This window comes from Oculina patagonica, chromosome 9, assembly GCF_052425735.1.
Source record: "Oculina patagonica isolate OP01 chromosome 9, crgOcupat, whole genome shotgun sequence".
NCBI lineage: Eukaryota > Metazoa > Cnidaria > Anthozoa > Scleractinia > Oculinidae > Oculina > Oculina patagonica.
In genome coordinates, this window is record NC_135766.1 from 9,626,495 (window position 1) to 9,751,066 (window position 124,572).

At 39.1% G+C, this 124,572-nt stretch overlaps 12 protein-coding genes, 3 long non-coding RNA genes and 3 pseudogenes across 20 annotated transcripts; 10 read left to right on the top strand and 8 right to left on the bottom strand.

The window, feature by feature from the left end:
* Positions 1–2,027: 2,027 nt before the first annotated feature.
* LOC144665804 (failed axon connections homolog) lies at positions 2,028–4,108 on the top strand. The gene has a single exon (XM_078527105.1). The coding sequence runs from the start codon at positions 2,566–2,568 to the stop codon at positions 2,989–2,991; it is 426 nt and encodes a 141-aa protein (XP_078383231.1). The 5' UTR covers positions 2,028–2,565; the 3' UTR covers positions 2,992–4,108.
* LOC144664926 (failed axon connections homolog) lies at positions 4,039–6,211 on the top strand (the record flags this gene model as incomplete). The annotated part of the gene is made up of 2 exons (XM_078526125.1): positions 4,039–4,427; positions 5,071–6,211. Coding segments are annotated over 2 exons (831 nt in total), but the record flags the coding sequence as incomplete, so codon positions are not given.
* Positions 6,212–8,799: 2,588 nt separating this feature from the next.
* Positions 8,800–16,425, bottom strand: LOC144665634 (uncharacterized). Its single transcript, XR_013572993.1, has 3 exons — positions 16,182–16,425; positions 9,038–10,585; positions 8,800–8,988 (listed from the first exon to the last, which is right to left on the bottom strand). It is a non-coding gene; the product is annotated as an uncharacterized LOC144665634 (long non-coding RNA).
* Positions 16,426–19,003: 2,578 nt separating this feature from the next.
* On the top strand, positions 19,004–26,793 carry LOC144665752 (failed axon connections homolog). The gene is made up of 2 exons (XM_078527049.1): positions 19,004–19,627; positions 22,539–26,793. Exons 1-2 carry the CDS (start codon positions 19,182–19,184, stop codon positions 22,966–22,968), a joined length of 876 nt encoding a protein of 291 aa, XP_078383175.1. The 5' UTR covers positions 19,004–19,181; the 3' UTR covers positions 22,969–26,793.
* Positions 25,773–26,787, top strand: LOC144664928 (failed axon connections-like). The gene is made up of 2 exons (XM_078526126.1): positions 25,773–25,829; positions 26,443–26,787. Exons 1-2 carry the CDS (start codon positions 25,773–25,775, stop codon positions 26,785–26,787), a joined length of 402 nt encoding a protein of 133 aa, XP_078382252.1.
* Positions 26,794–28,975: 2,182 nt separating the features above from the next.
* Positions 28,976–39,878, top strand: LOC144665760 (failed axon connections homolog; annotated as a pseudogene). Its single transcript, XR_013573012.1, has 2 exons — positions 28,976–29,960; positions 37,960–39,878. The product of XR_013573012.1 is annotated as a failed axon connections homolog (transcript).
* Positions 39,879–41,206: 1,328 nt separating this feature from the next.
* On the top strand, positions 41,207–43,271 carry LOC144665989 (failed axon connections homolog). The gene is made up of 2 exons (XM_078527322.1): positions 41,207–42,159; positions 42,637–43,271. The coding sequence occupies exons 1-2, from the start codon at positions 41,738–41,740 to the stop codon at positions 43,064–43,066; spliced, it is 852 nt and encodes a 283-aa protein (XP_078383448.1). The 5' UTR covers positions 41,207–41,737; the 3' UTR covers positions 43,067–43,271.
* Positions 43,272–44,463: 1,192 nt separating this feature from the next.
* On the top strand, positions 44,464–45,918 carry LOC144664929 (failed axon connections homolog). Its single transcript, XM_078526127.1, has 2 exons — positions 44,464–44,891; positions 45,489–45,918. Exons 1-2 carry the CDS (start codon positions 44,464–44,466, stop codon positions 45,916–45,918), a joined length of 858 nt encoding a protein of 285 aa, XP_078382253.1.
* A 3,239-nt stretch (positions 45,919–49,157) lies between these two features.
* Positions 49,158–50,455, top strand: LOC144665599 (uncharacterized). The gene has a single exon (XM_078526854.1). The coding sequence runs from the start codon at positions 49,266–49,268 to the stop codon at positions 50,088–50,090; it is 825 nt and encodes a 274-aa protein (XP_078382980.1). The 5' UTR covers positions 49,158–49,265; the 3' UTR covers positions 50,091–50,455.
* A 1,644-nt stretch (positions 50,456–52,099) lies between these two features.
* LOC144666855 (tRNA (guanine(10)-N(2))-methyltransferase TRMT11-like) lies at positions 52,100–76,000 on the bottom strand. 2 transcript variants are annotated; one of them, XM_078528263.1, is made up of 15 exons: positions 75,914–76,000; positions 72,598–72,666; positions 71,886–71,959; positions 70,152–70,233; positions 69,622–69,714; positions 63,967–64,101; positions 63,115–63,228; positions 62,831–62,873; positions 62,358–62,438; positions 61,481–61,519; positions 60,176–60,307; positions 55,812–55,884; positions 55,143–55,277; positions 54,315–54,411; positions 52,100–53,642 (listed from the first exon to the last, which is right to left on the bottom strand). In XM_078528263.1, the coding sequence occupies exons 1-15, from the start codon at positions 75,992–75,994 to the stop codon at positions 53,550–53,552; spliced, it is 1,341 nt and encodes a 446-aa protein (XP_078384389.1). In that variant the 5' UTR covers positions 75,995–76,000; the 3' UTR covers positions 52,100–53,549. The 2 variants fall into 2 exon arrangements, with proteins under 2 accessions (XP_078384389.1, XP_078384388.1); XM_078528262.1 differs by having other exon boundaries at positions 54,315–54,435.
* LOC144666857 (uncharacterized) lies at positions 56,037–57,314 on the top strand (annotated as a pseudogene).
* LOC144666858 (uncharacterized) lies at positions 58,444–59,618 on the bottom strand. Its single transcript, XM_078528264.1, has 2 exons — positions 59,488–59,618; positions 58,444–59,251 (listed from the first exon to the last, which is right to left on the bottom strand). The coding sequence occupies exons 1-2, from the start codon at positions 59,535–59,537 to the stop codon at positions 58,444–58,446; spliced, it is 858 nt and encodes a 285-aa protein (XP_078384390.1). The 5' UTR covers positions 59,538–59,618.
* LOC144666854 (uncharacterized) lies at positions 67,401–68,949 on the bottom strand (annotated as a pseudogene).
* A 1,050-nt stretch (positions 76,001–77,050) lies between the features above and the next one.
* Positions 77,051–88,108, bottom strand: LOC144665627 (uncharacterized). The gene is made up of 5 exons (XM_078526891.1): positions 87,862–88,108; positions 84,533–85,139; positions 79,435–79,674; positions 78,199–78,366; positions 77,051–77,751 (listed from the first exon to the last, which is right to left on the bottom strand). Exons 2-5 carry the CDS (start codon positions 84,977–84,979, stop codon positions 77,554–77,556), a joined length of 1,053 nt encoding a protein of 350 aa, XP_078383017.1. The 5' UTR covers positions 84,980–85,139; positions 87,862–88,108; the 3' UTR covers positions 77,051–77,553.
* A 3,700-nt stretch (positions 88,109–91,808) lies between these two features.
* On the bottom strand, positions 91,809–94,519 carry LOC144666073 (uncharacterized). Of its 2 annotated transcripts, XR_013573113.1 has the most exons (3): positions 94,410–94,519; positions 93,748–93,846; positions 91,809–92,848 (listed from the first exon to the last, which is right to left on the bottom strand). It is a non-coding gene; the product is annotated as an uncharacterized LOC144666073 (long non-coding RNA). The 2 variants fall into 2 exon arrangements; XR_013573114.1 differs by lacking the exon at positions 94,410–94,519 and having other exon boundaries at positions 93,748–94,359.
* Positions 94,520–97,253: 2,734 nt separating this feature from the next.
* Positions 97,254–112,376, bottom strand: LOC144665573 (glutamate--cysteine ligase catalytic subunit-like). Of its 3 annotated transcripts, none has more exons than XM_078526830.1 (19): positions 112,208–112,376; positions 110,191–110,354; positions 108,480–108,589; positions 107,117–107,166; positions 106,865–106,934; positions 106,428–106,496; positions 105,716–105,829; positions 105,075–105,133; positions 104,173–104,309; positions 102,836–102,910; positions 102,635–102,751; positions 101,967–102,105; positions 101,080–101,192; positions 100,438–100,530; positions 99,751–99,855; positions 99,422–99,503; positions 98,796–98,887; positions 98,172–98,292; positions 97,254–97,565 (listed from the first exon to the last, which is right to left on the bottom strand). In XM_078526830.1, exons 2-19 carry the CDS (start codon positions 110,338–110,340, stop codon positions 97,321–97,323), a joined length of 1,941 nt encoding a protein of 646 aa, XP_078382956.1. In that variant the 5' UTR covers positions 110,341–110,354; positions 112,208–112,376; the 3' UTR covers positions 97,254–97,320. The 3 variants fall into 3 exon arrangements, with proteins under 3 accessions (XP_078382956.1, XP_078382954.1, XP_078382955.1); XM_078526828.1 differs by lacking the exon at positions 112,208–112,376 and adding an exon at positions 110,768–111,101; XM_078526829.1 differs by lacking the exon at positions 112,208–112,376 and adding an exon at positions 110,457–110,681.
* LOC144665575 (uncharacterized) lies at positions 104,233–106,418 on the top strand. The gene is made up of 3 exons (XR_013572983.1): positions 104,233–104,982; positions 105,678–105,837; positions 106,235–106,418. It is a non-coding gene; the product is annotated as an uncharacterized LOC144665575 (long non-coding RNA).
* Positions 112,377–116,314: 3,938 nt separating the features above from the next.
* LOC144666925 (N-acetyltransferase 8F1-like) lies at positions 116,315–119,303 on the bottom strand. Its single transcript, XM_078528364.1, has 3 exons — positions 119,067–119,303; positions 118,916–118,981; positions 116,315–117,659 (listed from the first exon to the last, which is right to left on the bottom strand). Exons 1-3 carry the CDS (start codon positions 119,286–119,288, stop codon positions 116,934–116,936), a joined length of 1,014 nt encoding a protein of 337 aa, XP_078384490.1. The 5' UTR covers positions 119,289–119,303; the 3' UTR covers positions 116,315–116,933.
* Between the last annotated feature and the right edge of the window lie 5,269 nt (positions 119,304–124,572).

Consider the following 124,572-nt stretch of genomic DNA (forward strand, 5'->3'; position numbering starts at 1 on the left):
TGCAGTATTGCATACGGTACGTGCATGTTGCAATCAAGATTTGTGACAAACAGAACATAAACAACCAATAAGTCCATAAACGGCAATGTCGCCAATGTCCTTCGCGGTAATAAACATCCTCCTCCACTGTTCGCGTCAGTCATGACGACATGAACGCGAACATTGCTGTTTCGTTTTGTTTACAGCATCCATCCTAGTTATTTTACGCCGGACTTTTCCTTGAACATTATAAAAAATTACCAAAGTAGCAGACCGTACCAGTTCGTCGTAGCAGTGCTACTGAAAAGAATATATTTACTTGTTTGCTTGACCACAAATAATCGCCGGGACCTCGATCAAACGCCCCCAGGGTTTATTTAAAAGTTAGCAGTTTTGACCCGGCGTTTATACGAAGCCGGCGTTTAATCGGGGACCCGCGTTTAATCGAGAAAATACGACGAAGTCAACAACAACAACAGAGAGTTTCTCTGGTTGATTAAAAATCCTCCCTGAAATAAAGTAAAAAAGTGAAATAGCATAATCGTAACATTGGTTGGTATTGCGTCTGCCCTTTTCTTTTTTTGTGGGTATTTTCACTCAGGAGACTGTATCTGTGATCTTCTTCGAAGCAGTCTTCCGCATAGTTTTCGAAACACACAAATATTTATGTCCGCTTTGCCAGGATTTCTCATTTCTGCCCATTCTTATAATCCATTCGTGAGCATTTTTTCTTTTAGATATTGAAAGACGGTGAAAGGTTTTTTGTATCTCTTGGAGCTCTGTTTGAGAAACAAGGAGCTGCACAAACATGCATTTCTACAAACAAAACAAAACAAGGAGTTTTGAGTATTCAAACTTCAGGCTGAGCTCTTTGACGTCACGCATACATTACTAGCTCCAAGATGGCGGCGTTCAGTTGTCGAATTTTGGGCTATTTTAGAGAAAGATTTCGTAGGGTTTCAGCGATCGTTGGAAGCTGAAATTTTGGTGAATAACATATTTTTGTATAAACTTTTTATTGGCGTAAAGAAAATAAATGGCCATTCTGGAGTGAACTTCTCCTTTAACGCAAAAGATTCCGGTATATGCCTAAAGCCTATAGAACCTTTCATCGTTGTAATTAAAAAGAAATCTGTTAAAAACGACGGTCTTCAGGGGTGTGGCTAGCTACCAAAAGGATCTCCCTCCCCCTGTATCCGCCCCAGCCGTTCTGAAGAATCCCCATTACATGCATATCCCTGCTCCTCTCGAGAAAAAAAACTCACTCAAATGAAGCAAAGGAATACTTGTTTACGGCTTAGTGGTTTTTTTTACCTTTTATCTTAATTTGCTAATGTTGTAAATGTTATTGTGAACTTATGCCAGCACTCACTTTTTGCATACAATGTATCTCATTTGCATTGTATAGAGTGTAAAACAGTAAGGTACATCGAATAAGATAAACTGATATCATAATTATATGAAGCGCCTACCGTTAAACGAGCCGTTACATGAGACGAAGAAGTGCTTTCTCAGAAGGGTGACCCTATTCGGCGGAATGACGGAACGGCAATAGTATAATGCCCTAACCAACAAATAAAGCAAACCCGAGTGAAAGCTAACCGCAAACAATCCGAAGTTAAATCTAACCGCAATACAAACCGGAGTGAAAGATAACCGCAATCAAACCAGAGTGAAAGTTAACCGTACATATTAAATATATACACTTTTTACTCGTGAATGCATAATGAACGAGTATAGTGGGGAAGTTGAGCCATCCGTCCATCCTTCCATCGTTGTTAACATTATGCAATTTAGGTATGCTCACGGGCGCTTTCTAAATTTCGTTTCCCTCGGTTGTGAATAAAAATAAGCTTTACAAAGGTATCATTTCAAAGAAATAAGTGTAGAAAATACTTCACCCCTTGAAACAATCGTTTCCCAAACGATGAAATATTGCCTTTTCTTATATAATACAGTGGAACCTCGATATAGCGAAGTCCTCGATATAACGAACAATATTCTTCGCCCCAGTAATAGTAAAATGTATGAGAAAGTACCTCGATATAACGAAACCTCGGTATTGCGAACAAATTTTGTCAGTCCCTTGGCCCTTCGTTATATCGAGGTTCCACTGTAATCGCGAACATTCGGAAACGATGACCAGTGACTTTATGTACGTGATATTAAAAGACTGGGAAGGTTAGAGCACGGCGCGATTTATTCAAGGATAATCGGTAAAAGAGTAACGAAACTTTATACAAGACAGATATGCATACAATATCCGTGGAAAAAAAAATAAGAAGAAAAAAAGAATTTTAGCCACAGGGTATGAGAGTCGGGTCACACGCTTTAGAACGCAGAGCTGTACCACTGAGCCATCGGTTTGCTAACGATTAAATTGATGAAAAAGTAATTCTTATACCTAAGCGTCCTGTTATATGTTCGCCCTCTTTAAATAAAGTTGATTATTATTATTATTAATCCCTATAATGAATATTTTCCATCGATACTATACTGTTCAAAGGAACGATTCAAATATATCTAACGCATTCACGAGTAGGTCATAGACCTCTTTGATTTATTTCCCTCTCCACCCACAGGACCATGATATACTACCGCTGGTGTTCTGACTATGCACCGGTTCTTAGAAAGAAGTGGTTTGATCATTTTTTCTTTCCAGTCAAATATCTGATATTTTACTGGTTGCAGAGGAAATACAGAAATGATCTGTGGTCGCACGGCATTGGTCGACACTCCGAACAAAAGCTGTATGGAATAGGTGAAAAAGATTTGCTTGCGGTGTCAGAAATTTTGGGCCACAAGAAATTCCTGTTTGGAGAGAAGCCTTGTCTGGCTGACGCAGCACTGTTTGCCTTCATCGCTTCGTTTACTTGGGATTGTCCAGAAAGTCCGCATGCTTTACTCACCAAGTCTAAAGCGAAGAATCTTGACGAGCACGCTAAGAGAATGAAGGAACTGTACTATCCAGACTGGGATGAAGTCATTTCAAAGAAACATAAATCAGGTTAAAACTGGTTAGACTCTTCGAGGCAACTTTTTGCATTCTGAGCTAGACCGAAGATTTTCGTAAATTGTCCGGATGTTGTTCGAAGGCCATACGAACAAATTCGAGCATGGTTCGAACTTGTGCAAAGATTAGAAGGAGTTTCTTTTGAAAGGTCCCGAAAAAAATGAAGATGTTTCAACTTTCGGCTCATTAAGCATTAACCCTTTGACGCCCGATTTTTCTGAGAAATGTTCAAGAAAATCACCTATGTTTACAAAACAGCGAATACAGGCTACTGTTTACCAATATTGTATAGAGAACCATATACTAAATTTTTGAAAAGTAGAATGACGGGGGACTTATTAATTCCATTTACAATAGAGCTGATGATTAACTTCTTCATCATCATCATCATCATCATCATCATCATCATCATCATCATCATCATCATCGTCGTCGTCGTCGTCGTCGTCGTCATCATCATCATCATTTATTAACCACTTTAAATTGAAATAAAACTGTAACAATTACATGTGAAGGCGAGGAGACATCCAAGAAACCACCAGCAATAAGCATTAGCAATTAATCTATTAGCTATTAAAAATGGTGGCAAAAAGAGAAAAAAGGAATTTCACTCTTTCTATCGACATTATTTGTTTGCATTTGTTGTGTTAATGGACTATAATCAGTGGACACAATGTAAAGAACTAATGCTCGGCAAAGCTACACTGTAAATAGAATGCTTGATAAAAAAAAAAGCCTAATACACAATACAAAATTGAAAAAAAAAATACTATCAAAGTATAAACAGAAACAAATATGCAAACTGTTCATTAGTTGGTCTTAAAAATTTTGGGTAGACATCATCAACAACTTCATCAGGTTTCCCCCAGTTTATTTCTGGAACTGTTTGGTGTTGTTTTGTTTTTCGATTACAAATTTGTGTTTGCACACAAGTTTTGACACGAAAGCCACATTTACATAAACACTAAGTTGAAGCAGCAAGCCTGATCATGTTGTTGCGTGACAGATTCTGACTACGTGCGCTCGTGCACAAAACGTGACACAAACGTGCTGTTGCATTTATTGTTATCTGTCTCCTCGTGAAGAGATTTACGAAGGGCAGAAAGAACAACAAGAAGCCCGCTAAGCCTGGTACAGTTGTCTTGCATCAGTTCGCTCCGTACGATGTGGTTATTAGTAGCAGTCCGCCATGTTTAAAGTTGGAAACTTTCCTTCGTATGACAAAGATCCCGTACGAAAATGAGTATGGTTTGAAGTTTTCCAAGAAGGGGAAGTTGCCGTGGATCGAGTTTAACGGGCAAGAAATCGCTGATTGTAACTTCTGTATTGGGTTTTTGAAGAAAGAATTCCAAGTGGATATCGATTCTCATTTGAGCGCCACAGAAAAAGCCATTGCTCACAGCATTCGTATAATGTTGGAGGAAAACACTTATTGGTAAGTGTAAAGACCTTAATTAAATGTTTTATGGCTTGACATGTTGTTTTAAATGCCGTGCATGGTTGTGGTACCTAGTCCTCGTTATTACGGTAATCTCTCAGTAGTGGTTATAGGTTTAACTTGTTTAATCGTTTAATAGCATCGTTTAGGCCGTTTGGGTGGTTTCATGACGAGAAATGTTGCCCCTTATTTCTCGTTAATTTCCTTTACTGGGAAGTAATTTTTTCCTTCAATTTCCGCGTCGCGTTAATTTCAAATACCTTAATTAGTACAAACGTTAATTTTCTATAATAAGGTATATTTAACGACTTCTAAAAAAAACTCTTGTCGCCACGAACAACATTTAGCTAAATTGTACATTTATCTCAGTCTGTTTTCCATGTAAGGTAACACTTCCATTATTCGCTTTAAGTCAGAGTTTGTGGCCAAAAAGAAAGCTAGAAATGAAGTAACCGAGCATGAGTATCAACTGTTTATATTCACTAAAAGTTAATGTTAGTTTGGTATCATCGAGAATAAGCAGCAGGTTTTAGAACAGTCTTCTTTGCAGGTCAAGTAGTTTTCAGCCTAACATTTAAACATGCATAATAAACACAGTTCTGACAGTTTGTACTATTTTTCTTGCTTTGTCGATTCGCAGGACCATTGTGTACTACCGTTGGTGTTCTGACTACGCACCCGTTATCAGAGAGAAGTGGTTCGGCCATCTCGCCTTTCCAGTCAGATATCTGCTATTTTACTGGTTGCAGAGGAAAGCAAGAAAATATTTGTGGTCGCACGGCATTGGTCGACACTCCGAACAAGAACTGTATGGAATAGGTGAGAAAGATTTACTCGCGGTGTCGGAAATTTTGGGCCAGAAGAAGTTTCTGTTTGGAGAGAAGCCTTGTCTAGCTGACTTAGCACTGTTTGCCTTCATCGCTGCGTTCACCTGGGATTGTCCAGAAAGTCCTCTTGCTTTACTAACCAAGCCTGGGTCTAAAGCGAAGAATCTTGACGAGCACGCCAAGAGCTCGAGAATGAAGGAACTGTACTATCCAGACTGGGATGAAATTATTTCGAAGAAACATAAATCTGGTTAAAGGCGAGAGTTTCTTAGTTTAGTTAAGAGGCTTTGACGAATTTTACGGACACAGCCTCTTAATTGCCATATACCATGGGGTGAATCATCTCATCGATATAAACTTGCAGTTCCATTTGGGAGTGGTTTTGTAATGGCAATACCCTTTGTGAGACACGCCTTCAGGGGATCATGGTAAGTCTCGCACGTGTTTCGATGAATACAACTACCATGATTCCCTGCAGGCGCGTCTCATTGAGAAATTGACTTTTTCGTAGCTGCTCTGGTCTAGTTTTGGACCGGAAAGGTTCCCAAAATGGACTTGGAACTTTTTCGCGGACCAAAAACTGGAACGAATACACGGTATGGATAGAAAGTCCCTATAACCGAAAAGTCTTTCCGGCGATTTTTAGGATATATAGTTGTCCATACGAGAACTTTGGGCTCAGATAATTTTATAAATGTTAAACGTTTCTGTTTGCATTGCTGTTTTCAACCACTCAGGATGGTAAAATTTTACGTGTAGCTTAGGAGCAGCTCACCTGGAGCTATAAAACCTACATCGAACAATGAGTTAACTTGGACATATGTCTGTTGTGTAAATAGTTTGTTAATGATTGACCTATTATCATATAGTGAATATCAACATTTCATTACTTGATTTCAAGTTAGAGGCTCGCATTCCCTAAATTTATATAGTTTGCATTCAAACTAAATATTAAGCTGAGAGAAAAGACGCGAGGAAATTTAACCGCTTCTTAATGTTACAGCAAAGAAATGTATCCTTTGCTTGAGTAAAGTTTTCATCTGTAAGAGTTTGATTTTTTATTACTTGCGCCTTTGTTCCCTGGCTGTAGCATCGTGCTTGTCAAAGACACAAATTTGCATAAAAAGGTGCAAACATGCATTTCTTTTCTGTTAAGCGATGACGTAGTGACGACGTCATCGCATCATGTTATGAGGCGGTGGACAGGATCTGTTGTCTGTTGCTCTCAATCAACCGCAAGGAAAAGAAATCAAGTTTAACTCAACAAGAAATCGCCTCGTAGAACACAACAGCAAAATACTTCCGTGCAGTTAGAAAAGAACAATACAAAATATAAACGAAAGAGACTAATTATATTCAATTGAGTTATATTCTTTAAATACACATGCACTGGGCCGCTGTGAGCAATATACCGTTTGACCTTAAGCTTGCTCGCGTGTATCATATCTCGTTGATCAGATTTCACGCTACAATATAGCGCAAATATAAAATAAAATAAAATGTTAATTTACTGATGTTAATTCAAGTGAGCAAATATATGAAGAAATGTAATATTTGCATCTTTGTGACTCAAAAACTACCGTATCACATCAACTTGAATTGCAACAGATCCTCACAAAGCCAGTGTATGCAATCAGGTTTCTTATGACAAAAAATGTAAGCTGCAGATGGATAACAGTCATTTCACGCACGAGTTACAAGTCAGCTACTTTTTTTGACAAATTTCCGAAAATTATTTAACCCTCGAACGTACAAGGGGGGGGGGGGGGTGGATGCCACCCCCCCCCCCCGTAAGGTTTTTTTCCAAATTTTGAAAAAAGCATTTACCCTACAATGCTGAAACTTTCGGTAGCTGTTCATTCATCCTTTGCGAAAATTTTGACATGTCAACCATGTGTCCATGGTATATGACGTTGCCATGGCAACGTCACAAATACAAGCAGGTCTTGCCAAAAATCGTCATTTTTAACATTTTTCTTGATTTTTTCCAGTTTTTTAAAACAGAAGTGCAAGATTTGTTTATTTTTACATTTCATAAGCATTCTAGCTTGATTTTGCATCAATTTCCGTTATTTTGTGACTTTCTAAGAAAATGTTGAAATCCAAGATGGCGGATCCAAGATGGTGGCTCTCATGACGTCACGTGACGTCATATGACGTCACAGCCAATTAAAATTATGTCATCTTGTAGAGTAAGCTAAGGGCTTTCTTCTCAGACCAAAAGAATTTCGCTACGCCTTAATATAACGAAAACTCCGGGGAGGGGTTCCATCCACCCCCCCCCCCCCTTGTACCATGATGGGGGTATGAGTTTGCTTGTACGTCCGAGGGTTAAAGTGTATATGACAGAATTTTTTTTATTTGCCTGATCAAATCTACGTGGTATGCTGATGCAAACATCGAAAAAAGAAATTCGAAATCTTGGTTTTTTTGCCGCGTTTTCGACCTAAAACACGCAATATTTTCACTTTCGGTTGGGTCCAAAACCGCGCACAGTGGGGAGCTGGGTCTGTTCTGCTTTTGACGTCATTCGCTTTTTTCACGATCCCATAATACATCTTGTTTTATTTAAATAACCCCCCAAAATTTTTGCATAAGCATTGTTTTCAATTTCTCTGGGGACGATTGCACGTCACTGGAAATCCCAAGAGAAATTGAAAACAATGCTTATGCAAAAATTTTGGGGGGTAAACAAGATGTATTATGGGAACGGTGAAAACAGCGAATGGCCGGTCTAGACCCAGCTCCCCACTGGGCGCCGTGACGTCAAATAAGTGATACACTCAAGAACCAAACAAACTGAACAGGGAATTTTAAAGGAAGATTGCGGCTGGCTTGCCGGAAAACCAAAAAAAAGCTAAAGGCTTGGAAGTTTAAAAAAGATCTGAAGTCTGGAGGGATACTAGTATAATAATAGTTTTTTTAGAAAAGCCTATGGAAACAGTGTGTGAAAATAAAGCTATCATATATCATACCAGCAAATATACAGGTAAGTAAAATGAAAAGGCGGTTTTTAATCTTGACGTATTAGGCTCAAAACGAATTTAGAAGTAGCGCACGTGTTGTTGTGATTTTAGCGATTTTAAATCTATGCCGTCGCAGCTTTAAAATTCCATGTTCGGTTTGTTTGGTTATTGAGTGTATCACTGAGAGCATTCTTGTTTGACGTCACGGCGCACAGTGGGGAGCTGGGTCTAGATCGGCCATGACGTCAAAAGCAGAATAAACCCAGCTCCCCAATGTGCGCGATTTTGGACCCAACTGAAAGTGAAATTTCACGATTTTAGAACGCAAAAACGCGGTGAAAAAAAGAGATTTCAAATTTCTTTTTTCGTTGTTCCCATCAGCATTCCACGTACATTCGATCAAGCAAATAAAAAAAACTGTGTCATATACACTTTAAGCTGAAATCTTAAATTTACGATCCCGTAAAGATGCCGTATAGAAAGCGTTAAGATCGTCTTTACGAATCTATACGAACTTCTTTACACTTTCGTAAAGAACGTCTATACGCATTGAAAACCATAGTGCGTAAAGAGTGCGTAGTGAGACTCGAAACGTATCTTTACGTTTGTTGTAAAAAATCGTAAAGAGATTGTTTACGAAATTTTACGGCTACTGTAAGGCGATTAGAAAGTCGATCTTTACGCATTGTTAAACTTTCGTAAATGGGCAGTATTTAAAAGCCCATTGACGGCTTTGTACCTTTCTGTATTATTCGGCAATATTTCCTTTTTGGTAACACGACTTTTATAAATGCAGGTTTCTGTCAACATCTACATATGTATATAATGAGCTACAGTATCTTAACGCGCAACGTAAAAAGCCTATTCAGGACGTTACGATATTTTACGCTTCCGTAAACTGGGATATAATTTACGTATATGACTCCCAAGTACTGACCCAGCCCCAACAAGAACAGGAATACATGTTTAATACCTTGCAATTTATTTTATTGTCAAAACTCAAACAAAACATACATGTCTGTTATTTCAAGAAAAAACGTTTAGCCGGTCATGTAGGAATGATCTTTTACTTTGCAATGCACGTGGTTTGATTGATTTTTTTTAACTTATCACTGATTATAAATAACAGTGAATTTATACTAAAAAATACTTGGAAACAATAACAGGTTTTTTAAACTCGACTGTTCAGCTAAGTTTGTATTCTTTGTTTCCACTGTTCAAGGTTGTTTGCCTTAAGTGCCTACATGTATGTGGCAGAAAAAAAATTATTGTTACAGTACTGTAAATTATATCTTATTAGCAATTATACATTTCCTTTGGTAATAATACATTTCCTTAGAGATGTGTCCACTTACATGTATTTAAAGCTTTGTACAGGTAATTAATTTCACTGAATTTCCAGCATTGCATGCTTAAGAGACACTAAGTTAAAAGCACAAACAATATTTTTTGGTGAAATTCCTAATCATGTCCACATAAGTGTCTACTCAGTTATGATGTTGATTTCAGGCCCAAAGTGGGCCAGCAGTTGCAGGCCTCTGACTCACCATCAACATCTGATGGTTTTGTCATTGCATATGGCATTAGAATGTTCCCATGGGTGTGCTAAAGTTAAGCTTTTGCTTTTGTAAGACTGGCCCTCTCCCATGGTACAGTAGCTGCATGGTAACATGTCACATAATTTTTTAGTCTGTCTTACCCATAATGAAGATCACTCATGGAGAGTAAAGTTTCTGTGAGTCAAATGAGTCAACAATTACATGTATGAGTCGAATGTTAAATTTGAAAATAGTGTTGCCCTTACTAGTAAATGAAAGCTAACTGCAAGCAAACTAGAGTGGAACTAGCCGCAAGCAGACCCGAGTAAAACTAATGGCAAGTAAACCAGAGCGGAACTATCTACATGTACAAGCAACTAAAGTGCAACTAACCGCAACCAAACTGGGGTCATAGAACTAACCATTAGCAAAGTACAGTGCTTCTAAGCTAACTTGTATAAAGGGAAACTATGGTTTAAAAGATAATAACCCATTTTGTGTAAAATTCACCTTGACTCATGACTCAGAAACTTTACTCTCCATGAGTGGACTTCATTATGGTAGAGACACCTACCATGGGAGAGGGCCAGTCTTACAAAAAGCAAAAGTTTAACTTCAGCACACCCAAAGAAACATTCTAATGCCATGCAAGGCCAATGACAAAACCATGAGATGTTGATAGTGAGACATCCCACTCATGTTGTCCATAAAGATACAGAAGTCTCACAATAGCAACTATAGCTGCAGTGTCTTTCTTTTGGTGTCATCATGTCTTTCAATTATGTACATGTTGTATTGTATGCAGAGTAATGCCTTTCCAATTTCTATTAAATGGAATAAAAATAACAATTCAGTCAGTGTCAGATTACATGTATTTGAAACAATTATTACCATCAACTCTATTGCTATATTATAAGAACTTTCCCCATTCATTTAAGGGACTATGTCATGGGGGTTTTGCAGATTTTTGGTCTAAACTGTTCTGAAAAAGTGGTAGGCAACTTTACCCATGAAAACTTTGTCTTTGAACATTTAATGGAAGATGTAACCTTACTTTGGGGATAGAAATCAAACTTCAGCTAAAAATAGCAATTTTTTGAAGGCATGTGGAAACAACTTCGAAATGTTGGTTAATGCTTGCATTGTAACCAGAGTGGCATGTTTTTTTATTAAAGGACCCTAGCCAGCCTCTGCCACTTTCAGTGCCATCGAAATTATGAAAACTGTATCGTGAAGCGAAATCTTATTACACTGCTGTACATACAGTGTATACTGTAAGTTGTATTACTGGAAGTTTGCTTAATTACCTTTAATTAGCAGTTTCACCGTTATGTTTCGTTTAGACACGCTCCACATAAAATATAACACCGAAATTCTAGTAAGGGTGGCTGACAAGGGTCCTTTAAGATTTTAGTGAGTAACAAAAAGTTGTAATCAGGAACTGGACTCGCATGATACATGTGTAATAAGTGTGAAATAAGAAAACTGCAATTTTCATATTGCAAAAACAATGCACTCTGAGAGAGTAAGAGTCAGAATTGAAGTGAATTTCTTATTATTCACAAATCAGTCAATTTATGACTCTCGATCTCACTGAACTTTTTGATTTCTCACTCAACCTTTTCTTGTTTCAGTACTTAAATCAATCTTTTTTGTGTGTGTACATGTAAATTTGTCTAACCTCGAAAAGGGCAAAAAATGTTTCTGATGATAGTCAATAGTAACCGAAATCAATCAGTGACTCAGGCTTTACAGGGATATAAATTGTAGCTAAGATTTGACTTACTATTGGTGAGTATTAGCAAAGGAAAGGTCATGGCAAGATTTCCGTACAGCCCCATACATTAATTATGCATACAGTTTTCTGACTGACTCATTCTTTTCAGGGTAAAGGTCTCCACAAGGACAAGACACAGGGGCATGTTGCAACAACATGTAGCAGTGACACACTCATGTGTTGTTCACACTCAGAGGACATGTAGTGAGGACATGAAGCAGAAACAATTAAATCAAAATGTGTACACACACAAATAACTGTAGTGGGGACATACTCAGGGACATGTGGAACACAGGAAAATTTTACAAAAAGCCATTAATGTTATTTTTAAAACCCATAATGGTAATTAGCTAATTCACTTCCTTGCCAAATTCCCATTAATGGGAATTTTATGAAGAAGCAATGGAGTAAACAGTTCCCATTTATGTTAATTTAGCCTTTTGTATGTAAGTTCACAAAATCCCATTGATGGAAATTAACTTTGATAACACCAGTAATGTTTATTTGAAATCCCATGACAGTATTTTATAGAGAAAACATTAATGGGAAAATATTCAAACACATTCATGTGAATTTGGCAGTACATTCCATCATGTGAAATGATGAAATCCCATTAATGGGAATCAACACGAAAACAAATGAAATGTGTATTTGAAATCCCATGACAGTATTTTATACAGAACCCATTGATGGGAAATTATTTAAATACATTCATGTGAATTTAGTAGCACATTCCACCTTGAGAAATGATGAAATCCCATTAATGGAAATTAACTTGCAAACACCAGTAATGTGTATTTAAAATTCCATGACAGTATATAATAGAGAAGCCATTGATGGGAAAATATTAAAATACATTAATGTGAATTTGGCAGTACATTCCATTATGTAAAATGGTAAAAATCCCATTAATAGAAATCGACTTGCAAACACCAGTAATGTGAATTTAAAATTCCATGACAGTATATTATAGAGAATCCATTAATGGGAAAATATTCAAATACATTCATGTGAATTTAACAGCACATTCCATCATGTAAAATGACAAAAATCCCATTAATGGAAATCGACTTGCAAACACCAGTAATGTGTATTTAAAATTCCATGACAGTATTTTATAGAGAACCCATTGATGGGAAAATGTTCAAATACATTCATGTGAATTTGGCAGCACATTCAATCATGGGAAATGATGAAATCCCATTAATGGGAAATCGAGTTGCTGTAAAACCGACAAGAGGCTGGGAACAAGTATGTCTATATTTGGCATGTTGGTTGTACGTGAAACGGATTTCGCGCCATTTTCCTTGCTGCTAGCAGTTTTTTGCCTTGCTCTTTTGTGTTTCTGCTCTGTAGTCTGTAACTGTGTGAAAAACGGAGTTATTAGGTCATTGTGGATTCTTCTAAGTCCAGTGATTCTTCAATGGATTCTTCTAAGTGGCCCATCCACGAAGTTGCTGAGAAGATACGCAAAAAATACGATGAAGAAGTAGCTGAGAAATTCAGGTGTGTGTTGATTTTGCCCAGCCTTTGTCAAGTAAAACCTAAAGGGCATAAGTATAAACTGACCAGGAGAGAAAGTTGTTCTACCCTATTACTTTTTTTCTTTATTGGAAAAAGTGTTTCACCGCTTAGCAGATCATTGAATATTGAGAGTTTTCACAGCAAGAACGTAAGCTTTTATCAGTCACACAAACGAAGCAAGGCTAATCAGTTTCTCTCTGTGCTTAAATTTGCTGATAAGTTAAGTGACCAAATAAACTTATAAATTAAAAACCTTCCAAATGTTTGTATACTCTATAAAACAAATCTTTAGAAAAAATGTTCAAAGGAATCTTCTATTGTTTCATTTCTTATATTTGGCATTTTGTGTTTCTTTGTTAGCTTGGTAAAAGTTTTGGCTCCAAAATTCTTCTCAAAACCTTTGCCATTATTTAACAAATTATGCTCATTAATGAGCTCTGAGATGCCATCGTTTCGTCATCTTTTGTATTGATTTTTTTGGTCTTCTTTCTAATCGTGTAGAACAATAAAATTGATGGCAAGAGGATTTAACGCCTTGAATTCTCTGTTATATTTGTCATCACTGGTATGCCATTGATTTCAAACTCAACAGTTGACAAGATTTCCATATACAATATATGGAGTCTTACCTTTCAATTATCACATTCTTAGCGGGAGAATATTCAAAATAGACTGGCTGCATGAAAGCTTACAGACATTCAACAAGAAATATTGCATGCTAAAATTATGTCCTCATTAGACACTAATGAATAAGAGGACATCTGAAACATTAAATGCCATAAAGCTTGTGCTTTGGTTAAAAACGCTTTTTTCATAATCCACAGAGACAAGTACCCATGGCCACGGCTAAAGCCATTGTCCAAGTTGCCTTTAATGCCATAGGATTTACAAAAATGTGGCAAACATAACAGCTTCTCGCACACAAATGGGAGCAATGCCAAGCCGAACCACGCAACAAGAAAACAGCTCATCTCTTGCATTAAGAAGTATGTGTTGAAACCTGCAACGGAGTCTCAAAACCTGGAGAAAGAAAAGGCAGCCCAGATTGTTGCAGTGTATCTGCTTGAAAATGAAATTGTTCTCATTAATGCTGCAAAGGATTTAAAGCATATTGAATGGGCAGACATAGTCGAAGAAAGGCTTTTTAGGTTTCACTTGCCAAAAAGTATAACCCATGTTGTGTTGTTGATGACTGCAAGTTATGTAACAATTTGTTAAGGAAATTATGTACAATGAAGATTTTTTCTTTTTTATTTCATTAAAATAGAACAGTTGATTGTTCTTGTTAGCTTCTGTGATATTCAATAAGTCAGTGAAACTCCTATCTTCTGAAAAAAGAAAACAATATGAAATAGTTGAGTAATTCAAAAAATAGTGACACCACTGACATTCATGTCTTACAATGGCAAAATATTAGCAGCAGTAAACCACGATGAAATGTTGGCAAATATGATTTTCTCCTGTCCAGAAACCCATGCTGTGTTATCTTGACATTCAATAATGGTAATGTTAATAAACCACGATGGAAAGTTACAAAACGTGCATGTGTATATTGATAAACCCATCCTGTGTTACCTTGATTTTCTACAATGGTAAATGTTAATAAACCATGATGGAAAGTTACAAAACATGAATGTGTATATTGATAAACCCATCTTGTGTTACCTCGATATTCCAAAATGGTAAATGTTAATAAACCATGACGGAAAATTAGATAACATTCAAATGTATTTCTTCATTAACCCATCTTGTGTTACCTTGAGGTTCCAAAATGGTAAATGTTAATAAACCATGATGGTAAATTAAATAACATGAATGTATTTCTTCATAAACCCATCTTGTATTAACCTGACTTTCATAATGGTAAATCTTGTTTAACCATGATGGAAAAATTAATTTACATTGATGTGATTTTGATAATTCACATCATAGTAAATCCCTAAAATCCATTACTGTTTATTTATTAAAATACATTCATGGGAAGAATTCGGCATTTCCATTAATGGTTTTGATAATGGGATTTAGCAAAATACCATTCAAAAAACCAGTAATGTTTTTTTGTAAAATTTTCCTGTGGAAGTGACACATCCCCTTGTGTGTGCTGATAATTTTTGGCATGTGCAACAGGAATTCCTGCAACAGTTTGTCCCTGCGACATGTTGCACGAAGTTCAATGAGTTGAATTCTGTTCAACATGTTGCAGGGACAAAACAGCTTCAAAGATCGTGTTGCACATGCCAAATATGTAATCAGCGATTACATATTTATGGTTGCAAACATGTCCCCACTCCACTTCCCCTCAGTGTAAACGACACATGATTTTGTCGCTTCTACAAGTTGCTGCGATGTGTCCCTGAGACATGTCCCCACGTGTGGAGACCTTAAGATTCATACAACAAACAAACAATGTACAGTATTCCTATCTACCCAGCTCCCAGCTTTAATCTGTATCTCTACCTTATGATTTTCTTTTAGCAATCAAAAGCAAATGAACTCACAATAATTTTGTTGCTTTGAACATTGATTTTCATTGACTGTTGTCAATAATTTTGTTGCTTCGAACATTGATTTTCATTGATTGTTGTCAACTATCTGTTTATCAATTGACTATGCCGGGTGTTTGATGATCAAGCAAGATTTCAAAAGAATTCTGTTTGATTAAAATATTGTTTGATTTAAATTTACCAGACTTTTTAAAACCTGGGAGAAAGTGGGCTATGTACTTGTAAAATGCCATAATTTTGAAGTGAAACCACAGTTCTCACTCATGGCTTTAGTTGCTAGTAGTTTTATCCAAGGGTGGTCAAAATTATATTGAAAGTGTGATTGATTTACAAAATGTATTTAGTAACGCATGCATGTAACTCTGGACGTATAATACTATTTATAACGTTTGCAGTTTTGATACAAAGAGTCTAACACACTTCAAATGTTATGTGTAAATGGGTGAATTATGAGTGAATGTTTGCAATAATTTGTTTGTCATGAACTCCTGGGTATTCGAACATGATAAGTAAAAATTATTGCTCAGCTCTAACGTGTAAAGAAATATCTAAAAGGGATTTACAGAATAGAAAAGGTAAAAATTATACAACACATGTAAGAGAATGCCTACTCACCTAATCATACTTAGTGTTGAATTGTTCCTCACTGTTTCGCGCGCGCAATTCTTGTCGACTCGAAGTCATGGAATTACCTGAAGGGATAGAACGATGTGCGCATCCATCACACATTCCATCTCAACCTTTTTCTTGTCCGAAGGCTTGTATTGTATGTTAGGACAAGTTTTCGATAATTTAAGCTCAACAACAACAGGAGAGAATACTTCGAAGTGGACCGTTGTTCAAGTTGTTGACACTTTCAAAATGGACGCCAATTTCAAGCACACACGTAAACCCGCTGACCGTCAATAGCGACGTATAACAGAGCCCAGTCCACCTCTGAGGGACAGACTGAAAATCGCTCGGCGGCTCGCAAGCGGCTAGCCGAAAATTTGTTCGAGCTTCACGGTAACAATTAGATGGATTTTTGTAATTGTATCTATAAATTGAACGAAGCACTATTTTATTTAAAAGATAAGATGTGTTTTCACTTGCAAACAAGCGAAAAATTTAGATTCTGGGAGGTGGATCGGTTTTTAGGATAAACCGCGGCCGGAGGCTAGGCCAATGCATTTAGCGTTTCTCTTACTAGAAAGTGGTGAATTATATCCAAGGCGCGTAAGGACTGTTTTCAGTGCGTAAAGAAAGTTAAAGGTCCGTAAAGAACGGTACGTAAAGAATCGTAAAGAATGTTAAAGACGCGTAAAGTGTCAACAGTAAAGCTGATCAAAATAACTCTAATTCTACTTATTTTTTATGATGTTTCACCTATTTCAGTATTTCTTTCCATAAAAAGTAGTGAATTAGCTTGAATTACATCCATCTAGATCTTTATCCTTTACGAACATGTAAAATCCTTTACGCAGTCTTTACGCATTCTCTGCCGTATACGCATCTTTACGGAACGCGAACTTGTCCGTAAAGAAAAGGCCATATATTTACGAATCTTTACGCAAGCGGTAAAAAATCGTAAATTCTTGTTTTCATGCTGTGAAGACCATTGTAAGACCCCCTGTGAAACATCATCACTTCTGCATGCATTGCATTAATGTCTTTTTACTCTGATAACAAATTTCCATGTTTCCAATGTAAATGTGGCTTTTTGTTGTTCTAGACCAGCCTTAAGCTGGTTTGGAAAGACTTGGTCATAATATATAGTGCAATGGCAGGGTAGGTCTGAGGTGGGTGTAGGGTGAGGGCGCAGATCCTCCCCGCTGCAGGCCATAGCCTGGTGTCAAACGCCCAAAGGAAAGCTTTCACTTACAACATATACCGTAAACACCCGCATATAAAAACCTTGATTTCGGGGTTCAGGCTGGTTATAAAGTTCTTATTCACCAGGGCCCAGTTGTTCAAACAAAAATGTAAGTTGCGCCTTGAATAAGCCCGAAATGAGAAATGAAATCTCGTTATTATCAGCCTGAATAAGTGTATCTCTTGATTTTATAGCTCAAGCTCTTACGAACTTACAGTAGAGAAATCAACCTTTATTCACGCAACAGATAGAGATCTAGAATATAATTCTGTTCACAATCGCCCGGTTTTAGGTCATTAGCCTGAGCTAAATATCAAGAAAATAAACAACGAATACAATGGTCCTAGTACTGAAAACAATACTCTGCTACTGACGCCGCATTGAAGGCGACATAATAAGGTTAATAAGGTAGCTGCTATTCTCTAGCTCGATAGTCTCTGACCCTTAACCCTATTCAGACCGGGGGGGGGGGGGCTTTTGAGGCCCGCGTTGACTTTGAATTTTTATAACTTTTTTAAGATTTAACCAAACGCTGCCAAACTTTCTGAGTTTTCTGGCAACAATTTGGTAGGGTTGGATGATGTGTCAGGAACTTGACATCACCATGCATATGGCAATGGCATTTTGACAGGCATGTTTTCCCAAATTTGTAATTTTGCGTGTTTCTGTTAATAAAAATCAACTTAAATGGAATTATTTTTACATTTTTACGGGTTAAAAGCACATTTTTATTTATTTTGAGTGCTTTGCAGTGATTTTGGGTGGTTTTCTGACATTTTGGAAAAATTTTGAAATCCAAGATGGCGGATCCAAGATGGAGGCTGTTTTGACATCATGATGTAATTGTCACGTGATATGACGTCACCATCCAACGTGACGTATACCAAAAAAAAGAGTTTCGGACATACAATACATCCTATAAGTTTCATGGTGATTGCGTTAATATTCTGGAAGTTACATAGGGGGGGCTTCCGAAGCCCCCCCCCCCCCGGTCTGAGAAGGTCCAAAAAAAACCCGGTCTGAATAGGGTTAACGGTGCACCACGTTAATAAGGAGTCTATAAGCTGAACTAGTTTTTAGAATTGAACACTGTCAACCTAATGCAAAATATTTTTAAGCGATGACTATCACTTAATGCCGGGGAGCGAAATTCCTTTGGACGTGGTTACCCTATGGCCACTACTCGAAGATCACTGGGAACTAGAGACATGGCTGGGAACTAAGTACAGAAATAAATGAGACGTAAACAGAGATCAAGTTTAGCACAACAAGAAATCGCCACGAAGAACACAAAGCAAAATACTCCTGGGAAGTTAGAAAGGACTAATTCAAAAATATAAACGATAAAGACAAATTATATTTGACGAGTTCTGTGATATTCAGTAAAAAGGCATTTCTGCAATTGGCCTGTGTAAACAATTACGACACCGCGTTTGACCTGGCTGTGCCTACTACATTCCAACTGTATCGGTTCTCGTCGTGTTGGTGTCTCGCAAAGTCTACTTTTCACGAAGTACGATTAGCCTGTAGAAGTTCTCATCTACTTTCACATGCATTAATTTTTGGACAAATTTCCTGTTAATTATTTAAGAGCCCCCTTGAGAAACGTTATCGCTTCTGCATGCATTGCGTGCCGTTTATTTAGTCCCGTCGTCAGGGTCACAGTTGATCATGAGTAATTGTCAGATAAACAACACTATTAAAGCAGATGCAAATTGCTGCAATTGTTCTGTTGTTGCGTGACAAATATTCCTCGCGACTCTATGCGTCCCCAAAACCTAACAGCTATGAAGTTTTCAGCGTTTGTTCTGTATGCTGGCATTGCTGCTGTTTTATTTCTTGTTGTCTATCTCCTCGTGAAGAGATTTACAAAGGAAAAAAAGAACAAGAGGCCCGCCAAGCCTGGTACAGTTGTTTTACATCAGCCCGGTCCATTCGAAGTGGTCCCGAGCGCTAGTCCGCCATGTTTAAAGCTAGAAACTTTCCTTCGAATGGCAAAGATCCCGTACGAAAATGATTATGGTATGAAGTTTTCCAAGAAGGGAAAAATACCGTGGATCGAGTTTAACGAGCAAGAGATCGCTGATTCTAATTTCTGCATTGAGTTTCTAAAGAAAGTATTCCAAGTGGATATCGATTCCCATTTGAGCGCCACGGAAAAAGCAATTGCTCACAGCGTCCGTACAATGTTGGAGGAAAACACTTATTGGTAAGTGTTGAGTTCTTATGTTAGACGTGTAATCGCTTGTTATGTTGTATTGGGCTTCGTGTGTGATCGTGTTAAGGCCCCGCCTGACTGCCGCACGACACAGATAGGATGACAAAGCAAGCCACGAGACCATGTTGCAATCGTGTAGCTCTTGTAGACAGAAAAGGTTGAAAACAACTTCAAGAGCACGACAAAACATTGAACATATTAAGAGTTCATGGAAATGTAACCAAATTGAAAAAGTAGTTCCACAAAGGAACAAGCATAGTTTCGTCGGAATTTTGTTATCTTCTTGAACAGGTAAAACAAGACGACCCATCAGGAAACACGAGCTTAATTTCCTTCAAATCACGAATTACGCAATTAAAAAAAAATCACGAATCATGTAAAAATAAACACACATAATGAAGGAAAACGTAAATTTATGAATTTATGAGTACGTAATTTATTTTCAGTGGTTTGCATTCACCTTTTTGCTAGGAATCACGAATCACAATCCTCAAAATAACCAGATAACGCGAAATACCGAGCCGATAATTCACGAATCACGGATATTTTTTGCTCGAATCATGCGTGACGAATAACCTTTCACCACTCTTCTGTTTAAACCTCAGTTAAAGGGCAGTATTATGCATAACGCAGCTAAAATTATGTCTTAATAGCTTCGCTCATTCACAAGATGCGCCTTGAACACCAAGGTGAAAATATTAAGTGAATCATTCAAAGGAGAGCAAAGTGCAATTAGTTTTTAACGATTTATCCAAGACACATGGGCAGAGTTTGAAAACGTTTGCCAGACGTTTTTAAGTTTGTGATTGAAATCTCATGCCTGTAATATATAGATTTAGGCAAGCCTAAAAGCGGAGCCCACAGGATTATTTTGCACTCATGAACTTAAATTCTGGCATTCTGCATTCGTATTTATAAATATTGATTATTCCATCTTTACCGGTACAGCAACACAAAACGAGAACAAACAAACAACAAAAAGATCCACCGACAGAAGGAGAAAAATGTAACCAAAGGAGGGGATAGGGCACAGGAGAAAGCACACAAGAAAGAAAAACACAAATCTAACAAAAATAAGAAAAGAAACACAACCCGAACCAACAACAAGAAAGCACATGCGTCCCCCGCCCCAAGAAAAAAGAAAAATGGAAACCACTCAGTTAACACAAAAAAGATACAATATTGCGTGCGACTATGTCACAGAAGAAAAATAACTCATACTTGACTACCTAATTTCCACATGAATCCCACAGAAATGCAAATCACTAAAAGCAAAAACCCACAATGATGCCCCCCCGGACAAGCCACCAACCCCACCCCCGCACCGAAAGCGACAGACAAGAGAAGGCCCCACCAGAGTGAAGCGAGACACAAACGCGCCCCGGAGACCACCCACCCCGCACGCCCCCCAGTAATAGGAAGCAAAAAAAAAAAAAAAGTCTTGAAAAGAAAAAAAGAAGCGGAAGAGCAAAGTGCCAGGGAAGGGGGAGAAAGGGGAGGGGGGGGGGAGAGAAGAGGAAGAATCGATCCGATAATAATGGGGAGGGGAAAGCGGGAAGAGAGGCGGGGGGGAGAGGGGAGAGAGGAGCGGGGGGGGGAAAGGGAGGGGGGAAGGAGGGAGGTGAGGAGGAGCGAGGAGGGGAGGAGAGAGGGAAAGAAGCGGAGGAGAGGGAGAATGGGAGAGAAAGTGCAGAGGAAGACCAGGCGGGAGGGCGGGGGGGGAGAAAGTACTTTGGAAAGGAGGAAAATGTGTAGTAAAGGAGGGAGGCTTGCCGCAGGGCGGGGGGCGGTGAGTATGGAGAACAAAGATAGAAAAAGAGGGGGAGGCTCCTCCGGGGTGCGCCCTCCCCCCCCGAGAGTGAGGGGGGCTCCAAATCTGGCTCAGGTGACAACACCCGCTACCCGGGCTCCGCTGGGCGCTCGCGCGCTGCGAGCTCCGCTATAACTTATGATAATACATCTTTTGTTACTTTAGTGGACTGTCATTTTAATGTAAATATTTCTTTTGACTTTTTGAATTAGTGATGTTCATGATACTGTCCCTTTAAAGGTGATTTCCAGTCCGTACTGCGCAGACTCGGGGTTTGTTTTCGTTTTTGTTTTGAATTCGTTGAAACGTTACACTTCGGTGACAGCATACATGAAGTCTTTTAGTCCGCCATTACAGTTCGTTTCGTTCAAGAATTTCAGATGAGCTGAAACGTCGGTTTGAAATAGCGTCAAGGTTCTTCTACTCGTTATTATTTGTTCTGCAAGGATATCTGGCGTTAATAATGAAGAAAAAGGTAAGTTTGTCGCGGAATTTTTAGTTTTGCTTCCTTCGTGTGAGGCTCACATAAACATTGTAGCCGAGATTGCGCAGTACGGACTGGAATTCATCTTTAAGCATAATAATCCGTGTTTTTTTACATGTATGTCAGTGCAGTGTGTCCCTTTTATCTTTTTATTTTGGAAACGAATTGCGCATTACGGATATTATATTTTGATGATATTGTTTTTCGAAATTTAGATGTTTCCTTGCAAACAAATAAGTCACTTGGCAAACAGCAACAACAGTTGTAACAAAAAAAAGCAAATCAGTAAACAACAGCGGCAAATCGCGGAGATTGATCGAAAACGGTGATTTTGTTAAATCTAAGGAAATCATCGTAAACAGACATCTTCAGAAAACACCGTTCAAACCCAAAGATATTCTACTTGTCTGTATTTTGCATTTTGGAGCACAACTCTCCCTCTGCTTGTGAGATGTACAGATCTCATTTCATAGAAAATCATCCGATAAAAAAAGTAAATATTTGTTCAATTTCCAAGTGGGGGAAAAGAGACAGCTCCTAACTAATAAAGGGAATTTGAGCACGATAAACACACAGTCTATTCTCTTTGTTTTTCTGTCTGTCTACAGGACTATGCTATACTACCGTTGGTGTTCTGACTATGCGCCGGCTATGAGAGAGAGATGGCATGGCCATGACTTCTTGCCAATTAAATATCTGGTATTTTACTGGAAGCAGAGGCGCTACGGAAAGTATTTGTGGTCGCACGGCATTGGTCGACACTCCCAACAAGAGCTGTATGGAATAGGTGAGAAAGATTTGCTTGCGGTGTCGGAAATTTTGGGCCGGAAGAAATTCCTGTTTGGAGAGAAGCCATGTCTAGCTGACGCAGCATTGTTTGCTTTCATCGCAGCATTCACCTGGTATAACGCAGAAAGTCCGCTGGCTTTATTCACCAAGTCTAAAGCAAAGAACCTTGACGAGCACGCCAAGAGAATGAAGGAACTGTACTATCCAGATTGGGATGAAATCATTTTGAAGAAACATAAATCTGATTAATTAAAGAATGACAAGAACGATCTGCTTTCTCGAGCTCCAAATATAAGAGATCAGTGGGCGGATAATATAGCAAAGGCCGTGTTACACGAGGTAATCTAACTTGCAACTTACAATGCAACGTTTTTTTTGCATCAGTCAGAGGAAGCAAAGGAAATACATTACTCGAGGCAACTTGCACCTCCCTTGCAACTTGCAGCGCAACAAACGCTTTATAACCAGCCGCCAAAACGTTCAAGCGTAAACATCCCACTTTTGCAAACTGTGATGTTTCGTTGCAAATTGCAAGACTAGTTCTACTTTTGAAAAGTAGAACTAACCTCTTCTTTCCGCTACGGTGCGAGACAAGATGCTGCATGTGACATTGTCAATCTGCACGTGACATGTCAATTGCAAATAGCAACGCATTTTTTTTTTAAATGAGCCAATCAGAGCGCTTCCTTCGCTCGAGTTGTGAAAGTTTTCAAGTTTATAATTTCTAGCGGGTACGTTGCAGGTTTATGGGAGGCGCGGTGGCCTAATGGTTAGTGCGCCGGACTCCGGATCGAGCGGTCCGAGTTCGAGCCCCAGCCGGGGTCACTTGTGTTGTGTTCTTGGGCAAGACACTTTACTCTCATAGTGCCTCTCTCCACCCAGGTGTATAAATGGGTACCGGCGACATAATGCTGGGGGGGGGGGGGGGGGGAGGGGGGGCCCTGCAATATTCCTAGCTGCTTAATGCTACGGAAACCGGGATAAGCTCCGGCAGTGTGGGCTGCTTGGCTCGTGGCTTCTCCTTACGTTGCAAGTTGTGAACAATTATTGGGAACGTATGATAGCCGCTCTGAAACTTGCAAGTTGCAACTGAAAAAATACCTGGTCTAACACGGCTTTAAATATCGCGCTCAAATTTCACTATTCCTCGGTTCGTGTAAATCCCGTCTTGCAATTTCTCTATTTCGTCTTCTGAATGACTTTGGACGAGTCGTCTACACGAGCACTTTGTGTGTGTATGTATTTGTCACATTAATACTAAAACGCCAGCTTCTCAGCAAATATATTTTAAACATAAAATTGGCCATTTTTTCTAGTCTACAAGAGCAAGTTGGACGCACGGTGGCCTAATGGTTACTGCGCCGGACTCCGGATCGAGCGATCCGGGTTTGAGCCCTGGCCGGGATCACTGTGCTCTGGTTCTTGGGCAAGACACTTTACTCTTATAGTGCCTCTCTCCACCTAGGTGTATAAATGGGTACCGGCGACATAATGCTGGTGGGGTACCCTGCGATGGACTAACATCCCATTCAGGGAGGAGTAGAAATATTCCTAAGTACTTTCATTCCGCGGTGCTTCTGTCGCAGTGATTCACGACAGAAGCACCGCGGAATGAAAGTACTTAACAGTTTTGACCATGTTGAAACATGGAAATCAATCCTGAACTCCTTCTTCGATCGTGAGGGAGACTGTAATAGTCAGTGAAGTATCACAAATGTAAAATTACTTGACAGGCCTCGTTAAATTTTCCCGCCCTTTTTTCACATACGTCGTATAATAGTCACGATTTATTGGTGCGGTTACCAAGCTGAACATGAGAAACAATCCGCCATATTGTCATTTTTAACAACAGCCTGAAGAAGATCAGTGAAACTGATCGAAACGTCGATTTTTAATATTCTTAACCTCGGAAAAGATCCCGGAAAACAGTGAACAATTTTAATTTCTTAAGATGAGAGGTGAAAGTTTCAGAAATAGGACAAATAAAAATTGTCACATAAAAATTCCCTATGTAAACTGACAGCAAAACAAACAACGAATACAATGGTCCTAGTATTGAAAACAATACGGCCGCTACTGACGCCACATTGAGGGCGACACAAGAAGGTTAGAGCATCTGCCATTTTTTTTTTTACCCTTAAGGGTGTACTTTAATAATAAAGCGTCTATAAACTATAAAACTAGTTCTTACAACGGAACACCTTCAACCTAATGTAAAATAAAACGCGTTCCCGTCGTCAGTGTTATGGTTGATTTATTGTCACGAAAGCCACATTTACATCACCAAGCATATACAAATTGCTGCAATTATTTAAGCTTAAGCTTGTTTTGTTGTGTGCCTCCAAAACACAACAACCATGAAAATTACAGCGTCTGTTCTGTATGCTGGCATTGCTGCTGTTGTATTTCTCGTTATTTATCTAATCGTGAAAAGATTTACAAAGGGAAAAAAGAACAAGAGGCCCGCCAAGCCTGGCACAGTTGTCTTACATCAGTTCCCTCCATTCGACCCGGTTGTAAATATACTAGTCCGCCGTGTTTAAAGTTGGAAACTTTCCTTCGAATGATCCCGTACGAAAATGAGTATGGTTTTAAGTTTTCCAAGAAGGGGAAAATGCCGTGGGCGGATCGAGTTTAACGGGCAAGAAATCGCCGACTCAAATTTCTGCATTGAGTTTCTAAAGAAAGAATTCCAAGTGGATATCGATTCTCATCTGAACGCAACAGAAAATAGCAATTGCTCACAGCATTCGTAAAATGTTGGTGGAAAACACTTATTGGTAAGTGTTGAGTTACTTATGTTAGACGTTTTATCGCTTGTTATGATGTTTTAGGCTTCGTGTTTGATCGTGGTAAGGCCCCTACTGACCGCCGCACGACACAGATAAGATGAGAAAACAAGCCACGATACCATGATGTAATTGTGTATAGCTGTTGTAAACAAAAGAGGTTAAATATATCTTCAAGAGAACGTACTATTTTGTTTTAAAAACTGGAGAAAATAAACAAATTGTGTCAAAAATGACAATTTTTGGCCAAACTTGCGTGTAATTATGTCGTTGGCATGGCAACATCAAATATCTTGGGCACATAGTTGTAATGGTGCACAGGTACTGAAAGTTCCAACATTATAGAAAAATTTTTTTTTTTAAATTACGAGAAAACCTCGAGGGGTGGTGGGGGAGGTTGCATTCGCTTTCCACCCTGTACGTCCGAGAGTTAAGAATTCATGGCAATCTAAATAAATCCAAAAAATAAAGGAACAAATATAGTTTCGTCGAAATTTTGTTATCGTTTTGAACAGGGTAAAGCAAGGCCCGCCAATCAGGAAACGCGAGCTTAATTCCCTTCAATCTTTAGAAATGATCATGTCATTTTGGAAACTTCGTTCAAACCAAAGATATCCGTTCTACTTGTTTGTATTTGCATTTTGGAATACAACTCGTCTTTTTTTGTGAGACGTTTGTTCTCATTTATAGAAAACCTACTGATAAAAAAAAAACACATTTAATATTTGTTCAAGGTTCAGGTCATGTAAAAAAACAGCTTTCCAACAAATTAAAAGAATTTGAGCACGATGAACAGTCCATTCTCTTTTTGTCTTGTTGTCCGTCCACAGGACCATCTTGACTACCGTTGGTGTTCTGACTATGCACCGGTTTTCAGAGAAGTGGCTTTTGGCCGTCTTTTCTTGCCATTCACTAATATCTGCTATTTTACCAGTTCCAGAGGCGCTGCAGAAAACGTCTGTGGTCGCACGGCATTTGTCGACACTCCGAACAAGAGCTGTGTGGAATCGGTGAGAAAGATTTCGAGAGATTTGCTAGCGCGTATAGCGGTGTCAGAAATTTGGGCCGGAAGAAATTTCTGTTTGGAGAGAAGCCTTGTCTAGCTGACGCAGCATTGTTTGCTTTCATCGCTGCATTCACCTGGTATAATCCAGAAAGTCCCTTAGATTTATTCACCAAGTCTAAAGCAAAGGATCTTGACGAGCACGCCAAGAGAATGAAGGAACTGTACTATCCAGACTGGGATGAAATCATTTCCAAGAAACATAAATCTGGTTGAAGACGATAACCTTATGTTTTCTCAGTTCCATTCCAATTATCATAGACCACGGGGTATATAATTTAATCGGTAGAAAGTTACGAATTCATTTGGGAGTGGTTTAGTTATTTCGATTAGTTATTCAAACGGACTGGTCGGGGTCTTCATATGGGATCGGACCAGTTTTGGCCTGGGAAGGTTTCCAAATTGGAGTTGGAGCATTTTATGAAGGTACAAAAACTTGACCGGGTTGGCGATACCGATACTTGTTTTTGGACCTGAACAGTTTGGCACTGGCCCTTGGGAAAAATATCAGCGTTTATATCTCTTCTTTTTTGCGTGGTTTGCTGTACAATTTCCCCCCTAAGTTTCTTTTGCCCCTGAGTTGTCTACTAAGGATATAGGCGTCCATGTGAGGTCATTGGGCTAAGGTAATTTTGGATAGTGTTAAGTGTGTTTGTTGGCATTGTTGTTTGTACCGGGCCTGGTTGTTTTTCTTCTTTTTTTTTGGGCCCCCCCCCCCCCTCGCAGGATGGTTAAGTTATACTTGTAGCTAAGGAGCAATTCACCTGGAAATGTAAAGCCAAACCTGTTGTTATAAAGTTATTATTAACTTGTATTAATACCCGATTTTACGTTAGAGGCTTACTGTCCCTGCTTTACATTGTTTGCATTTAAGAAAAGACCGTGACGGAATTAAACCGCTCCGGTTTCAATACCGGAATAATGGTGATGAATTAAGGTAGCGGTAAGCGGTTAGTGGTTGGTTGTGGTTGGTATGTGAAGTTGAGTTAAAGGATGTTCCCTGCTGTCTAGGTTGTCCCTCGTATACTACTTTTGTACTTTTCCAATATACCAAAAAGACCAAATTGCGGAATTATGTGAGTCAAATTGGATTTTTAGGGCCGACTCCTTGCTGTTTCTATGCCCAGTAATGCGATCACGCAACTTTTGGGTTGTGTTACCTACATATTGCTTTTACAAAATACACATTCTGGTACAGAAGGTCACAAATACATTAAGCTCAGCAGAGATTTCTTTAATCGTTAAGCAGAGATTCTGAAATAAAAGTAATGTCACATTGTTCTACCGATCGATTCCACGCTAAGCTTTAACAAATAAAATAACAAAAGGAAAAATACTAGAAAACTACATCTACAAACAAAACCATAAAATAAGAATCATTGTACCTGAAGAGTGATCTCTGTGGCTTTGGAAGAACTATATACGACGATACAAGATTTACTTAATGGTCACGAGACGAGCGCTATTACAAACCTGAAATGAAACTCTAAAAAATCTACTGATAAAACGTGTTCGTGAACTGTCAAAGCAGATACTAAAATAAAGCAGATACTAAAGTAAACAAATAGGTTATAGTCTCGCATTGTTGTATATATATAAATTCACGCAAGTCACGCAATAACTGTTTTCAGTGAAGTCACGCAATTACTGTTCTCAACACATTCTGCCATGAAAACTAAACATCTAGAAATACAAGAAGATTTGCAAAAAAAGCGAAAAGAGTTACCTGTAGTGGTACTCTTGACGGTGTTGATACGATTAATCAATTTACAGGATAAACATTGTTTTGCCCCACATGGAAATGTCCCTTTCTTCTCACCTGGAAGTCAAAGAAAATGCCTTACGTTTGTACAAAAGGTCTCTCTGATTTGATGCCCTGCGTGTACAAACCGTAACACGAGCTCCTAAATCCATCCAAAGGAGTGATTTGTTCAAGGTCTTGGAGCCCTGTAGAACAAGTTTGCCTGCGTTTGGTTGAATCTTGAAAAAGTTATAAGCGTTCAAAGTCAGCGGTCTGGATAGGGTTAAAGATCACCACCAAAACCAAACTTAAGATTTTCAAAAGCAATGTCCGTGGAGTCCTCCTGTATGGTGCAGAAAACCTGCGAGGTCTCACAATCCATATGTCACAAGATTGATGTATTCCAAACAAGATGTCTCAGGAGAATACTCAGGATCTTCTGGCCAAGAACCATTAGCAATGAAATCGACTGGTCGGCCGCGTGTGTGCCGTTTCAATAAGAGAAATCCTTCTCGTGGATGTAGGTTGTCACATGATTAAGTGGTTTCTTTAATATGCATCACGGTCGGACTTTCAACCAGAAAGAAAACATAAGAAGTAAACATAAAACAGCGTCATGTTTAGTGAAAAGTGAAGTTATTTGACTTATCGTTCCCAAGCGAAGTTGTTATTATAATGTCAATTGATTGGCGATATTGCATTCTGAGCTACTCTTTGAGTCTCTGAGTTATGTTTCATGTGCTATATCATTCTCGTTCCCAGAGCCCGCGTCCCCCTGGAACAGCGGTCGGGAAACGCGAATTTGGGTTAAATCATGCGTCACGAACAATCGTTCACCACTCTTCTGTTTAAACTCCGCATTGGCATAATAATCCGTGCTCCTTTTATATGTCAGTGAGTAGCTATTCAAAACAAACACGGCCGTAGCAAAAAAAAAAACAAATCGAAAAACAAGTAATCCGTCATCATGATTGATTAATTGACAGTACTATGTTGTTCCGTGACAACGACTTATAAATGTTGGTGCGAAGCTCTCCGGGACCTGTAATTTCATTTGCTCCTGTTTGCACGAAGCTCTATTGTTTTCAGAGCTAGGGTCATTGTTTTGTTGTTTATCTATTGTTTTCTTAGCCAATCCTGTTAAGCCTTCTGAGGAGTTTCGTGGCGCCTGACTTACAGCCTCTACGTGCACCCCTGCACGAAACGCTGAAGAAACAACATGGAGATTTCAGCGTCTTTTCTGTATGCTGGCGTTGCTGCTGTTGTATTTCTCGTTCTCTATCTCCTCCTGAAGAGAATTACAAAGGCAAAAAAGAACAAGAGGCCCGCCAAGCCTGGTACAGTTGTCTTACATCAGTTCCCTCCGTTCGATGGATCCCCAGTGGTGAGTGCAAGTCCGCCATGTTTAAAGTTGGAAACTTTCCTTCGTATGGCAAAGATCCCGTACGAAAATGAGTATGGTTTTAAGTTTTCCAAGAAGGGGAAAATGCCGTGGATCGAATTTAACGAGCAAGAAATCGCCGATTGCAATTTCTGTATTCAGTTTCTGAAGAAAGAATTCCAAGTGGATATTGACTGCTTATTTGAGGGCCACAGAAAAAGCCATTGCTCACAGCATTCGCACAATGTTGGAGGAAAACACTTTCTGGTAAGCGTTGAGTTCTTATGTTAGGTTTTTAATGACCTGTCATTTTGTTTAACGTTTCGTGATGCGTGATTAGCTGATTTAGTTTTACTTAAGTGCAAGTTTCTGTATTTAGTACGGATCGGTGTGAAAAAAGTCAAAATCGAATTTCCCCAAACTTTGTTACAATAAAGCCCTTCGGAAACTATTTAAAAAGATATAAGAATCAGATCGTTTGGATTTGTATTTTTCAAATAAATCAATTTTCTAATTTTCACCCTTGAATAAGGCTTCAAACTACCGTAAAATGTGCTTCGTATCTTCGGCCTGTGTTTAAAAAATAACACAAATGATTTAGTGACCCTTCCCGTACATTTTGCCGTTATTAGATTTTCGCGAGATTCCAATTTGAATTTTTTTAAATTTTTCGAAATTAACCTCCAAATTAGCATTTTCTTGACTACTTATTTTGGCAAACTTCAACGGCAAAATTCCCTACCTGGTACATGGCGTTCCCTTTGAAAATAGTACTCCAAAGAAAGAGCAATCCTTCCTCTATCGTTCTGTGAAATATAATTTTGGGGCAATTCTAACTACGATTTTTGACAACCGAAAACATTAACGGTACTTGCTTGGAATTTACGACCTTTGAACTTACAGTTGTACTGATCAATTCAAGAGATAAGTCGGACCTCAGCTGACATTTTGACCAAAATGCGACCATTCCTTCTATGTGCCGGTATCATATTACACTGACTCGTGTGACCTTACAATTTTAATTTCGGGTTTTCGCTTTAAAAACAAACACGAGCGATTTTACATTGTGACCTCTGGAAGGATTTTTTTTTATAACGATATTTTGATATCTACATGTGGTTACTTTTGAGAAATGGCAAACCTGAAGTTATTCGTAAATTGTGGATGGTACATGCAATCCCGCAGATGTTTATTGTGTTTTGATTGAAGAATGTAATAAAGATATTCAAGGACATCTGAAGGCAATCAATGTGAGGGATTCTTCTTTAAAAAGGAAAGGTTGCTGTTGGCTAGAGCAGGTAATTATAAGTGTATAAACTTGCTGTAACCCTTTGAATCGAAAAAAAAAAACGAAAAAAAAACAACACAGAAATTACTGTGATGGTTCTGTAACAGCTAAAGTGCTCCATACCGGCCCGACAGTCCCATCTAAACAGCTTTAGATAGCACTGTCGTGTTGAAAATTTCTTGATAAGCAAAATCATAATCTAGCGTTTTTTTTCCCACCAAAAAAGGTCCCCAGTTATTTTTTTAGGCCCTTTTAGGGGGAGGGGGGGGGGTCATTTTTCTACTGAAGATGAATTTTTGCTCAGGTTGTCGAAACGTCAGTCACGAACAACAGTTCTTCTCAGAACTACTCTCAACCGGACGATCACACAATACAACCTTAATTTCTGATACTCCTGAGTTTAAATCATTACTGTAAATGTATTTTGTCGATTTCTGTTATCCCCCTTCGCTAGCGTTCTGTTCATTCTTTTGTTTCCTATAATTATCTCTGAGAGGCACTGATTTCTCCAGTTTCCAGGAAAAAGAAAATTGCTTCGAAAAATTGGGAGGTCCAAGAAATTGGGTAAAAAATACAAATGAAGCACTGAAACGAAAAATTGGTTTGCGAAATTGAGAATTTCGAAAAAAATGAGGGTTCGAGAAACCGGGATTGTAATGTGGACTGCTTGCAGTCTTGGTCAGATGAGTTATGACAAGGAGACGTCGAAGAGGGAGGGGTTGCAGATAGGTCAAGCAAAACTGTTACGATGACAAGATCAAAAAGAAGTTGGAAAAAGCAGAAATCAAGGAAAGAAAAAAGAGAGTATTACATATTAGTACACACTCAGCATGCTGTATTTGAAAACGGGGAATTTGATTTCCCTTTCCCTACGCACGTCATCTTTAATATAACCGTATTTACTCGAATAAGCGCCGCCCCCAAAATAACCGCTGCCCTCGAATAAGCGCCGCATTTGGGACAAAAAAGTTAATAAGTGCCGGCCCCGCAGTCCCGATGCAGCGCTTATTTAAGGAATCTCGTTTAACTAAAAACGGCACTACAAAGCAACTCTTGAACAAGCTTGAACATTTCTTTGCATCAATAGCGATGTTTTGCGGTTATGAGTGATTGTTTTATCACTCTCCCATTAGTTTTTCTATTCATCACTCTTACAATACGTAGTTTTGTAATATTGTGAAGGCCGCAAATTTTTCCAGGATAGCTAGCGCCAAGATCTGTTTCAGCAAGAGTCAAATACTGACAATCAATAGACGCTCTTTTCAATAACAGTAAAAGATAAGATTCTTTGTGGCGTCCAAATTTTAAATAAGCGCCGCACTTGAGGCGCGAAAAATTTAATAAGTACCTCGGCCAGGGACCTTGGCGCTTATTCGAGTAAATACGGTATGTCAATATTTTTAACAACTAATCACCGAAGTGGAGGTGAATAGTTGACAATTTTCCTGCGAAATCGCGCGGAATATCGCCTGATACTTAGCCGACGAGGCAGTAGGCTGAGTTGGCTAAATTCAACCGATATTCCACAAGATTGAGCAGGATAATTGTTTTATTATTCAACAAATTGTCAACGTAACACATTTTGCACATAGAAAAACTGTAATTATCCAGCGCTTTACAGGATTTCGGACGAATCTTCGTAACATACTAATATCGCAGGATATCTGTTATATACGGATGACAGATATCGTTAACATTTTGACCATATATGGGCAGCGCGCGCATCTGTTGAATAATAATTAACAATTATTCCATGAGCCCGCGTTGGATACGAGGTGGTAAATAGCCAACGAGGCGCGAAGCGCCGAGTTGGCTATAACGACTCGTATCCAACAAGGGCGAATGGAATAATTGTTTTATTAAATTCTTCTCAAGTTTAAATCGACTGGACATTTCATTTTGATGTAAACGAAGTGATAGTATGAGGAGGCGCGAAAATTTCTGGCGCGGTGTTCACTTCTTGAGTTGAATGAAACATACGAGGAAAGCGAGCCAGAGAGTTTTCTTTCCAAGATTTTCCTCGAACAATCCCCTCTAAAGTCGTCTAAATATCCTGGAAATTATATTGTGACAACAGTTAAGATTTACGAGAAGATCCGAAGCAAAAGCTTTTCTGGAAACTACAAGTCTTGTGCAAGTCGAACGAAGCAAGTGTTTACATTGTACTTCTTTACGGCTCCACGGCTGTCATCAAGACTGCTATATTATTTGAAGCGAAATTCAGCTTAAAGTGGAACAGGTTTGTTGAAGTATAAAAGGACAAAACCAAGATTGAAAGGTAACAAACTTTACGGAAGTGCTGAGCCTAGTTTTATGACGTACACTGAATAAAACTGTGTCAGTTTGCCGTTCTTTCGTAAATTATTTGCTGCTTTTCTATTGACTCGCTCTTGTTGTGTGTTTACAAGTATTATTAATTAAACTTTTCGCATCAATCCTTTTGTTTTGCGTAGTTAATTTTACTATGGCATTTCTGTGGTTGTGGTAGGCACCGCTGATTATTTCTTGTTCGTAAAGTTCGCCAAATTTGCTGTTTTTCAGCTTTTTCCGATGGAACTGTCGCTTCCCGTAGAAAAATTTTAGCTTGGCAAAAGTAACGCAATCATTTTCCAAATAAGGTCAAACTAAGGTATACGAGCTGACAACCGGGATTGAGTGAACCAATCAGAATGCTAGAAATGCAATATCCGTGGCTGAAAATTTAATAATGGTGGATATTTACTGTCGTTCAACACGCTTTTCTGTGATCCGTCTCAACAATAACATAAAGAGAACGTAATTCTCTTCTATAGTAGTTCCTGGTGTCATGGTTAATGAGTCAAAACAAATTTGCTAAGCACTTCCTTACTGTCTGCGGTGAAATGTGCAGTGAGAGCTAGTGAGTTCACGGCTAAGCAAACGGGCACGCGAGGTGGTTAGCTCAGACAGTGAGGAAAGTGCTGATCAAATTTGTTTCGACCTCTTAGTAAAAATGACACCAGGAACTATTATAGAAGAGAATAACGTTCTCTTTAAGTTATTTTTGAGGCGGATCACAGAAAAGTGTGTCGAACGACAGCTATTTACACAGCTCATGGCCCAGGGCTCATGGAGCATGATGGCAAACGCATGTCTCGAGTAGCCTGTTCCAGGCTCTCGGTTAACTGCCGAGAGCCTGGAACAGGCTATGTCTCGAGAAGAGGACAAGTACGGCGCTTTCCGTGTTTCTTTGAGGTTCTTCATATCAATGTTGAAATAATCGAACATCGTACGCAGCATGGATATGCTCAGATTTCGTAGTTAACCTGATCTGTACATATCAAAAAGATTAACATTTGAATTTTAATTCTTATTTTAATCTTTTTTTTTTTCTTTTTGACATCTTTTTTTTTTTAAAGTGTTTAAAAAGGTGCGGTAACAAAAGAGCAATTGGAAAAGAAAAATGAAGACATGGGCACAAAAGCTGTGTTTTTGATTATCTAGCGAACAGGGATAACAGAAATCAACGAAATTCTTTTAGGAAACTGGGAAACACAATAAACATCTGCGGGATTGGAAACACTAGGACCGAATGTGCCATCCACAATTTACGAATAACTGCAGGTTCGCCATTTCTCAACAGTAACCACATGTAGATATCAAAATATCGTTTTAAAAGCAAAATCCTTCCAGAGGTCACAATGTAAAATTCTCGTGTTTGTTTTTAAAGCGAAAACCCGAAATTAAAATTGTAAGGTCACACGTGTCAGTGTAATATGATACCGGCACAAGCGGCGACCGGCCGGTATCTGTGAAAGTGACCTGTAACGCAACATGCCATCACTAATTCTGTGCTGCTAACCAAGGCATGCATGTAGGAAGGTAAGCTATATATTCTAAAATCTAGGAAGAAAATATTCTGTTCTGTAAAGTCATCCCCATTCAGTGAGAACGTTTAAAACTTTGCAGAATACAAAATAGAACCACATATGCAAACTGAGGCAGAATTTTCAATTGTTGCAATTAGAATAAACAAACACGCACGAACGCTTCAAGAAGTTTTGGAAGCTCAATTTTGGTGTGAAAGTAATATTACTTCAATGGATTGCTACTAAACGGTCCAAAATACCCTACATTTATTTAATATGGAAGGAAAATGGTCGCATTTAGGTCAAAATGTCAGCTGAGGTCCGACTTATCTCTTGAATTGATCAGTACAACTGTAAGTTCAAAGGTCGTAAATTCCAAGCAAGTACCGTTAATGTTTTCGGTTGTCAAAAATCGTAGTTTGAATTGCCCCAAAATTAAATTTCACAGAACGATAGAGGAAGGATTGCTCTTTCTTTGGAGTACTATTTTCAAAGGGAAAGCCATGTACCAGGTAGGGAATTTTGCCGTTGAAGTTTGCCAAAATTAGTAGTCACGTAAATGCTTATTTGGAGGTTAATTTCGAAAAATTTAAAAAAGTTCAAATTGGAATCTCGCGAAAATCTAATAACGGCAAAATGTACAGGAAGGGTCACTAAATTAAAATTAATAGAAGAAGTTGTGGCATTTGTGTTATTTTTTATACACAGGCCGAAGATTCGAAGCACATTTTACGGTAGTTTGAAGCCTTATCCAAGGGTGAAAATTAGAAAATCGATTTATTTGAAAAATACAAATCCAAACGATCTGATTCTTATATTTTTTAAAATAGTTTCCAAAGGGCTTTATTGTGACAAAGTTTGGGGAAATTCGATTTTGACTTTTTTGACACCGATCCGTACTAAATACAGAAACTTGCACTTAATTCATAACCGATATTCGTGATTTAACCACTTTATTCCACGTGATTTTAAGTCGCGAGACCTCTGGAAAATTTATGAAGACAGAAAACACCAAATGTGACCTCCGTACAATTATTATCGCAGCCTTGTAAGCCCCCCCCCCCCCCCCCCCCCACCTGGAGGGGAACTCCCATATATGAGCTATATAGGTATGTGCCGATGTGGAGGGTATGGTTTTCAAGCAGTTTAGTCTGGGATAGGGTATATAAATCAGAGAGTTTTAGTCTAGAAAAGGGTATCATTTGTATAGGTAATCACATGATTTCGAGTGCAATTTAGGATAAATCAGCACGAGTAAATTTTTGAAAGGCTAACAAGGGCGAGTGCAATTTGTAGTCTTTGAAAAATTTACGAGTGCTGATTTATCCCAAATTGTACGAGAAAAATCATGTGATTACTTGTTAATAATACACATACAAAAATTTCACTTGAAGTGGATGACAAACAAAACGTGTTCAGTGGCTTACCTTTCCGATTCGTTCTTAAACACAACGGAGTTGCCGGGCTTTGTAAAATCCAGATACCGCTAGGGAATTTTAAATCTCTCTGTTATGCATTATCAGGTGCTTTTATCCTTATTCAGTTGTCTTGGTTTGGGCTGAAATGTCCAACTTCAATTCACGCTTGTAATCTTTCTTCTTTACGAGCCGTCGCGTAAGAAAATCCACGATTAGGTAGCTTTCAGTAGTTTCGTAAAGCCTCTCTTGTGCTGTACAAACGTCCAATTCCTATTACTTTGGTTTATATACTTATAGCTTTCGTAAATCGGTCAAACTTTTCATGAATCGTCATGTTTTTGCTCGATTTTTGCTCTCTCAAAGACTCCGACATTGGCCGCCATTTTGTTTTGGCGCGCTTTCCGACTTTCCTGTCAATCAATTTAATTTCAACTTTCTGCACTCAATTTCAACTTTTTGCACTCAATTTCAACTTTCTGCACTGTTTGGGATTAATTGAAGTGCTCTCAGCCAATGAGCATGCAGAAATTTTTGTATGTATATTATTAGCCAGGAAACTGATCATTGGTATGAAGTGTTAATTTCAAAATAGGAATAGAAGCTCGGAAGAGTAGGAGGCTTTCCTAAACGTAAATAAAATCATTGTGACAACGTTGTTGACAGATGGTTTTAAATTTGAAACACTAATAGTGATACAGTTCTAAAAAAGCAAGTCTGGGATGGGGTAGGGATTTTTGGTGTCTAGTCTAGTATAGGGATGCCAAATCAGCTGAACATGGTCTGGTATAGAGTAAGGGTTTCAGAGTCCCAGCGGCACACCCTCACCCAAAAATATACAGGTTCACCCCCCCCCCCCCCCCTGCCAGGTGTAGGACATTAGCAACTAGCAACAATCAAGAATGATAACTGTACGCAATATATATGCAGCCTTTCTTTTGCCTTTCAGGGTTTTTTCCCCCAATTTCTTAAATTGTCAATTGACCTGCACGTGCACCACTTTAAAAACCCTATTTTCATTCGTTCTTGTTATCCTGCACCTATATTGCTATTATGTCTAGAAGCATTTTTTTTGTTCTTTGCGGTCTTTGGCCAATGCTCAAGTACGTTGCAAGTGGTGCAGGTTACCCCAAAGTTAGTGGACTCACAGTTTGGGATCGTGTCATTACTTACTTAACTATTATTTCAGTGAAAATCATCCAAGAAAAAATACAGTAAATGTTGGTTCAAGGTCCAACACTAGTCGGGTCCAAGTTAAAAAAGACAGTTTTACCCACAACACATGTTGTCTCCATCAATCTCCAGTTTAGAATTTGAGCGCAATGAACACAATTTTTTACAATTTTTTACAATTTTTGACATGCCCTGCACCTGGTTCCTCTTCCGTAACTGCCCTTGCCACCGCTCTTAATTTTTGTAATTAATATTATCTGCATCTTGTTTTATAACTTTAGCTATAAGTTATTAACTAGATTTTATAACTATAATTTTTTAACTATAGTAATTAATTAGATTTATTAATGCATATATCATGATATATATATTTTTTAATTTAAGGTTTTATCGCCATTCTTTTTAGTTTTTAGGGTTGCGCCCTGCATGGGTTACTATTTTCCCGTTCGCGCAATTCCTTTTTGGTCCTTTTCTTTTTTTTTTTTATTTGTAAAAATTTTGAGACCAATAAAGTTGATAGATTAGATTAGATTAGATTACTATTTTCTTATGTCCTTTCACAGGATCATAGTGTACTACCGCTGGTCTTCTGACTATGCACCGATTCTCAGAGAGAAGTGGTTCGGCCATTTCTTCTTTCCGGTCAAATATCTATTATTTTACCTGAGGCAGAGGCGCTGCAGAAATTATTTGTGGTCGCACGGCATTGGTCGACACTCCGAACTAGACCTGTATGGAATAGGCGAGAAAGATTTGCTTGCGGTGACGGAAATTTTGGGCCATAAAAAATTCTTGTTTGGAGAGAAGCCTTGTCTAGCTGACGTATCACTGTTTGCTTTCATCGCTGCGTTCACCTGGTATAATCCAGAAAGTCCGACTGCTTTATTCACTAAGTCTAAAGCAAAGAATCTTGACGAGCACGCCAAAAGAATGAAAGAACTGTACTATCCAGACTGGGATGAAATCATTTCGAAGAAACATAAATCTGGTTAAAGACGATAACCGTCTGCTTTCTCAGGCATCCTACCGTAGAGTATATAATGTAATGAGTACTAAGTTACGGATCCATTTGGGAGTGGTTTTGTAAAATTGCGCAACCGCCCCAAACGGACTCGTGTAGGTCTCCAGTTTGGGACCGGATAGCTTTTAAAACTACACCTGGAATTGTCTCGCATGTCCAAAAACCGGACAGGATAGGCGTTACGGATAGTAGGTCCAGTACAAACGAAGTCTACCCGGTCCGTTTTTTGAGACCTGAATGATTTGGAATCGGTTCGTGTGAACAGAGCCGTGAACGGACGAAATTGAAGTCACGAAACTTTATTTGGGTGAAAGATCAGCGTTCTCATTTCTTATTTTGTAAACTTTCGTCGTTATATTTTTAGCCCAGCTTAAAATAATTAATAAGAGCTAGGCGTTTTTATTGTATAATTATTTTGTGTTACTTACTACTTATTAACAGACATTGGATATGATATGTAGCGTGTTACGTGAGGGAGTAGCTCAGTTGATATTGTAGAGCCGTTCACTGCACATGGTCATTGTAGGGGTTTTTAATTATCCACACCTATATCTTGGACACAGTTTTCCTAGGGGGTCGGCCACATTTGCGTTTCATTATGGGTTTCCAGGTGAACTTATCCAGATTTTTGGCGACCGGGGGTCTGATGCATACAAGCTAAAGATCTTTTTAGAAATTTCGTTGTCAGCTAAGGGTAAAGTAGCCGAGCAGATGAAGCTTCATCTTTTGCAAAATGCCTAGGTCTCGTAAATTTTATTTCACAAGAAAACCATCCTTTTTTCTTTGCGGTTCCTCGTTGGTTGGCTGAAGTTTCATTTCTGGTTTAGTTTTGCTTTCAAGTTTCTTGTACCGGAAATAAACTTCCTTTCCCAAAGAAATGTTTTGGTGGTGATCTTGTGTTATAGCTAGTTTCTCTAGCGAGAATTATGCTATTTCCCCTTCATAAACTTTCTCTTTCCCCAATTGTCTGCCCCAAGGTTTCTAAGGATATAGCCGTCCATGCGAGGACTTTGGACTCAGATATTTTATAAGTTTTAAACGTTTCAGTTGACATTTTTGTTTTGTACCTCCCAGGATAGTTAAGTCATACGTGTAGCATAGGAGCTTTGAAACCACAACACTCAAACTACGAGTTAACTTGGACATACCTGTTGAGACTCAAAAGGAGCTTGATAAATATTTCGTGAATGTGTGTATTTATCATCCTCTCTTGAATTAACCTATTAATAAAGTGATTTCAGACTCAACTCTCTTTATAGCGGACACGCTCGGGGCGTCAATTAGTGTCCGTTATAGCGAGAGTCCGTAATAGCGGGAGTCATTTTCAGTCAAACCTCTTTCGCCGGGGATTTAGATTTTGTCCGTAATAGCGAGTGTCCGCAATAGCGGGGTGTCCGCAAGGCGAGAGTTGACTGTATCAACATTTCGTTATTTGATTTCAAGTTAGAGGCTCGCATTCCCTAACTTTACATAGTTTGCATTTAAAATATTTGGCAGACTCTTGAAGAGAAAAAAAACAAAAGAATTCAATCGTTTCTGATTGTTACAGAAAAGAAAAGTATCCTTTGTTTGAGTAAAGATTTCATCTGAAAGAGTTTATATTATCATTTTTGCTTTAACATCGTGCATGTCAAAAATACAGATTTACGTAAAAAGTTGCAAAATTAATACAGGCTTTTTTATCGTAACATTTTGCAATTAATCTATTTATTTTCTATTTTTTTTTAACTTTGCTCTGTTATCAAATTTTACTGTTTCCAGTGTAAATTTGGCTTTATATTGTTCTAGACTAGCTATAGGTTGATTTGGAAAGACTTGGTCGAAATATAAAGGGCAATGACAGGGCAGGTTGGGAGGGGGGCAGGGGGGGGGGGGGTCGGTAGTTGACGGGCTGCTGGGCACAGATCCGCCCTGCTGTCAAACGTCCAAACCTTTCACTTACAACAGATTACAATAGGCCATTTCCTCTGTTTCAAAACGAGTCTAAGTGCGAAACCATTCATAAGAAAATGAGTTTCACCTACAGGTCCATTTTCATGCAAATCAAACTCATTTCATTTGAATGGTTTTGCAGGTAGACTCGTTTTGAAACAGAGGTAAAGGGTAACTCGGAAATGGCCTATTGTGTAATATTCCTATCCACAGAGCTTATTCCCGGGGGGGGGGGGGTACTTGACCTAAGTTTAGGTATAGGGGTGCCGCTGGAGGTTTGAAACCCTGACCCTGTTTAGGACAATAAAAACTTAAAATGCCTACCCTGTGTAGGACAACACCCCCTATTCTAAGACCCTATTTAGGACAAAGGACAACATCAACAATCATTTACGCTTTATTGTGATTGCGTCCCATACGCGATGTTTGAAGCATTGAAATGCAAAAACACCTATCCCACCGAATAAAATAATGCTTTTTATTGAAGCGAAAGCGAAAACAATGTAAATACATGGACGACAGTCTTGCAGCCATACCCTGTCTAGGACAGCTTCAGGCCCTGTTTAGGACAGAGGAGCTTGAAATTATATACCCTGTTCAGGACCGGAGGAGTCAAAAACCATACCCTATCCAGCGGCACGTCCCCGTATAGGCCATATATGGGAGTGCCCCCCCCCCGGGGGCTTATTCATCATTCATGACATTTATCCTCCAAAGTCGCTATCGAGTGTGATACAATTCGCATTAGATACGTGCATTACATTTATTAGATGCCAATTCAAACCGAAACAAGTTATGACTAAAATATAAATACCTGAATCTACGTTCACCATGAGAAAAAGTCAGCAAATAAAAATGTAGTTTGCTCCTTAAATTAGCCCAAAATGAATGAAATTTCTTTTTGTTATCAGCCTGGATAAATGTATCTCTTGATTAATAGCTCAAGCTTTTAAATATGGTACTTACAGTAGGGATTTTATCAAAAAAATATTAATCTTTATTCACGAAACAGATAGAGATCTAGAGAACAATTCTGTTCACAACTGCCCGATTTTACATCATTAGCCTGAGCTAAAGAACAAGAAAACAAACAACGAATGCAATGGTCTTGTACTGAAATTTGTGCTGCTGACGCTGCATTGAAGGCGACATAAAATATTCTCCTGACCCTCACCGGTGCACTACGTTAATAAGGAGTCTATAAACTGAAACTACATTCAACAAAATGCAAAAACATTTTTGACATTTTTAGTCCCGTCGTCAGGGTCACGGTTGAGTAATTGTCAGAAAAGCATCTTTACTAAGCAGATGCAAATTGCTGCAAATTATTCTGTTGTTGCGTGACAAATATTCCTCGCGACTCTATACGCCCCCAAAACGTAACAGCCATGAAGATTTCAGCATCTGTTCAGTATGCGGGCGTTGCTGCTGTTTTATTTCTTGTTATTTATCTCCTTGTGAAGAGATTTACAAAGGGAAAAAAGAACAAGAGGCCCGCCAAGCCTGGTACAGTTGTCTTACATCAGTTCCCTCCGTTCGATCCGGTTGTGAGTGCTAGTCCGCCATGTTTAAAATTGGAAACGTTTCTTCGGATGACAAAGATCCCGTACGAAAACGAACACGGTTTTGAGTTTTCCAAGAAGGGAAAATTGCCGTGGATCGAGTTTAACGGGCAAGAAATCGCCGACTCTAATTTCTGCATTGAGTTTCTGAAGAAAAAATTCCAAGTGGATATCGATTCCCATTTGAGTACCATAGAAAAAGCCATTGCTCACAGCATTCGTACGATGTTGGAGGAAAACACTTATTGGTAAGCGTTAAGTTCTTATGTTAGGCGTTTAATTGCTTGATATGTTGGTATAGGCTTCGTGTGTGATAGTCGGAAATTTGTTAACCCTTTTAAACAGGGTTAAGCAAGGCTACCAATCCGGGTACACGAGCTTACCTTTTACAACGCATATGTATTAGCATAATAATATGTGCTCCTTTTAATATGCCAGTGAATAGTATTCCGTAAGCATTTCTGTCTTCATTCTTCAAGGTTTTTTTTTCGGTGATAGATGTTGCGTTCCAAACAAGTCAGTCCAGTCAGTCTTGTTTTCTAAACAAGTCCAGTCACTGGGCATACAGCAACAACAACAAACTCAGAGACTCAAAGGACAGTGCAGAATGCACTGGAGCCGATCAATTGAAAGCATGATGTAAGTTAAGTCAAGTAGCCTTCAGCCTAAAATTTAAACATGGTTAACACAGTTTGTACTATTTTTCTTGCTTTGTCGATTGGCAGGACCATTGTGTACTACCGTTGGTGTTCTGACTACGCACCGGTTATCAGAGAGAAGTGGTTCGGCGATGTCCCCTTTCCAGTCAGACATCTGCTATTTTACCTGATGCAGAGGCACATCAGAAAGGATTTGTGGTCACACGGCATTGGTCGACACTCCGAACAAGAGCTGTATAGAATAGGTGAGAAAGATTTGCTAGCGGTGTCGGAAATTTTGGGCCACAAGAAATTCCTGTTTGGAGAGAAGCCTTGCCTAGCTGATGCAGCACTGTTTGCTTTCATTGCTGCATTCACCTGGTATAATCCAGAAAGTCCCTTAGGTTTATTCACCAAGTCTAAAGCAAAGAATCTTGACGAGCACGCCAAGAGAATGAAGGAACTGTACTATCCCGACTGGGATGAAATCATTTCCAAGAAACCTAAATCTGGTTAAAGACGATAACCATTTGCTTTCTCAGGCTTCCCTTTCTCGGAGACGAGAAGGCGAACAATCTAGTAATGGCACGACGCATTTTCCTTACAACTTGCAACGCAACATTTTGTTCCCTTGCAGCTCGCAAAAGTGGTATGTTGCACAAGTATCGTAAAAAATGCCGTTTTGTATTAGTATTGTAAGTAGTGTGCTGGTAATTGTTAGTAAGGTGTGTTTCAATAAATAAATAAATTAAATAAATAAATAAAATGGTATTCTTGGTTTGGTACTAATAAAAATTTAAGTTTTATTTGCGGTTGCTTTGCGTTTTGTGCTTTGCATAAACACCGATGGTGAAGCCAAGTGGGTGAAATTATGAACTTTCAGTCGGTCTTGCTTGTGTTTCTTCCAAAATTTCACTTGGAATTTGTACCTTGTGAATAAAAGTAGTGCTTTGTTGTCCCGGATTATGGGCTAGAAGCGGCAAATGTTTTTTTTTTAAAGAAGCCATCAGTTAACGAAGCCGTCCTCCGTTCACGCACGCCAACTCTTAATGTTGAAAGTTTCCGCCAAGAACGTGGACATCGAAAAAGTCCCCCTCGCGAACTTCTACTGTCCTCTAACCGTCCTCGAGGTTAGCCGTCCAGGTATCATAAAGTCCCTTTTGTGATAAGTATCTGTCAAGACGACACTTGAAGTAGACCTGTCATGAAATTTGACCCTACCCTGTTAATACGGCCACCCCGTTAATACGGCCAAATATCCATTGCCGGTTCTCAATTAATCGCATCGATCGTTTCTATCGCCTCTGTCACTTCAAAAAGTTTTCTTGCGATCGGCCAACGGAACACTTCAACCTAAGGCCATCCTAATAAAATGTTTCGTTCCCCATCGCCCCGTCTCTTGTGATGGTGGGTGGGTCGGTCGGGCAAAAAAAAAAGAAAGGGGTCTGGGTTCATTTAAGAAGCCAGGAGATGCAGAAGCGAAAGATTTTGTTTCAGTCGATTTCGCTGAGAATGTTGGAACAATCGTTAATGCCCTTGGCACGAAACAGCCTTAGAAAAACTTAGTATTGATGTTAATTAAAGACAAGGACATCACATACCAATTGCTGTTAATAAAACAAGATCGTGTGCTTGTAAATTAAAGTACTTACCTCTGACTAGTAAATCTGGATTTTTTTTTTTACATTTCGAAAAAAATGGGTCGGTCGGGCGATGGGAAACGAAACATTTTATTGGGATAGCCTAATGCAAAATAAATGGCATTCCCGTCGTCAGGGTCATGGTTGATTAAAGTCACGAAAGCCACATTCACATACATATATACACCAAGAATATGCAAATTGCTGCAATTACTCAAGCTTAGCTTATTCTATTGTGCATTAAAAATACGTGCGCCTCCAAAACGTAACAACAATGAAGATTTCAGCGTCTAATCTGTATGCTGGCATTGCTTCTGTTATATTTCTTGTTATCTATCTCCTCGTGAAGAGATTTACAAAGGGAAAAAAGAACAAGAGGCCCGCCAAGCCTGGTACAGTTGTCTTACATCAGTTCCCTGAGTTCGATGGTCCACCGGTTGTGAGCAGTAGTCCGCCATGTTTAAAGTTGGAAACTTTCCTTCGTATGACAAAGATCCCGTACGAAAATGAGCGTGGTTTTGAGTTTTCAAAGAAGGGGAAAATGCCGTGGATCGAGTTTAACGGGCAAGAAATCGCTGATTCAAACTTGTGCATTGAGTTCCTGAAGAACGAATTCCAAGTGGATATCGATTCTCATTTGAGCGCCACAGAAAGAGCCATTTCTCACAGCATTCGTACGATGTTGGAGGAAAACACTTATTGGTAAGTGTTGAGTTCTTATGTTAGGCGTGTAATCGCTTGTTATGTTGTTTAGGTTTGTGTGTGATCATGCACAGAGAAAAATAGGGATTACGTAAAATAAACTGTTGTTAAAGTCTAGATAAAGTTATTATTATATGTTCTAAGGTAGTTAAACCGTTCTTACGGTACCGGTGTAAATGTGACTGAAGTAGAGTAAAGGCGTACTAAACTTGGGTGTAAAGCTGGCATAAATGTCAGCTTAAAACGTAAAGCTGATAAAATTCCAAATTTACACATTTTTATTTTAGCTTTACACCACTGTAAAGTTATGTTTTCATGATGTGGCGGTTCAGGTGGTTCTGACCACCATGTACCTGCAGTTGTTCTCGGCAGACCCTAGTTTAACTTCTCGGTCGTTCTTGTAAATGGCCAACTGGTCCGCCTTCCGGCAGCTGAGATTTTAAAGATTGTTATGTTTATTTTAAATATATTTGTCTTGTTTCAGTTTGAGTGGCGTGCCTGAGATCGACTGAGAACTAGCTTAGTGCACTGACCACTATAAACAACCGTGACAATGAACTCAGTCTATACTCTTTTTGTTTTCCTGCCCGTCAACAGGACCATGTTGTACTACCGCTGGTGTTCCGACCATGCACCGGTTTTCAGAGAGACGGTTTTTGGCCGTCTCTTCTTGCCAGTCAAATATCTGGTATTTTACCAGTTCCAGAGGCGCTTCAGAAAAGATTTGTGGTCGCATGGCATTGGTCGACACTCCGAACAAGAGCTGTACGGAATAGGTGAGAAAGATTTGCTTGCGGTGTCGGAAATTTTGGGCCACAAGAAATTCCTGTTTGGAGAGAAGCCTTGTCTAGCTGACGCAGCACTGTTTGCCTTCATCGCTGCGTTTACATGGTATAATCCAGAAAGTCCGCATGCTTTACTCGCCAAGTCTAAAGCAAAGAATCTTGACGAGAACGCAAAGAGAATGAAGGAACTATACTATCCAGACTGGGATGAAATCACTTCGAAAAAACATAAATCTGGTTAAAGACGAGAACTGTCTGCTTTCTCAGTTTTTTCCTTCTCGGAGACCATAAAGGACATGTTTCACTAGGCAATTTTCCTTGCAACTTGCAACGCAACATTTTGTTGCCTTGCAGCTCGCAAAAGTGGTATGTTACACGAGACAATTTTCTAACTTGGCATTTTTAATTGCCAAAAATATCCATGTGCAACATACCATGCACTTTTGCAATCTATGATGCAACAAAATGTTGCTTTTTGAGTTCCAGGAAAGTGGAATTATCCATTACAATGTTGCGAGATAGTTGCACGTCTGACGTCATTCGCAACTTGCAACGCATGCAATTTTGTTAAAATCAGCCAATCAAAACGCATCATATATCCGCAGGAGTTAAGATGATTAATGCGACTTGCAATGGTTTCGTCGTCATCGTTGCGTTGCAAGTTGCAAGTTGCAAGTTGCATTGCCTTAAAGATCGCGCTCAGATTTTACCCGTTGTTCTGTTCTTGTAATTAAATTTCGTCTTGCAATTTTTATAATTTTCTCTTGCCCCAATACATGTACATCTATGATACCTTGTTCGTCTTTCGTACGAACGACTCACAATATTTCAATGAGTACATAATTAGAAACTTACGTACTTGAAACGTTCGTTTTTCCAATATTTCTCATTCGGCAGTTAGTTTTTTTTGTCTAATAAGGTGTGCTATAACCTAAAAACTTTGTTATTTCTTTTTTATGCACTTGAGTAAAAACCTCGATCATTTACCGTCCATAACTGCGACGGCGCGCGGTTTTCAGTGGGAGCGATTTTTATCGTCTCGACGGGCGTTTAAATCATTTGCATTTTCAAAAGTGCTGAAGACCGTCAGTCATGCATAACTGGACGAACTGAATGTTCAATTTGGATCCGCCAATGCATTTTGCGGGTTTCTTTGTAAAAATCGTAGTACAAGTAAAATCTTGTGAAGTTTACAATGGTTGACTGATTCTCGAAGTATATTTATCATAAACAAATTACAGCATAGAAAGTTCTTTTTACGGATTCTTATTCACTTGTCGCAAAATTTGAAAAAATAACTCGTTTGCTGCGCTCACTCGTTCGTAAAGTTTTGCAACTCGTGAGTAAAAGTCCGTACGTCGCACTTTCTATTAAGTAATCCATATTTATGGAAAAGAACCTCAATATATACGAAACTAGGTCAGATAAGAACAGGAAAAATCGCGTGGTTTCGTCTGAATATTAAGTTAAGGGTTTCAGGAAGAACGCCGCCTTTCCACCCAATTGCCCAGGGGTGGGGTGGTGGGAGAGGGGTTATACAGATTGCAGTGCGGTAGAAGCAGCTTGAAGTGCGGTATATCTTCTTGTTGACATTGTGAGTAAGGGATCGGTCTATACGATGAAACGAGCGCAAGTTAAGTGCTAAAAAGAACTCTTGTCACATACTTTATTGAACGTGGGAGGTGAGACTTATAATAGCTATCACCAACAATTCCATTCTTTTAACATCTCATTCCATTTGTATAACAAATTGTAATAGGCATATCATATCAAAGACGGGATCAAAGACTTGTTCAGCTAATGGAAACTACATTCTGATAGTTTAAAAATATAATTTTTTGGCACGAGGATTTATACAAAGGTTCTAGAAAAAGAGGTTTTCGAGCGCCGAAAGAACGAGAAATTCAGCTAATAAACAATGACAGATGTTTGATGAAAAGTCAATGATTGCCAAAAATAAAGCATTTACATACTTAAATGTTTAGCACTGCCCAAAAACGTGATGACCTCAGCACGCCTTAGACACTCGTGTGGCTCACGGCTATTAGTGTAGAAAACGCGAAAACCATGCCTGGATTGTTTTCAATCAGACAAAAAATGGACGAAAAAACAACAATTTTTCGGCATATTTTTGAGACTTTGACGGACCACCGTTGATAAATCGTTGTTCGCAGGTTCTTTAGTGCTGAAAAACGGTGAAATGTTACATGTACCATGTGTACGACACTGTTCTGCTTTTACATGACAGGCGGCCGTAATATATTTGCACGACATAATTAGGAACAGTTGAATTGAGTTCACGATATAGCGTTAGCAAACCTGTTGATGAGACAACAGATAGCGTTTTCACCCTGGGAAATCGCGGTGCAGCTCTGCGCCCTAGACTTGCACCAAGTCGCCTTCTTGGGGGCGAGGGGCACGCCCGGAGGGAAGACGCGGAGGAGAAAAACGGCGGAAACTCTGCGCCCCCGTGCCGACTACAGAAAACTGATATTTGTCGTATAAAATGCCCGGGAAAATGGCAACACTATAACGGGGACAATCCGAAGATCCTTGTAAATGAGGAGGAAGATTCTACGAACAATTAAGCTGCAGTGGAACAGCCACTTTTTTGCCCGAGTTATTACACTTATTACATGTACAGAACCTCTTTAATACAGGCCACATTCTGGTAGCCCCCTTGCTGACCGAATTAACGGGCTTCCACTGTATACATAACTCCTGAAACCGACCCACAGTTTTCATTGCATTATTAAGGGTGTTTAATTTGAACCCACTATTTGTTTCATTTGTTCAGCTAAAGTTTTAACAGCTTTTACGAACACTAAAATAAAAACATTTTCTCAGGATGTGAGTATCGCAACATTTGATTATGCCGGCTCAGCAACAGGCTTGCTGTTCGCGCGATCCCGCGGGAAAGCCCATCATCGAAAACGACCCACAATGGCCAAAGCCTTGGCGCGGCGGTGGCGCCGACAAGCGGTAGATAACTCAGTCCTCATGTTGACATTTTGATCATTCTTAGGCGTTATCAACCGAGATAACACCAAGAGACCTTTATGAGTGAATTTCCTCTCAAAATACACTCATATTGATGTTGAAATGTTATATGTACACAAACAAGACCCTACAATGACCGTGTCTGACAACTTCGTCTTGCACGCAGTTTCGTGTTCATACCCGAACATTCCCTTTATTCAATAAAAGAGAGCTTAAATAAAGTTAAAACCCTTCACAGGATATTTTTCTCGTAAAGTAAACAGGTATTAAATGTTCCCCAGTGAAATGTAGCAGGGCTTTTAATCTCACACGAAGATTACCGTATTTCAAGGTCACGTGATACGTGCAAAGATGACACATGCAATCTAGGGGTCACTTTAAACAAGCTCAACTCATGCAATTAAATCGCATAATCCTTCTATAGAGTTCAGCTTAAATACGTTTAGCTTTCGAAATCGATGATTCAGAGCACAACAAGTAAAGAGTAAAGTCAACCCTGAGAGCAAAACCGTTTGATATTGGTAATCATTCCAAAGTCATAAAACAAATTCTGGGACAAAAACAAGTCACGTACCGGCAAGTGAACAGTATGGCTTTGGACATTCACGGGACAACCGTCGTGCGAAAGAAAATAGCTTCTTTTAAAAGCAAGATACAGGCAGCGGAAAAAAGAACTGAAAGGGCTAAAGACAGCCTGAATCGTGTGGAGGAGAGCTTCAATAGAACTATGGGCATGAAAGCAAAAATCGAAGATCAAATTTGCAAGCGGGACTCGCAACTAGACAGAGTCGAGACTCTTATTGTTAGCTTGCAAGGCAAATGGAAAGCACTGATTCGATTTCGCGAAGAAACAAATAACGGAGAACGTAAAGAGACAAATAGTAGCCAGCACATTCGCGAAATCAATACCACGATTGCGACATTCGCCGAGCGAACGATAATCGCCGAAAGGAAATATAAAGCGAGCGCTGACAGAGAACACGCTTTGCTCAGGCAAACGGAAAGGACTCGAGAACGCTGCACCCGGTTTGAGACAAGCGCACGAGCTCTACAGGAACAATTATCAGCTGTACAGGAGCGTGTGTGTACCTTAGAACAGCAACGACAATCACGGAACACGCGTAAACTTCAAATGGAACTTTTGGAGGACAAGGTGAAGCGAACGCTCGCACGAGCTCAAGTACATGAAAACTTAGAAGCTGAACTCGAGAATCGAATCATCGAGTTGGAAGATCAAATCGAAATGTTCACACAGAAAAAGAAGCGAGCTTCAAGCATCCTCGCCGAGAAAAACAACCACAAATCGATGGAATCTTGGACCATTACCGTGTGGCTTCGAAGATCTAGTCTTGTAAGTAGGTCGCCAATTCCCAATTTCGCTAATCCGAAAGGCAGAACCGCAAAGGATGCATAAATCCCTTAATCGTAAAAAATCCGTATGCTTATCTACGTAAAGAGGATTAACGCCCAAAGACATATAAAAATGTCTACTCGCAGATGTGTTTTATTTTCATTTTGATATCGTACGGGAATTGGTGTCGCCTATATACCTGAACATTAGTGTCGCTTCAAAAATGTTTTACAAGATTTTACCGAAGAGCTAGTGCCGAAAATATTTTGTCGATTTCATGTAAATAGATGTTTTTTCGCACTCATTTAGTGTAAAACTAAACTCGGTATCATAGCGTAGACATTGAAATAAAAGCTAATGAATACGAAAACTTGACGTCGTCCAAGTGTGATATTTTTGGCGTGTATTCCTATTGATATCTCGAACTCTATGACCCTGCAAGCCTTTGAGATTCTTGCACCTCCAAAGGAGAAATTTAATACATGGGCGACGACCGCAGAGAAACCTAGAACAAATGCACAACGGGATAAGAAAAACAAAGAAATGAATAGCAGAAAGGTTTAGCTTACATAAAAAAACACGTTTTTTTTTATGAGTGAGGATTGTGAAAGAAGTGTTGATTTATAAGTATTGCATTACAACTGAAAATTTTACACAAGTACGTTCACATATCTTTTGAAATTGCTTTTAATTATTTCCTGATTGTAAAAAAACGATTGTGATCTTAAAGCCATAGAAAATAACATTTAATTGTCAAAAGAACAAAAGATTTTAACAATTTCAATATCAAAAGAAAAAGCCCGAATGACGCCAAATTACTAACACTAATGACTCTTTTGTTTTACGTTGCACTTTTAAAATGGATTAAAAGAGAAAACGACTTGAAACAATTAGAAACAATGCATCTCTTGAGCTTGTTAAAACCACAAAGCCAGTTCCACTTGAGATAGCCCAAATAACAGAACTTTTTTCTTAGTCTTGTGTGGTCTATAAGTTCTAGTTTTTCAGTCACCACTGTTTCGCGGCAACTGTTTGGCTTGACTCGCGGCGTGCTTCAGAAAAAAAGAAAAAAAAGAAAGAAAGAAAAAGATATACGAACTGGAACAGGAAACATATAGAGAATGAATTTGAGACAGTGAATTTGTAATATCGTGCAAAGTTTTCATTTTTTTTTTTTTTTCAATATTTAGCAACACGTTTAACCAAATAAATGCAACTCAACATTACTCAACAACTTCATCTTCCTCTTGCCTTCCCTGTGTCAGTTCTTTTCGTAGTTCCTTTACGGTTGGGAAGCCTGTGTAACTCTAAGGTCACTAATTTATTTTCCACGTGTCGATTCAATAAAAAAAAGCACTTAACGATAGCCCTCTGGAATTGTCCCATGCAACGATAATGTACGGCGCTATTACTTAAGGTTTCTTTAGCCTGGCTGATAGTTAAAAGTCGATAGAAACCGCGAGAAACGGAACGAGAGGGAGGTGTGATATAACTGATTAAACATAGCCCGTTACCAACTTAACAAAAGTGGATATCGATAAAAACTGATTTATTGACTGATTTCTTGAATGTTTGGCAATGATACAAGAAAATTGCACGCACGCCCCCAGGGCTGACCATCGGAGCACGACGGCGCCTGCTAAGCCAATCAGATTGCGAGTTTGCTCGTAATGACAACACATTAGAGTCTGCCCTATTGAGCCACAACTCGTCGCTTACACTCTTTTTTTTTATAATCTAGTTTATAAGAATATCGAGGCTGAATTTAGATTTTAAGAATATTTTAAGAATAAACCCGAGGCTGAATTGAAAAGAATATAGTGTTAACAAAATCAGGTTCATTTCCGTCACTATCTCGTAAGGATGTTGTTTAGCCAACGGCCAGGCGCAACGAAAAGAGGACATGAGTCCGAACAGATCTGGACACCAACACTGTATTGTACCCAAACTGCAATGGAAATCAAACGTTATTTCTAAGAATGTATAAGAACAGCCTAAAACGGCAGAATAATAAGAAATCAGCCTGGGTTGGAAAAACTGTATTCTTATAAAAAAAAAAAAGAGTGTACCGTGCGTCTACGGGTGTAAAGCTTTTCGCAGCCATAGTGTCAGTGAGTGATGTCAGATCGCCAGGAAATTTCATTAATTGGTCAATTTCACAGTGTGACCGAAATTTGTTTCAGGCAGTCGAGTCTGGCTCAGGTTATCAGTTTCCTTTATTAACAGACAGCGCAGGGGCCAATCAAACAACTTTGTGTATTACTTTTCAAACGTGGAAATTGTTGGGAATTCAAAGAGTACATGTTTGCACTCTAACGAGGGGCTGGCGCACGAAACAGTTTTTTTCCTTTTTTTCAGAAATGACAACTAATAACAAAGCTAATAAGAAAGAATTACGTGCATTCAGGAGTAATACTATATCTGCACAAGCCAAGAATCCCATGTTATCTTCGCGAAACATATTCAAGCGCTTCTACGCCATTACGCGCATCAAAAAAATACGAACATTTAATTTTATCAACGGCTTATTTGCGACTGATGAAGGGGTTATTCCCGAGTCGTCTCTTTTTGACATAAGAACAGCAGCATTTTCAAAAACTTCGTTTATAGTGACTGCAATCCAACAACAATTTATTTATTTTTAAATATCTCATGGTGTACATCAGATTGGCATGGCGTACGTTAAAGGTAGACAGACAGACAGACAGACAGACAGACAGACAGACAGACAGACAGACAGACAGACAGACAGACAGACAGACAGACAGACAGACACAGGCAACAGAGACAACATCAAAAATTGACACCACTGCATGGATTTTTCTTTCGGCGGCCTCATGAAAGCTCACTACTATTAATGTCCTACGTATCGGAGTTTCACTTTTTCTTTTTTTTTTAAACTTCCTAAAACGTTCAGAACTCCCACGGGAGTCCTATTAAAAGTTATTTGACGAGCGCTGGCTGCCAAGGCAAGGAGCGTTTCTTGAAGGGCTAAGAACCTGAACGCCGCAGTTTTAGTACATCGCTTGCTGAATTTCAGACCTTTGATCCAAATGATAAATATTCCTTCAACATACTTGGTATAACGACGTCGACAACGCCTGATTTCCTTGCGCCATCTTCAGCATACCAAAATGTACTTCCAACTTTTAGCGTACTGCAAACGATAGCCGTGCATTCCACAAAGAGTGTGTGGGTGGAAAATGCATGTCGAAAACCATAACAAAGACATGTTTACATTATGGTTAAGATACTGCATGTGCCTTTTGTAAACGGATTCAGTGTAAAAGGGAACACACCCCGTGGACTTTATCAAGTTTATCGGATGCTGTTTTCTCCATTTTGTCAATTGTCGCAGTCCACAAAACCAGCTGCAACTGTAAACCCGCAATTGGTAAGACTAACGTCTCGATGATCGTTGGAAGCCCGGAAGTTCGGAGAGAGATGCACAACGAGTAGGCAACACGTCACGTGAGAAACACGTCGCATGCCATGTTCTCTTCTGTTACCGCCACTCACAGATCACGTGTTCTGCTGGCTAAAGTAATTATTCCTGAAGTTGTCACAAGAGTCGAGGAACTTTTGGTGTACCACGGAGAGGTTTGGGCTTCCTACCTGCAATGGGGTTATCTTTTAATTTACATCTATTATTATTTTTATTTTCTCGTTAGCATGATAAACTTTCGGACACTAAATTAAACCTAGCAAAGTCTATAGAGGCCGCAAATTGACAATTTAGTATTAGTGGGAAGTGCGAGCAAGAAGCATCCTACAAACGGTAACTTCGGTTTAAATGTTTCTTTCACATAGAAATTGTTGTTGTGTTTCGGTGAGAAAGTACCTCGATTTGCCTGCAGTAAGCATCTTCTACTGCTACTACTATCCATGTAATCCTTCTGATTTGAATACAAATTGAAGACACAGTTTTTTGTCCAAATGCAACAATCCAAAATGCAATTACTGGTTTAACAAAAAAGCCAATCTTTAGAGTGGGAGAAATGTCTGTATTAAGAAGAAAAGAATTGGTAAGGGATACATGGGACATATTTGCTGTTTTTTTTTTCTTTTTTTGTCAGAAAACGCTCTTTTCAATGTCCGTGAATGAGACTGACGACGAAGCGCCATGTACCCAAATGTGGAGATTGCCTCTAAGACCATTCATTTATTACTGTTAGCCTGTAGGAATCACGACATTTCTTCCACAAAAGTCGTGTTTAATCAACCGTAGACTGCACTGCTTTCTTTTCAAAATATAACCACAATAAGCTTGACTGTCTGTTCCCATACCTTGTGCTCTTTGACCTTTTCCATGGTGATCAGCCGTCGCGACACGTTTCTTGACAAACACTGCTCACTGTTCGCCACAAGTTTGAGACATGGATGACTAGGAATGAATGCTTCTGAGTAACTAAAATAATAATGATAAAAAAAGTTGGTGATTACATAAAAATAAAATAAATGAAAATACTATGAATTGGAATTTGCAGTGGTATTTCCATAGAGTGGCTTTTAATTCACTGTTTCCGATCGAATTATAATTTGGAAGTGTATAATTTGGAAGTGTCTGAGAGTTCTTGAGAAGTTGTTTATGTTTTAAGAGACATCTAGTCTTTCAAGCTAGGCTGAATATACAAGAACCCACATAGGGTATTATTTAAAGGCTTGTAGCATGCTCCGCCGTTATCTATAGCTTATTCCCTTTATTACATAATTTGTGAAGTGAATTGAGTGATTTTCGAAGTCGAAGGAAACAACTAGACTTATTATTCATTATACAGTCACAAAGGTGAATAACCCAATGAGAATTGACACGAAATTATTAAACCGATAGTAAAACGAGAAACTCGTGCATGTAACCAGAGCAAACACAGAAATTGTGTAACCTGTAGAAAGCGAAAAGGTTTACCGACCTATGGAGGGGAAAAGTTGAATCTACAACCAGTTGCGAGCCTAATCTCGTTCCAAGGTCTCGCGGGTAGACGCGAGATGTAAGAACGAGATTATTGCGAGCCAAATCAAGATAGATGCTCTCTTGCACCTGACTAACTGACGAGACGGCACCCTTATATAATTGTTTTAAAAAAAAGCATTCCAATCAACGTAAGAGTAAGTCACCTCGGTCGATAGATAGGAAGCCAGTACACCAGCCTTCCGTGAAGAACAAGGTATCGAGCAGCCAGATCTAACAATGTCGTGAGTATCTCAGACAAGCGGCAGCCCCGTACAGCTGAACACGGTGATGTCTGATCCCTGGAACACAAACAACAACAATACGTTTATTTACCTTCAGTTTACAAGAAACCTAACACGAACTCGAGAATTACACGACCGTGGCTGATAAAACTCTACCCAGAATAACTACAGAAGCTAATCTTGTTGTGTGGCTGATCTGACAAATTGAAGAACCTGTGCTCAATTGCCTAATTTCAAAATAGAAGTCAAATCGACTCATCTCCTGTAGCTAATAAATGCTCTCGAGCCAACAGGAAAGGTCACTGGGCGTGAAAAGTAGTTGAGACAGATGGTTAAAATGAGCGATAAATTTAAAATTGAAAATTATCAACCGTCCCCCTTCCTCTTTTCAATGTTGTACAAGTCTTGCAGATAACATATCCAACCTTGCTTCGAGGAGGAGGAGGAGGAGGAGGAGGGGGGGGGGGGGGGGGGGGGTGATATCGAAGAGGTGAGGGGTGAAATTTGTCCAAGGTACTCAAAAAATAGCCGACTGCATGTCCCACCATTTTTGGCCCTCATTGATAGTGGTATATATTATAGGTTTCTTACCCACTGCCAGGTTCCTCTTGAACGTCATCATTGGTATCTAACTTCCGGGCACCTTCCCGAATTCCATATGGGGCTAAACAGTAAATGAAATATTATAGAGAACAAGGAAAATAAGAATGCTTCAGCCCTGTTATCAGGTATGCTTTTCACTGAGCGCATAAAATACCGGTAGGACTTAAATATGAATAAGTGTACATAGAATTTTCTCCGACTGCTAAATTAGAGACCTTACGCAATGATGACGTCGCCAAGGTCGACGTCGTCGGGAGTCTAATGGAGCCGTCGACGTTCTGATCGCCGGCGTCGCATTTCGCGATACTTACGCAAGCAGTCATGCGTACGCCGCAGAGGCGGGAGTTTCAAGTTGGCGGGAGTTTGTAGTCACCATATTCGCAGCTCTTGTAACTGATTCGCATCGAAGATGGCAAAGCTACGAGATACCAGAGACTGTCTTTTGTTAAGTTTTGATCAAAACATCATAGACGATGAAGAATTCATTCTCCTTTATGAAATGAATTCTTCGAAAAACCCGGATTTCCCGTACTGGAAGTATGAGCCGTTTGACTTGGATTTTTATCCGACGAAGAATGCAAAGCTGAATTTCGTTTTTGGAAAAACGATATTTATCTGCTGAAAGAAGTCATGCAATTACCTGATGAGATAATCTGCTATAACAGATTGGTTGTTAGTGGGGTCGAGGCACTTTGTATTTTGTTAAAACGATTTGCCTACCCTATTAGATACAGTGATATGTGCCCAAGATTTGCTAGACCTGTTCCACAGCTTAGTATGATTACATCAGAAGTGATGAATTTGGTGTACAACCATCACAGCTACCGCCTGACAAGCATGCAGCAGGACTGGCTTTCTCCTGCGAGTCTTCAGAACTATGCTGATGCGATTCATAATGCTGGGGCTCCCTACACCAACTGCTGGGGTTTTGTTGATGGAACAGTCAGGCCAGTTTGTAGACCTGGGACTTTACAAAGGATTTTATATAATGGGCACAAAAGAGTGCATGCAATAAAGTTTCAGTCAGTGGTTGCTCCAAATGGCCTGATAGCAAACTTGTTTGGTCCTGTTGAAGGGCGTCGCCATGATAGTGGTATGCTTCGTGATTCAAATCTCCTAACACAGTTACAGCTTTATTCTCATTCACCTCATGGAGACCCATTGTGTATTTATGGAGATCTGGGATATCCCTTGCGGCCACAACTACAAGCACCCTTTAGGGGATTGCACCTAACTCCACTTCAGCAGAATTTTAATACATCAATGAGTCAAGTTAGAACCAGCGTGGAATGGGTCTTCGGGGACATTATCAATTACTTTAGTTTTCTTGATTTTAAGAAAAACTTAAAAATTGGATTAAGTGCAGTGGGTAAAATGTACATTGTTTGTGCCCTTTTAACTAATGCTCGCACATGTTTATATTCTTCGACCACTGGCAGTTATTTCAACTTAGACCCTCCCTCATTACAAGATTATTTTTTATAATGAAATGTAAGTCACATAGCCAGGCTAGCCTAATTGATCCTTTCAAGCTGCAATACAGGTTTCAATACTTTAGGGCAAATTGAGACAATTACAAATCATTTAAGTTTGTACTTATATTTACTTGTCCAGTTAAACCTGTAGCAATTACCTATAATTGACTGTTACCTATATATAACACACAAAAAATCTTGTAAACAACCGTAAGTAACAACTGTAAGTCAGATGGCCTGACATTAGTTTTGTGAGCTTAGTACTTAAGCCAGTCAGTGCTAAATGAAAGGCAACGAGTCAAACCCTGTATAGAGTTTCAGCTTGTATATTTCGAACTAGCTCTGGATTTTGGTTATATTTTAAATTATTCAAGAAATCATAAGTTAATGTTACATTTTAAACATCCTTCACTCTTGATATCATTTTATTTAGCAGATAAAAAAATATTTTGCAGTATTTTACTAGATTGCAGTTCCAAAACAGACAAACTACAAGTCACAGTGGCTGTGTGGTTTTTGGTGAAAGTATGTCATTATACAGAAAAAGTTAAAATAATGGTACAAATTTTGACATTTTGTTCTGAGACAAAAACAAACTATTGTATAACCTTTGCAAACTTCATGTATTACAGAAATAAAAGTTGCAGAAGTCCTCTCATGTATGGTAGCTGTGCACATGTTTTGTCAAGGGTTGCACTATCTTGACTAAATTGCAGTCATGGGATTACAAAATTGCCTGTTGGGGGGTGAGTGATTTCTACAGATCACAAAAACCATAGCCTTGAAAATTGTAAAATAAATTAAAAATTTCTGAAATCTTCAACCCCCCTCAAACACAAACTTGAATTGACATGGCTTATTGTCACTGCTAAAAATATAATTTTATTGATGAATCCTTCCTTACAAAGTTCTTGTAAACAATTACTTAAAGTAGCAACACACATCAAAGAATCAAATTCTGATAAATGCTTATAACAACAACACTGCTTACAAAAGAGTGATAAGCATTGACTCTGGTTAACAACAACTACATTAGTTTAAGTTATAAAGTACATCAAAGTTCCATAACTCAAGCCTTGCCCTAAAAGGTAGGCTTCAAAATGAACAGGTTACATGAAACATTTCAAAATACCTAAGCCAGGAACTTAGTTCTTAGACATCTTCTCCAGCAGAGTAAATAAAAGTTGTGACTGTTGCTGCTGCATTTGTTGTTGCTGTTGTGCTTGTTTCATCTGCATCTGCTGGTATTGCTGTTGTTGTTGCATCAGCTGCTGCTGTAAGCTAAGCTGCTGTGCTTGAAAATGCTCAAACATTTTCTCCATATTCTGAGAGGTTGAATTTTGCTTCCGAATGGCTTCAAGCTGCATTTCTTTTTGATATTCCATGTCTTGCCGTTTAAGCTGCATCTCTTCCTTCCTCAATTCGAATTCTTTTTCTGCTTTGGTTTGCAGGTACATCATGGTTTCAGTTCCACTTTTTCGTGGCTTTTTCTTTGAGGTCAAGCAATCATCTTTTTCTTCCCCATGCCGTTTTTGCGTTTGTCCCAGGGATTCCAATGCTTTCTGGCGAACTTCCTCTGCCTTTTTTCGATCAAGTAATTCCTTGCCCTGCTTTTCTTTTGTTTCTTTATCATGGCTGCTTAAAGCCTCCTCTGTTTCCTCGAGTATGTTTTCAAGGAGTTTATCTAGTTCGGTCTCATCTGTAGTCGAGCCGCTCTCACTCTCTTGTGCTCTCATCTTTTTCTTGTGCTTATCTAACAGCAATCTGTATCTATCTCTCACCGATTTCTGATTCACTGTGAAAGATATTTCTTCAACAGCACATAAATCATTGGCAATACTAGTCCAAGCATTTCCACTGTGAGTACTCCCCGATTTAAACTGGTAAGGTTTGATGAATAAAATTTCGCGACAAAGATACACGTCGTGCATCTCGGACCACTTCATCGCACCACTACAAAAAAGAACACAAAAAGATGTTGATAGCATGTACTCTTGTTTTACTGGTGCCCAAGAGAACCGATACAAAAGACAAAATAATATAGTCAGCTTCCTTTACAAGGCGGTCTTCCAACTCAACATTCACTGTGAATACATACATGTTTATGGTCAAATGACGGGAATTTTTGCGAAGTTCCACTTGAGAAATCCTTAATTACTCAAAAAGCATTATGCCATCAGAAAGCTCACCTTTTCTTAGCAGTTTGAGCGTCTTTTCCTTGCTTGCCTTCCGCTGCCATGTTTTCCTCTGCGACGACTTCAAACCCGCCAGTTTCGCGACGGCGTGTGTTGGCGACGTCTTAGAATAATTAGGTAAAATATGCACGCATGCGCGTTACGCCTAAATTAAGTCACGCACGACGTCGACATTGGCGACGTCGTCATTGCGTAAGGTCCCTATTGTTTGAGATCGGTAGGTTGGTAAGCCGAGCCAATTTGGCAGTCAGAGCATTTTTTGTAATGTTTAAGACATACAGACTTCATAGACTACGATTTAAGTAAATAAATTTGAAGTAAATTCCAGAAGCAGAGTTTCTGGAACTAACGTTTATTCCGATTTCAAATCTTTTGAGAAGAACTCAGAAACCTTGTACATGTAAATCACTCGCCTAACGGCTCGTAAATGCTGTTTGTTGCTCAGTTAGTAGTGTTTTCGTGCTATCCGGCCATTTCTTTTCTGGTTGCTAAATTGCTGCGGGTTATTTTTCTAATGAAATTTTCTTAAACGCGTTAAATATACAGTATTTTGCATGGTGTTGCCAAGTATTTGCTTGAGTGACATTCGATGCATAGCTCGGCTCTGAATCCAGCTAAGACAAAAGTTTAAAGAAAAAAAAGAAAGAAAAGAAAACACGATACAGTAGAACATTTTACTTACGGTCTGTTATAATGGCGTCGAATAACGGTACTTCTCTTAGACCCAATCTTCCAGCGTCTGCAACTAGCACGTCCACGAAATAACTAGCGAGTCCATACTGGGAGAAGTTTGCACGGAAATTCTCGTCTTGAGCTTGAAAGAGAAACATCGATTGGTTAAGAAATGGCTTGTGTTTTTTGAGATTTCCTCTCTCCACTGTTACTAATAGGGACTTTAAGATACCTGGACGGCTGACCTCGAGGACGGCTGACCGGAAGTAATTTTTTCGCGTGTAGCCTATATTGCGCATGCCCGCTCCACGCACATTGCCGTCCAGCTCCAATCTCGTCCCCAGAGGCCGCGTCCTTCTGTCTGCGCCAGGGATCGTGCCGTTTTTTCCCGCCCCCCTGGGAGGCGGGGGGGGGAGGGTCCAGCTCCGTCCAGCTGTTGTCGAGGACGTAAGAAGTAGAGTTTTGCCGTCCACCAGTGAACGGGAGTGCTTTTTGTATGAATTCGTTTAAAAATCTCATTTTTTTTTATAAATCTGTTGCTTTGTTAGGTGGTCCTTTATGGTATTCTGGGGTTGGTACTGATAAAAAGTTAAGAAGTCTAGTTTTATTTGCGGTAGCGAATGTATTTGCTGTGCTTTGAATAAACGCTATGGCGTAGCCACGTGCGTGAAATTATGAACTTTCTTGCTTGTGTTTCTACAAAAATTTCACTTGGAATTTGTACCTAGTGAATGAAAATAATGCTTTCTGGTCCCAGACTTTGGGCTAGAAGCGCCAAATGTTTTTCTTCGCATGTTTTGGGCTAGAGAATTATTGATCAACTAACGAAGCCGTCCTCCGTTCACACACGACGGCTCTTAACGTTGGAAGTTCCCGCCAAGAACGTCGACATCGGCCCAGTCCTCCTCGCGAAATTCTACCGTCCTCGAGGTCAGCCGTCCAGGTATCTTAAAGTCCCAAATTGTATCGAACAGAACTGTCCGTTGAGCTTTTGCCAAAAATTACGGTGTCAGACATCTACTTACTGATGACACCACACCCTAAGAACTTAAGCCTAATTGTTAAGCGTCATGGTATTTTTCATCTAGGCTCACTATCGGTTTTGAGATTACCTTCAATTTAAAATCAATTTTATACACTACAAAACTGGATTAACATAATTATGGGAACATACCCCCCTTTAGGTCATAATGTATTTGATTTCTTGAGATACCCAAGCCCTTTAGTTTAAGGCGTTCAGCTCGAAGAACGGACAGTGGAATAAAGTCTTCGCACTGCTCTATTGCTCCTTAAAACATAGCAAGGTGTGGGTTACCTCTCCATTGACCTTTCCTGTTGGCTCGAGAACTTTTACCTGAAGCCAGAGAGGAAGACAAGAACACGTTGATAACATCTCAAAAAATTAATTAACGGTAAATAAATACATCAGTACGATATTTGAAGAGAAAGCCCGATCAGGCCCTAGCTGGTTTTCATGCGGGTCCTCTATCCAGAACAAATTGGAATTTGAAAGTGTTAATTTTTCAGGAGGAAGGAAACCGGAGAACCCAGAGAAAAACTCTCAGAGCATGGCGGAACCAACAACAAACTCAGGCCACATAATACACCAGGCCGGAATTGAACCCGGGCCACAATGGTGGGAGGCAATACTGCGCAATATACATTCCTGCTCCCCATATAGTGCCTGTCAGATGTCTGTGTGAACATAACAAAAGTTTAACTGGTTGGAATGAAATGCGGGTTCCTCACCCGTCGCAAAACAACTCATCAACAATATTGCTCAAAGATACCATTTCAGTGTTGTCTTTTGCAACTACAGATTCTAAAGTGGCGGTCGAATCCTTCGGAAAAACCTCACGGTAGAGCTTTGTTTTGGTTCAAGTGAAAAAAAAAATCTAGTGGAACCAGCACAATTCTAAGTCTGGAATCTTTTTTTTTTTTTTTTTTGCGTACAGTCGGTATTGATTATGAACCCATGCTACAAAGATTCCTTTTGATTATATATTCGTACATGTACATTTTAAATTATCTTCAAAGAAATTCAATTGAAATAAACGGCACATATGATAATTAAAAAGACTATGATATTCAATATACACGCAATAGTTTAATACGAGCCGAGTTACTGTACATGTACTCTCGTCTCTGACTTATAGACAACAACAGCAAGGTATAAAGATGAGTGTATGTACCTCTTCCGTGAATTATCGTATAATCAATGTCACTTCCTATCACATGGGCTCCAAAATGAGAACAAGAAACCAGTACGCTACCTGAAATAAGGAAAAACAGACATAAAAAATTATTTCTCACAATTAATAATTAAAAGTGAATAATTTAAATTATACAATACGCATTTTTATCATAACGCCAATGATGGACGTGTAGTCATTATAAATCAGAAACAAAAAGGTGAAAATATAAATTTATATATAATGATATCATTTTTAACTTTGTTTACCAATTTAACATTCACATTTTACTAGGAACATCCAGTCGACATTCATTTAAAAAAAATCAGCGGGTTTATGTCCATAAGTGTGCACTCGAGTCTATAACAGAGTATGTGATTAGCTAATCAAAGAAAGGCGGCAGTTTTAACTACATTCAGGGAGACATTACTATCAATTAAAACAAATAAATTTCTAAAAAAAAAAATACATACCAGTTCCAACAAAAGGATCAAAGACAAGACTTCCTGTGCGGACCTACAAAGAATAAAAACCAAACAAACAAGGAGTGAAAAGGAACAGTACATGTGTCTGAGCATTACAAAATAAGCATAAATGATTATTCATATCGAAAGTGCAGCCCTTGACTTCTGCATCTAACAGGGAAGGATTTCATTTAAAGAATTACTGCATGAGCCTAAATGAATTCGTTCTGGAACTCGCTACTTGCATTCAAAGATAGTACGTGATAAAAATGAAAATACTGTAATGTACGTACAAGGCCTTGATTTGCCATTAGAAAGGACAGTTGAGGATCCATGGAAGTGTTGCCAATAAACTTCCTTGTCTTCAGTGAATACTGTTTCAGCAAGGAACGCTGACCATGCCCAATCTGTGGGGAAAAACAGCGATCAACATGTTATTATTATTTTGAAGCAACTTTGCAATTCTATTTCAAGAGTTTGCCACATCAGAAACGAAGAGAAATCTAGCCTGGGTGGGATATGGGTGGGGTATGGGTGGGGTATGGACCAAAAAGGAAAAAAAATGTGGTTGGGGGGAGGGGAGGAGATCACAGTAATTTGTGGGACCATGACTGGAGACAACACACTAATTTTATGTTAACATTTTAATTAAAAACTGACTCTGTCAATTTTCCAAAACACCTTCAAAGTTAAGTTAACTAAGATATTTAGTGTGTTTCATGTACTTCAAAGCTTACTAAACAATGTCATTCAGAAATATACTACCCGTATTATACATGTATGACTATTTTTTTTTGTGTTACTTTTTTGTATTAGGTATAATTTATTTAGAGGTGGGGCATAAAAACACACTCTTCCTTGTTACATGTAGATTGATATTATTATTTTTCATAATGTTAAGTAATAATACACCTTTTATTGATGCTTCTTACATCTATGGCTGTTTTGAGAAAGGTTGTCTAAAAGAAGTGTTCAAGTGTACACTTTAATATGTGAAAGTAAAAATCGCAAGCAGTACGCTTTGAATACTAATCAGATATAACAATGTGAAAAGCAACTTTAAATCTTTTTTTAAAACACAGTCAAATGACAGACGGGAGAGGTGCTATAAGCAAACATTGTTAATTAACAGCCGTGCTTCTTACCAGGCGACCAAAGAACACCCTGTCAGGATCAGGTGGGGCTTCATTTGGGTCATCTCCATAATCCAGCAGCACAGAGAACACATGATCAGGAGCCGTCAGGTTCACACGGCCTTGAAAAGGAAGGAATTGGAATTGCTGTGGATGACAAAGTGTACTGTCAGGGTGGCTTTAATTTTTTTCAGAAATCAAAACTGTGATAAAGATCAACTGTGGGAGTACATGTACAATGTAGGATTAACACAATCTCATTCCCAGAGGCAGTCCCATTAGTCACCATCTCTGGCTTCCAACGTATAATCCATGAATAATGGACTTCCTGCTATTCTGTGCAGGCCCAGACTTTATTCTGGTCAAATTCAATTGGCTGAAAATGTACACTCAAGATTGCATGCTTTAAAATCAGAAAAGGCCAGAAATTGAGATTGTTAGTCCTGATTAAAGGGATTGCAGGTTCTGGAGATGAAATGGTGTGATAAAGGAAATGCTGCCTTATATGGGCTAGGTGTACAAGCATATACATGTAATGATTCATTCAATTTGAAAATGGTTGTAATAGCTGTGGTGGGTCTACTGTGGAAATTGCCGGAACAAGTTAGACAACTCTACATCTTCAAAGACCTAGGACATCTAGTCCAGGAAAGTTAGCACGATTTGATACCATAAGGTCAAAATGCTTGCAACAGAATTTTTATTTTCAGGGACTTTTTCGTCAAGGACTCTAGATAAACATATCAAAAGTCAACAAAAATCAACCCAGGGGAAATACGAAAAAAATGCAAGTTTTTTACCTCTCTCATTTTGCCCTTTAGACGCCATGTTTTATGCAAATTAGCCTTAGAACGGATAAGTTTTGCGACAAATTTCATTTTAAGTGGAATTAATCAAATAACTTTTTTAAAAGTGTTTTTTAAAAGGCAAGTTATGCTTTGGTTTGCTAATCGAAGATCCTTACTACGAAATAATACTGTCACTATTACAAATTTTATAACTACTACGGTAACGAAGTTTTAAAATCATTTTTAGGGCACTTTGATATTCCATCTGCAAAGTACAGAGCAAAGGCATAACTATATAGCCTTTAATCACGTTATAAGGTAGGATAAACACAAAAACAATTAAATAACAATCAATAAATGTTAGCACACGAAACATTTAGCTCGCTCCCTTTTGGTATTGAAGCTGAGGATAGAGTAAAAGGTCGACACCGGTTTCGTTAATGGTATTAAAGTAGGGCAGAGTTTATTATGACAGATCACGAGCAAGCCCCACTAGCCGAGTGCCGTATGCAAACCTCAAGTAAAACTTTATTTCCTGTATACTCTTGATAACGCCTGATGAACTGAATTATTAAACAAGGAAGAATAAAATTCTCCCGAGGTCCAGCAGCCTCTAAACTATGATGACCATAGCGCTTTACTCCTAAAGACGAACCTAAAATACAGACAGACATTTATGGAAAGACTCTCCTTTCTAAAGTGGCCACCACCTGGTTGTCAAATGGTACATAAGGGAAAACATCTAGGAAAAGCAACTGTAGTATTCCTCCATGATGACTTAGATCCGTCCCATGTCCTTACTTATTCCACCCTACTTTTATCTATCAAGCAAGAACCGTATATCTCGTGCCATAACATTGATCAGCCTTGTGGGAGGGGACAAGGCCATAATATTTTGTTTAAGGTGGTCTACACACAGATGAGCTACTTGCAATAGGTAAAGGAATAATAGTGAAAGCGGCGAGCATTTTACGCAGCGCCATAGTGGACGCGCCAAGCCCGCACATAGGAGGAAAGGAAAGAACGAACAAAAAGTAGATCAGAAGTGTTAGTGCAGCCGCAGCAGAAGCGGAGCTCGCCGAGGAAGCAGAGTGTCGCCGCAAGGACAGAGAGACGCCACAGAGAGAAGCAGACCGAAAAAGAGAAGAAAAGAAGGAGGGCCGACGACGAAGGTTAGTGACGCCACCGGACCGGAGAGTCTCAGGTGGACACACGTCTGCAGGAAGAGACCCGTGAGAGAAGTGCCAAACAGTTCCGGAGATCAAGCGACGGGGGGGGTAGCGCGGGATCGTGGGGGGGAGGGACGGGAGGAGTGAGGTGCCAGCCACACGTCGATCAGCTGAGCCACAAACCCGACGCATCAACAGCCTCACCAATATTTTTACAGAGCCAAAATAGAACGAAATCACATCACCACGTTCGCTTAAATTATTTAACTTCACAATCACAGCCTTGTCATAGCAGTTGCTTGAAGTGTTAGTAAGCCATGATGACACAAAGCGACTTTGAGCGGTAGTGTAAAACGCAGACTGGGAGCGGACGCAGACTGCAGAGGGGGTAAATGCAGACTGCAGACTCAGACAAGGGTAAAATGCATACCGAGGGTAAGTAACGAAATCGAGTCACAAAGCCATTTTTCCCCGCCGGCCATTTCCCCGCAGGGTGGAGACATTAAACACATTTTTTGAATATTTGGAAAATGGTCCATGATGTTTAAATGAGCACTTTACTTAACAGTCTTTGTTTTTGCATTTAGTGTAACTAAAAGTTAAATGTCTTAGGAACAGTTAACAATGGTATGCATAAAAACATGGCAGTCGTCAACACGTGGATTTTTTACGCATTTCCCATGAGTTGATTTTTGTTGACTTTTAGTATGTTAACATACAGCCTCAAAAGCAAACAATGTAAAAAGACAAATTCTGTTGCAAGCATTTTGACCTCCTGGCATAACTTTACTGGGCTAATCCACATTTATTCAAAACTAGCAATGGTATATTGCAATTCCTGCGTTTTGATTGGTTAACAGGCAATGGTATATGAGCTCATATACCATTGACCACAAATTTGTTAGCCGATACGCGTCAAAAAAAATAGCTGGGGAGTTCAAATATTGCATTTCTTTGGGCGTTTTTAATAAAACAATTATTCCACTGGCACTTGTTGGATATGAGATTGTTAAAGCCAACTCGGCGCTATGCGCCATGTTGGCTATCTACCATCTCATATCCAAATCGCACTCGTGGAATAATAGTTAAGTTCTGAATATGTACATGTGTACCCACATGTAATTCCATCATCAAACCACTAAATCACACAACAAACCCAAATCAGTTCTCCAGACCAGTATCAGGGGTGGATACAGGGGGGTGGATAGGGTGGATATCCACCCCCCATTTTTCAGTAAAAAAAATTCGAAATGTCACTTTATTTGAAATAGAAAATAAATAAAGAAATAAAATTTAGCTCTTGCTCATGTCTGGTTGTTGTTACGCCACGTTTCGCCGTCTGCCGCCACTTAGGGTTAGGGTTAGGGTTAGGCCCTAATGGTCTGCCATCCACCCCCCATTTTGAAATCCTGGATCCGCCCCTGAGTATGAGAAAAAAAACTGCCGGAATTTTAAAAACTAATTTTACTCTTAACAATAAATACAAGCGAAAATAATGAACGACGTTTCGGTGACATCCTGGCACCATTTTCAAGTTAAAATTCATATGCGAAAGAAAGTTATTTATACTAAGATAAAGGTGTGATAATGAATAAATTAAGATAAAAATAAATGTTCAATGTTTATGTTCATTAATGAGAACAATGTCCGTTCAAGTCTAAACAAATACCTTCGCGCGAATTGAGTCCGACTGAGTGTTAAGGCTCGGTTTCTTCATGCGAATCCACAACATTTCGTGTATTAAGCAATCGAACTTTCCCTGACATTTCTTTAAGATCTTAAAATTGTTGGTCAGGTCGCCAACTTTATCAATTCGGTGTTCATTTTGAAGGTGTTTTCCAATGGCTGAAAATCGGTGTTCCTCAATGCGCTTATAAAGGTGACGGCTGGTGTAACCGACGTATTCTGCATCGCACAGATCACATACATAGTTATAAACAATGCACTGTTGATTTATTACAGGTGGTTTTGACTCCTGTAATTTGAGATCATCGCCAACTTTTCGGCTTCTAAAAACTGGCTGCAGTTTGTGGTCAAGTTTGTTACTCAAGTCCGAGAGGTGTTTCTTTACTATGTCCGCTGATTTCTGGTCCTTGAACGGCAGGACAATGCGGTAGATATTCTCTGTTTGAGGCGTCGATCGTGTGTCTTGTGACATCACTGAATTAACGAAATGGGTGATGGTGGAGTTGACAAGAGAATCTGGGTACTTGAGATTAGAAAACATCAGTTTAAGGCGTTCGCATTCTGTTGTGAATAGTTCCCATGTTGATGACAGGCGGTAAGCACGGTTTAGCATGGTTTTAACTAAAGATCTTTTGTAGCGGTTGTCGACGTGACTTTGGTGGTGTAAGAGCAGACCACTGAGTGTTTGTTGGCTTACGGTAAACACTTGTTATCAGCTTGCAGCCCTTCTTGCATATCTCAATGCCCACAAATGGCAGCTTACCATTTGACGCGATCTCCATGGTGAAGGATATAGATGGATGACAGTTGTTCAAAGTCTTCAGAAAGGCTTCTGCGGTTTGTATGTCTTTCACTGTGGCTAGTGTATCATCTACGTAGCGTCTGTAGAAGTCTGGCAACTTGTTCTCGTTCTGTAGCTTTTCTTCGATGGAACAAAGAAAAGTATTAGCCATAAGGGGACCCAGAGGAGATCCCATCACTACTCCGTCAATTTGTTGGTAGAGTTGACCGTTAAATTGGAATAGCTGTTCCTTTGTTGCTACTGACAACAGTTCAATTAAATCCCACTTGCTGATGTTTAGGTTGTGTGTGTTGTTGAACCAGTTATCAACAAAAGCTTTTTCAGCAAGGATCTCGATGGTTTCTTGTAGTGGGACGTTCGTAAATAGAGAAGAGACATCATAAGATACAAGGATGTCAGTTTCATTGAAGCTCAGATTGCGAATCTCGTCAGCGAAGGAAAATGTGTCAGATATTGTGTAGCTGTTGATTGACAAGAGCTTGAGTTTATCGTCGAGCCATCTCGCGAGGGCGAAGTTGTAAGTACTTGTGGCTGATAGAATGGGCCTCATCGCTAGCTTTTCTTTATGGATCTTGGGAAGACCATAGAGATGGGCGAGTCATGATCCTTTTGGGCAAACTGATTCGGCAATCTGTTTTGGGAGAATTTTTCTAACGACGGATTCGAGGTGTTTCTCTTTCTGTAGTAAAGGGTGGTAGTTTTTGGGCTTTCGTCCACGCGTCTTGGGTCTCTCCAAACTAACGGTGGTAAATTTAGCTGTATCATTGATGGAAGATTCACTCAAAAGGCGAACATACTCTGCCTTATTGATCAGAGGCAGAGTATGTTCGCCTTATCAGAGGCAGAGTATGTTCGCCTTTTGAGTGAATCTCTGTATTTCTAAATTTAATCTTATAATAATTTTACTCTCTCTAAGAATTAATTTTGACCAGAACCTTATCTCAGTATATACATGTTGTTCAAGGTACATGTAAATGTCTCACCCCACCTAACAACATGCGCATAGCTACATGTAATACACATACATGTACATGTATGTACATGTATTGGAGTACCCTATCCCCAGCGACTCAGTCTGGACCCCTGTACTTGCTATGTAAGGATGAAAAACTTGGACTTTTTATAAAATCACTGTCATCAGGGCTTAAAATAATTCTACAATCACCGACCGGTAGCCTCTGTAGGTTCAATGGGGGTTCTCCCTTAAAACAATGTTACTTACATCAATGAGTTCTCTCTGTTGATGGACTGTCAGCTTTTTATTAAACGATTCAATGCTTAGTTTGAATGATGAGCTGCTGGAGGTGAAAGCTTTCTGCAAGAAACAATGAAACAAGTGAATGTAACTATTTGAAGTAACATTTACTTTGAAAGTTAACTTAGTTATTCAGTGAACATATTACTTCAAAGCTTGCTGAACAATAACTTTATATACAAGTAACTGTTTACATTTTGTATATCTTGTATTCAGTATATATGGGGCAGGGGAGGGGGCATAAGAACATTATATTGCTGATTAGATTATTTTTCTTTTTTATTGGCGTCATAATAATATTATCTTAAGTTTTAGTAATGCTTCTTCCATATACAATAAGGTACTGTGTTTTGCAATAATTTATTGTAAATCAGAACGTTTTGCTGCAAATAGGAAAAAACAGACACTTTATTTAAAATTTATAATGCAAATTGTAATACTTGTATAGTTACATGTATTTGTTCCATTTTTATAAATAGTGATAATTTTGTTTATACCATTTTCTCTGCTGGATATTGAAGAACACTTTGCTTCAAATCTGTTAAATTGTTTCCTTGTCCCCATAATTCATAAACAGACCTACACATAGAAAAATAATTTAACTTGCTGATCTGATGCAAATATTAAATGAAATTGAGCCTTCTTGAGCCAGCATGCAACACTTGTACAATCTTAACATGACTGTACCTGGCACCAGTATTGTACACTAAGAAATACACCACATGTTGCATATTTTGGTGTTGCTATGGCAACACTCTCGGTTCCAGATCTCTTTCATGCGGATATGGCAATCCCCGGTTTTGATCCATTCCAAACCTCATCTCCCACCTTTAGGGTCATTTGCGTATCTAGCGCATTGAGCATGTTACGTATGTTTGGAATGACACCATTTTCTTCTCCCTGTAAAGCCATAAATCATGATATTTGATTCAAAGAAGAAAAAGACTGGAACCAACAGTGTTGCCATAGCAACATAAACATACATACCATGTGATGTCTTTCTTAGGGTACAATACTGGTGCCAAGTTTTAATTACTTTCCTTTAGCAGTTACAGAGATGTTACTGATTTTGTGTTTTTACACCAATTACTGTCAAACTTATGACGTCATCAGTTATCTAATTTGCATAATACAAAATCGTTAATATCTCTGGAACGAGAAAAGATTAATTAATTAATTAAATTAATTAAATACATTAAAAACTGCCCTCTTGAAAACACATGCTTTGCAGGCCGCATATGACTCCTAGCGGGCCGTTAATGCATTAACAGCCCTGCAGCTGATCAATGGTTCTCGGTTCATCATCCAATTAATTTTGACCAATCAGCGTCGCTGACGCGGGAAAACCATTCAGGTGCATACGCGTACATTTTAGCGTACAGTAAGCAATGCAGCCTCGCACAGTTTCACTGGGCAAATTGTGTTCGGAAAGAAAAATCAAAGTCTATGTACTGTAAATGGGACAAAATGCGCTCCACAAAATTGGATTTAGAAGCAAATGCACAAGGTGAAGAGACAAAGAGAACAACTACTTGTTGTCTTGTTGTCTCGAAGCATCATTCACTTGAATTGTGTATCTCCGATCGAGCTAATTTAGCTGAAGTATTGCGGAATTTTTTCGCCGAAGTTCAATTGGAAAGTGTAAGTTTGTAAAGTATTATTATCCATGAATCAACTCATTGCTCATTTTTTTTAGAGACATTGCAGCTCGCTCTTTTATACTACAACTACACAATAAGTCATACGCCTCAGTAGTATTGTGTAAAATTTTCTTTGTGACGAATACAATGACTTTTTTTCGGGAATATTGTTTATTTGCTCTCTTGTAGTATCATTTCTGGCCCGAGTGTGAAGCGCAAGGGCCACAAATAACACTATGCGGGTGCAAATAAACAATATTCCCTCAAAAAGTCATTTTACTGTCCTACAATATATTTACATACAAACTTCAATTATCGTAGTAATTGATGTCCAACACCATTATTGCTATTATTACATATCTGACTCATCCCCAGTCATCTTTATATAGCACACAACAAAGGGAGAGAAGCACACAAGTTGAGGGAGCAGGAGGTGACATCTCACCTTGCACTCCCTTTCTCGGTACCTACATGTATCTCTCCCTCCTCTGTATGAAGTAGACGACTGGGGATGAGTCAGATTACAGATATTATATGGAAAAAGTACTGTACATGCAATATCATTACCATTAACTTAACAAGATAACTCACTTTATGGAAACAGCTCTGGATAACAGGTTTCTTCCACACTTTTCATTTGGCAGGACTATCACCAGATAAGGACTCTGCAGGAAATATAAAATCCTGGTTCGACATAGGATACTGCATGATTTTGGTCAAGATCCTGCAGTATCCTACAGGACCCTGGAAGATCTTCACTTAGATCATTCAGCCCAGGTCTTAGAAAATGGGAAAACAAGTGGACAGCCACCATCCTTAATCCCGATCGCAAAAGATCTTAGAGAGGTCATATGGTAATGGTAATGGTTTTTTGTATAGGGCACTTCCTAAAGCTCAATGCGCTTCACAATTAAAGACATGGGATGAGACCAGACATTATCATATCTTTTGCCTTTGGCAGCAACTATCCATCTATATAATTTTATATGATCCCACCTAACCTCACAACCCAGAACTTCAGATAAAGGCCATACCACAACACCTTAAACGCTGTGCACTACTCTTTCTGATAAGAGTGTGGGTTCTTTAACATCCCCTGCTGATCATAATGCTGAAGTTGCAGGAGACAGGACCTACAGCTTATCGTCCTTATCTGAGCAGACAAGAACATCTAATCATTTGCAGCTTTCATTTCAAAGGTAGCATGTTCTCCTCAGTTATTTTAAGACCCTGAGTGTTGGTCCTGTCTGGGTGCATGTAGGCTTTACAAATTACATCATAAACTTTTTAAATTGAGTCTTACTTCTCTCCTGTGATCCTGGTATTGTACATGCACCATAAAATCGAACATTGCAGATATTGATAATAACTCCTAACATGAAACAAAAAAAGAAGATAGTGGATTTTGAAAACTAAATAATAAACTTAGAAAATTAAGTTTGATTTGCTAAATATTTAACAATTATCATACAAAATTGCACAGAATATGGCCTGATACTTAGCCGATGAGGCCATAGGCCAAGTTGATTAAAATCAAACGATATTTCGCAAGACTGAGCAAATAATTTTTATAATTATAATTCAACAAATTATCAACGAAACACATTTTGCAGATAGAAAAACTGTAATATTATTATGCAGTGCTTTACAAGACTTAGGACGAAGTATGGCACGGGCACGCATGCCATGACACGGCACGCTAATCGTGACATTTGACACGGATATGCGCATATTTAATAAGCAAAACAATGGGTGTCACGGTAGCTTTTGTTTGGCACCACTTTAACACGCTAAGCTTTTGTTTAAGTTAGTGTGTTCAATGTCACGCTAAGCGCGCGATATAACACGGTAAAATCGTGCGATATGGCACGGCTGGGCCTAGTAAAGCAATAATAGAAAATCAAAACATCGTCGCGGTCTCGCATAACAGCTTTACTATCGGATGAGACAAGCATGTTCGCATCGGTTCACTATTATTAATAATCTCCACCGAACTAGCAAATACTAAAAGGTGTGTTGCATAAATAAACATGAAAAGAAAACCAAGAAGCGACTAACATTATTATCTGATGAAAATAACTGTTTATAAAACTGATAAGCAAGAAAAGGGAATTTTTAAGTTTAGCGTATAAGCTTAAATAACGTAACTTACTAGTTCGTGGAGCGTAAGCTCACGATCGTTCTTATGCTCGAGCGAAAACGCCGTTTTGTTTTTAAATTCAACTTCATCGAAGGAAGAAAAATCTTTTATATGTATAAATCATTATACGACAGATAACCACTCCGCAATGCCCCATGTTTATTTCACACAAAAGCGCTTGCAGTCGATCAGATATATAGCGTTTTGTTGACATTTGATTCCTTATTTGGTCAAGGATTTCGTGCTCTGCAAAATGTTTAGTTCCCGACGTCTGTAAACAGTATTAGTGTTTTAGATCGAAAAGAGCGATTTCGCTGTACGTTTCACACGGAGCAAAAGTCATAAAATGGCTTCAAAAGCTAGAGCAAAAGCCTGCAGCCACAAACAGCGAGTTATTCGATCAATATTAGCCGAGACGTTTTTGAATCGAATTAACAAAAGTGAGACATGTGAGTCATTCACTTATAAACACGGCGGCGGCACTTTTGGTTATCACGAAGTTCACGTTATTTTCATGTAAAATATGAAAGTTATTTTCTTTGAATATGTGAAAAAAACGTCTCGGATATCCGTTCTTTTATTAAGCCAAACGGTTTCCCTTGAATTACATTTAGAAACGGTGGTCGTGCAAAGTTACGTTTCAACACTACCGTCAGCATGTCTCGCTTTTGGAAACAGTGGAATCTCTGAAAATGTCGGTGGTGTATTTTCATGGAAACCATGTGAGGGATTAAAATGTTTCGCTCGAGAAACACGAGTTTGAGAATTAGAATCTACAAACAATGGTCTTAAAGGCGCATACGAATAAACTGTTCAAAATGTCTTCACGGAACTTTCGACGAGCCGCCCGGTAGGTAAGTGAAAACACTCAGCGAGTTAGTAGTCTAGTGCGCATTTCGACACAGTAAATAGTTCACTCGCTTAGTGTGCTATTTTGCTCACTTAGCGTGTCATTTGCTATTCACTCGCTTAGTGTGTTATTTTGCTCACTTAGCGTGTCATTTCGCTCGCTAAGCGTGTCATTTGGTCGCTGTTTTTGTTTTGCAAATGCTGACACACTTCTTTGTTATATTGAACACGCTCTTTTGTTTTTTCCGTGCCACTTAAAACAAAAGAAATTTTTAATGATTTGTGCGTTCTGACACGCTGCTTGCGTGTCAACAGAATTTTCCTTTGTTTAGCGTGTCAAATTAGCGTGCCCGTGTCATCACCATTTTACCTGTTTTCCCGTGGAGGGTCACATATGGGCAGCACGCGCATTTGTTGAATAACAATTAGCAATATTCAACATTTAATTTTACATACCGGACGGTACATGTAGAATCAATGTATTGCTTGTGTGGGGGTACAGTGTGTACATTAAGAAAGCACATTACAACATAACCACGGTTTATTTGTGTACCCACATTTTGTGGGTCGATTATTATTCATATAACCTTTCCTAATCTTGCGCGAAACGTTTTTAGATCCAGTGGTAGTAAATCGTAAGGTAAAGCTCTATTAAGCAAAAGAAGTTACTTAGATTTCAGGAGTTTTGGAGGGTTCATAAATGGTTGATACCAGGATGTAACAAGTCGATAACTTCGATAGTCGATAAAATTCAATCGTTGTTGTTTGAATTCGATACTAATCAATCAACAAATATTGGAAGTCGAAAAAAGTCGATCACACAATTGCTTGTGATTATTGACTTGTTCGATTTTGATCGATTTTGATCTGAAGTACAAAAAACGTCATATGGTGAGAGAAAAGACTACAGTTGCCGCGCACACTTACTTGAATTTTGTGGCCCATTGAAAAACATGTCTGCATTTTTGTCAATGAAATCGATAATCAGTTAAAAATATTGCGATTAGAGACTTTAATCGACAAATTAAACTTGTCGATTGACAATTATCGACAAATATCTTGTTCTTTTGACTTATCGACTACCTTTACATTTTCGATGATCGACTTTGATTGACATGTTACGTTCTGTTGATACTGTCCTCAATAGGGTCCCCTTGGGGTAAGGAGATGGGGGTGCGGATATTACATAGCAGTGATTCGAGGCAAGATTTTCGTATAACCCCATGCTTAATAGCACAGCTACTTTGTACAGTCTCGTACAACTCATTACTAAACTGCAGAATACCCCGTAAATGAGATTCGTCCTATTGAATAACAATACACTGTAGTTCCTACCGTTTCCTGCCTCGTTCCGACTCGGTGAATCTCATTTGCGGGGTATTTTGCAGTTGCTCCCATTATTGCCGTTGATGTGTGCAGGCTATAGTAAAAGAACTTAAATAGGGGGCTAAGGAGGGAGAATAAGGAAATATTTCCCAACACAATGTATCTCCCTCTCGCGCGCATTTTAGGCAGAGCTAGCGCACCACTATAGAGCTTTACAAGAAATAATGGCTATACAGTCACTGCAAAACGGTGATTTTAAAATGAAAACTCGTTATCGTAGATACCAAAGTTTACATGTACCTACCGATATTTTGAAATCGACGTGTTCTTGGGCAAAAAGGCAGAGATATCGTACACCGTTGGGAATGGTTACTTCGTCCGCCATTTTGAATTGTGCTTATAAAGGCAATAACCGCTGGCATGTTGTATTGTTTTGCCACGGCCTTGCTAGTTTTCAGGCCTCCTCTTCAAAAGTTCATCCTGAGTACCATGGACGATTTTAATTTCGGACAGAGGCTGTCCGAAAATAAAACCGTCCGAAACTTTTAAGCGTCCTAAATATTTACACTACTGTATGAAACTTTTTTTATAAGGACGTACTTTCTCGGGTACTCAAGGCCAATACACATTATAGAGCTAGAATTCTAATTATGCTTTGCTTGTTATTTTTATCACTGGAAAGGATTTTTTTATGAAAAAAACATTATGCGATAAATTCCATTTTGCGGTACATAGTTATAGATCCAAGCCAGTTTTATGATTATTGCATTGCCAGTGCCAGGTGCTAGTCTTCTTCTGCTTAAAGGCTTGATAGAATTTGGTGTATCTGTGAAATCTTGAGATAAGTAAAACTATGGCCGTTTTTCAGTTATACAAGAGACGAGTTACCCGTCTAGACCCCCTGTAGACGAGCTGCTTTTGAAAATGCGTCTTAAAAAACGGATAACGAAAAAAGCTAGTCTAGACGCTCAACTCGTCTCTAGTATAACAACGGCCAAATGATGTTGTTTCAGTCTAATTCGCGTTTTGTAGGCGTAAATTTACTTTAGCTACGTTTCAGCAAATTAAAGTGTCCAAAATTGTTGTCCGAAATTTGTCCGAACAAAATTTGGCAGTGCTCGCGAAATTTAGGCTTCCGCTCGGAATGCTCGCAAAATTTTAGTGGGTGCTCGTTTGCTCATGCTCGCATAAATTTACAAGTGCTCGCGTGCTCGGCTTTTAGTGGAGTGCTCGTTGCTCTCAAGGCTAATTTTTGTCAATGCTCGTGTTCGCAAAGAAAAACACTGTGCTCGCATGCTCGCAAATACCATTCGATACCCCTAAGTGTCCGAGAAATAAACGTCCGAAATTTTAACGTCCGAATTTTATTGCAAGTAATATATATTTTAAAGGAATTTAAATTCCTCAAGAAACAGGCTGTGTGTATTCAAAGATCAATATGTAGTAGATAAAATATGAGCGGGAGATCTGTATGTGCGTTTACAATGGCGAGCCGATAGGCGAGCCATTGTAAACGCCCACACAGATCGGACGCGAATATTTTATTCTACTTGTGAAATGAAAACAATAAATTGAATGCAAAGTATTATTATGCGAATCAGTAGAGATCTGTATCAAAAGTTAATGAATACTAATTATAATTAGCTGAGCAGGAGTTTGTATCAAAAGTTAATTCTATTGATTGATTTGTATGGGGGTTTACAGCTGTGTACATGTGATCTGAATACTGTGCTGGGATTGGTTTGCACCCTCATGAATTATTAATGAATTTTACAAGTATTTTTATAATCCCGTTCAAGACTAAATAACATGTCAAGCTATCCATCTTGCACTGACAACGAAGTTTATTTACAGATATATCTCGCCAAATACCCAAGTGTGCCATTACAATCATGCTACTAATACTAGGACTATAACAGAACGAAAGAATTGTCTCTTCAATCTTTATTGTGCTAAAAGTGTCCGGACTTCCTTGGAGTCGACCAGCTGTCCTCTGGCCATGTTTGGACATGCGCTGTAAAGACTATTAGCTTGGAAACACCAAGCAAGGCTCTGAATCTGATCATCCCAGCCCTCCTCCCATTCGGCTTCACTATCCTCACTTGAGACATGAAAAGGTTTTTCTTTCAAGTCGCCATCCTCCTAAAAAAAAATAAGGTAAATTGCTTCCAATGTCTGTAAATCAAAGAAGAGTCTTTCTTTTTTCGTGACTAGTGTGAACCCTAAGGGAGGTGGGGGGGGGGGGGCGGACCGGAGGCTACTCCCTTACATAAGCCGTCCCATGGGGCATGGTTTTGGGGCCGTTAGGTCTAAAACTAAGGTATAAATTTGACCCTTTGGTCTTAAAGAGGGTATGACTGTCATCATTTATCCTCCGAGAGGTGCGATTTAAAAACTTCAGCAATTTGTGTCCCATCTAAAATTTTTAAACAAACTAAAGTAGTTTCAGGGAGTGGTTAAGTCTAAAATTGGCTCACAATTCTGGTCGAAAATAGGGAAAGAAATACTGCCTTTCGAAACAGTGATTGCAATCAAATTCTACAGTTCTGTTAATTTATTAGTTTCAACTGCGCTAGAATACTTCCTTACTTTCTTGGGGCCAATCAGTTGTTCCTTGTTCATGATAGGACAAGTTCTGTAAGAACCATTGGCTTTAAAATACCAAGTAAGGCTCTGAGCCTGCTCTTCCAATTCCTTATCCTGTTCGACTTCACTGGTACTTGCGACAGGAAGAACGTTTTCTTTAAAATCGCCATCCTAAGGAAACAACGGCTGGTTTAACCCTCGGACGTACAAGCAAATTCATACCCCCGCCAGTCGAACCCCTCCCCAGAACGTATTTTGCACTGAGTAGAAAGCCCGTCGCTTACTCTACAAGATGACATAATTTTTGTTGACTGTGACGTCATTAGAGCCGCCATCTTAGATCCGTCATCTTGGATTTCGCCATTTTCTTACAATTCACAAAATAATAAAAATTGATGCAAAATCAAGTCAGAATGGTTATGGAATGTACAAATAAACAAATTGTTTAATTCTGTTTCACAAAACTAGAAGAAATAAAGAAAAACGTTAAAAGTGACGATTTTGGCCAGACCTTCTTGTAATTATGACGTAATGGACATGTGGTTGACAAATCAAAATTTCCGCGAGGAATGAATGGGCAGCTACTGAAAGTTTCAACATTGTAGAGTAAATCCTCTTTTCAAAATTTCGGGAAAAACCTTACGGGGGGTGGCATTTTCTAAGACTAGGGAAAAGTTCTGGAAGCGACAACGCGTAAGAGGGTATCATTTTTTTTTTTCGCTTCCGTTGTTTCGTGCTATACGATACAATGATAGAAAGAAGTGGCTTTTTCAGAAACCTAAGAATAGATCTGGGTTGGTTAGGACTATTATTAAAACCTTTAACTGCAGTCACGCTCGTATTAAGAATGTTATCAGTCGGATAATGCCAGATTACAACTGTAACATTAGCTAATCTCTGTAAGTAAGCAGTTTTTTGGGGACCACAGATTTAGTACTAAATCTGTGGTCCCCAAAATAATTATGTCACGCATTTGTAATGACAGGAGAATAAATCAGTTTTACAAAACAAATATCGTTCGTAGCTATAGAGTGCTGCCCACTAGTTTATTTTTCAAAAAATCCTTTAACCGATGAGACGTTTCTGCAGCTCTACGTACGTTATCAATGTTGAATTTTTGGCGCGAATCCTACATGTCAGATGGAGGGAAGGGGATGAAAAAAAAAGAGATTTACGATAAAGAACGTTGAATCGACGTCGTCGATCTGAATATTTATTTTAGTTAATATAACCACTTACCGAATGAACTTCCTTTCCTAAGTTTCCAATAAAGAAAAGTTTCATTTCTGGATTGAAAAATGACGTTAAAGTCGCTACGCTTGACTCGCCATGGAGAAAGTACCCACATTTTGCCAACAGCAAGATGTCGATAAGAACCTGGGAACCAATCTCGATTGGATCAATGTCGTTCGTGAACTCGCCGTTCATTGGATTCGCTGAGTAGTACTTGTTTGCTCTGACGGCTGCAGTGTAAATCACCTGAAAACAGAGAATTCACTAAAACAATTCAGATGGTTAATTGTATCTACCTACCGCTGTTTTCAGCGATCACCGGCTTAAAATTAAAAGGAAGCCTTATCAAAAGGTTACACACAACCTTTATATCAGACGCCACACAGTTCACGTCACGTTATCCTTGCCAGCCTGATTTTTGGAAAGGAAGTTGCGTGACGATCGACTCACATAACGGCTGCATAATTAAGATAATTTCGTTAATTTGTGTACACTCGATCTCTGCCTTTTGAGATCAAGCTTGTATATCATGCTGTGAGTTGAACTAATAAAAGTGATGAACTTTACATATCAGTTTCCAAGCTATCAAATTGTTGTTAAAGGGCAAGAGATCAGAGTCATGCAAGTGAACGAAAGGCTGCAACTAACAAGCTTGGAATGAAAACGCTTGCATAAAAAGCTGCTTTACTGTTTGTACTACTAATAGTGAGGTCCCATTAGGGGGGGGGGGGGCGGAGTATCCCGTATCCCATTATTTTTTGGCCTAAATATCCCGTATCCCATTAATTCCTGAAAAACTTTAAAGTTCGATATCCCACAATCTCTTTTCTTAATATCCCATATCCCTTTCATTTTTCATTGAAATATCCTGTATCCCTATAATTTTTTTCACAAATATCCCGTATCCCTAAAAACCCCTAATGGAACCTCAATACTGTGTGACCATCTGAAAAAAACAAACAAACAAACAAACAAACAAAACAAAACAAAACAACTGAACAGTTCTATCCAGTTGGTGTTTGTGTTTTAAATTCTCCCGAATGAAACGAGAAAAATATCATTAAGCAAATTTCTATGGAGAAGCTATACAATTTATAATCTATAGATCAAACCTTATTTTTTCCATCCTCGGAGACCCAGGGGCAGTTAGTGGGGCGAAACGAAGGAAAACCGGGCAGAAATCGTAGCGACGAAAGTTTTCAAGGACGGCACGAAGTGCCCCTGGGCAACGAGTTACTCCAGACCATTTCCGAACGGCTCTCCGAATGCTGGCTCCCGATTGGGCAGAAAAAAACCTTTGTATTATTCTGCCCAATCGGCGAGCAGTAACTTGGGAATCACTTTGGTGTGTTCTTACACGCCGTCTACTGTGTCCGCCATACTTGTGTCGTTCGTTCACCAAAGCTCTGCATGCGAGGGAAATTTCCATTTAGCTTACATCAGATAGCCCAAAAAAATCAGGGAATCTTTTCCGATGTCAGAGAGAAAAATATATTTCAAGATCGACGGGAAAATTTTCGTTTGGACTGATCAGAGGTATCGTAAATACTGGCTTGTTTATCGATCGCCCGCTCGATTGAACTTGTGCCTAGGTTTCAAATATTTATTTCTTTATCCGAGCTTCTTATTTTGATAGTATCGCTATTTAAGGCTTGTACATTTGGATTCTAGCCTTTCCTTATAATTTTCTCGGCTAACTGGAACTTTCCCGTATTGCGTGGACCAGACAAGTATGCCAAAGAGATTTACATTATGAAACAGCTAAAGGTGTTTAATGGGTTGATCCAGATTTTTATCTTCGTGTAGATCGATCTGTATCTGCTTTACATAGGCAAGATTTCCGCACAACTCCATACATACTGTGCGGAAATCGTACCCAGTCTTATACTTTGATAGCACGTTGAGCACTTAAGACAGGAGTTTGTACAACAATTATTATTAGGAGGAGTTCGTTCAACTATTTATTGAAACAGTCATGTAACTCGGTCGACGTTTGAAACAAATAATCTTGACTTGAATTTAGCACTTCCTTGTACATACTTTTTTGAAACTCCTTTAGTAAAACTTAGTGCTTTTCTTTCACCCTGTTTTACATTTCTGAGGGACAACATTGAAATCATACTCCCCAAGTTCTGTGGGCACTTTTGTCCATATGTAGACACATTATTTTGCACAGAAATCACAACATATTCTTTTTGTTCTGAAAAACTTCCTAGTATCTTCAAAGAAAGCAAGTATTTGTTTTTGTCTACAAGAGGTGGATTTAACATACTGAAACATTTCAGGTTCACTTTGCTGAAGTTGTATCCTTTATCATGAAATAATAAAAGTATCTCAGATGGCTGAACATCTCTACCTCCCTCTCCTAATTCTTGCAGATATGATTTAATCACAGGGAGACTCATAGTTGATGCTATGAGGCAATCCCTTCTGTCACACTTAGGAGAATTTGTTGCAATTACAATTCTGGCTTTACCAATCCAAATAGCAACACATGCTTTTGAATAGAGGGTGAAGTGCTGACATTGTGGTACATTGACACCATTCCTTTCACAGGCTTCTAACAACAACATCCTCTTTATTTCCTTATCAATAAATTAATTACAGAATTGTTATATAAATATATTGCTAAAGATAAGAAGTTCTGGCAACCCGAACTAACCACTAGGTTAAAAATGCCGGGTTGCCAGTTTACAAATTGCCCAGCACCATCTGGGTAGTGTGCTTTGTGCGATAAAGTTCCCATGAAAACTGATTTGTACAGTTTTCTGCACATTTTAAAATCTGTTACATATATTTAGATTTGTAGACATCTGATTTTTTTTTTTTTGCTGAGTTAATAAATAACCAAGGTGTTGCTTTACCTTGCATGTGGTATTAACTTGGTATATAGATAGTCTGCAAAGTGCATTTCCTGTTCCTGGAAATACAATTTGGCATGTGAAATTTCTGGGGCTCATTTTAGGTTCAAGGATTCTTTGGGCTTTGTTTGAAGTCCTAAGAATTTTTGGGGTTTTAAGTTTTGACTCCATACAATCATCCCCATACTTGAAGTCCCAATTATCCACCCTGGACTCACCCCAAGAAAATGTAACAGCTAGCACCTTCCCTTTCCCCAGCTGGATAAATAAATGAAATTAGATGTTACTGGTATTGAAATAAAGACAACAGTCCGTGTAATAATATTTTCTATTACATACTGATGAAAATTAAAAGTGGGTTGTATATTTCTTTGTATTTCAAGACTACACGGCAGGCATATGTACACTTTGGCTCGACAGTAGGCTGGGTTTATCTTCTTGCCACCTTGAACAATGAAGTGTATGAGCTACATAACAGCAAAGTTTTATCTGTCTCTTTGGTTGGTACACAAGTCATCTAAATTGAACTAAATTGGACTACAGGGTGAACTTTGTCACAGACAACAGCAACTACATTCTGCCTGTATTGTAATGTCGCGTTGCAAAACAATTTCTAAAACTTAGCCTTCCCTTGTCACTTTCTTCAATGAATGCAGTTTCCAAGCCAAGAGACCTTTTAAGGTCTCTTGGCTTGGAATTTAAAAGTAATTAACCTGATCTTTAACAATCGACTCAAAGGAGAAACTCTCGACATACATAACTCCAATTCTATAATCGCTTGGCAAATCTACAAAGTCAATCTTTCAGCAAAAATAATTATTTTATTATTATTCGATAGCTAATGCAGCAAATATATCCTTCCCAACAACATTTTCACTAATTAATTTTTGCTCAGGTATAAGATCGTGGAAAAAATAAAATACATGAAAAAATATTTAAACTTTTGACGATTCAGAAAAAAGTAATGGCTTCGCCCGTACAAGAACATTAAAATACCTCTCACGGTGTGATGCATTGGCGGCTGTTTGGCATACTTGTCTGGTCCACGCAATACGGGGAAAGTTCCAGTTAGCCGAGAAAATTATAAGGAAAGGCTGGATTACAAATGTACAAGCCTTAAATAGCGATACTATCAAAATGAGAAGCTCGGATAAAGAAATAAATATTTGAAACCTAGGTACAAGTTCAATCGAGCGGGCGATCGATAAACAAGCCAGTATTTACGATACCTCTGATCAGTCCAAACGAAAATTTTCCCGTCGATCTTGAAATATATTTTTCTCTCTGACATCGGAAAAGATTCCCTGATTTTTTTGGGCTATCTGATGTAAGCTAAATGGAAATTTCCCTTGCATGCAGAGCTTTGGTGAACGAACGACACAAGTATGGCGGACACAGTAGACGGCGTGTAAGAACACACCAAAGTGATTCCCAAGTTACTGCTCGCCGATTGGGCAGAATAATACAAAGGTTTTTTTTCTGCCCAATCGGGAGCCAGCATTCGGAGAGCCGTTCGGAAATGGTCTGGAGTAACTCGTTGCCCAGGGCACTTCGTGCCGTCCTTGAAAACTTTCGTCGCTACGATTTCTGCCCGGTTTTCCTTCGTTTCGCCCCACTAACTGCCCCTGGGTCTCCGAGGATGTATTTTTTCCAAAATGCTCCACGAATCGATCAATGATCTCGTCGTTATCACTGGCTAAGAAGATTTTCTTAGGTTCGTTCAATGTCTTAAATACCGTTTCTGTGTCTTGAATCCATGTCTCCATTGTGGGTAAAGTCTTATCTTCATTTTCGGACCAGTGATCTGTAGCACGCACATGAACACCAACAACGTTGAATCCACGCATATAACTTGTATAAAATTTACCAACACGTGACTGTATATTTTTTTGTGGTCGGACGTGTTCAGTTATGAGACTGTGAGCCCATTTTCTTAATTCTGGTGTAATTATTGCACCTTCTTCGTAGCCTGGTAGATTCTGTCGTTTTCTGAATCCAACATCTAGTAGAGAGCTTTTCCTTAAGGCTATGTTAAACTGTTTAATTTGCTGTGCATTTAAACGCGCAAGTGAGCTGGCAGATTCACGCGCAAGAACTCTTCCCACGATGGCACCCCCCAAGCAAAGGACTTTGTTAGCTCTCAGCTCACTCTCTGCATTTAAAGGCTCAAAATAGGCTGGCCAGGAATTTTCCTGCGGGTCCTTTGTACAAGATGATTGACAGTTTCTCCATTGAATCATTACCTTATGTATTCCAAGCATTCTGCAGTACGACACGTGATCCAAAGTGGCCAATAGCAGAGCAGCAAATCCAGCTTCCTGACATTCTAAGACTGTTGGCTCCGAAACGCAAACGACACTGTCCAACGTTGAACCGCTGGCTGTGTTTTCACTTATCGCAGCAAAGAATCCTCTACGAAGCTCGTTGAGAACTAGGTCCGTTACATTTAATCCCACCGGTTTATCTTTATAACTCAATCCTGAACGACCCTTCCCTTCCGTGGCTTTTTCGCCTTCGAAGTCCATCGCCCTCTGCTCAGTTTGAGTAATATCAGTTCTCTTTACTGGCAGAAGACTCCAATGATCGTCAAAGGCGTCTGTGTGAGCCATTAAACATAACACCAGTATACAGCTTAGAAGCACCACCGCTGGCCATCTCGAATGACGACCCCGTATAGAACTCATCAACATTCTGTACAGTTTACTGCAGCTTTAAATTAACGGCTCGTCAAGGGTCCTATCTGTTCTGTTACGTGAGAAGAGTTCCAAGATTCTCCGAATGACAGTTTTTGACTTGTCTTTGTCTTCTTTACCACTGTCTTTAAAATATCCTGCTGTTGAATTTAGAACCCTTAAACGAAGGAACAAAGGGTTAGAAGCATCGTCTTGCACAGAGTGACACAACCATACAACGAAACACAATAGACCTCTTCAGCTACGTATGTAAATTACACATTCCAGATCATGCGCTGTTCTCCAAAAACTTGTTTTTTGTCTATATATATATCTGGAAATTATTCTTTTTTTCTTAAAAAAAAACATGACACTTTTAAGTTTGCGAACGTGTTTCGGCACAAACATCTGTCATCTTCAATGTGATTGAAGAAGGTTAACAATAAAGTATAAATAGAAGAGAAAATTACAATAATAAGGGACGGACCATTACTTTCTTGGAGGGAGGGGGGAAGGGAGGTGAAAAATTTTCCTCTGCATTTTTTTTTTTTAGTTTATGCACCTCTGCAAACAATTTTTTCGAAATTCTTACTATTTTTTGTTATACATATCGTTTTTGCAAACAATATATTTTGTCTTTCCAGGCCCTGCAAACAATTTTTTTCAATATTTTTCATCCCCCCCCCCCCCCTCCAAAAAAATAATGGTCCGTCCCTAATCAGTTTCGTCATCCTCGATCAGTCCTCTTCAAAGTTGGCACGCAAGATTCAACAAGCGCTTCACATCCTTTGGGAAAGGCCAACACTTAACGCACAAGTTTATCACGTTAATTTAAAACTTTCTGTTTAATTTTGCTCATTATTGTTACTGTTCTAATTATGACTATTATTATTGTAATTTTCTTTACTATTTATGCTTTATTGTAAACCTTCTTCAATCACACTGAAGAAAAAACTTCTAGCGAGCGATATTTGGAATAATCGCCCCTTCGAATAATCACCTCTTCTCTTATTATCAATCCTTTTGGTTCAAAAACTAAAATAATCACCCTGGCTGTTATTCAAGGAAATACTTAAAGTTGTTAAAGGCCTGTTTGCATGAAAGCGTTTACTTACTAGACGGGAAACCCGCCTTGCCGGGGAACCCTGTCTGCTTGCTCGGGGCACCCTTCTTACCACTTACGGGATAGCTTTTTGCCATGTAAACGGTTATGCCCGGGCTATCCCGGCTTGCCGGGATAAGTCTTCGCGCATGTTCTTGAATTAATTTTGAAGTTAACGGCATAAAATGTATAAATTCTGAATCCAAGCAGTGTAATTTAACCAAAATCAATTTAATCTGTTCGCTGGAAAATATTTCTTTGAGCAACAGCTAATTAATTCGAAATTTTCGTTGACGGCCAAAGACTATTGAATTTCGATTGAATTCCCCAAAAAATGTACGCGGTAAATTTCTAAGAGCTTAGACATTAAAATAAAATAGATTTGAGGACGGCTAGCGTTGAATTTTCAGTAAAAATAAATATTTTTCTTCAATCATTTGGAGCTACATCGTTTTCCCACGCTGTGAAACTTTTCGATGACGCTGTCTCAACTCGGATAGAAGGGCAATGATCGATTTCAGCATGTAAAGGCGGGCTATGTTTCATCCCTTCTAGCCGGGTTACTCGGTTAGCCGGGGCACCCTCCCTCCATGTAAACAGGCCGTTAGTCTGCGCTGGGTTCAAAATTATTGTTGTCTTTATTGATTTAACTAAAAAATTAGCAGAATTTTAGTCACTTCACATTTCGAAGTTTCAAGACCTGCTAGAAGTTATAGCGAATACTGAAGAGAGTGAAAATGTGAAAAGCAGACTTTAAAAATCGATTTAAAGATTATTGAAATTGCTTTTTTTTTATCCCTTTAAAATTTTTGTTCATTACTCGTTGCTGCGTTAATAAACATCTTCGCTACCACAAAGGCTTCGTCGACGAAACAAAACCCAACTAATACGCGAAATCAGCATGACGAGAGCCATCCAGCCGATCATGATCAAACACGCGCGGACAACACCATATGCTCGGCAAAAGGGGCATAACATTCTAGTAACTACTTAGCACACCGTTAGTTTATGAGGACATCAAAATATTTATACTTGTTGGCTCAGGACCTACCTTTAAATAGCACGTCTGCAACGCAGGCTAACCTTTAAATTACCTCTGTGAACTTATTTAGAAATGCCCCCCCCCCCCCCCCTTCTCTAAAATATTACTCGATCGCCCAAGGAGTATCATGCAGTTAAGTAACGGATAGTATTCGAAAATAAGATACAAGTATTACTTTCTTTTACCTGATCGTGTTTCACTTAATCTATGAGGTACAAACTGTACTGACTGTACTGCGACCCGTGCAGTCGTCGACTTACAAATCTCAGAGTGGATCATGCAAATTACTCGTTTATCTGAACGAAGATGAATTTTAATCACTGATCAAAGATCATCAAAACTGTCAGTCTTTCGTTTTGTTTCAATACTGCCAGCGCCAGGTGGCAGAATAAATGGAAAATAATCAACAAGCTTAATCTACTCAAAAATTTTCAATCAAGGAGGATGTTTCGATCTTCGATTACAAGCTAGTGCAAGGAATAATTTAGATATAAAATGTTTCGATTTTTTGCCGATTTACGCAATTTGGATGAGAATTAACCTTAGAGCCCTCGGTCCTTCAAGCTCGAGAAAAGACTGACTCAAATAACAATTCTATATAATTAAAGGATATTGTCTTGTTTTGGAATATTCCTCGCAGCTGTTTCTTAATGCATTTTCAGTTTGAAACATGCAGTGATACCGGACTTTTTAATGGGACAATGACTTTGTTAAATTTGCGTCATAAGGCAACACGGGGCCATTACATTTATTTACCTGCGAGTTTCAATGGCAGCCTTGTCGCCTAGATACGACTGTTCCGCTTTGACCACAGCAGTGATTGTCCGACTCTCTATACTTTCCAGATTCATAGTAAATAGCCACATTCGTCTCCCCTGTTCACATTTCCGTATTTTTCACTACTTTTCGTAGGTTTCGAAACATAAACTTGCAGTCAGCATGTGATATGGTCAGACTTGTGTCAAGCGGGCAAACAGAGCGCACGCGAACTGGGCTGCCTTAAAAGGTCATTATTGAGCCTTAAAAATTTTCCTCTGCAAATATTTTTTTTTTTTTAGTTTATGCACCTCTGCAAACAAGTTTTTCGAAATTCTTACTATTTTTTGTTATACATATCGTTTTTGCAAACAATATATTTTGTCTTTCCAGGCCCTGCAAACAATTTTTTTCAATATTTTTCATCCCCCCCCCCCCTCCCCCCCCCCCCCTCCAAAAAAATAATGGTCCGTCCCCAATCAGTTTCGTCATCCTCGATCAGTCCTCTTCAAAGTTGGCACGCAAGATTCAACAAGCGCTTCACATCCTTTGGGAAAGGCCAACACTTAACGCACAAGTTTATCACGTTAATTTAAAACTTTCTGTTTAATTTTGCTCATTATTATTACTGTTCTAATTATGACTATTATTATTGTAATTTTCTTTACTATTTATGCTTTATTGTAAACCTTCTTCAATCACACTGAAGAAAAAACTTCTAGCGAGCGATATTTGGAATAATCGCCCCTTCGAATAATCACCTCTTCTCTTATTATCAATCCTTTTGGTTCAAAAACTAAAATAATCACCCTGGCTGTTATTCAAGAAAATACTTAAAGTTGTTAAAGGCCTGTTTGCATGGAAGCGTTTACTTACTAGACGGGAAACCCGCCTTGCCGGGGAACCCTGTCTGCTTGCCCGGGGCACCCTTCTTACCACTTACGAGATAGCTTTTTGCCATGTAAACGGTTGTGCCCGGGCTATTCCGGCTTGCCGGGATAAGTCTTCGCGCATGGTCTTAAATTAATTTTGAAGTTAACGGCATAAAATGTATAAATTCTGAATCCAAACAGTGTTATTTAACCAAAATTAATTTAATCTGTTCGCTGGAAAATATTTCTTTGAGCAACAGCTAATTAATTCGAAATTTTCGTTGACGGCCAAAGACTATTGAATTTCGATTGAATTCCCCAAAAAATGTACGCGGTAAATTTCTAAGAGCTTAGACATTGAAATAAAATAGATTTGAGGCCGGCTAGCGTTGAATTTTCAGTAAAAATAAATATTTTTCTTCAATCATTTGGAGCTACATGGTTTTCCCACGCTGTGAAACTTTTCGATGACGCTGTCTCAACTCAGATAGAAGGGCAATGATTTCGGCATGTAAAGGCGGGCTATGTTTCATCCCTTCTAGCCGGGTTACTCGGTTAGCCGGGGCACCCTCCCTCCATGTAAACAGGCCGTTAGTCTGCGCTGGGTTCAAAATTATTGTTGTCTTTATTGATTTAACTAAAAAATTATGAATTTTAGTCAATTCACATTTCGAAGTTTCAAGACCTGCTAGAAGTTATAGCGAATACTGAAGAGAGTGGAAATGTGAAAAGCAGACTTTAAAAATCGATTTAAAGATTATTGAAATTGCCTTTTTTTATCCCTTAAAAATTTTTGTTCATTACTCGTTGCTGCGTTAATAAACATCTTCGCTACCACAAAGACTTCGTCGACGAAACAAAACCCAACTAATACGCGAAATCAGCATGACGAGAGCCATCCAGCCGATATATCAAACACGCGCGGACAACACCATATGCTCGGCAAAAGGGGCATAACATTCTAGTAACTACTTAGCACGACGTTAGTTTATGAGGACATCAAAATATTTATACTTGTTGGCTCAGGACCTACCTTTAAATAGCACGTCTGCAACGCAGGCTAACCTTTAAATACCTCTGTGAACTTATTTAGAAATGCCCCCCCCCCCCCCCCCTTCTCTAAAATATTACTCGATCGCCTAAGGAGTATCATGCAGTTAAGTAACGGATAGCATTCGAAAATAAGATACAAGTATTATTTTCTTTTACCTGATCGTGTTTCACTTAATTCTATGAGGTACAAACTGTACTGACTGTACTGCAACCCGTGCAGTCGTCGACTTACAAATCTCAGAGTGGATCATGCAAATTAGCTCGTTTATCTGAACGAAGATGAATTTTAATCACTGATCAAAGATCATCAAAACTGTCAGTCTTTCGTTTTGTTTCAATACTGCCAGCGCCAGGTGGCAGAATAAATGGAAAGTAATCAGCAAGCTTAATCTACTCAAAAATTTTCAATCAAGGAGGATGTTTCGATCTTCGATTACAAGCTAGTGCAAGGAATAGTTTAGATATAAAATGTTTCGATTTTTTTGCCGATTTACACAATCTGGATGAGAATTAACCTTAGAGCCCTCGGTCCACCAAGCTCGAGAAAAGACTGACTCAAATAACGGATATTGTCTTGTTGGGAATATTCATCGCAGCTGTTTCTCAAAGCATTTTCAGTTTGAAACATGCAGTGATACCAGACTTTTTAATGGGACAATGACTTTGTTGAATTTGCGTCATAAGGCAACACGGGGCCATTACATTTATTTACCTGCGAGTTTCAATGGCAGCCTTGTCGCCTAGATACGACTGTTCCACTTTGACCACAGCAGTTATTGTCCGACTCTCTATACTTTTCAGATTCATAGTAAATAGCCACATTTGTCTCCCCTGTTCACATTTCCGTGTAGGTTTCGAAACATAAACTTGCAGTCAGCATGTGATATGGTCAGACTTGTGTCAAGCGGGCAAACAGAGCGCACTCGAACAGGGCTGCCTTAAAAGGTCATTTATATTCCTTAGACGTTTCGAGTCACGAACAAATGCCCTCTTCTTTGGCTCGTACGCGTTTAATTATCAAAAACATCAACTTCCGGTTGCCACTCGTGTTCAAAAACGTCTGCGCCAAGCAGATGTATCATGAAATCCACTCTAATTTCAGCCCGGGGACTTTCGCCTACCCATCGCAAGTCAACGCAAGTTTGCTTTATCCTTTAGCACTTCCCAGGCGAATTCAAAAGATCTAGATATATATATAGGCAAGTCCACAACGACAAACCTATGAAGAGTGTTGGATCTTTTGAATTAGACCTGGATCAGTAAAAATCTTGAGATAATATGTAAAATACAGTAAGCGGATCATTACGGCAAGGGAAGAGATTCAGACAAAATAACACCAATTAAAAAAATAATAGAAAATATTAAAACAAATCAAAAAGTAAGAAACTAAAGAAAAATAAAATAAAAATAAAAAAGAAATAAAATAAAAAAGAATAAAAAAAGATTGTTTTATTTTCATTTGTCGCAATCTCTTCTTCTTGCTGCAGGGAACAGCTTACTGCTTTTACATATGAATTTAAAAGAAGGCACACTGTTTTGGAACTTGCGTCTAATTTCAGGGCTTTTTTGACTGATTATCTAGGAAGCCGGAATAAATAATTATACGAAGAAATTTAACATGAGTGGGATTCAAGTTTGTCAGATTAGCATGGATATCAACCAAAATACACGCTTGAAGAAGATTAAGAACGGCGGCAAAATCTTGAAAAAAAAAACCTTCAAAATAAAAAGGTCAAGCAGCTTGTTTAATTTTTGGCTGTCAGTAGTTGTAGTTAAAAGTAAATTTCAGGTCAAACTTACTTCAAAATAGTTGGACTTGCATGTAAATGAATTACAAAACAAACCTGCTGAGTTTGAAATCATTTTAACCTGAAGCTAATTTAAAATACAACACAAGTATTTTTTATTCTGTTCCAGAAGGCGAGTAGTTTACAATTTGTATCGATTAAAGAAAATAGGTTCGTAGTTCGCGATTGAAGCCCCTCCCCTCTGAACGCCTGCCACGCATGCTTAAGAGGTATACAATCTCAACAAACAGTTCTTTATTCTACATGACTCATACCAAGATTTACATAACCCTGAAGCCGCAGCAACTTCAACAAATTACATGAATGTTCTTTACTTTAAATACTTAATACATAGGCAGTTTTTGGTTTGCCAACCGCGTGACTTTAGAGGATAGAAGGCATGAATGGACGAGACGAACCTAAATAGAACTACAGGTTTACTCAAAAGTAACCACGAACGACCAATGGATAACTTGAAAGAACCAGAACTCGCGTACGAGAAGTACAAAACAAGAACAGGAATAGTTATGGTATTGAAGGTCAGGAATAAGGCCCAAGAATGCCTCTCGGCATAGATGAGGCAAAATGTGCGATCGTGGAAAGCACGAGCCACTAGAGAGGTGTGGGGAATGCACCCGAGACATTTTTAGAATCTAGAAGCTCTGAAACGCTATTTGCAGCATTTTCATAACGTATTTCTTTCAAAAACATCAATCTCGTTTAAATGGGGATTATTTTCCTAGCTAAAAACATTTTTTTTAAAATTTTGGGTTAAAATCTAGAGGAGGAAAGTACTTCGTTTTGCCCCTTGCTCGTTACGCCCTAGTTCAATTAAAAGATAAATCAGTACTCAACAAGATAGCCAACGCAAGTAGAATTTACATATTTCCATGTGCAGGCTAATTTAGATTTACAAGACTATCGCGACGGTCCCAAAGTAACGGCGCTAAACGCTACAACCGTTAACCCTACACTTAAAATCATGATCACTAAATAAACAAAATTCACTTCTCAGCACCTATTTACATTCATGCATCCGACCGCTGAGGTTAGGCGCGTTACGCGTTGTCGCCGGTTAACGTCCGAACCACTCAAGGTAAAACTGCTCAAGTGCTGACTCGTATTGTGACTCCTCATCCTCCTCGTCTGTGTTTTGGCAAAAAAGAATCCCTGTGCCGTAACTACAGCTCTTCTTAGCAAGGAAGATTGGGCGCTGATCATCCCTGACCTCCTCACTGGTCAGTTCATCTCGTGGTTTTGCTGGAGTCGTCTCGCCTGGTTATCACACAAAATTCTGTTAGTTACTCGAGAGGCCTGAAGGGGTTAAATGGGAAATGTGTTTTGGGCAAATTTTTACTGGCAAAAATTAAATGAAATTTGAGTCACTAGGACTAGAAATCACAAACAAATGAAGAATAGAACTGGGACGGGGATTTCAAAAATCGGGAAAACAATCAGGCTGGGAAATGAGATGTGGGCAAAATTTTGCCTGAGAAATGGGACCCTCTTACTCGTATTACTACGCCATGGCCGAGTAGCCTGAGTATCACACGGAGACCCAACTCAGAATCCCGTTTTATTGGGAATGGGTACAACATTACCAGTGCTAGCTCTTCAAATTGACAAGTAAATGGAAGGGTTGAGTACAAAACTCCTTTCAATTTAATTATATAGTACACTTTTGTTTCTCAATTGTAAAGCTGAAATGCTCAAGATATGCTTTACCAAGAAGAGAAAACAATTTTTAACTAAACCAGATTTAGTGATGAATACTTTTGCGTAGTCTTGTTTCTTTTTTTTTGCCAATATTTTGCATTTTTCAATTATGAATTTTATAGAAAAAGGCCAATCCCGTAGGGAAGAATATCATAGTTTTGATATTCCAGATATTTTCCAAACCAACCGGTGCATTCTGAGACTCTATACACTCTATGATTTTGATCCAGTTTTTGGTCCATTCTTAGGCGTTTTTTTCTTCTGTACGCAGTCAGTTATAGCTTGCCAATGCTAGGCTGTGGCGTCAAGTCCACCACTTTCGGGTGACAACGACATGGGACTGAAATTATTATTGGAAAGGGCTTTTAGAAAATCTTGGCCAATTCATTCATCAGTAGCGGAAAATGTGGAGCGACATGGGCCCAACAGTTCCTCCTATTCCCGGACACGTCTCCTACCTGGTTCACTGTTAAACGGTCTGCCAAAGACGAGCAATGAAATGGAAAGTAACAAGCAAAGCCAAATAAAATAAGTGGATCCCATCACTACGGCCGCTTCTGAAAAAGTAACAAGAACAGGCAACCAGGACGAATAACGTCAAAATATAAATGATTGATCAGACAGATCATGTCACGGTAACATGACAAGATGGGTCCATTTCAAGAAAAGTCGAAGCATATATGTTCTGTCCAAGCGCTGGACAGCTAACCGTCATGAACTTTATTCAGTAACTATCCTAAACCAAAGTCATGTCCTTTCTTATATGGACGAATAAACATTTTTATGGAAAAAAAAGAAATTACCATTCCTGGAAAACAGATTGCCTAAAATTAAGGGAGCGCTTAATTGTTTCCATTGGTCCTCCAAGAAAAAAAAATCGCCTTGGATTAAAGTGAATTAAAAAGCAGCCGAACTAGTCGCGGACGGTTATAATAGATCGATCATTTCAATATACTTCGTGTTTTTTCTCCTATACTAGTTTACACAGTCCCTTTGAGCAACGTTCTGAATAAAAAAAAAAACGTTCTGAATCGAATGCGAATCTTAGCCTAAACCATTGTGGAATTGAGAAAAAAAATTTCTAATGAAATTTACCTTCTAATTTTAACCTCTAACTTACCACGGTTTAGTTTATATAGTTATTCTTGCTTCGCCGCTTTTCTTGTGTCGACTGATCTTCAATAGTTGCCTGTATGGGAAACGTCCTTATGGCATTCAGTTTGACGCACGTAAAATGCCAACCCACATATCAATTCGACAGCTATAAATGTACCAAATCTCGATGGGATATTTCAGAGTGAAAAGGCAAAAAGCTTTTGGCTACATGGTAAACATAAATTTGAACTGTTTCATTTCCAATTAAGCAGCATGGAAGAACCAATTTCTAACATTACAAGGGGCATTCCCATTGGAACCGTGTTAATGGGTTCATACATTTAAATAACACCGGACCCCATCAATTTATTTACAGTCATAAGGCACCTAAATTGAGGCATTTAACTGTAAAATATCTTTTTAAGCAGCGGGGAAGCCAGTGCGGTGTCATGAGAGTAAAAAAGCGCCGGATCGCAGGTTACACTTGATAAAACACCCTCCAGTTTTGTCATTAGTAACCATGATATTCGAATCGCCCGTGCAATTTTGAAATCTTCCCCGCCAAGTAATTCCGCAATCTGGTTCACTAGGTCCTCCCCTACATCGAACGATAAAGCCGGGGATTCTTCATATTTTCGCTCCAAAGGTGCTTAGTTTTTTTAACCGTGGAGTGGCCCTGGGTACAAAAAATTGAATCAACCCAAAACGTTATATTACAGTAAAAACACAACTCGAATTTATAAAGGACCCTTTATTCGTGGCAAAAGACGCCAATCGCTTATACACATCAGTAGCACTATCATGAGCCCCTATCCTAATGATAAGCATCTTACGTCTCCTCAACTAATCAGTAAATCTAGCCAAGCAAGTCATGAGAATTAAGACAATGAACAGTCTCCAAACTACAGTACCTTATTCCTTCACATAACAATTCTTAATGGTAAACTATCCGACGGTTGCAAGGAATTGATTGAGTCAAACGTTACTTCTTAATAATAGTTATTCACGCTTTGAATTATTTAGAGATGTCGGGCAGGAAAAATCTAACTTGATTTTTACGGCATTGTATCTCGTAATAGTAGATTTTAATTTAAGAAAAAAAGAAAACACCATTCAATCAGTTCGTTTATTAATTTCCGTTAAGAAAATGTAATAGACATCAAAGCCATGCCAGGCGAAATGGGAAATCGAAATATCTGTTTCCAATTTCAAAACCGACCAAGATGCAGATCAATAACATTTACTAACACTGCTGATTTAAACCAAAAATAGAAGACAACAAACAAATACTATATTAGCATCAACGCCACGCATATGTCGGAAACGTGCGTCCTTAATCTGCAAGACGCGCGGTAAAATACGCGATCCCACGCTCCCTGTTCTTAAAACGTCAAAACTGAAACCAGTCAATCTGACAGTTACGCAAGTCCACTGTTGATGAGATCCGCAGTTTACTACTGCTACTACTACATCAATTTAGGCAAATGCAGATTTTTGTCACAAGACGTGCGTCTATGCGGCCAGCTTGCGTGACATAAATCGAATAGGACTTTCCGGGGGCGGGGGGGGGGGGGGGGCGGCGGGGGGGGGGGGGCCGCGGGGGGGCGCGGCCGCGGGCGGGGGGGGGAGGCCCCGGGCGCCGGGCGCGGGGGGCCCGCCAGGGAGGAGCCGCGGGGGGGGGGGGGGGCGGGGGGGGGGGGGGGGGGGGGGCGAGGGGGGGTTAACTACAGCTTCCCCAAAGCGATTTTAGTGTAGCGCCCAGCCAGTTTTCCAGATGAACACATTCTCTTATAACAAGCAATATTTACACTGATAACTATTTTCTATAATTTCACTGCACAGTAATTACAACTTGTTAGACGGATACTATATCAAAATTCCTATATAAACAGTTACCTAGTATATATACAGTGATATTTATTATATACTCAATTATAAAAAAAAATTGTAGTGATGCATGTTTCTGTGAGTAAAAAGAGACAAAGCGCGAACAAAAGAAATACATTCAAGTTACAAAATAACAAGCCCCTGTAAACGAAGACCTTCAGAAGATTCAATAGTTTAGAAGTTTAAGTACCCTTTAAGTAAACCCTGAAAAACAAAATGACCGCATTGAAACTAGCGATCGCTTCAAAATTGCGATTCTTCAATAGTAACATTAATTAAAACTATGTTTAACTTTTTTGGATGTGTGATCGATTATTTTAGCTCAATCTACGGTTTCTTATGCGCAAATGGGTTAGAATTTTAACAATTTGAAACGACCTCAGCAGTTGTAACGGCTAACCAAAATATGCGTTTTCATGATCAGCTAAAACTGGAGGTAATAACTGCGATATCTTAGCATTTCTAAAGTAATTTGAATTTCATATTTAATCCAGCGACTACCTACTAACAAGCCGACAGCAGTGAGGAAATAGAAAGAAAAATATCAAATGGCGGATATTCTCTTGATCTATCATCATTTTCTCATTGCTAATCTTAAAAAATATACTGAAGTCACTGTGGAGAATTTGTATTTCGAGCCTAGAACTAAAAGTTAAAGGATGTGCACAGAAACATATCTGCTATCTTGACCGCGACGGGCGCGGCGACACCAGAGCACCCAGGCCGGGCGCGCGAGGCACGCCACGCCACCCAACGCACCGCAGCACCGGCACCGCCCGCGCGTGGGGGCCGGCGCCCGCCGCAGGCGGACACGCCAAAACGTACAGCAACGTTTCAGTTTCAGAAGAAAATTGGACTAGCCTAAGACTTTCCAGTTAACAACGACGTTTCAAAGACCGTTTCAGATGTTACGTCGGATTGTTACAATTTAGGACACATTAGTTACCTGACTGGCTAGAAGCCGACCACATGATTTGGCTCATTAAACAGTTCTGGAACTGTGATTTATGTACAACACGGTATTCGGAATAGTGATTGGATTCGCTGCATTATTTTCCAGCCTCTAGTTTCTTCATCTCTTCCTTAATTTCCAGACATTTCTTTAGGAGAACGTCGCTCGTTTTTGATGTGGGTTTCCCGAAGAGTTGTGGGGCGCCGACTTCTCCCCGGCTTATGCGATCAAAAGTGTTCATTAGATCGTAACAGATCGGCTCACTGACAACTGAGGCCTTCTTGTAGTCAGGGTGCTCCTCGACGAATCTGCGAATCCACTGCGCTGTGGTCAGCAGTTCACCTAAAGCACAGACGAAAAGGGTGTCACACATGTTTTAGTCCTTTCGTAAGAGAAACTGCTTAATAATTTCCAAAACCTATACTAAGGATTCCACTAAGTATCTACAAACAAAGACAATGGTAAGCATGCAAATCGACGTGGCCCATATTAACTAGGCGCACGTTTTCCGTAGCATGAAGCGACTACGAATATTGCTTCCCCCCCCCCCCCAACCCCGGATGCGATGCTAGTCCATCCCAAGCTTTCCCTTAGCATTTTTGTAAGGCACCCTACCCACAGCCAGAGCTTAAACCCCTACCTTTCGAAAAAGAGTACCATGGCCTAGCCATTGGGTCACTTACAATTTAAGGTAGAATCAAAATTTAAGTGAAAACTTAGGTTAGTGAAACCTAAGTATAACTTACTCCAGTTTTGTGTACACCCTTAAGGCAACCTTGAACTTATACAAATCATTTTAAAAATATAATATGTTCAGTGTCTCGCTTATAGAGAATACTGTAGTCCAAATCTACTAAATTGTTTGTTGCACAATGACATCCACAAGTGCTAAGTTTTGTTTTAGTTAGCCAGGAAAATTATTTTTCAAGACACTATCTTCTTACTCACCAGATGCCCTCCTCGAGATAAGTTTCAAATATTGGGAGATGGTGCAACGCGTGTCGATGTCGACATCCACGTTGCCAAGGTAACTCTCGATCAGCGGAATGAGTCCGGGAAATTCACCGTCCTAAACAACAATAAAAATATGAGTCACAAAGACTGGCTAACAAAAGAACAGGATGAAAGACGGGATAAGAACAAGTTGAAGAAAACAAAAAAAAAAACAACAACAAGCAAGAAGAGAAATAAAACAGAAAATAAACAAGCAGGATTAATGTGACCTAACGGAGTTTTTTCACGAGATTATAAGTGAGTTATTCGTGATGTGCAAAAATCACCTTCAAGCTAAGAGAAATCTCAAAATAGCAGATTAATTAAGGTGGAACAACACTAGGGAGGCAATAACAGACCATACAGTAACAAGGGCGGTTAAGTCTGGAGAACAAAGAGACGAGAAACAAACGAAGAACAAACACAAGGCTTTAATTAATAAGGCAGTAATTATTACTTTATTTTTTTAAATATACAACATCATTGATGTAGCGCATGAAAGAGTCGTAGTCTCGTTTATTAACGAAAAAAAAAATAAAGAAAACTATTTTGTTCACTGTAAAATCTGTCTTACTGTACCTTGCCGTTGATGATTTTGTCAATGGTCATCAGCTCGAACTCGTCACAATCTGTTGCGCCATTTTGGGCGTCTCCATTAGCCACGGTGGGGCCTTAGGAATGGAAAAACGAGATTACTATTAATACAACACCTACTGAATAACTGATTGGCTGGGCGAAAGTCGCACAGAAAGCAAAAGAATCGTAAACAAATGATGTAGCTGAACATGGTAAAAAGCAAATACAATTGAATCCCGATAACTCGAACCTTCAAGGGATATCGAGAAAGGTTCGAGATATCGGGACTTCGAGTTATTGAGGGTAAAATTAGAAAGAAAACAACCTCTAGGGGAATCGGAAAGGTTCGAGTTAGCGGGAGAATCGAGTTATTGAGGGTTCGAGTTATCGAGATTCAACTGTAGAAAGGTTTTTCACTTCTCGTACAAGCAAGCACCGGAAAACGAAAGCACGCAAGCAAACGATTAGCTTGACAATTTATTTAAAACAAAATTTCACAGTAAAAGTGTTATAAATAACAAGGCAAAAAGCACTTTTGTTCTTTAACACACTGTTTAGTCCCTCTTCTAGATTTAATTCCCAACGACAAATTTCAGGATCAAATACTACATAATGAAAGTTCCCCTTACATCTCTTCAGAGTCTTCCTGAAGTAGAACTTTCCCTGTCGGACAGCATCTCTTTGCTGTGCTGTGATCATGTTCTCGTCCACCTATGAAAAACATTGACCACAAAAGATGTCCAAAATATTTCTTTTGAATTTGGTTTCTCGAGAAAGTAGAAAGAAAAGAGGAATAGAAAAAAGACTACCAATACTACTACAAAGTATCATTACTGGGAACATTTGCAATAAATTATGAAAATTACGTTTTTTGTAAATATATTTTATTTCGATCCGTCAGTCTCTCCCTCACTCGTCTGCTGATAGCACTCAGTTTTTATTTGTAATAATTTCTCACCTTAGATAAGGGAATAAGCATATTGAGGTCAAACGACAGAATGACTCTCGTGAGAAGCACGATGAATGTCACATAGGCGGCATTCTCGAAGTCTGTCAGTTGAACCTGAAAAAGACAAAAGATATTCAATTAAATAAATACACATAGAATGGAAGTGTCTTGAGTTAGCTCAAGGTTTTTCTCCTAGAAAAAAAAAACATCGCGAATCATCTTAAAATTTGCAACCACGATCAGGAAGGAGAAAGAACATCGTGAACAGAGCTGGCGAACATATTCAGTTGTTGATTTTTAATTCAAAGTCGCAATTTAGGTAAAACTTTCTACTTAATTTGGGACACGTTCCAGTGACCCAAGGGAAGATCAAACAAACAAACAAACAAACAAACAAACAAAAAAAAAAAAAAAAAAAAAAGAACTTGTCATCAAAGCTTGCAAAAGGGATCACGTTTAGTCTAGGAATTTGTGTTTGTTTCTACGTGAGAGGGGAAATTTCCGAAATCATAGTGTAACACTGAATGCCGAACTGGATTTCCATGACTTTTGGTATGCTCGGGGTTCGCGCCTAAGCTGATTGAGCCCGCGTTTTTCTGGAGGGACGTTGCTTGGCAACAAACTAATGGCGGCAAGCGGACAAAAGATAGCATTACAGACGAGAAATACCTTGTGTATCTGTACATAACACCTTACCTCAGTGGGCCTGAACTCCACCCTCCAGCCGATGGAAGAGTTCGGGGGAGGCGGTTTGAAACGCATGGTCTGCCAGTTGGTGGACTGGATATTCTGAGAAGCAAAATAAAACATAAATTGTACGATTTTCAGTTTAATTCCTCGTCGTTTATAAGGGATGGACACATCTGTCGACGCGGAGCAACGAATGGTTCTAGACATAATTGGTGGTACAGCCAAGTAGGGGGAAGTAGACTAGAGTGTTTACCATAGTACAGTAACAGTATATCATGAACAAGGGTCTTGCGACCTACAGTCGAATATGTTGACGAGCTTGGGTGGGTCACCGTTTTATTTTATTTGCGGGAACTCTCTTTAAACTCCAATAAACGAATAGAAATATGTGCCGATAGTGAAAAACAAGGTGGTGCGAAGTAATGAAAATGTCATCAAATTTAAACAAAATGTCGACATTCAATTATTTTAAGCAACAATGCTACGTGTAGATGCTGGCACCTACTGTAACAATTACCTCATCTTATTCAGACAATCGAGCAAAAAAAAATCCTGTCATTATATTGTGCGGTTTTTAACTTGGAAAATTCATTATAAGAAGAGAATTCCTAAAATCAGAACACAAAAAAGGGAGTCGGCGGGGTATACCTCAAAGTGATCCGTGTTCTGCTCGTCATCTTCATAGATGTGTTCATGGAACAAGGTCAGAGGATCCCGGATGAACAAGTGCGCGTAATGGCGGGCCAACTGTTCATCGATGCCTAATATTTGGAAACAAAACAACGATAAGAAAAAAGACAAACACCGTTAACAAATGTTGGAAAAGACGCTGTCGAGTTTATCGACTGAGCATTGGTCGGGTCCATCTCAACTAACTAACCATAATATATAATATATGCTACCATCAGTTACTCACAACATGGCCTATTCTGTGTGTCGTATTCACGGTAAGGATTGGGTTTGGTAGTTTTCTAACTCCAGAGGGTAATTCGAAGTAAAGCTTGTACAAACTTCGCCGGCTTAGAACTAACTGGCATATACCTTTAATTCACGGCTAAGCGTCCAGTACGGAGTTCATCGTCTGAGTGTTAAAGGAGCAAAGTCACGGTATTTTAAGTCATTTTTCTGATTGCTTTCAAATTGAAGAAAACCTTGAAATAATAGTTTTCTAACATAGAAAAACAACAAAGGAGCAATAAAAACGTGAAAATAACCAACGATCATCCCGGCGATGGTTTCGACTGACGAAGATTAAGGCGGATTACGAATAACAAACTTGAAAAAAAAAACATGCCAATTTTTTCAAGATGAGTTGTCCGTGACGTAGCGCCTTTAAATGTCAAGCTTATCTTCAGTCTATACGTTTGTGCTAACCAAGCTTTGAAAGAAAGGCAAAACAGCTACTCATAGTTGCTACCACTCAAAAAGTTATATTTTTTAGTATGGGTTAATGCCTATATCATGACAGGAATTAAAATGCTCTCATTCAGTGGCTACAAGTTACTCATGCGATATTTGCAATGTTTCTTACTAACCAGCATCCACTAGCTGCTGATAAATCTCCTTGTCGTGCACCAAGTCAATATCACTGTACTTATTTCCCTCTGGTGACAGGTATGTACTGATTGAGTCATATCGTGACTTGGGGATGACAAACCTGTTTTCCTTCAAAGGCTGCAAGAAGGAAATTTTCAGAAAAAGAAAACAAAATTACAAACATCGGGACGGAAAAAAATCTAAGCCCATAAAAAAGTAAGTACAGTAACGTGTTTCGTTCTGAGAATTTGTTAGTTAACTATAAGTTCACATCTGATCAACAAAATCTGATTCCTCTGTTGACGATTTCTGTTATTCACATCACGAATTATTTTGCAATGAATAGATATTGTAACGGGGGAAAATACGTGTTGATTTGAACTCACAATTCTAAGCAAGTCAACTTTATCAACCCTAGCCGCGCGAATTGGCCTTGGTACTCAACTTTACGACGCAATTGCCATAAGGGACTTCTTTGCTACACTTCCACGAAGTTTTCAGTTAATCTTTGGCAATTTTTTTTCACCACTTTTTGACACAATGGAAGATAGGGCAATTTACTGTAAGAGTTAACGTCAGGGCGGAAGAAGACGCAATCATCAACATTAACAACTCATACAAATCGGTAGATTGCATTTTACGAAAGAGGCTTCTTCTCGTAACTCACCTCCAGACCTCTCTCCTCGGGTGTACGATCATCCACTGAGCCTGCAATCACACTCCAGCGGCAATCAAGATCAGCGAGGTATCCGCGCAGTATTGGAGTGCCTGCAGACAGCGCCATCTTCAGGAAAAGCAAAAGAAGAGACATCTAACCGTCAGTACCAGTCGAGGTGAATTTCGTGTGTTATATACGATGCGTACTTACAACTATTGGAGTGACTGCTGCCAGCTGATCATACAGACACCTTGCTTCGCTGATACTACATGCTTGGAAAGTCATCTGTAATGTTAAATAAAAAGCAGCAGGTATATTAATCAACACACAAAGTAAGATTCTTAGTACGTTGCCTGGTAAAGGCAGTGAGATCAATTTAACGAGTATTTTTAAAGACGTACATGTCAGTTTGGGCACTAAAGACAAACCGAAAAAGGATCACTGAACCAAAACGTCTGTATTTGTTGCATTCAGAGCACTATCTGTATGTACAATGATTGACACTTTAATTAACGAACATGCTTGGAAGTAATAATTTCCGTCTTCCTTTATAAAACCCGGCAAAACAAGGAAACATGTTTCCGTAATTGTTTCCCCGTTTTGCCATGGTTCCATGCCGCGCGGAAACATGGAATGTTTCTGCCGTGAAGCAAAAGCAAATTTTGCTCCTTGGAGACAAAACTGACGCGGGAAACCATGTCTCCCGCATGGCAAAAGTGGGAAACATCGGCGAAATATGCCTGCGCTACGAACGTTTCTGGAGACATGTTTCCTCGTTTTTCCTTATTTTCGTGTTTCGAGAGCTCGGTAACACATACAACGCGATATAGCCAATCATAGCCTGCAGAACAGGCGATTGATTTTTTTCGGGGTTATTGCGAGGTCGCGCGAAGCCGGTTTACCTGTTCTGCAGGCTTAGCCAATCATAACAGAGCTGTTGCCTACTCAGCCAATCAAGTGCAAGACCAGTATCAATCATGATTTGGCTGACAAGAGTCCCAAACTTGGCATCCGTCATACATATTTTTCGCGCGCTTCGCATCCGTGTTACGTGTTACTGTACGTGTTCCCGTGCTTGGCATCCGTGCTACATGTTTTCTCGCGCTTCGCATACGTGTTGCATGTTTCTGCTTCGAATTCTCGTTTATTTATTACCCTGTTCCTGTTCACTTGTAGATGAAGTGCTAGGTTGTGCGATACTCCCAATAGTTTACAGTTTACGTGGCCTGTTGTGAATCAGTTTTGTTGTATGGCTGAAAAGACACTACTTCCACCCGCGCTTGTTGAATTTTATGATTGTACATTCTTAAGGTAAGACATTAATTTTGGAAAGAAATTACATCGTTCAACTTTACATTGCGAATGAAACATGGAACAAACTCAACTTTGTGCGCCTCGTTGACTTGTACTGTAGGCGGACAAGTCAGCAAGCTTGTGGCCCAAATGCTGAGCTAGAGAACAGATAACTACTAATTATCTTTTCTAGTACTCTATTTTCCCTCGTGAAGAATACGGCTGACTATTCGCATCAACAATATGAACATTACCTGAAGGCAGCACATTCCCATGCCAAACCCCATGCTGTCCATATAGATATGATCTGGTAAGGCAGCCTTAGCACCTTCACCTTCCACATCCGGGAACTTTTCAATGAATGGTGATGGAGTGTTTACATCCTTGAAAACTGTCAATTAAAACACAGCCACAGTACATTAATCTATGTGCATTGTTAAAAGTTAAACCCCCAAGACTTTTGGCAACATTGAATTTCTGTTTTAAAACAGAAATAGATGGTAAATGATAGATGGTAACATGGTCTGAGGGTGGGGGCAGAGGGACATTGTAAACCTGAATGATGCAGTCAAACATCTTCGTTCACCGCAAAATTTACTGAGAAGGGGATTGTAGGTGGAGTGGTAACTGCCTTACAGGAGTTGTTGTTCACATGTAAACTGCTGACATGTACATGTAAAAATGTATATCAAAGCTGGTATTTATTTTTTTTTTCTTTGGAGGGTTAGGTGAAGGAAAGCTTGAATTGTCAGTTGTATTTGATCCTAAGTCTGAGGGCAGGAATGGCACATAATTTCAGGCTAGCTGGGGGGAGGGGAAGGGAGGAAGTTAGCCTGTGTGGCAATCGCAAATGATCGCGCTTCGCCCTCTCTCTCGCTCGCACTTCGCGCTCGAACTTCCCTTCTTCCTCCCCTTCGAACGTGGGCCACGCAGGCTAGGAGGAAGTATGCCCTATATACTATAGTCAGCTATATACATTGTTTCCGCATGCATACCATTTCAGGCTAAAGAAATATGGAGGTTGTTTATTACTGAAGTTTGACTCTTCATACAGTCTTGATAAGGTGATGTTGATATTGTAAATTGGCAATGGTAATACACTGTCATACAAGCAAAAAAACACATGCATGCAAAGGGAACTGTGGTAATAACTTACTTGGAACATTGATGGCGACTTTTGAGCCCCTTCGTTCTCGAATGTTCCTGGTCAGGGTGCTAAAATGTGAATGTTATCAAAACCTCAACATTTTATTTAAATGCAATCTTCATGGACATCTTATAAAAACCGGTGGAAATTCAAACTTTGATTATTTCAACAGCTTTGCTTGATTATAAGATGCATGTAAGATCTGTGCTTAATTTTCATGGTTTATTTTTCCAATGGAAAGCCAAAACTAAAGCCCATAATTGTGTACATACATTTGCTTGACTGTACATGTATAGATAGTAGTAACAAAAAAAGTGCATGAAACTGGTGCACAAAGAAGCATATAGCTTTCGAAATTTTGGATTGTCCTAAAAAATTAATAGCAAATTTTCATAGCTTGCATGAGACAAAATGACTGAAAATGTCAAAAATATTGTAATCTATGTCCACTACAAAGCTGGATTTTCACTTTGGGATTCTCACAATGGCCCTATGGTACAAAAGAAACTGTACTGATGATTTCCACAGTGAAGTTTGTTGAATACTCTGTGGACTACAAAATAATTATGTTTACATGTGTAAATGCACTTCTGATACAAACTTTTGATGCAGATAGCTGATAATGCAGCAGTGCTACTGTGTTGACGTACCTGAATCTTGGATGTCCCTGGTAAATTGCCTGGTCAGGAAAGAACAGGGAGCAGGATGTTCCATCAACTGGGGTGGGGTCAAAATTTGGGAAAGTAAAGTTGGGACATCCCAGTCTGAAAGAGTAAGTTAGAAATAACAGTGAGAGAACCAAGACACCTTTGGTAGAATTTTTTTTTTCATATTGTATAAAATGATGCTAGTGTTCTTGAACTCAATGCTGATTATTTTACATTTATTTAACAAATGTATATGTTATTGATGAGAGTAAAATTATAGAAGAAGGGCCACAAAGGAAGATATTAGGCTTTGGCACATCAAGTGCTGCAAGGAAAATGTAAAATATGGCTGAAGACAAACATCTTCCCTTCCACCCTGGACTTCCGTGTGTAGCACATCAGTCAAGACATAATTATTTTATCACAACACTTTTATAGAGATTGAGTTATTTCTTTTATAAGACTGATGATAATTATAAGGTGTAAAAAAAATATTCAGTTGGTGAATGCTCTGGATTGCAGGCAGTAAATGGACTGTTGCCATGGTCACCTGAAGCTGGACACCCTTAAAGTACAACTGATATCACCTTGACTGGCCCTAAACATACATACATGTAATCATGGCTCTTATAGAATTTTTTCCCTGGCTATAGGATTGCACAAGCTGGGCCACATAGACTTTGTGGTATAATAAATAAAATAACATCTTTATTACCTGGGAAATCCACAGATTGACAGAACAGTCTCTCCAGGTTCAGTCAAGGTTTTCATGATTTCTTCACGTCTGTTGGTCAAGAAAGGCTGGATAAGTTCCTCAAAATATGCAAATAAAGTTTTACACAATGGCAAAAGGCAATACCTGGTAATCTCATGCCTAAAAATACTGTTTTTGTCTACAGTACCGCTCAAAAGTAAGTTACCACCCCTCGTCTCGTTTCTCACGAGATGAGAGTCTCGTCTCTCGAGACAAGATTCTCATCTCCCTGCAAGACGCGAGACGCAAGTGCGAGTTGTTTGGGTATGAGAAAGATCCTCCCATTAAAAGAAAAGCAATGAGTGTAGAAACTAAAAAAAAATATTAAGTATAATTTGTATACATGTAAGCCTGCAGTTAGTAATTTACTTCCTACAGTTCACTTTTTCCAGTTTTACCTCAGTTTCATGTTTGCTTCAATCATGTTAAAATGCCTCATGCATCCACCCAATGGCTGGCCTGGTGTGCCTAGTACAAAAATCAATCAATCAATCAATCAATCAATCAATCAGTCAATCAATCAATCAATCAGTCAGTCAGTCAATAAGTCAACCAATTATGAATAATTATGTAGTTAACTGGAGTGATTATCCAATGGAATATGGATTTTGAGCCTAATAGATAGATTTAAAAAAGTCAATAGCTGATACCTTCAACCATATAGCCGGCATACTCAGGTCTCCAAGCAGTCTTGTTGGTGCTGGAAAACAAAGCAGTATTCAATCATAACATCATATGGAGGAAACCTGTAATTTTAATTAGTCAGGTGCAGCTGTTCTGTTCTTCAAAATTACTCTGAAAATCAGCTGACGACTTTTTACTTAGCTGATGAGGTCATAGTATATCTGCCAACTCCCACGCCTGCGAGTTGAAAACTTCAATCTCACGCCAACTCATGCTTACGAACCAATTTCTCACGCCTGGTCGAAAAATGTGAGTTTTTACAACCAAAACGGACACACTTTCCAAAAAAATAAAAATGACGATACTTTCTCCGAAATCTTATCTAGAGTTTTGATGAGAAATGCATTTGGAACAGGGTCGTGTTTATGCAAAACACGCACGTCTTCGGAATACCTCGGACGTCTTCGGGAGGCTTCGGACATTGTCGTATCCTCTTCGAAAATCCTGGCACTCTCAGGATAAAAATCTCACGCCTTTGACCCAGAAAAAGTTGGCAGGTATATCATAGACAGAGATAGACAGAGAACAACAACAACAACAATTTTTAATGCATTCTTACCTTACAAAGAAATAATACAAAAAGTTATTAAATATAGTTAAGAGTATTGGCTGCCTGGAATAACCATAGGGGCTAAGATGAATGATGAACATTCCACAAGTTTAATCAGAATATCTCTTCTCCTTGTTGTTTTTATTATTCAACATATTGTCAAGGTAATGCATTATACAGCTGTACAGTAGATACATACACCTGGCCCGCTTTCAGTGTTACGTACATAGCGGCTTTCTATGAAAATCCATTTTTTGCCGCGCTTAACAAACAAGACGGATCGAACTGAAATCCACTGATCACAGCCCACTAGCATGACCGTCTAAACTTGTGTGCTTATTTGCATGAAACCAACACCGGTATACATCTGTTTTGTTTGGCTCATTGTGCAGTTCCAGAAAACATCCATAGCCACCTCAAAGTTCTTAAAGGAAAGTATGGAGTTTAACTGGAATTTCCAGAGGGGTGGAGGGGTTTGAAAAAAAACGTTCTGTGGGAGGGGTATGGATATTTCCTGGAACAACACATTTCAAACAGCATGTTGAAAGATGATGTTGAAAGATGGATGTAGAAAGATAGCTTTGCACTTAACACTGAAGGCGGGTGCTTTGCAAGATGTCGGACAAATTTTGGCAAGCTACTGTATTTATAGCGCAGGATATCCAGGAATTCCTGACTACAGCTGTATATGGGCATCACTACATGTACATGTTCAATTTAATTGTTAAACAATAACTTACACTGTACATGTAATATGTTATGTATTGCCAGTCTCTTACCTGGGATTTTTTAATTCTTCGATTGTCAAAACATCTAGCATTTCTTTTGCCTTCAGATTGTTGTAAACCTTCTTGTTCTCATGGTCAAATTTTAACAATGTGTATTCCACCTAAGAAATTACAACAAAAATGATTTTAGTGTCTCTGGATAACTAGAGTGGTCAAGGTTCTATCCCTGGCCAGGGCACTGCATTGTGTTTTTGGGCAAGACACTTAATTTTCATAGTGCCTCTCTCTGCCCAGGGTACCGGTGAACCAAATTTAATGCTGGGGGTAACCCTGTGATGGACTAGCATCCTATCCAGGGGGGAATGGAAATATTCATAGTCACTTCATGCTACCGAAACCAGGATAAGCTCTGGCCTGATGAGTCTCTAGGACTGAATTTCTGTAGCATGATGGAACTTGGAGTAAAGTATTGTTACTCCCCCTGGAGGGGTGTATAGTTTATCACATTTACTTCTCAAGAATTTCATTACTGAGGTTTGTTATACCTGGGATCTGTTCATGTCAATACATTTTAATGTTAGCAACCTTGGCCGGGCTGAAAAAATATTACGTGTGGTGAATACTCCTTCAAAAATGTACATCTTGCATAATTTAGCCAAATTACAGGGGCCTTGGCATCTCAAATTTTTCTGGGACACCTTCTCTGAGTCTCAATTTCTTTTACAAGTATGGCTAAAAAAGTTTTAAAATCGCAGAAAAGAGATCAGTCTTGCCAACACGCAGTCTCAAAAGTTACCATTTGACAACCCGAAAAATTATACCACAAACTTTGTTATAAACTTTGTTTATTACATAGCTTATATTAGATTTCCAATGAACCACTAATCATCTAAGACAGACAAATAAATTGTGTTGAGGGTAAAGAAAAAAATTGAATTTGGCAATATTAGCATTGTTTTCCTACGCTTTATCTTGTATAAACTTTGAGCAATATGCTTTCTTCCTCACTGGCCAAAACTAGAATAATTTGGCTATTTATAATTATAACTTTGCATGCATGACTGGGCATTTTAATAATGTTGCTGTAGAGATGACACAGCAGATTATAATTATACACTTAATAATTGAGGAAACAAATGCAGTGACTCGACAAAATTAGTGCACAATTTAATATCAGGGCAAACTAATATAAAAAGACCCTTTCGATCAGATTCCATAGAAAAAGTCTGGTACATTCAGTGCATTCTTGACAGATTGAACAATAGCATTTAACAGATTTTAATATTTGCCCTCCAACACGAGAGAATATAATCGAGGCCAAAGTAAACACAAAATAATTTAAATGTTATGGAGATCTGAGATGTTTGCCGAAAATGTAAAAAAATGATCTCTACTTGAATCCAATTTTTTTATTCCCTAAAGATCCCTTTTAAGCTTGATATATAAGCGTTTTCAGAAATTTAGCTTAATGTACGTACAATTCTCAACGATAAATTAACCTTACACGGGCGATTTAGCTGGAGGTGCTAAAAGCAATGTCGACAATTTTTAAACGTTTTTTAGCAGCATTTGCAAGCAAAGGTGACATGGAAAATGTCAATATTTTGATAGCGTTTGAAGAAAAACACTTTACAATAGTGAAAAACCACGATCTAGCTGTAAGTCTCCATTTAGCTAAAAGGTGCAAAACAACAGATAAATGATTAAATACATCAATTTACGACAGTCAGATGTATTCTGCATATAATTAAAATCGATTTACCTCGTCGCCCCACTTCAAGCAGTCGTTTTCGCGATCTTTCAGCTTATTGTAGATGTGAAGAAACTGCAATATACCGTGCTTCCGAACGTGATCTGCATACTTTTTCGTCTCTGACCAGTCCAACGGCGAACCCAGCGAAAGAAGGCCCATCTTCGATACTCGTGCTGCGAAGACAAAAAACGCAAAAGAACGATTCAATATTAAAAATAAATAAACGTGAACCCGCTTGCAGTCCACTTCAGCCGCCAAAATTTACAAAGACTCACTCTGAATATAAGTCTAACTGCAAAAATCTCGCCGATCGGTGGCTTGTAAATGCCGGCCGACGGAATCCCGTGAAATATATTCTTAGGGCACCACGATTGTTTGTTTATACTTTGCACCTTAAAGGGCTAGGTCACGATTATAACCTATCAGGGTTTCCCAGTCGGGTGGAGTCGCTGGAAAGAGTGTTTATCCCGAGATGAAATCATCAGAAGAAAGTAGCAAATGGCCAGTGACGATAAATTCCGTGTGACCGTCAAGACACATGGGCGACTAATACCAGCTGTGGCGTCACTAGACAAGTAAAACTTACCACAATATTCCAACGAAGGGCGAACAATTCTTTGAAACTTTTTAAAGCTTTTTGTTCTTTGAATTTAGAGATAGAACGCAAAAAGAAATGATAACTTCTCAACTCATTCGCAGACTGCGATTCTGAGCCATTCTGAATTAGTGACCCGGCCTTTTTTGTACCATGACCTTCGAAAGCATGGGGAGAGTAACGAAAGACAAAGTCACGCAATCTTAATTTAGCGCACGAAGCTTGTGCGGAGAACATAGAGGTTATCAATTAGAAACTTGAATTTTAGCCGAGCAGTTTGCTTATCACTACTCGAGACAAATCCTACCAAGACGCTCTGTTTCGATTTTAAAGGAAACAAATTATACGTGCTTTATCATTGTACAACAGCGTGACAGTGCGATATTTGCGCAGTTTATAGAGCGCTGCCGGAAGGCCAGAACTACACTAAGTGCTCGCCATCGACTCGATTTTTCCTTGTTAGCGGTTATAAGCAAAAAAAAAAAAAAAAAAAAAAAAAAAAAATTCTGAACAAGAATCTCACTTGATTTGGAGTACTCAGCAGTACGTATGTAAGTAATTTTGCACTGAAATTGCCTTTCGACAATACGTGTCTCCCACGATGAACGATGATCGATAATTGTTGTATTTTTCGCAACAATTGATAAAGACTACTTATTTCGCTTTCTTATCGTTTTCCCTGGCTTTGAAAGCTTCTAACGTTATCATAACAACGACATCCTTCATTGGCCTCTTCTATGTTTTTCATGTATCTTGTATTTTGACTCGGCGGAAATAAATAAATAATATTGGCCCATATTGGTTGCTTTGGGTTAAGGCATTTTATAATCCAGTCAAGTCCGGTCGCGTAATAAGCAGTTTACCGTAAAATTCCGGTTAAAGCCCGGGCATACAACTTCGTAAGGGGTTTTGGGTGGGCAACACGGAGGGGCAATTCGGGAGGGCAAAGGGAAGAAAAAACGTCGAAACGAGCCTCGGGAGTGTTGATGGATACTTTTTAAGTAAAAACGCACAAAAAGCAACATTTAGCCCGTCAGTACTGTCATCCGGTGAGGGGGATAGGGGGGAGGGGGCATACCGGATGTTTTTGTTTCCAGGATGATGGGCCAAACCGGGGGGCATAAGCGGGGGGGGGGGGGGGGCTATAACCGGAATTTTACAGTATTTTTTCTTCCCTTTTTTTGATGGAGGGGGGGGGGGGGGGGGTCAACCTTTTGACTAATTATAAAATATTGGCTCTCTGGTGGTTATGTCTGCTTGTTTCCCACATGCAAAAAACAGTTAAATCCCGATAACTCGAACCCTCAATAGCTCGAACCTTACGCTAATTCAATCAACCAATCAAAACCTTTATTTAGACACGATGGGGTAAAAAAGCTACATAGCTTGTGGGATCGGGTGTAAATAAAACATAAAGACTAATATTCGAACCTTTTTCGTTTTCCCTCGTCTAGGTCACTTTCCGGGATAATTTTGCCCTCGGTAACTCGAATCACTGCTCGAACCTTTTCCGATTTCCCTTGAAGGTTTTCAGTTATCGGGATTCAACTGCAGCTGCTACTAGACCGAACTTTCCCGAACAGTGACGAACCTTCTTGAGGATTACTTGTACACGAGCAGTCGAACTTTCCCGAATATTACGAAAGGTTGTAACGTCAGCTGTCGCCAGTGAGCAGACAGCCGAACGTGCCGACGCGCGCAGAGCCGTCACGGAATTTTAAAACTAAATCAGAAAAGATATGATCACGAGGGATAACAGTTTGGTTAGAAGTTGGGAAGTAATTAATACTGCATTTTCGATTTGCGGGCAGGACTTTCCACCCCGTGGAAAAAAGAACAAAGAGAAAAGATTTCGCATAGCAGAATGGATTGCGGATAAAAAAAAAAAATTGAACCAAAGAAGCTTATATTTGGGGGCTTATCCTATTATTTTTCTTTGCCCTCTAGCCTATAAGTGAATTCTTTAGGGCAAGTTTACTCTCACAACATTGAATTTAGTAAAGATGTTCATGATTATTATTATTTTTTTTTAACAAAATGAGGAAAGTATTTGCTAAAGCATTCTGCGACACTTTTTTTGGACTACTAGAAAACCATATCCTTTCGGGAGGCACTACGCAAACATTTTCATTGCCTGTCCCCTCCCGTTTCTTTGCGACAGACGTTTCCCGAAAAGCCGAGAAAAATCCAGTAGATTTGATGGGCGTAACACGAAATCATGAAATGTTTGAAATTATTGATAACTTTATGATTTGTTTTGGTTAACTAACTAAGAAGGGGCATGCAATGCGTTGGGTGATAATCCCACCGGAGGAAGTACGCGTACGTTATTTAGAAAATGCTGTGGGTGCATCGTTATTAGAAGAAATTACAAAGATCGAAAAAAAAAATCATGAGCGATAATCATTTTATATAATATTGTGTTAAAAAAAATATAATGATTTTTATAAAAGTGAATGACCTTTACGGAAAATACCCGGAATAAAACACAAATAATCACTGTACTGACTGTACTGATATTTTTTATGAGAGGGGAAGTGCAGATAGATAAGAGGAAATCGTTTACGGATACAGCATATTAGCTCATACTGACGTTGCACAAAGCCGAGGTTTTCTCCCCTATCTGAAATAGTTAATATACCGTTGTCTGCATGTAGGTCAGCTGTAGTTGTCTGGCTACCAACAGAATATGGGGTTCAGGGTCTGCCAGTCAGAACATCGTTCATCATTGTTTTGAATAATTTAAAATAGCGCACCCGCACCATTACTGGGGGGCTCCCGGAACTCTCGCCCATGTAAGCGTTTAGCATGTACGTGACCTCACCCGCAACTACGTCACGCATCACAACATGACAGGTAGAAAATAGTATATAAGGAATTCAAATCCGGTGAAAAAGCACTCAATGAAATCAGTCCTACAGCAGCGAACGGGAGCACTTCCAGCTCTACGCTTCCAGAACCTTGACTTCCCTCAGTCTTACCAAGAACTGAAATGGAAATTTCACTGTTAAGAAGACGCTACTCCACATTGGAGGTAATACTGGAGTACAGTATTGTTACCATTGTATTAGGATGTTTTCTAGTGTTGACATGGTCTGCCAAACTTCTACGGACGGCGCAAAATGGCTGGAATCTGGATTAACGAAGAAAACTGAGGTGGGACTCTGAGATTTTCGCTGGATTATTGGTGCAACAATGAAGACAAGAAGATTCTGCTGCGCAAGATTTTCATTATTTTTAAAACTCTAGCTGTTTGTTATATATTTCTGTGATGACGGAGTTATTTGAGAAGGATGTCCTTTTAATCCAATTATTGACTGCAACAAAGGCCCAAGATTCAGAAGATTTATGGGACGGCTCTGATGTAAGACTCAAGCCAGCCAGGCTCAAGCAAGCTGCAAAATAAGCTGAACTTTACAGCTTACAAAAGTTGATCGACAAGTACTCCTTATTCAGTACGCATTTTTTACCACGACAAGAATCGCGTGTTCAGTAGTCTTTAGTATTTAGTAATTGATCTTTTGAACTCAAGACCTGGACCTTCGCCAAGATATAAAAGACAGTGAAAAGAGGGAAACTGGGTCGTGCTTTATTTAACGAAGTACTCGTTGAACAGAAATTAATTTATAATTACACTTACGTTATTTTTGTATAGATAGGTTAATATCTAAATATTTAGCTGAAAAAGGGAATTTCTAATGTTATCGATCGATAGATATATAAGTCATATAAGCTGACATATCACCCGTACTGAGAAAACTTAAGTGTTTACCCTGCGTGGAACGTAGGCGTTCAAACGGATAGGAAGAAATCGTGGGTTTTTGGGCAATAGCTAATAGGTGCAAAATGTCAGAAACATTCTTTTCGTGTTTGGTACACTTTAGTGACCATAATAATACTCATATACTTCCGCAGACGAAGATGCTACAAATACAGTGTAGATTCAAGGATGAAATCGTGTAAGTTATTTCATATGTCAGACAAAGGATTTTTTTTTCTGCTGTAAAAAATCGAGTTGTATATTTTATTTTAAGATGTATATGATCAAAGAAAAACGAAGTTGGAGTGCGCTGAAAAATAAATTTATAATTAAACATGTTTTAAAATCAGAAGCCTCAGTATCATTTTCGATTAATTCACTGGTGCACTGGAGTATTGCGAGGAAATGCCTACGTTGCAGCTTTAAAGACTTTAAAGGTAATGATCCTTTCCATGCACCCTCCCCCCCCCCCCCCCCCCCCGCCCCCTCCAAAAAATTCGCACAATTTCCTTATTTTCCCCCTAGGGTGTGATGAAATTGGTGAGTCGGAAATGACGTCATGTAACAAATATTGTGGTCCTGGCCGAAAAATATTCTCAGCCCAGGGGGTCGTAACTCGTCTGCATGCCTTGCGGCCCTGTTATCAGCTGGTTGAGATATGTAAGAAGACGTCAGAGTCGCTTACCTGGTCAACCTCGTGATTGACCACAAAAATATTTTTGTGGCCAATCAAGAGGAAGGAGTTCAAACGCTTCTGGAACTGGTCGGTAAGACAAAGTGCCCAGGGGCTGTTACGCTCTATGTTGTAAACTTTCGCCCGAAAATCCCGTTGTCCCGATAAGCTGCCCGTCGCCCCCACTAACTGCTCCTGGGTCTCCGAGGATGGGGTACCCATAGAGAGGCTCAAAGTATGTAGAGCCACTCTGGTAGAACCAGAAGCATTATATGCTTCTGGTAGAACTCAATGTCACTGGGTACGAGACGCTACGGGCTTTCCACTCAGTGCAAAAATATTTCGCTGCGCCTTAATAGGACGAAAACTCTGGTGAGGGGTTCCATCCACCCCCTCCTTGTACGATGGTGGGGGTATGAGTTTGCTTGTACGTCCGAGGGTTAAAATAAACCATTTTACAACTCAAAGCAAGGCCACGACCTTTCGAATCATTAGAGAATAGAGGGGGGGGATTTATCGATGAATGCCGACGGCACAAATGCGGAAGACGGTCTGATAGTCACGCAACTCATGTAATGTATTTTGCAAGATGAAAGTTAATTGTCAAGTGTCTACTTTGGAATTCTTCGACGCCCCTGCCTTTATCACAGACGTGCCGAAACCCAACCTGGTGAGTCTACTGATGATTTATTTTTTTTTTTTTGACGTTTTTTTCCCCCCCCCCCCCCGTTGGTTTGAAGGAAGGTTTATATTTTGGTCCTTCCTAATGCAAAATGTTATTGCTTGGTGACCCTTGCATGGGTTTAACTCTAACAGGCATACAATGCAAAATAATGATGTTAAAAAAGTCTTCGATGTTTTGCTTGAAACATTGTAATTGAAGCCTTTTTTTGCAGCCGTCCATGGAAGCTTAAAAGAATCCCTGTAAAAAATTCATGTTCTGCCAGGTTTGCTGTAGAGGGTGTTTTTAGATTACTACGGGGCTCGAGCAGTTACATTACAATTTTTTTTTTCGGGGAAGAAACAAGAAAGGGCTCTTCCTTAGAAAGAAAGCAGGGCGTGATCGCAAATTAATGGAGTGAGAACTGACAACTGCACACCAGACTATTTTTGCCATCATTTGTTTTTATTACGTCACATCCGTCAAATATATTTTCTCTAAGAAGTTACAAAGACATCTTTATCAGAGAACTCTGCTAGTTTGATGAAACAACCGGGATTTTTCGACTTTATAGTTGTTCTCATAGCCAACAAATAAAAAAGAGGAATGAAACTAAATAAAAATCACAGCCTACTGAGAAAAAAGAAACAAGGAAAAATTTGAAGAGTTTCTGTGCACTGCACAGTACATAACTACCTTATCGCGTACTCCAACGAACCCGGTGTTGAACTAATGCTAGGGGATCTAAAACGTTCCATCACCTAAACTAAATCTACATCTCTCATCTTGAGAGAATAAACTTTCTTTTTGACAAGTCCGGTTCATATGAAGTGAGAAGCAGGCCAAAACTGACTTCTCTGGCAAGCGTCAGCCGAAGAATGCATGGGTCGACTAGACTCAGTCACTGCGCTTATGGAATATTAGATGTTGACGACTCTCTAGATTGTTTGTTTGCCATCTTGCAGTACTATCATCAGCGACTCAGTTGATCTGCTCGCTGCATCAGTGCTGGCAGCATTTTTCCTTGGCTCGGATCAAGGACAAGGCACCATGCAGGGTAGCTCTAATCGTTCAACCGAAGATCAAAGCAAGTGTATTGCAGATCTGCAAGAATCTTTTGAGGATAAGGAAAGACGGTCATGAGTTTGAAGCCGTATTTCTTGTACAACCGAATGGCTGGTGTTTGTGCACTGGTGGTAGTCAACACAATGTTCTCGAAGTGTTGATCCTTGGCGTGGTTGAGCAGTGCATCAAGCAGTTTCCTGGCGATTCCCATTCGTCTACAGACTGGTGATACAGACATTCTCTGAAGTTCAGCGACTCCTGGCTTGTGGCTTTCGTCATGAATGAGTCCCACCATTCCTACAACTTTGCCATTCCACTCAGCCACCCACATGTGAGAGCCATCGCTGGACATGTAGCTCTTCTCAATGTTCTTTAAATCCGCTGCCAAGCAGGAGTTGATGTACTTCCAGCACTCCAGGTACACATCGACATACAACAGCGACAGCAGAACGACGCAAGCAAAGACGTACAGAGGAGCAATCCATAAGTTGTATTTAAAAGCGGCAAGGAAGACAAACACGCTTAGCACTGCAAGAAGCCAACAGTATCTAGGGAAGACTACATGTGTCACAAGGCTGATGAGTTGTTCCATTCCTTGTGTAAATATTTCTCTACAATCTCGATAATCCGAGCTGTTGTACGAACGTATTTTCACTTCGTTGGAATCGGCTGTTGATGGGGACATATTCTTTTGAAGAAGAAATTCTTTGGTGGATGAGGCCATCTGCGAGGAGCAAAGAAAGAAGGACAATTATGACAATGAGGTTGCCTTTTTTTACCGCCTAGCCTCGCGCCACTTTATCAGATGTTTGGCCCGCACCTTGTTCTGTTTAGATAACAATTGTGTTTCCCTTTATAGCCTTTTCATTTAACAAATCTCAGACAAGCTTGCTGGAGTTTCCTTTATCTGAATAATAAGCAAGACGTCGGATTAGTGCGTCTGACTACCCAGGCAGTTCATGCTCCTATATTTAACCAGTGTGTCGATTTGCTGATAACATAGCGTGTTTAACTACAGTCAGTATTCCTCATGCCTGCGGTTTCCAACTGCAGTTTTTGACAGAACGGTCAGCTCTGTTTTTTTTTTTTTTTTATCGGAACGAATATTCGTACATTTTTGCCCGATAAAGTGGTTTTAAAAATTTCTTTTCCTATTTAATGTTAACGAAATAATTTCTTCCTTTACGTGTAATAACAACCGTACAGTTAGCTGGCCTAGTGAACGTACAGACCGTACTACGGTATATCTTTAATTTTCTCCTGTTCTCAACAATCTTTTCACGGAAAATTTATTCCACGAGTTCTGTTTTTTTTTTATAACATACCTCCGACAAATTCAAAAAAATATATACAGACGGAGTCGCAGTGCAAAAACTGTGTACTGTTACTTGCTCTCAACGAAAAAAAAAGTAAAAGAAACTTTTTCCTCGTCTAGAAGGATTGCATGTTTACTAAATGCAGAAAATTCGTAGTGAATACAGTTTCTAATTTATGAATAAAAGAAAGAGTGAAATAAGTTTGAAATATCAAATACTGAAATGGTTAAAATTTGCAGAACGCTGGAAGTCGCTCTTTCGTTGTTTTGTGAAAATCAAGTTTGAACTATCTTAAAAGGGGCTCATGATTGTCCTTTCACCAAATTCATTTCTCGCTCTTGTTTTACAGATACCAGTAATTAAATTCTCTCGTGTTCAGGGTTTGTAAATCACTTGAATCATGCGACGGCACGCAAACTTCCCAATATTGCTTTCCTATATTGAAAGCACAAATGACTTGTACAGAAAAGCCGCAGTCCACAAAATTAGCTAGAACTGAACCAAGCTTAAATTCTCGTTATTTCGGCCACTGATATGCTTCAAAGTCATGTTCGCACCAACCTTAATTCTCGCTATTTAAATGATTTTTTTAATGCTAGCTGCATTTTTATGTTTAATGTTGTAACATTAAAGGAAAAATAATCGTCCTGGGTATGTTTGTTACCTTTATGCGATGTTCTGTTTGATTCCAGAAGATTGCGAGCGCTTTGTCTGGTTTGGCTCTGATTTTCTGCAAAGAAAAAGGAAATTTAGTTCCTTTGTCTCAACTTGTCAACAAAAGAACAGTTTTTATCCAGAAAAACTGACATACTTACAAGCTTGAAAAGCTCTTTTTTCCGCTTTGTACACAAACAAACTCGGAGTTTGCACCAGCAGCTAATGCGAGCACGACAGCTATAGAGCAAAAGACAGAGTTCGCCTTTTGTCTTCCCGGTTATAACGCTGGAATACGTGATCTCGATGCATGCTCTGTTTACAATGTTTACGACTATACGTGCTGGTATTGTAAGTAGATCGGCTCGTGATTGGCTCCTCATCACAGCTTGAAACTCAATGACGTATAAGTGGCGCCTATGGACCAATCACAACGCTTTAAGATTTCAGACGTGATGTTGATTTCGAAATACATAGACCGACGATTGTCTCTTTGTCGCGTGCGTCTCTATTGCTTGTTTACTTGTTTTCTTCAATGTTAGAGATCACGAATACTCTATTATTCTAGAACATCGATTATGTTACATGTTTTTGTATCATTCAACTCTGGCGAAATGAGCAAACCGTGATAAGTCTGACATTTCGAAGGACTGTGGCGTGATTTATCAAATTACGATTATTACGAGTGGGACGAGTTACGCTTGGATGCCCAGACTATTTCGTCAGTTGTAATTTGTACTTTAGATAATTGTTTGAAGTAGTGCACGTACAAAGGCTTAGCGAGCACAACAAGTTACGTTTCTCGCTGCTTGAGCGAGTGGTTTGATGCCCTCTTTCATAGCCATAAGACACGTCGGCAGCCGAGTCTAAGTTTTGAATGGAGAAAATATTACATTGGATACGAGGGTTTAAGGTTTGTGGCACTGGCGTCATGGTCATGTCCGTTATATCAAGTTGCACTATTTGTAACTTTTTCCGCCGCCAGATACAATACAGCAGGCAATATAATATCGCTTATTACTAATGGAAAATATGCAAACGACATAAGAGAAGAATTTATAGTCCATTTGACCGCTTTGTTAAATAAGTATGTCAAACAAGCCAGAACAAAAGTATATAAATTACGTATTTTGGTCTCATTTAGGGTTTTGATCGTGACATAAAACCAGATGTATTTTTAGCCGATAAGGTGTTGTTTAGGATTGCACGAGAAAGGAAATTGAAGAAAAAAAAAACGCCGTAATACTGCGTCCAGCGCGATCAGCCATGCATATTAGATTTAACCTTTCTGTTCCCATCATATGGATCCCCCTACGGGCAACACTTAGTGTCCGTAGTCAATCATGGGAGGCACCCGGGAAGGCAGCGGAGTGAAGCATATTTTAATCGGCAGAAATCCAACAGGCTTTACCAGTTTACGGGCACAAGAATTCCGTTTGCAAAATGATTTTATATCCCTTTGATTTTTTTTTTCAGAAGAATTCAGTGAGCGAGTAATATCGCTAGCGAAGCCGACTCGAGCCATCGCGATATTCCAGCAAACCTGCGATCAGGCTTTTTTTTACCCGCCGCAAAAGAAGAACGCCTGATCGCAGGTTAAATCCCGCCGGTTAGCTTCGCACTGACTAGCCTTCACGGAGGTCGTTTATGATTTACGCCCACTTTAAGATGGCCGCCAACACGGTCATCGACTGGTAACTAGTAACCTGTTAGCTTACTGTGCAGTCCGGTTAGCCTTCTTCGCTCCTTTTAGCTTACTTTTCACTTCGGTTAGCCTACTATGCGCTTTGGTTAGCCTGTTAACGGTTAGCTCTCTATACTTGTAAGAATAACACGATATAGTTAAAATTTACAAAATCTGGAGCCAGCTTCCGGTGGCTTAGTGGTTATCACTCTCAACAACAGCAAGCTTTATTTGCATGACTACAAAAGCTACTTAAAATTAATTACATATTATTTCATTAACTAAGGTATCTAGTAAGTAGAACATAACATAACAAAAAAAAAAAATGAGAGAATTACTACTGTTAGTAACGATAATTGTTCATTTAACTGTGATCGAAGTGGTGCATCATTGTAACGAGATTGTCTCTAAATTCAAAGCATGCCGAGATAAATGAAATTAGCTTAATGCTTACAAAGTAGTCAGTGGAATTCATAAGATGTAATAATAGAGTTTTGCGTGGTAGTAGTCATAGTAATGGAAGTTTGGATTCTATTTAAGAGAAGAATATGTCTCGTACCTGTGAATAAGCTGGGCAACCTAACAAAAAGTGAGTTTCATCTTCAATTTTGTTGCAATTGCAGGAGTTGCATACGGTCGTTGTCAGCGGAACCTCGGACGCGAAAAAGGTCCGCAAGTCCGTTACGAGAATCGAGGCGGAGAGGTAAGGAAGAGGGAGGGAGGTAAAAAGGGAGGGGAGAGAAAAAAGAAGAAAAAAAAAAACAAAGAAAAAAGCAGTGTCCGGGCCGGAAAGTCGTTACGAGAAGAAAAAAAAGGAAAAAGCGAGCGACGAGAGTGTAAGAGAGCTTCAACTGTAGTCTTTCATTTCGAGGTATATTGTCGTATATCTACCTGTTTCGATCCTAAGTTTGTGACAGCGTATTCTCAGTTTTACCAATGTTTTCCTTAAAGGGTTCCTTCTTGTTTAATCTAAGTAGGTAGAAGGGCTTTAATTATTTTTAACAGTGTTATAAAAACTAAGTTTTTGCGAGTTTTGTAGGGTCTGACTCTATAATAATTTATAATAATTTATACATTTATATAGGTAAAATATATTTTAGGTGTTTAATTGTAAAAATAATTAAAAATATAAAATTGATGTTAATGATTTAATTTTGGGGCGATGTGAAATATACTTCTGTTTCATGATATTAATATTTTGTTTAATTTTACAATCATTTAATGAACTATAGTTAAAGTCATAAAAATTATAGTATTTATTTATTTTCATGACTCTAGAGTAAAAACTATTTTTTTCCGTTATCATAAAGATCAATCGATATTTTTAAGCTAAGGCTTGTCTGACTATAGAGTTTTCATCCTTTTGGTGTAGGTAATTTAGATAACTTAGTACCTTCTTATTTCGGCTCTGCATGCAATATTGGATGCCTTGTTATGCATTCTCGCTCTTCAGTTCAACGCCACCACGATGCACCGAGTAAAATTATAGAACATTTTCCTTTTCCTCTTTGATAAAATTCGAAAAAAAAAACTAAGTTTCTAAAGTGGGTGTAAAAAATAAAAGCAATGAATCTTAAACCTATCCTGGAGTCTACTCTCCTTCCAAATTAGACAAGACACTGTAAAGATCTGTAAGAGACAGCCCCCTTCTTAATTTAACCCTTCTAAAGCACACCTGGCTGTTATCATTAACTTGGGCTTCCTGTGCAATAGTTGGCAAGATTTCCTCATCGCTTCATACTTTATTATACATGCAGTTCTCCAGTTGTTAAGAGAAATAAATTGCCCAATTGGGTTGAGCAATTTCTATCCTCCCGACGAGGCGTCTTTCATTGTTCAGTTGAACAATGCCCTTACAATAGTAGATTCTTCCACGCCTCGTATTCTTATGTTATCTCTAGAATTTGGAATCAGCTACCGCCGGCAGCCAAAAATGCACCAAACGTTCCAACTTTTATTAACCATCTAAATGCAACAAACTTTAGTGGCTGCCAATGCAGTTCTTGTTTTTAATGATTCTTTTACAGTATTTTAAAGATTTTAATGTAATAGTATTGTATTTTTTACTATATAGTTTTTTTGAATCTTTTTTAACATGTATTCATTTATTTTTATAACTTAATATTGTCAAACACTTTTATCATGAGCCTCTAGCTCGGGAGACTGGGCAACTACTCCCTGTGTATTTTTTACATTAAATAAATTACCTTACCTTACCTTACCTTAAAAACTATTCGAGCATATCATGTCTCACTTATGCAAAACACGAAACATGTAACGAAATTCTCTATGCTGGATTCGGAGCTGGATGGCAAGCCAAATATTATTAACGCACCTAGCTAGACAACAACTAAAAAAATTTTACTGAACATATCATATGGAACACACAATGACACTCATACGGACAACAACAACAACAACAACAAAAAACAGATAACCATAAGGATAACAAACTCAGACAATCTATATTTACATGTAAGCTTTATAGACAAAAAGTAATTGTTACTAAAACACTTAAATTTTAAATTACCATTGATGAACAATGTTCCCCATGATCAAATCAAGATCCCATTGTGCACACCTTTCTGGAGTGCCCAGTGTTGAAGCGGGAATTGACGGGGATTAGCGTCCAACAACTTCAACACTCAAAGCCCTGCCAACTTGCTTTTATTAGATCATCGTAGCGTAAACTATTCAGGTCAACAACTTTTACAACTCTCTTACAACTCTGAACGATAGATCTTGCTCGCGCGCTTATAAAGGCGCCAAACTTGAGCTGTCAATCAGCTGCCAAAAAAACACTTAACTTACAAATTTAGGCTTACGTAAGTTCATGCGCAGTAGGTTCTATATCCAATTGCGGCTGCGTCGCACGCCACCTTGGCCACGAACCTTCGAAAAAGTTTCTTCGTAAGATATGAATTCTTTCCTAAATTTTAGTAAAAAGTTTTTGAAATCACATTAAATCTCAAATATTTCTTATTTCGCTAAATTTTAATTAATCCTTTGAGGAAAACTATCTCCTCCCAAAAAAATCCCCAAAAATTCACAAAACACAGCAAAAAAAATAAAAAATAGATATGAGATAAGTGAAGCATTTTTGGATTCCTTGAAACGCGAACAAGATCCCATATTAAAGCATTGGAAAAACGGCCTTCAGGTAAAACCCCGCCTTAACCCTTGTGCTGAAGCTTTTTTAACTTAGGCCTCCTACTGAAAGAAGTTGTTCGATGAGTTTTCTCTTAATTTGTCGTTTTGATGATATCTTTCACAGGAGAAAAAGTTCAGATTGCTTTTTTTGGTGTTACATTTTCGGGGACTCTTAGTGTTGTAGACACGTACATCAGCTGAGATAAATCCTATTGTTTTCTTTTTAGCATGAGGCCTGATATTTTACCAAATGTATTAATAGGTCGCCAAAAGTCTATAGAGAGTCTATGTTGCCCGACATGAGAGTTGTATCGTCTGCGAACTGCGATAACCTGACTTAATGCGAGTTAATACCTTAACATTAATTGTCTTTGCAAGTTTCATTGCAGTAAAATTTTGCTTCAAGTATAAAAGAAAAGGCTATGCGGGCAATCCTTTCGTACTTTTCACCGACATTCAGTAAAGTAGTTTGTCATGAAGTCGGCATTCGTCACTCCACTTTCAATGTCGTTGTAGAAAAAAAGTGAGATTTAATTTTCTAAAGTAAGGTCCTAAGTTGAAGGTTTTTATTAAAGCTTCATTCTATGGTAACTGAAAAGATGCGATGTATCTTTCAGATCTGAAGATACCGATGACGTCATGTTTGATGACGAGTCTGTTATGTTTGACGGCCAAATGAGCAAAATTTGACGACATTTAGTAGTTCAAAAAAAGATCATCGGATCTTTCTCAAAGGGCTTTGGCAAGCGTCGGAAATCTTCCCAAAGTTCAGTTGGAAAATGCAATCTGGAAATATTCGGAAATCTTCGAAATATGGTAAGACCAATAAGATG

Excerpts from the sequence above, each read along its gene's own strand:
- LOC144665804 (XM_078527105.1), top strand. The coding sequence starts at position 2,566 with ATGATATACTACCGCTGGTGTTCTGACTATGCACCGGTTCTTAGAAAG.
- LOC144665752 (XM_078527049.1), top strand. The coding sequence starts at position 19,182 with ATGCGTCCCCAAAACCTAACAGCTATGAAGTTTTCAGCGTTTGTTCTG. Across the intron at positions 19,628-22,538 it reads TTGGAGGAAAACACTTATTG|GACTATGCTATACTACCGTT; the intron begins GTAAGTGTTGAG and ends GTCTGTCTACAG.
- LOC144664928 (XM_078526126.1), top strand. The coding sequence starts at position 25,773 with ATGTCGTTGGCATGGCAACATCAAATATCTTGGGCACATAGTTGTAAT. Across the intron at positions 25,830-26,442 it reads ATAGTTGTAATGGTGCACAG|TTCCAGAGGCGCTGCAGAAA; the intron begins GTACTGAAAGTT and ends CTATTTTACCAG.
- LOC144665989 (XM_078527322.1), top strand. The coding sequence starts at position 41,738 with ATGAAGATTTCAGCATCTGTTCAGTATGCGGGCGTTGCTGCTGTTTTA. Across the intron at positions 42,160-42,636 it reads TTGGAGGAAAACACTTATTG|GACCATTGTGTACTACCGTT; the intron begins GTAAGCGTTAAG and ends GTCGATTGGCAG.
- LOC144664929 (XM_078526127.1), top strand. The coding sequence starts at position 44,464 with ATGAAGATTTCAGCGTCTAATCTGTATGCTGGCATTGCTTCTGTTATA. Across the intron at positions 44,892-45,488 it reads TTGGAGGAAAACACTTATTG|GACCATGTTGTACTACCGCT; the intron begins GTAAGTGTTGAG and ends GCCCGTCAACAG.
- LOC144665599 (XM_078526854.1), top strand. The coding sequence starts at position 49,266 with ATGGCTTTGGACATTCACGGGACAACCGTCGTGCGAAAGAAAATAGCT.
- LOC144666858 (XM_078528264.1), bottom strand. The coding sequence starts at position 59,537 with ATGGCAGCGGAAGGCAAGCAAGGAAAAGACGCTCAAACTGCTAAGAAA. Across the intron at positions 59,252-59,487 it reads GCTCAAACTGCTAAGAAAAG|TGGTGCGATGAAGTGGTCCG; the intron begins GTGAGCTTTCTG and ends TCTTTTTTGTAG.
- LOC144666855 (XM_078528262.1), bottom strand. The coding sequence starts at position 75,994 with ATGGCGGACGAAGTAACCATTCCCAACGGTGTACGATATCTCTGCCTT. Across the intron at positions 71,960-72,597 it reads ACCAGGATCACAGGAGAGAA|AGTCCTTATCTGGTGATAGT; the intron begins GTAAGACTCAAT and ends TATTTCCTGCAG. Across the intron at positions 60,308-61,480 it reads CAGGAAAGGTCAATGGAGAG|CTCAAGACGAGAATTTCCGT; the intron begins GTAACCCACACC and ends TTCTCTTTCAAG.
- LOC144665627 (XM_078526891.1), bottom strand. The coding sequence starts at position 84,979 with ATGTTGATGAGTTCTATACGGGGTCGTCATTCGAGATGGCCAGCGGTG. Across the intron at positions 79,675-84,532 it reads GAATGCTTGGAATACATAAG|GTGATTTACACTGCAGCCGT; the intron begins GTAATGATTCAA and ends CTCTGTTTTCAG. Across the intron at positions 77,752-78,198 it reads AACTGATTGGCCCCAAGAAA|GAGGATGGCGACTTGAAAGA; the intron begins GTAAGGAAGTAT and ends ATTTTTTTTTAG.
- LOC144665573 (XM_078526830.1), bottom strand. The coding sequence starts at position 110,340 with ATGGGCCTTCTTTCGCTGGGTTCGCCGTTGGACTGGTCAGAGACGAAA. Across the intron at positions 106,935-107,116 it reads TGCCGGCTATATGGTTGAAG|GCACACCAGGCCAGCCATTG; the intron begins GTATCAGCTATT and ends TTTTTGTACTAG. Across the intron at positions 97,566-98,171 it reads TATCTCGAGGAGGGCATCTG|GTGAACTGCTGACCACAGCG; the intron begins GTGAGTAAGAAG and ends TCTGTGCTTTAG.
- LOC144666925 (XM_078528364.1), bottom strand. The coding sequence starts at position 119,288 with ATGAGGAGCCAATCACGAGCCGATCTACTTACAATACCAGCACGTATA. Across the intron at positions 118,982-119,066 it reads AAAAAGAGCTTTTCAAGCTT|AAAATCAGAGCCAAACCAGA; the intron begins GTAAGTATGTCA and ends TTTTCTTTGCAG. Across the intron at positions 117,660-118,915 it reads AAACAGAACATCGCATAAAG|ATGGCCTCATCCACCAAAGA; the intron begins GTAACAAACATA and ends TGCTCCTCGCAG.